General features: G+C 33.0%; 17 protein-coding genes and 3 long non-coding RNA genes across 40 annotated transcripts; 15 read left to right on the top strand and 5 right to left on the bottom strand.

The window, feature by feature from the left end:
- Positions 1-5,025: 5,025 nt before the first annotated feature.
- LOC101255921 (plasminogen activator inhibitor 1 RNA-binding protein-like) lies at positions 5,026-10,825 on the top strand. Its single transcript, NM_001322024.1, has 7 exons — positions 5,026-5,449; positions 7,867-8,179; positions 8,269-8,334; positions 8,424-8,556; positions 9,633-9,785; positions 9,878-9,931; positions 10,409-10,825. Exons 1-7 carry the CDS (start codon positions 5,269-5,271, stop codon positions 10,589-10,591), a joined length of 1,083 nt encoding a protein of 360 aa, NP_001308953.1. The 5' UTR covers positions 5,026-5,268; the 3' UTR covers positions 10,592-10,825.
- A 284-nt stretch (positions 10,826-11,109) lies between these two features.
- LOC101255627 (4,5-DOPA dioxygenase extradiol) lies at positions 11,110-12,374 on the top strand. The gene has a single exon (XM_004229692.5). It carries the CDS (start codon positions 11,360-11,362, stop codon positions 12,176-12,178), a length of 819 nt encoding a protein of 272 aa, XP_004229740.1. The 5' UTR covers positions 11,110-11,359; the 3' UTR covers positions 12,179-12,374.
- Positions 12,375-12,521: 147 nt separating this feature from the next.
- LOC101255135 (ras-related protein Rab-1A) lies at positions 12,522-19,481 on the bottom strand. The gene is made up of 8 exons (NM_001322035.1): positions 19,338-19,481; positions 17,154-17,226; positions 14,173-14,220; positions 13,993-14,040; positions 13,819-13,890; positions 13,545-13,700; positions 13,364-13,467; positions 12,522-12,881 (listed from the first exon to the last, which is right to left on the bottom strand). Exons 1-8 carry the CDS (start codon positions 19,349-19,351, stop codon positions 12,785-12,787), a joined length of 612 nt encoding a protein of 203 aa, NP_001308964.1. The 5' UTR covers positions 19,352-19,481; the 3' UTR covers positions 12,522-12,784.
- Positions 19,482-24,177: 4,696 nt separating this feature from the next.
- LOC104648931 (uncharacterized) lies at positions 24,178-28,242 on the top strand. 4 transcript variants are annotated; one of them, XR_011210812.1, is made up of 4 exons: positions 24,178-24,313; positions 26,294-26,632; positions 27,435-27,632; positions 27,920-28,242. It is a non-coding gene; the product is annotated as an uncharacterized lncRNA (long non-coding RNA). The 4 variants fall into 4 exon arrangements; XR_002028594.3 differs by having other exon boundaries at positions 27,428-27,632; XR_742863.4 differs by having other exon boundaries at positions 27,435-27,928.
- On the bottom strand, positions 25,935-27,712 carry LOC101248726 (flavanone 3-dioxygenase 3-like). Its single transcript, XM_004231096.5, has 3 exons — positions 27,482-27,712; positions 26,852-27,099; positions 25,935-26,730 (listed from the first exon to the last, which is right to left on the bottom strand). The coding sequence occupies exons 1-3, from the start codon at positions 27,710-27,712 to the stop codon at positions 26,160-26,162; spliced, it is 1,050 nt and encodes a 349-aa protein (XP_004231144.2). The 3' UTR covers positions 25,935-26,159.
- Positions 28,243-32,698: 4,456 nt separating the features above from the next.
- LOC138337247 (uncharacterized) lies at positions 32,699-34,904 on the top strand. 2 transcript variants are annotated; one of them, XR_011210810.1, is made up of 2 exons: positions 32,699-32,804; positions 34,219-34,904. It is a non-coding gene; the product is annotated as an uncharacterized lncRNA (long non-coding RNA). The 2 variants fall into 2 exon arrangements; XR_011210809.1 differs by having other exon boundaries at positions 34,202-34,904.
- A 9,942-nt stretch (positions 34,905-44,846) lies between these two features.
- Positions 44,847-48,785, bottom strand: LOC101248433 (flavanone 3-dioxygenase 3-like). The gene is made up of 3 exons (XM_010317142.3): positions 46,747-48,785; positions 46,184-46,431; positions 44,847-46,067 (listed from the first exon to the last, which is right to left on the bottom strand). The coding sequence occupies exons 1-3, from the start codon at positions 46,981-46,983 to the stop codon at positions 45,497-45,499; spliced, it is 1,056 nt and encodes a 351-aa protein (XP_010315444.2). The 5' UTR covers positions 46,984-48,785; the 3' UTR covers positions 44,847-45,496.
- A 719-nt stretch (positions 48,786-49,504) lies between these two features.
- On the top strand, positions 49,505-53,502 carry LOC112941698 (probable pectinesterase/pectinesterase inhibitor 36). The gene is given in 4 exon segments (XM_069294986.1): positions 49,505-49,532; positions 52,038-52,373; positions 52,538-52,834; positions 52,837-53,502. Coding segments are annotated over 4 exon segments (1,053 nt in total). The 3' UTR covers positions 53,229-53,502.
- Positions 53,503-57,520: 4,018 nt separating this feature from the next.
- Positions 57,521-59,000, top strand: LOC101254836 (uclacyanin-3). Its single transcript, XM_004229689.5, has 2 exons — positions 57,521-57,871; positions 58,438-59,000. The coding sequence occupies exons 1-2, from the start codon at positions 57,712-57,714 to the stop codon at positions 58,845-58,847; spliced, it is 570 nt and encodes a 189-aa protein (XP_004229737.1). The 5' UTR covers positions 57,521-57,711; the 3' UTR covers positions 58,848-59,000.
- Positions 59,001-59,946: 946 nt separating this feature from the next.
- LOC104648929 (bax inhibitor 1-like) lies at positions 59,947-62,862 on the top strand. Of its 2 annotated transcripts, none has more exons than XM_069287070.1 (5): positions 59,947-60,276; positions 60,971-61,114; positions 61,205-61,296; positions 62,099-62,288; positions 62,527-62,862. In XM_069287070.1, the coding sequence occupies exons 1-5, from the start codon at positions 60,148-60,150 to the stop codon at positions 62,620-62,622; spliced, it is 651 nt and encodes a 216-aa protein (XP_069143171.1). In that variant the 5' UTR covers positions 59,947-60,147; the 3' UTR covers positions 62,623-62,862. The 2 variants fall into 2 exon arrangements, with proteins under 2 accessions (XP_069143171.1, XP_010325286.1); XM_010326984.4 differs by having other exon boundaries at positions 59,961-60,276; positions 62,400-62,862.
- A 174-nt stretch (positions 62,863-63,036) lies between these two features.
- LOC104648923 (bax inhibitor 1-like) lies at positions 63,037-69,564 on the top strand. Its single transcript, XM_069287059.1, has 6 exons — positions 63,037-64,442; positions 66,799-66,900; positions 67,440-67,583; positions 67,671-67,762; positions 68,836-69,025; positions 69,137-69,564. Exons 1-6 carry the CDS (start codon positions 64,314-64,316, stop codon positions 69,302-69,304), a joined length of 825 nt encoding a protein of 274 aa, XP_069143160.1. The 5' UTR covers positions 63,037-64,313; the 3' UTR covers positions 69,305-69,564.
- Positions 69,565-71,394: 1,830 nt separating this feature from the next.
- LOC109119989 (bax inhibitor 1-like) lies at positions 71,395-73,764 on the top strand. Of its 2 annotated transcripts, XM_019213258.3 has the most exons (5): positions 71,402-71,671; positions 72,331-72,474; positions 72,565-72,656; positions 72,957-73,146; positions 73,262-73,764. In XM_019213258.3, the coding sequence occupies exons 1-5, from the start codon at positions 71,543-71,545 to the stop codon at positions 73,448-73,450; spliced, it is 744 nt and encodes a 247-aa protein (XP_019068803.1). In that variant the 5' UTR covers positions 71,402-71,542; the 3' UTR covers positions 73,451-73,764. The 2 variants fall into 2 exon arrangements, with proteins under 2 accessions (XP_025884789.1, XP_019068803.1); XM_026029004.2 differs by lacking the exon at positions 72,331-72,474 and having other exon boundaries at positions 71,395-71,671.
- A 308-nt stretch (positions 73,765-74,072) lies between these two features.
- Positions 74,073-76,866, top strand: LOC104648921 (bax inhibitor 1-like). Its single transcript, XM_010326970.4, has 5 exons — positions 74,073-74,367; positions 75,118-75,261; positions 75,355-75,446; positions 76,222-76,411; positions 76,551-76,866. The coding sequence occupies exons 1-5, from the start codon at positions 74,239-74,241 to the stop codon at positions 76,740-76,742; spliced, it is 747 nt and encodes a 248-aa protein (XP_010325272.1). The 5' UTR covers positions 74,073-74,238; the 3' UTR covers positions 76,743-76,866.
- An 804-nt stretch (positions 76,867-77,670) lies between these two features.
- LOC101248149 (bax inhibitor 1-like) lies at positions 77,671-80,426 on the top strand. The gene is made up of 5 exons (XM_010317141.4): positions 77,671-77,830; positions 78,372-78,515; positions 78,606-78,697; positions 79,730-79,919; positions 80,126-80,426. Exons 1-5 carry the CDS (start codon positions 77,702-77,704, stop codon positions 80,318-80,320), a joined length of 750 nt encoding a protein of 249 aa, XP_010315443.2. The 5' UTR covers positions 77,671-77,701; the 3' UTR covers positions 80,321-80,426.
- A 700-nt stretch (positions 80,427-81,126) lies between these two features.
- LOC101254636 (uncharacterized) lies at positions 81,127-92,548 on the bottom strand. 3 transcript variants are annotated; one of them, XR_011212794.1, is made up of 6 exons: positions 92,348-92,539; positions 91,210-91,681; positions 88,305-88,410; positions 88,098-88,150; positions 87,903-88,020; positions 81,127-81,492 (listed from the first exon to the last, which is right to left on the bottom strand). It is a non-coding gene; the product is annotated as an uncharacterized lncRNA (long non-coding RNA). The 3 variants fall into 3 exon arrangements; XR_011212796.1 differs by lacking the exon at positions 88,305-88,410 and having other exon boundaries at positions 92,348-92,548; XR_011212792.1 differs by lacking the exons at positions 88,098-88,150; positions 88,305-88,410 and adding an exon at positions 88,175-88,280 and having other exon boundaries at positions 81,243-81,492; positions 92,348-92,538.
- On the top strand, positions 81,474-84,069 carry LOC109119987 (bax inhibitor 1-like). The gene is made up of 5 exons (XM_019213256.3): positions 81,474-81,621; positions 82,352-82,495; positions 82,589-82,680; positions 83,596-83,785; positions 83,878-84,069. Exons 1-5 carry the CDS (start codon positions 81,505-81,507, stop codon positions 84,067-84,069), a joined length of 735 nt encoding a protein of 244 aa, XP_019068801.2. The 5' UTR covers positions 81,474-81,504.
- Positions 92,549-93,526: 978 nt separating the features above from the next.
- LOC101247868 (bax inhibitor 1-like) lies at positions 93,527-99,905 on the bottom strand. 2 transcript variants are annotated; one of them, XM_026029003.2, is made up of 6 exons: positions 95,561-99,905; positions 94,707-94,853; positions 94,524-94,615; positions 94,181-94,231; positions 94,039-94,096; positions 93,527-93,930 (listed from the first exon to the last, which is right to left on the bottom strand). In XM_026029003.2, the coding sequence occupies exons 1-6, from the start codon at positions 95,657-95,659 to the stop codon at positions 93,712-93,714; spliced, it is 666 nt and encodes a 221-aa protein (XP_025884788.1). In that variant the 5' UTR covers positions 95,660-99,905; the 3' UTR covers positions 93,527-93,711. The 2 variants fall into 2 exon arrangements, with proteins under 2 accessions (XP_025884788.1, XP_010325263.1); XM_010326961.3 differs by having other exon boundaries at positions 94,039-94,231.
- A 23-nt stretch (positions 99,906-99,928) lies between these two features.
- On the top strand, positions 99,929-102,195 carry LOC109119986 (bax inhibitor 1-like). The gene is made up of 5 exons (XM_026029002.2): positions 99,929-100,151; positions 100,584-100,727; positions 100,810-100,901; positions 101,525-101,678; positions 101,873-102,195. Exons 1-5 carry the CDS (start codon positions 100,041-100,043, stop codon positions 102,062-102,064), a joined length of 693 nt encoding a protein of 230 aa, XP_025884787.1. The 5' UTR covers positions 99,929-100,040; the 3' UTR covers positions 102,065-102,195.
- Positions 102,196-104,654: 2,459 nt separating this feature from the next.
- Positions 104,655-107,023, top strand: LOC104648907 (bax inhibitor 1-like). Its single transcript, XM_026029001.2, has 5 exons — positions 104,655-105,126; positions 105,365-105,508; positions 105,589-105,680; positions 106,301-106,478; positions 106,585-107,023. Exons 1-5 carry the CDS (start codon positions 105,028-105,030, stop codon positions 106,792-106,794), a joined length of 723 nt encoding a protein of 240 aa, XP_025884786.1. The 5' UTR covers positions 104,655-105,027; the 3' UTR covers positions 106,795-107,023.
- Positions 107,024-107,969: 946 nt separating this feature from the next.
- Positions 107,970-114,006, top strand: LOC104648906 (uncharacterized). Of its 12 annotated transcripts, none has more exons than XM_069291793.1 (5): positions 107,998-108,278; positions 109,265-109,323; positions 109,783-109,979; positions 112,526-112,603; positions 113,756-114,006. In XM_069291793.1, the coding sequence occupies exons 1-4, from the start codon at positions 108,254-108,256 to the stop codon at positions 112,572-112,574; spliced, it is 330 nt and encodes a 109-aa protein (XP_069147894.1). In that variant the 5' UTR covers positions 107,998-108,253; the 3' UTR covers positions 112,575-112,603; positions 113,756-114,006. The 12 variants fall into 12 exon arrangements, 8 of the variants coding, with proteins under 8 accessions (XP_069147899.1, XP_069147894.1, XP_069147900.1 ...); XR_011212788.1 differs by having other exon boundaries at positions 107,999-108,278; positions 109,254-109,338; positions 109,823-109,979; XR_011212782.1 differs by having other exon boundaries at positions 108,000-108,278; positions 109,254-109,338; positions 109,787-109,979.
- Positions 114,007-114,226: the final 220 nt, after the last annotated feature.

The following is a 114,226-nucleotide window of genomic DNA, read 5'->3' as shown; positions in this document are numbered from 1 at the left end:
GCAGGATGGAGATACAATAAAAATAATTTAAAAAATTAAACAAAAATAAAACTAAAAAAAGGGGCGCGGTGGTGGCGGTGGATACAGTGAGAGGAAATAATGGAGTAGGTAAGAAAAATATTTTATATTTTATTTTATCATGTAGAGTGTGATGTGACATTTTTTATAATAAAATAGAGTGTATTACATATCATGTATTAGGTATGAAACTCACATTTTCAATAGTTTAAATATGAAACGCAAAAAAAAGAAAATAAAAACTTAATTGTATTTTTGACACTTATCTCAAAAAAGAAATAAAAACTCACAAATTTTATAGCAAACAAAAACTGACTTTGCATTGTTCAGTCTCCTACAATTCTCAAAAAGAAAACTAAAAAAAGCTAAAAATCACTTGTATTATTATTATTTTTTAAAAAAAAAAAATCTTAAAAGAAAAAAATATACGTAAAAATCCATAAATTTATTCAATATTAAAATATACTACACACTTGAATTTTATGGAGGTCCTATTATTTCCTAAATTGTTTCAAATCGATATGATCATCTCCCTAAATGCTTATGTGGCGAAGTGAGTGTATTTCACTTTCCTTGAGAGAGTGAGCACCGAAAAAAATATTAAATTTTTTTTTAATATACATTAATTTTTTGATACGTGTGTTGCACGTGATTACCAATTTCAAAAATATATGTCATGATAAATATTGTTGCATATTTAAGCGACAATTTGAATAATAAGCTTAGCAAAAAATAATGTTTCAGATTCTTTTATGAATCTTTGACGTGGATCGTATGTATTTATTTCAATTTGATAAGGTTAATCATGTAATTATGTTATTTCACTAATATTACCTTGTAGACAATATTTGATTTGTATTTTTCATGTCATCTAACCAGCTTTGCACGTTAAATTGTTTAGATGTCACATGAACATGTGAAGAGAACCACTACATTTTATGTATTCACATATTTTCACATTGATTTGAAAATCTTATTAACTTGATAATATATTTATGACAAATATAATTGAGAAACTGGTTTAAAACCTTCCTAATCTATACCCAAAATTTTAACTACACATTTATTCATTACGAGAGTCTCATTACCCCCTTGTACTATTTTAAAGTAAAATTATTTGCTTCCTTAATGATGACATGGCAAGAAAAGTATAATTCACTCTCCCAAAGAGAATGAGAGGTAAAAATTATAATTAAAACTTTAGATTTTAAAAATATTTCTTAAATTTTATATTATAATTTTATAATTCTTCAAAAAGTTTTATGTTTTTTTTTAAAAAAAAAATTATTTTTATGGTCTTTCTTCTTCTTTTCACCAAAGCTACATCGGCAGCTGCTCTGCGCTACCACTAGGTCGCGCCCTCACCATGCTTTAATCATTAAGTTAATTTTCATTCTCAAATTACAATTTCTCACAGTAAATTAACTTCTCATCAATGCGACAATTTGTCAATAACTAGCAAAATCAAAAGTCATCGGCGACGATCTGCTCCATCACCAAGCCACTGCCCTCACCGAGCTATAATAATTGAGTTAATTTTCATCCTCAAATCATAAATTTCTCACAGTTAGTGTGAAGAATTGACAAGAACTCAAACCTGAAATTGAAAATCAAGAGGATTGAACTTTAGAGTTATTAATGGAGAAAAATTCATCAAGTTACATATTCATCAATGGAGAAGAACTCATCAATGAAATCATTAGGTAACAAATTTATTTATGAAAAAGACCCAATAATTGAAATGGATTGCTCAACATTGTTTAATTCTAGCTTCAATATAGAGCATCAAAATTTTGCTAGTGTTCATAACTCCAATGAAGCTCAAAGAAAATAGTGGCAGTCATATAATGTATCCCCAAATCTGAAAAATCTGTTGTCAGAATTAAAAAAGAGTAGTGAAAAAGGAAAGTGAATCAAAGAAGAAGAGGAATGGAAAAAGGAAATTGAAAGAGAAAAATGAAAATACATATGAAAAAATAATTGCAGAATAAAGTTTTTTTCAAAAAAAGGTTAGATTACGAGGCAGAGCGCGTGTAATTCACTATTTTATATAAATCTGTTTATGTGTTTTTAAGAGGTTATATATTATACTTTTAAAATGTTCAGGGGGTAATAAGACTCCCGTAATAATTGTATAGTTAAAATTTCGGGTATAGATTAGAAGGGTTTTAGACCATTTTCTCTAATACTTTAATTCTATCCAAATATAAACATATATATATTTCTATTAATGAAAATGTTTATCTCATATAATTAACTGTTAAATAAATAATAAAAATTGAAATAACACAAACTTCAATTAGCGTTATTAAAAGTCATATGAATATTTTTCGTCTAAAATACTGAAATATTAAAAAATAGTAAATAAGTAAAATAGAAGGGCAATGTTTTTATAGTAATTACTACTATTTTGAAACAAACTTCATGAGAGTCTAAATCACACAAGTAACATTGATGAATTAAGTCATTTTTTTTCTTGAGTATCAAAAATTAATCGTGACAATTCTCTAAAATTTGAAAAAGATATTCATAAGTATATAATTGGTAACAAAAACAAAAATGAACTTAGACTATATCATGTTAACTTTATATATTAAAACATTGCATACTAATGTACATTTAAGCAGGAAAATAATTATTATATCATCAAAATTATTTTCTCAAGTACTTGACGTTATGGAATATACCATCTTAGGATAGAACGACTTACTTCGGCAGAATAGTGATACCTCATATTCAGCTAAAATTCAAACTCGCTTAACGATAATAAATCACACAAAAATAAAAAATGCAAAAAAAAAAAAGTAGAATATTAAATAAATTGTGACTAAAAAATGAGACGAAAACTCTTTATTTATAGTCAACAAACGGTAGTATTAATGAAAATTTTATGGTGTATGAGGTATGCCATGTAATAGTTGTATGAGAATTTTTTTTATAGAAAAAAGTACATTTGTGACCCCTATGTCTTTTCAACCTCCCGTTTTCTCTTCTCACTCCTCCACCCCACCTTTTATTCATCGTACTTTGAACATTTGATATTATTTTTCTTCCATGGATTGATTATTTATATTTCTAAAAATAATTATTAAAAATTATCTGTCAATTGACAAATTAAATTATATTTTTTTTTATTTTCATTACATAAACTCTTCTGTCAATTTATAAGATATTCTTTTATATTCTTGAAATTAAGAAATATAAAATTTTATTGATACTTTAAAGTATATTTTATTTTTTATATTAACATAAGAACTACAACTTATAATGTTTGTTCATAAATAACCTTCCACATAAGTTGCAATTCAACAAAAAATACTATAACCTGCAATTCTTGTCATGTTAGCACATGAAAAAAAATACATTTTATAGCTTGAATTTTGAGAAAAAAATAGTTGAATGAAATGATGGAGAGAGTAAATGAAAAAATAAACTGATTATATAATCTAAATAATTATTTATGTTTATCTTAAAACTAAAACAATTAATTTTTTCTAAGGTCACGTATCTCAATTTAACTTTTTTAAGTACGTAACTATTTGACTTCAAATTTAAATTAGTATCAATATATTTATCTTGATTTGATTTTTGACAAATGAGTATTATGAGCTATAAAAAGGCAATGAAATAAATATTAATTTTAAGAGATAATGAAATGCTAATTTTAATATAGTACTATTTTTTTCTTTGATCTTGTTATTTTATTATTTTAAATTTATGTAGTGAAATATATTAAAATTAAAAAATAATAATGTCAAATACTTCATATTAAAGAGAGGGATAAATAAAAGGTGGGATGGAGGAGTGAAAAGAGAAAATGAGAGGTTGAAAAGACATGGGAACCACAAATGTACTTTTTTCTATTAAAAAAATTTCTCATAAAACTATTATATAGCATACTTAATACACCATAAAATTTTTCGTACATTTCTTTATTAATTTAATTTTTTTTAATTACTGCAGTACTGTACTATAGTAATTGAAAAATATGTTGATTCAAAATGAGCCCTAGTATGTTGTGATACACTAGTATAGTACTCTTGACTTCAAAAAGAGATACACATGTGATCCCTAAGATATAATGTGGTTTATTAATAATCGATTATTGTCATATAATATATATTTCTAATAACATTAATAAATTTATATAGTTTGGCGTAATATAGTGTAGTGGATGAGATTATTCATCTTTTTATTAGAAATTTTGAATAGTCAAACGCCCCCAATCTATATCGAATTTTCAATTACACACTTTAGAGCCTGTTTGGCTCAGCTTAAAAGCTGGTTTTTGACTTCACGGGGATAAAATTAGTAAAACGCATGTGGGATAATGATAATAGGTAAACTAAATAAAAGGTGGGATTTTCGTGATTAATCATACTTTAAAAGCATAAACTTCTAGCTTGATATTAAATTACTATAATATCCCTAACTTATATTATGATTTTTTTGATGAGTTGTGATTTTTTCAATAAGTTGTGACTTTTCGATGAGTTGTGACTTTTCCAAAGAATTGTAAATTCTCAAAAAGGTCATGACTTTTCATATAAGACGCAAAAAATATTTATTAATACTGTTTTTTTTATAATAGACGAGGGATAGATATGATCCCGTGAAGTTTAAGTGTGTAGTTGAAAATTCGATATAGATTAGGGGGGCATTTGACCATTCAAAATTTCTAATTAAGAGACGAATCATCTCATCCACTACACCATATTATATTAATTTATTAGTATTATTAGAAATATATATTATATGAAAACAATCAACTATTAATAAACCACAACATATTTTAGGGATCACATATGTATCTCTTTTGAAGTTAGACTATACTAGTGTATCACAACATACTTTAGGGCTCATTTTGAATTAAACATATTTTTCAATTACTATAGTACAGTACTGTAGTAATTAAAAAAAATAAAGAAATGTACTAAGTAATAAAATAAAAATAAAATAATAATAATAATAATAAATAAAAAAAAATCAAAGGTACAGGAGCTCCATAGAACATGTAGTATTTTCCAGATTAGGTTCTCTGACTCATCTTTTTCTGTCTCATACACACTCTCCCTCGTGTACTGTCCTCTTTCTGCATTGCGGCTAGGGTTTCACCTAAAAAATCCCTATTTTTGTTGTTGTTTGTGTACTGATTTTACAACTGATTTGATGGATATTCGAATGAACTAGCGGTTGACGCGGTGGGTTTCACACATACGAAGGTAAAAAGGGTTTTTGTAGCTCTTGAAAATGGCGGATTTGAACCCCTTTGATTTGCTTGGTGATGATGATAACGATGATCCATCGAAGCTGATTGCTATTCACCAGCAAAAAGTTGATCCGGCGAAGAAAGCCTCAGCTCCGGCGCCGGCGGCGGCTAAGAAACAGCCGGCGAAGCTCCCCACTAAGCCTCCTCCCCCTACTCAAGCTGGTGAGTTTCAGTCAGCTTTTTATGTCTTGTTTATGGATACGACTCAATCATTTTTCTAGGTATCTGTATGTTGGTTGAATATTTGTAAATTTAAGGGAGTGAAGATGAGCAGCGAGAAACAGATGGGACTGAGAAAGGATTTGACCGTGTAGGAATAAGGGTCATATTTTGGAGTGCCTCTAGTTCTGAAGAACTGTTAATTTGTCTTATAAGAGAGAGATTATTTGTTGGAATTAACCGAAATGAAACCGGACTAAAGTAGAAAGAGTACAGCGAATTCATATAGATGATTCCAATATAGTTGGGCTTGATACATAGCTGTTGTTATCTGTAAAGTGATAGGCAAACCGTCTTTCAATTGCGACGTGTTAGCTAACTATGGAGTACTTGTTATTAGAGGCAGAGTCAGGATATCAACTTTATGGATTCTGTATTTTAGAATGACAACTTCAATTGTTAATAATTGAGTTCTAAATTTATTATTTGTAGACATTTAATGAACTTTTAACACAAAAACACTATTTTGAGTAAAAACTATTTGTGTATTGGCATGTGAGTTTTTATAGATAAGGTTAAAAATTGCAGTTAGTTTTAAAGGGAATTTGGAAATGACCCATCAAACAATAGTGCTAGTTGCTCGGGATTGATTTTTTACTAATCTTATATGGTGAAAAGCTAGGTCGTTTATGGTAGTAAAAAGATGGAAGTAATGTTTCTTGGAGAGAAATCAGAGGTGTTTTGAAGACGAACAAAATGGACTTCAGAGCTTCAAGATGAATTGTCTAGCGTTACTTAATTTTTGGTGTAAAGAGGACATTTTAGTCCAAGCAGAAGATATCTGGGATGTTTTAGATTACTTCTAAGAAATAGAGGTGATAGACGGCAATATGACTAGACTGTAATACCTTTTGAAGGGGATTACATATTTTGGATGTAGTTTACCTGTGAATATATAGATTAGTGTTACTATCCTCAAAAAAAAAGAAAGTAATGTTGCTTGAGTCATCTATATTACACATTGTCTTATACTTCTTTTTTTCCCTTGGAGGTGAGTGGTGATAATCTAAATGATCTATGCGCTCTATATTGGAATGATGTATGATGCAAATAACATTATTCAACTGTTATTCGACAACAATCACATGGATAGTCACTTGTTGAATTTAAACTACATAAAAATTATTTTTATAAAGTTGTGTGGTGGGAGTCAATGTATGTGCTTCCGCCATGGTTTTAACATACCTTGGATGATAACACAATCAGTAAAACATTATCATCTCATGTTTTGTTTTTTCTTATCTATATCAGCTAAACGTAGAGAAAGGTGTTAATATATGGATCAATTTAAGTGAGGTAAGCAGATATTCCGTATAGCACAGATAGCTTGTCTGAATTTCTGATGTTCCACTTCAAAACATAATTATTGTGAGACCAACTTGGTGTATTATCAATGCTTTGATTTATCAAAAAGAAAGTAATCATGATCTGTGTAGACCTTCAAATTTAACAGTCCCTAGGTGGAACATAATAATCATTAGGAATCGTCTAGATGAATACATTATCTTAGAGTTGATGTGGCTTCGCTAAGGCCTAAGGGAATAACAAAATTGAAGTAAAGTACATGCACCTTAAAAATTAGCCTAATTAAAATTGAAGCAAAATACACATATAGATGATACCAACTATTTAAGATTCATGCTTAGTTGTTATTATTACACCTATATTAGGTCAGCATAAGGATAAGTATGAATTTATAGAACTTCTAGTTCTATAGTATCCCTAATTTTTCTTAAGTTGCCTAGCTGTATCAACATGTAATTGAGTTATAGAGTGAAATATATAGAGGACTCGTATAAGCCACTCCAATTAATTTGGGATTAAGGTATTGACCCAACAAACAGGAACTAGTTTGAGATTGCGACGTAGTTTATTGATATACAAATGGAACTAAAATGACTTACAAGTTTCCAAGTTTTGAGAGTGAAGCAATTTTTTTGGATTTGACTATTATTTGTTAAAGGATGAATTTTTCTTTTATCCCATTTCTGGTGTCTCTTCAAAAGAATGAGAAAGAATCCCATTCCTGCTGTTATTCAAGCCTTATGGTTTTGACATTTCACGTGTTAATGTATATACTTTTTATATTGCACACAAGATGTCTGATTGTAACCAATTCTGTGTTATTCTATTTTTATTTCTCTTGCTTGTTGCTTGTCGCGTTCAAGAGTGCTAGTAAATTGTCTCTAATTAAGTGGTCCCACTTGAATAATGATCTGGATGAATTATTTTTTGTTTTCTGTTGCTCAATCTGCATATAGGCTTCTGTTTATAGTCATTGCACTTCGGGTCCTTTTCCTCCTTTTCTTTTGCAAGTATTCAAAATTTGCACTTATGGCGTCTCTGTTTCAACTGTGTAGTCAGGGAGGCAAAAACAGAATCTGGACGTGGTGGAGGTAGAGGTGGTGGACGTGGCTACAGCTGTGGTCGTGGTGGAGGTGGGTTCAATAGGGAAGGATCCAACAATGAGAACTTTGCTCGCAACAGAGAATTTTCAGGTGGTATTGCTGCGCCTGAATACGTGGAAGGAGGAAGACCCTCTGAAAGACGCGGTGGTTATGGTGGACCCCGTGCTTTCCGTGGTGGTAGACAAGGTGGTTTTGGTAATGGAGAAATGCCTGAGGGGGACCGGCCTCGTAGGACATTTGAACGCCGTAGTGGTACTGGACGCGGGTAGATACATCTTTCTTGTCTGTGTTACCTCCGCCTTTCTATTACCATATTTGTAAAGCTGTCGTACTTATCTTTCACTGTATGAGCAGAAGTGAGATAAAGCGTGAAGGTGCTGGCCGAGGAAACTGGGGAACTGAAGCAGATGAAGTTACTCTGTGAGTCTTACTTTATTACATGGCCTAAACTAACTAGATTGAAAATCTATTGAATTTGGTGTTGAATTTGGTTGTATTGTCTATCACAGGATGACTGGTGAAGTTGCTGATGAAGGTGAGAAAAATCTGAATGTGGAGAAACCCTCCACCGAAGAAGAAGCAGGAGTTGATAAGAAGGAAAATCCAGCTGCTGAAGCTGCGGACAAGGAGCCTGAAGATAAGGTGAAGTCCTCTTAAATCATACAAAACACAATATTGATTGGACTTTGTCGATCCTTGTGTTGCCACCTGTGTATGAGACATGTCCTGCTCTGCTCTAGAAACAGATGCTCCAGAGAGCATCGACAATCATAATTTAACACCTCCCTTTTTGAAGGCCCATGGAACTAGCAAGTCTATAATTTACTTTTTGCTTTTATAACCTGGTAATTCCTCATCAATTAGAAGTAAATATCTGATGCACATTGGAACTTCTGGACATTGTTCTTTGGGTTGCTTTAGAAGGGGCTGAATTTTAGTTCCATGTTTGGGGATTTGGTTAACAGAAGAATATTTCATAATCGGAACTTGTTTGCTTAGTACATTTGGTGAGGTCATGTTTAAAGCCATTAAATTACATGTTCTAAATATTGTGAATAATTTTCTTGAAAGCGCTCTTGAGCTATGGAGTTACGACTTAAGCGTGTGACACAAGCAGAGCTTGCTTTTCTTGGCAGCAGCTTCTTTGCAAGCACCAAGTATTCAAGGCATGAGCGTCAGACTATGGGCTCTGTCAAAGAGGCGTGCACTACACAATAAATGTAGCTTGCACACAATAGACTAATTGTTAAAGAAACATTATGGATGAATGTTGTTGTTGTTAGGAATAGGATAACAACTTACTAAAAGAAACTTTAACTAATACATTTGATTAAGACATTTGCACAACTGCAGTTATTTAGAAATTGCAGTTAGTGCTTAAATCTTTAATAGACTTGAGTGCCTTTTTACATATTTCACTTTTGACAACACTGACATAAAGGTAGAAGCAGAAGTTTATCAGTAGTAGAAACTTTCCTAGTGTAGTGCTGGTCATGGTAGAACTAGTATTTAAGACATGGTGGAGTTGCAGGGTCTCAAACTAGGAAATGTTAATGTTAAAAAAAAAGACATAGTGGAGTTGCAGGTGATGGTTAATAGTTCTTACCAGATCACTGCAGAGAGTTAGTGCTTCACAGCAGATGATTTATCGTTAGAGAATGCAGGTAAATTGTACATTGCTTTATGTTTAATGTAAATCGTGTTCCTTGAATGAATAGGAGATGACCCTTGAAGAGTATGAGAAGTTGCTAGAAGAAAAACGGAAGGCTTTGCAGGCGCTTAAGACTGAGGAAAGGAAGGTCGACACCAAAGTATTTGAATCCATGCAACAGATTTCAAAGAAATCCAGTGATGAAATCTTTGTCAAATTGGTGAAATCTTGATACATTCTGTCCTCTGCTTATGTTTGATGCCAGATATCTTTAAAACACTTCTTAATATACTTCTATGCCTTGATTTGTAGGGCTCCAAGGATAAGAGAAAAGAGTCTGCTGAGAAGGAAGAAAAGGCAAAGAAGGTAATTCTTCGGCATTTGCATCCCTGATATTTATATAGCACATGCTTTTCTTATGTTGCTCTCAATAGTGCTTTACCAAATTTTATGTACAATGCATCCATCCTGTTATACTTGTTATTCTTGCTATACACCACAACAGTTCTTTACACTCTTTTCTGGATGCGTATCAATGAAAATGGTATCATGTTACCATGTTGTTGTAGAGGGTGTACATTTATGTTGTATTCTTCTACAGTCGGGCCTTTGTTTCCTCTGTTTCTTTCAGATTTTCTGGTAATCCTTTGACATGCCAACATATAGCTGTTATAGTGCCATGCAACCATTTTTACAAAAAGAAATCCATCACACTCTTATACATGTGCATGTGCAGGCCGAAGTTGATTGAGATGAAGTGTTAATCAATCAACATAAATGAGAGTGAAAATTGTAATCATCTTACACGTAATATCCTCTCTTTTCTTTTTTGTCTGGCTTTAGGCGGTCAGCATTAATGAGTTTTTGAAGCCTGCTGAGGGTGAGAGGTATTATGCACCTGGTGGTCGAGGTCGAGGGCGTGGCCGCGGTTCTAGAGGTTACAGTGAAGCCAACACGATGAGCAATGTGGAAGCTGCTCCTCCCATTGAAGACCCAGGTCACTTCCCTACATTGGGTGGCAAGTGATGTGCTTTTTTAGTGCTTTTCTACCACGTCCAAGAGGCAAATCTGACTATAATAATGGAGTGGAAGTTTCAATGTAAATTTCTTCCGTTTATGTGATACCCTCTGTAGTTTTATTTTATCTGATGTTTTACTCTTCTGATCCTACTGGGTTATATGAAGCACATTAACTTATTTTGCTGTTTTATTCTAGTAATATATTCTGTGCATCATTTAATGACAATTCTCATTGACTAAGATGGCAGGGTACTCGTCTTCTGAACTTCCGGATTAGGGATAGACACCTTACCTTTAGGAGGTAGTACTGAGAACATCCCAGAACTATTAGTTTCGTCTTCAACCTTTATACTCGAGTAATTAAATTTAGCTATACTAACGATTTACCACATATTATATTATAGTAAATAGTTTCTAACTCTTATAGGAACATGGGGTTTTTAATAAAAAGTTGAAAGAAGTGTTTAAAACATTCCTAAACTTGAAGAGAATTTAGGAATGTATTTCATTGCAAGATCTTAGTCAAGTAAATGATTTTTAGAATTAATATTTCGGCTTGAATCAAGGGTGTTTTTAATACTTAAAAATAAAATAAAATTTATCACCATGGCACATGTGGTGTCTTTATTTAAGTAATTGACTTGAAATGAAAAGAGATCACAGAGGGTTATGGATGATGGTAGGTGAGAGCTTTTGATGGTGGTAGGTGAGTGCAGTGTGAATAAATAGCAGAATCAATCTTGTAAAGATATTTGCGTTTGGATCTTGATAGAAATGGGTAGCCAAATGGCTGTCCCTGTGAATGAGACCTTCTTCATATCACATGGTTCCCCAATGCTATCCATAGATGATTCGTTACCTGCCAGACATTTCTTGAAATGCTTCAACCAGAAAGTCTTCACCCAGAAACCCAATTCAATTTTGGTGATATCTGGTCATTGGGAGACTTCAGAGCCTACTGTGAATTGCATCACTGGCCTGAATGACACTATTTACGACTTCTACGGCTTCCCAGAACAGATGTACCAGCTGAAATATCAAGCACCAGGAGCTCCAAAATTAGCGAAAAGGGTGAAGGAACTGCTCAAGTCATCTGGCTTCAATCGAGTGCACGAAGACAATAACCGGGGCCTGGATCATGGTGCATGGGTGCCTCTTATGCTCATGTATCCAGGGGCTGACATCCCAGTTTGCCAGCTTTCTGTCCAGACAAAGAAGGATGGAACTCATCATTTTAACATTGGGAAAGCATTGGCCCCTCTCAAGGAAGAGGGTGTCCTCATAGTTGGTTCTGGATCTGCAACTCACAACTTGAGGGCTTTGCGCGACACTGCTGGCGTCGCTTCTTGGGCTATGGATTTTGACAATTGGCTTAAGGAGTCCCTTGTTAATGGAAGGTATGAAGATGTCAACAACTATATGACAAAAGCACCTTGTGCCAAAATTGCACACCCATGGCCTGATCACCTGTATCCATTACATGTAGCAATGGGTGCAGCAGGTGAAAATGCCAAAGCTGAACTTATTCATCACAGCTGGAGCAATCATGCTCTTTCTTACGCCTCCTACAAGTTTGAGTCACAGCTAAAGTAGCCTTTGCTGACGGAAGCATTTAATGGCTTCAATGTATATTTCTTTTGAAAGGTCTTTGGGAAAGAGTCACTATGTTGTTGGAGGTACACTATACCTCCACATATCCCACTTTAGTAGAATTTCACTGTTGTATAGTATATTTCTGCCGTTTTAATTTATGCAAAGCTGAGAGGAGCAAATGTTGCCAAAAAAACAATTTATTTTTTCAAAAAAACAAGGGACCATGCTAATCAAGCAGGACTCTGAGCTTGGCACAATTCTTATCGTGATTGAATGCCTGATTGGGGACATCCCATATAACACAAAAAAAAAGGGGCAAGATGTTCATGTTCACCAGTATAGCTTTCTGTTGAACTATAAGAAATTTATTTTTAAGCAAAAGCAGGCCAAAGTGTCGAAGTGCAACAAATAATGCTAAGATCATTATGTTCACAATTGGTCCACTTCAATAAAAACATATATTTCTTCTCAAGAAATAAAGATATATCTAGCAGTAGGGATTTTGCAGGACAAGGCTACAAGGGTAAACATTGTTGTTGATTAGTGAGATTACAGTAGACATGTCATGGATGAGAGGTGAGCCAGCAAGCAAATTCGGACGTTCTCTCAAGACGAGCAGCAGCCACTATTCTGAGCAACGGGCTGTCCACGAATATTTACATTTGGAGGCTGGGCAGCATTTGGGACCGGTTGGTTTGCCATACTGCAATCAGGAAGCCAAAGAGAAGGAAATAATGGGAACTGAGAGAAGCAATAGATAAGCCAGCTCATCTCATAAATGTAAATGAAAAGATTATTTGGAGAACATTTTATAGCATCAAGTGAAGTTGATTAAAAACCATGCAATCTTACAAGGAATGGGGCCAAAACCATACTAGTTGCTATATCTTTCATTTGGACCTTTTGGTTTATGTAAATGCTTACAGTGGTTCCATATCATGCTTAAATCCACTTAAAACGTCCAATAAGATCCTAACTGCGAAGATAATTACATTTACTACATAAAATATCTTTCAATTTTCGGGACCAAACATAATGTCAGAGAAGGAAGTGATAAACGCGAAAAAGTAATCGCCTCACAGAAAACGGTAGTAGTTGGATTTTATCAAAGATCACAGCACAACTTGGAAAAGGTATAAAAGACACCATTGATTAGCATTATCTAAATACAAGGAATGCATTTACCTTTTCTTGATAGCAGCAGTCATAGCCATGAAAGACTCTTCTACGTTACTAGCATCTTTCGCACTGGTCTCCAAGAATGGAATACCAATTTCATCAGCAAAGGCCTAAAAATAAATTAGTATAAGTTTGTTTTCCATTTAAAGACGAAGGATCATTAAATATCTGCAAGGAGATGATTCACCTTAGCTGTTTCATACGACACAACTCTACTGGCAACAAGGTCAGACTTGTTCCCAACAAGAATTTTGTTAACATTTGGGGTAGCATAACGGTCAATTTCACTCAGCCATTGTTTCACATTATTGAAGCTCTCCTGATCCGTCACATCATAAACAACCTACCATAGAGGCCATAAAAAGAATGTAGAATGTAACAGGTACTGAAAGCGGTAATTTAACTCTACAGGCAACTAATTGTTCTTATATTGTGTTAAAAAAATTAAGGTCACTACTCACTATTATGCCATGGGCTCCACGATAGTAGCTGCTAGTGATAGTCCTAAAACGCTCTTGTCCAGCAGTATCCCACTAAACAGTGTCAAAATAGAAAACAGCCTTGATTTCATTAAAAGTGCAGCGCAATGTCTGTAAAAAGAAAGGCCTGAAGCAGAAGAGCAGGTGAAGTCTTACAATCTGAAGCTTAATGGTCTTTCCATCTTGCTCCACTGTCCTGATTTTCTACACAAAAATATTTGGATATTTGGTAGAATCAGTGATCACATAAAAGTAAAAATGTTCAGGCTGAAAAAGATCACAGAATTCCAACCATATGTAAAACTGAGTAGCACATAAACCATTAAAGTATCTTACAAAATCAACTCCAATTGTGCTTATGTAGCTCTCCTGATATGTGTCATCCTGATGGCAAAAGAGACAAAATAGTCAGCCAACAATTACAGAAGAAAAATGTAAACAACATTGAACTATATTCTGATACAGTTTTCAGCAGGGTAAGAATCTATGAGTTCATCATTAATCAATCAAATGTTCACAGGGTGAAGGTGGAACTTCATAGACTGATTATGCCTCTATAGGAAGGAGGAGCAAATATTATGCGCAAAGTAGTTTTCTATAAGATACTGATAGTTTCAACTTCATTATAAAGCAAGAAAACAATTCCATTAGAGTACTCAAGTAGACTCCAGTATAGTTCGAAAGTTCAGGACTATCCTCAGTCTTCACTTATAACAACATACTGTGACAAGGAGCTAGCAAATTAGAAACAATGTCCTGACATCACTAGAAGAATGCCCATCTTTCTTTAGTCAACAAGAATCCACATCCATGCCAAAAAAGGATAAAGAAAACAGAACATTTCAGAACTTTTTTTCTAATGACAGCCAGTATAGTGGCTATGCCTCTGAATTATAGGAAGGAGGAGCAAATATCGTGGGCGAAGTTATTTTCTACGTGATAGTGGTGGTTACAACTTCACTCTAAAGCAAGAAAACAACTCCATCAGGGTACTCAAGTAGATTCTGGTGGTTGGAAAAGTTGGGACTATCCTCGGTCATTACTTGTAACAACAGACCATGACAAGGGGCTAGCAAACAAAAAACAATGTCCTGACATTACTAGAAGAATGACCCATCTTTAGTAAACGAGAATCAATATATGCCACACCCCCAAAAAATAAAAAATAGAAGGATATTTCAGAACAATTATTCTAATGACAACCTAGTGCCAGATGGCCATTCCAGAGCTGTTCGCTTGGGAAGCAAAAAAATAAAATGAATTAGACCACCCTCTATCCATGTCAGGGGTGACTGCTGTCCATGCAGTGAACATAGTAGATGAATCTATCACAGGAAAAAAACTGGCAGAAAGATGGTGTCCCAGAAAAGGAACTGTCATGCAGCATCTTTATCGCTCTAAGAAGGTAGGTCCGAAAAGGCATAAAAAGCAAACAACCCCTCCCTCACCCTTCTAAAAGGTACAAAAAAGAACCACAGTGAGAGAATGATGAACTTAATAGCTCAAAAACAAATATTTTAATTTTTAATTTGTAAACATTGGTATGAGATGAGCTAAAATAGAACCACATTAAAAAGAGCAAATTTGATAGAACAGGGGAAAAAAGCACATTTGATCCATAGGTAGATAAAAAGACAAATTTAATTCAATAGGTGGAAGGAGAACATTTTTTATCCAATTGGTGGAGGGAGGGAAATTTTGAGTCATTTCTAAAACGTTATGGGCATTTTTTACCCTTCAATAAAAAAGAATTGACATGGAGATTACAGCAAAAAAGCAACAAATCAGTGTTTTCAAAGGCGAAAAGAGTTAAAAAGTGCTCTAGGCCTATCTGGAGTTCTAGAAAAAAGGCACAACGAAGAAAAAAAAAAAGAAAATACACCCGGACGGAGGGTATTTTTGAGTCATTTCTAATATGTAAATGGCATTTTTGACCCTTTTCTGAAAAAGAATTGACATGGAGATCATACCAAATAAGCAACTAGATAGAGTTGTCAAAGGCGAAATGCGTTAAAAATTACTCTAAGCAATTAAAGTTTGGGCTTAAGTTTAAAAAGGCGAAACAGACAAAATAATATATAATTTATATGCATTACAGGAAAGACATAACAATATCATTCAAAATGATTTCCTAAATAATTACTAGTATTATCTTTTTGTTGATCATATTATTGTTTAGTACCGCTCTATTCAAGATAGAACTTATGGCAATGAAGCGCACACCTTAGTTCCTTGCCTATACTAAAGGCTAAAGCACATCCTAAGTGAGGCAAAGCACCTCCCTAAGCTTCTTTAAGCTTCAGGATTAAGCGCACCTCAAGTGAACCTTTGATAAAACCAAATCCTTAAACCAAGACAGGTTATTTAGTTTGCTTCATTACTATGGTGCAAAGAACAAAACTATGTCATATGGTGTACTTACTCTGTCCCATAATTAGGTTGTTCACTTCTTCAAGAGTCAAAGAGGTCATTTTGACCTAAGTTTATAGATATATTATGTCATCATTTTGAAAGGTTAAGTTGCAACTTATAGTGGTTTTTGTGCAGCTTCTAATACAAGAAGTGGAGTTACCAAAGTCCAACGACCAAAGATTTGACCAGCTGATCTCAAACAATGAAAATGTGACTAATTATAGGGCAGAAGTACAAACTTGGATTGGATATTGTAATTTCAAGGAGGTACTGTCAATTACTGCACATTATAGCATTGTGTTCTTGAACTGAATTGACACCGCTTTTCTGTTTCCTTCAAATCTTCAAGCATATCAGTTTCTTTCCTTTCCATTTTCCGATACATACCACAGAAGGTAAATGGAACTCACAATAAATTTGCAATTAAGCTTTACTGAAATATCAATGTCTTATTCATATTGGCCGTTGTTTTGGCTGTCTGGAAATTTGGTGAAGTACCTATGGACAGCTATGGTTTTGCGGAACAGGGGATCCGAAGGTGGATTAGGTTCTTTGAGGATGATTTGAAATTGAATGCTAAATAAAAGCACATTGCTGCACCACCCAAAAAGATCACTACTCGATCAAAGACATACGAATGAAAATTTTACACAAATTTAGAATAAAAACGAAATATTAGGGAAGCGGTCAGTAAGTGCTCAGATAACTGATTCACTCCAAGGGGAGAATGGAAAAGAAAAATGAAGACATGGAGAATCCAGTGGCTAGTACACATGGCCATGATGCTCCACAAAAATTTTTGTCTAATCAATCAAGATTTCAGTAAGTCTGATACTCAAAGGAAAGGTAAAAGCAGCACCAGAGAAAAAAGTCAGTACAGACAAATCCAAGACAGGAAAACTTACAGCAAACCTCAAAAGGAGACATGACTTTCCAACACCAGAATCACCAATAAGCAGAAGTTTGAACAGGTAGTCACTGCACAGAAACCACAACAAATGTAATCATAACACAAACTCAATAGCTTGCAGAAGTTGAAAGTTGCATACTATCCTAGATGACACAGCTAAATCACTAACAGAAACAAGCACTAACATTAAGATGAAGAACAGCAAATATACCAATTAAGAAAATTCAATTATTATATTAACAAAACTGTAGAAAAGTCTGTTATCTTTCTACATATGCATAATTTAGCAACATCTGCTGGCCACTTTGGTATTTAATTTGATCCTCCTACTTGATTTGACTATAATTATATGAAACTACCAAAGATCTACATTACGTCTCATTCACCAGATGTTCAAATTTACTTTGCTTTAGTAAATGTTATTGCACAAATTTATCAACAAACCAAGACAAATTAGTCTTTACATTATAGAATCACCACACACTCTTACATGCTTACAAGATGTGGTGTTATAGTATGGTTATAGTGATTCTTATGATAGAATCTGGGGAGGAGATTTTCTAAGGATTGTACCCTATTTGAAAGGTTAAAGAGACAGACATGATAGGATAATTGTCCTGCCATATGCTATCAGTTATAATCCGACATAGCCTCTTTTTTTGAAAAAAATAAATAAATCAGACATAGCCTACAAATTTTTCAATGTAGATTACGTTGGGATATTGTTCTCTAGATTGCACTTAATATGATTTAATGCTACAGCAGGAGACACATAATTGATATTCATACTTATCTAAAATAACTCTATAACAAAGGAAGACCAACATTTATCGACCTGATTCCCACTTAAACCAGTTTTAGGGAATCTCTCAAAAAATTGACTTAGATTTTACTAGTTGGACCTCAGTACTAAAATAACACACCAAGAGTTTCAACTGATCTAGAGGTAACCATGAAAGCAACGTTGGCAAACACAAAAAGAATAGAAAGGCACCAAATGCCTGCAGGGACTTAAAAGCAAAACACAACTGAAGTGAGTATTTTTATTGAAGAAAGGTTAATGTGAAAAAGCATATGTAATGCAAGAAAAAATTTGTTGTAAATGTTAATCAGCAACACACACAACAATCATACAGATTAACTTACAGAAAACTGCAACTGCAACCGAGTGAAATTCATGAAGTAAAATCCTTTCTTTATCACGTTCAAATATTAAAAAAATACAATTTTGAGTTTCTGATTTAATTGGTGACTAGTTTTTTTATCTACTAAATTTCTAATTTCATTCATAACTCATAAAAAATGAAAAAAAGAAAATCTAATTCATCTGTACTAAAATTCCTTTAGCAATTAAGCAATTAATATATCGCTTTGGGAACTATATTTGTTGATTAGTGTTGTCCTCTTTAAGATAGACTTCATGAGCACTAAGATGCAAGCTTTAGTGCCTTAAGTTACACAAAGCACCGAACCTGGACAACACATATTTTCAAGCTTTAAGCATGCTTCAAGCTAGTCTTAAGCAACACACCGTATAGAAACTCTATCTAACTAAATTTGATAGCTAATTCACAGCGAATTTGATATATTTAAATAGAGAAACAGATAGCAACTTGAAAATAGAAGATTTTCCAGATGTATTCTGGAATGAAGTTCATGAGGAAACTGACACTCCCTCCTTTCCGCCTTTTAGTACTATGATCAATTTATATGGCTATATGTTGGCTTTGGGACTGATTGAAATAGAAAAAGGTAAAAAATGATAAAAAGGAAATATTTTTTAGGCTAATAAGACAATGCAAATAAAGTAGCCATGGTTGAGCATTTTCACCCACCTCCCTACTATAATTAGGAGGGAAAACGTAGCACATAAAACAGAAAGTCGATCTCAGGGTATTTTTATCAAGCTTTAACGTATAAAAAGTAATCAATTTTTTCAAACGACATTCGATTGTAGAATAATGACTTAGGGTTTACAAGTGAAATCAACAAATGCAATAATTTCGATAAATCCACAATAATACATGTATAAATTGAATGAAAAAAAGAGTTAGATAAGGAAATTGAATGACAGACACTAATCGGAAGGGATAGTTCAAGTCTTACTATTCTGTGTTCATTGCGATAATGCAATGAGGAAATATTGCAAAATAATAAGAAATGTGACAACAGAACTTACTATTCTGTATTCATGGCGATTACAAGCACACGAAATTCGCCGGAATATGAGGAATTTAGCGGCGGATATTGATCCTTCGCGGCAGAATTCAGATGCAAAAAACAAAGAGGCTGTGGGGGAGAGAGAGCCACTGGAAATTGCAACGAAGACACGTAAATGGAGAAGATGACATAAATGGTCCCTAATGTTTAGTATATATCTAAGATAGTCCATTAAATATACCCTTCACCAATTTTAGTCCTTTAAATTAGCCAAAGATGACCCATTGACACCACAACCCAATGATTTATCCTACCAAATGATTAAGTGTTCCAAACCGGTAGGAATGGCAATGAAGCGGTGCGGGTTGAGCACTTGAGCTTAATCTGTAAAAAAATTTGGTTCGTCTTACTTCGTTCTGTATAATAATATTTTTTATTTTTAATTCGTTCTATCCTGGCTCGCATAGAACCGGTTCGCATGAAACTGCCTCGCATAATTTTTTTATATTTTTTCTAGTTATGTTTGATCCTAAAAATAAAATTCATAAAAATAAATTCATTTTTCATTAAGTTGTATTAATTTAATAGGATAGTAACTTAAACTTTTTTTTAAAGGTCAATAGTGAAACATGCAAGAAATTATATTATTTTTTATTGAACGATTTTCACTTATTATCTTAAATATCTAAGTAGTTTTAATGAAATTATCTCAAGAAATAATGCTCTATCACTCAATAACATGTAAAAAGTTAAAATTAAGTTTGAAATCATATGAAATCACAAATACCTACAACCCGCCCCTCCGTATATTAATTTTTTTTAAAAATCATCGGCTCCGCCCCATAGCCTCAAACCTACTCCGCCCTGCATCTCCCCCGCCCCATTGTCATTCCTAGAAGCCAGGTTTCAAATTTCATTTCTACTTTTATTTGATGATAAATTTAGTTGAAATTTAAAAAAAAATACAATGAATTTTTAAAGTTCTGTTAAATAATAGTTATTGAATTTTAAAATTATGTTGAATAATAATTTTGAATTTCAAAATTATATTTGCATGTGTATTTTATATGAAAAAGATAAGTAAATTATAAGTATTAAGTGAAATTTCACTAAAAGTAATTTTGGTCAAGTTTTTGAAGATAATTAAAAGACCGATCAAATTTTATAAATGATTTATTTTTTAAATTTACTCCCAAATTCTATGGCTAAAGAAAAACTAAAGTTTTAAAAGATAAATTTATCAATATCTATGTTGATGAAAAATAATAAATACCTAATAAAAATTATTCGAGATATGTATATAAATTAATCCGATACCATAATTATGAAAAAAGAAGATAAATTTAATATATGCATGTCGTAATAAATTTATTAAATCGGTAGATTGTCCATTTACTCAAAGATATGAACAATTTATATTCATGTATGTATATTTTCTATGCTCCATGTAAATTTATTAAATCGGTAGATTGTCCATTTACTCAAAGATATTTGAACAATTTATATTCATGTATGTATATTTTCTATGCTCCATGAATCATTTTGTATGAAAATGTATCCATTACTCCAAATATTTAACATGATTACTTTTGAAGTGATTTTTTAATTTATAAATAAAATATTTATTTATTATGACATAAAATACACTATAAATCACAATAATTAATAACTTGAAATATTTGAAAAATACACGCACACAAAAAAAATTGCCAAGTAAATTATGACACGTGAGATCTTTTAAAATTATGTAAAAAAAATTACTATAAATCATAATAATTAATATCTTCAAATATTTTTAAAAAATAATTTAATAAAATTTAATTATATCGCATAAATTAAAATTAAAAAATAACATATATTAAACTCGTACCGATACGAGTCAATATACATGTAACATGCATGACAGAAGAGTGTTATCACTTATCTCATCTGCATAGTGGTAAGTTTATTTATTTTGTCCACACTTGCGTGATCAACTTGCAAACAAGCTAGCAACAGCTCTCTAGGACTATAAGATATTCATATCATAGTATATAAATATATAATATGATCATATTCATAGTTGTTTTGTAAATCTGCTGATTTTTTTTCCATTTGCCAAAAGATGCTTCGAAAGCCAATAATTACTATGCGATTTATTTTATTATATCTTTAGTTCATATGACGTACTAAAAAACGATTTTTCAAATTAAATTATGCATGAATTTAGTTGATTCAATCAGAGGCAATTACAGCTTTTTTGATATTGAATTCAATTCAATGAATATAAAAATATATAATTTTTAAAAATTATAATTAAATAAATAACATAGTAATAATTTTAATCCTTAATTTATCTGTGAATCCATATCTATAGCACGGACTTCAAATATTCTTTAGTGAGCATGTAGTAGCATTTACGCATGTAACGTAAATCAAATTCTCTTAAGTTAGTTAAAGATGAGTCTGATTTTATATATATATTAAATTAATTGAAAATAATATTATCTATAATCAAGCCTATTTTTATTTTTTTAATAAAAAATAATAAACTAACTTTTTATATTACCTTGATATTTTAATGATCAATAGAAGAAATCATTCACAGTTAGAGAAACTAATTTATACCGGCTACAAATACTACAGAGTTATAATTTGCTATAACAAATTTAATTACAAAGATAATATAAAAATTACTAACAGTATATATAAGTCAATTAAATATTATTTTTTTTCCCTTTTAGGGAAGTGTGGGTTATACAGAGGCCCTGGTCGTTTTTCAAAACACTATGGACAGCCAAATTAAGCTCCATCAGCTTTTATATTTATTCACAAATATAAATATAGATTCGTATATATATATATATATATGATATAAATAAAAGAGCTTAGGGGCATTTGCTAATAAGGTGAGGAAGGGAAAATGAAAATACTACACAACATTTAGTAATATCGCCTCTAATGGATGTGGTGCAGTAAATAAATAAGATTATTTCATTCTTAATCAGAAGTCTCAAGTTTAAGCTTTGAGTATGGAAAGTTCTTTAATAAAGAAGGTTTTCCTTTTATAGTGTAAATCTGAAACATATCAGACTTTAATACGACTATCAACATGAGATTTGAAAAAACATTTAGCAACATCACATTGACGATCTCTTTGAGAACTCCAAATAATGAATGACAACAGGTTTTTCATGTATATATGTGTTGATTTGACTTTCTTTGACTTATATATAACAATGTGTGTGCTAATACCAATTATTTCCTTGCTAAATAGTTCTTTAATAGTAGCTAACAAAATTTTGGCTAATCCATCGTTAAATAGTTCTTTTATAGTAACAATTTTTTTTATTGTTTGGCCATTGAAGTTGTTATTTGCTAGTTCTTTCTTTTTTTGAATTAATGTTAATATTGATTTATTAAGATTATTTTTATAGTTTAATTTTTATATTAAAACCTGATTAAATTCAATACATATTAGAGGATTCATTTATGAACTCTTGAATGTATTTATTAAATTTAGTAAGAATATTTTAAATTTTGACATGAAAAAACAGCTCTTAAATTATGAGTTTTCAAATTTAATCACCTTTGAACCATTTTTTTATTTTGGTATATTTCATGTATCATACATAGATAAACTTGCAAGTGAAGGATTCATAAAAATGGGAATTAAAATATTTAATTTTGATTATGAAATTAATTCACACACACATGCAAAGTTAATGTAATAAGAGTTGTTTGGTAGAATATATATGAATAGTATTGAATAAGATATACTAGTTGTAATGTTGATATTAATATATACTGCATATTGAATTGATTGTCTTGACTTTCTTTAATTTTCAATTTGGTTTGATGTATTAAAGATAATTGTATCTTTAATCATACTTAATCATGTATTAAAAAATATTATATTACTAATATCATAATTTACTATATCTTAATTACTGATAAAAGTATATAACTAATATGAAAATCCTACAAATCAAATAATTAAATAATTTCATAATAACTAATACATACACCAAGTTTCTAATACATCCTATCGGCCTCTCCATAGATGTGAAGTTCATGGTTACTCAATATTAATTTTTCTGAAATAGTTTCCATTTCAATTAAAAACTTAATATCAGAGAAGTAATACATATCTTCCTATATAGCAAAAATAAATAAATAGAGGCATTATTCTTTTATAAAAGATTATTAAACGATATAGTGAATTATAATGTAAATGTCAGGTGAGTAACATTAGATAAAATTTAATCATGTTAAAATGACCTAAATTAATAATTTTAAGTGGACTGAAATAAATTAAATTAAAGTCAGAATATAATCCAATTTATTCAATTTTTATTTAATTTTTAAAATCTATGTTTGTTTATTATAATTTGTTTGATTATATATCAAATGAATTTATTATGATTTTATAGAATATATCAAATAAAAAATATCTTTTTAAACTATTTTTTCATGAGTCCTTTTGAACTAACTAAATAAAATAATTAGATCATTAACATGTCCAAATCAAATCATAATTTTATAAGCTGATTTTATCATTCTAAATTATAATGTTGATAGATTGATCGCAACTCTTTAATTAACATATATTTCCTTTACTTTTTGTACACTTATTGATTTTATTAAAAAAAAAAAATTGTGTATACTTATGTCACAAAAATAATTGCAACTAAAATAGAATCTTCGAAAACAGAAACGAAGAAAAATACTTTTCCTACTATGAAAAAAGAAATTAAAGTTCCACAGCTTTAAAAGTGTAAGCCGTTGATAGAGACACGTGTCACACTACTGTACCAAAATAAGAAAGTTCAATTTAGACCCGCGTAGCAGGCAATCAACCCACCCGTTCTCCCATTTTAGAAGCTTCTCCTTCAATTTTTCATCTCAGAATCAGAAAAATCAGAAAATAAGAAATGCCAATGGAGAAGATCAGAGACGTAACAATACAGAGAGAAGTAACCGCAAATTTTTCGAACCAATTTTTCACTTCTCTTCGTAAGTGTTCTTTTCGCCCTTACTTTTTTCTCGAATCAATTGAAATTCTCTCTATTTTTGTGTAATTGTAGTACTAATTATACTAAAAATTCAGGTAAATCTGCAATTTTATTTGTTTGCTATTCATATATCCTGAGATTATGTAAATCATACACAAAATCACTGTTTGTAATTGGAATGGACAAACTCAACTGCAAATTCAAGCTTATAGTAGTTTAATTAGTGGTTGATGATATGATTGGTGAGCATATTGCATAAATAATGTTAAATTTCTGAAGTATGCTGTTAATTTCTGAAGGAAGTAGAAATTAGAAATTAGAAGTTGGATCAATGAGGAAGCTAACTACTTAGTAACTCGCTTAATATATGATTAGTGCTCTTTTGAATAAGTCAATAGCTTTCTAAAGTTATTCGTATTACTCTAGGCAAAAGTGGTAACACAATAGTTGAGATTAGAATTTTCTTTTGCTGAAACGAAAAAATCATTACTAAATCAAATTTCAACTTCAAGGAGAAAAATGAGGTTCTTATCAAGATATTGGCTTGGATTTATGATCCTCTAATATGTTATTATATGTAAGATTGAAGAAAATACTGCTGTCCGATGGATTTAGCAATTTATTCTTATTTACTGAGGAGATAAGATTTCAGACGATGAACAACATGGTAAATTAGCAGCTTGAATTAGGATCAATAGCAATGACTTAAGTATTGTATACAATTTGTTTGTCTAAGGAATTAATTTGAAGTAAAAGCAAAAGCAAATTAGATGAAGAAATTGCAGGCAATTAGAGTAGCATTAACAACAATCTGAATTTTTTATAGTGCAAATGAGTTAAAAGCATTATGATGTGAAATAGAGTGAGTTATGACTGTACTATTTATTCCACTAACAGTAAGAAATATATGCAAAAAGAAGCAATTCAGTGTAAGAAAATATAGATAATTTGTCATGATGATTAATTAATTTGAAAGAGTTCTGAAATGATAACAGGATAGTGTTGGACCTCTGGGATTTGGCTAAGAACACCGTGATGAAAATTTCTCTATAGTGTTAGACTCTTCATATTGACATGCCAGGCTTATGAAACTTGAGTTTGAAGCACATTCCGTCTTGTCTTATTAGGAGAAAAAAGAAATAAGGAAAAAGATTATAATACTAAATTATTGTTATGCTGGTTATTTGCGAGCTACATGTACAAAACAAATATCGTTGGAAGCTGATTGTATCTGTATATACTTTATAATGGTAAATCATCCTAGTGGCTTTGCAGATCTAATTAGTTTAAGATCTTAATGAATTCTCCTTATCAATTTACTGTCAATAAAAAAATAAACATGTGTACTAGAGATGAATGTGATATGATTTACATTAGGAGTAAGCATGAATACCTTTTAAATAACTTGAATGCTTTAGTGTGATGAATGTATTGAATTTTCTGCTATTTGAAGAAAAAACTTAAAATTTTCAGCTTGTAACATCTATGTGCTGAAGTCTGGTGTTAGCCAATTGAGGTAAAACATTGGCTGAATAAAGATTTCGATAATTTATTATATGGTGTTGACAAATCATGCTTTCATAAATCTATCAAGATGAAATTTGTACTTAAAAATAAATGAACTGATAAACTTTGTTTGAAAATTTATTTGTCATAGTGAGATCTTGTACATGAAGAATGAAGAGACCCTGACGATTGATATTAGTATTAGAACAAATAATTACTAGTTATGTGCGTGTGTATTTAAACAGTACGGATACAGAGGTTGTGTGGCATAGAATTTGTTAAAGAAGAGATTTCTTGTATGCTTTGCTCTGCTCTGCTCTGCTGTTCATTTCTCATAATCTTCATGAGTTTATTTTTAATTTGTCTATATACTTAGCTTCTACGATATCTTCTCCAGAAATGAAATCTAGAAAATCACTGAAGCCTCCTTCTTTATAGGATAAGATATGTTGTTCATTGACAAGCTCTGATGCAGGTCTAACTTTTTTACCTAAAGCTAGACTATGAAGGCTTGCAATTGAAATGCGCTTTATTTCTGAGTTAACTGTTGCTCGATGAAGAACACTTTTGTATCTACCATTGCTCAATACTTCCATTTGATCTCCCAATTGAACAATGAGAGCCCCTTCAATGAGTGGAACTGAATGCCACTTTTCATCTCGATCCATGGTTTGTAAGCCCAGATGGTTTTGAAGAATGATCGTTAGCATACCGTAATCTGTATGTGGTGGCAATCCTAGAGTAAGATCTGGCTCAGGACATGCTGGATAGCAATTGACTGCCATGACCTGGGAACCTTCTGTAATGTCTTCATGTAAGTAATTACTGTTTAGTCCTAAGCTCTCAAATATCATTTTCATGAGTCCTTCTTGCAACTTTTGTGCTGCCACTGTGTAGTTTCCCATTTTCTTCCTGCATGAAGAATTTCTTTAGTATCTTGAAGAAATTATTTCGTTCTTAAACAGTAAGAAATTTAATCTACAAGACAACTTTTATGTTAAACATATTTCAGTAAAGAAAATGAAAGACTTACTTGTAACTTGTGGGATTTGATGGCCAAAAGTCGAGCCACGTTGAGGTTGGATTAGCATAGTGCTTGAGGAAGTCTCTCCAAAAGTATACTTTGTCTTTGACATGATTTAGACTGGTACCATATCTTACGGGGTCATGAACATTTGAAGACAAGAGATGTCTTTTCTCTTCAGTTGGTAAATTGAAGAATTCACTCGCAACTTCTATGGCATCTTTCATGACTGACATTGGGATTCCATGGTTAATTACCTGCAAAATCATTTATTGCATGCATGGTGTTATTTTGCACAGGTGAATTTGTGAAGAACGTCAGATTTTTCTTCCTACTAGACAATCTAAGTAGCTGAAATCTTGGGCATTGACTTGTTTTTAGTAAATTTGATCAAAATAAAGGTTAATGAGAAGACAAAGGGGATGAGGCCTAGAACCTTAATGCACCATGTGTGACATTAAGTTATTTCTGTATGTTGATGATATGGCATCATCTTTTTTCTCACTTGGGGCATGCATATACTTCTTATTTGGATCCTATCGCAAGGAAGGAAGTAAATGAATAGCGTAACATTATCTTATCTAGTATGCAGTTGCAGGGTGACATGGACACGACACGAAACTGCATGACAAGTAGTACCTGGAAGAAACCAAATTTCTTGCAAGCCAGGTGTACTTCCTGAATTATCTGAGATCGAAGATGAGGGTATTGCAGATAAGATAGATCCACAATTGGCAAGGTACAATTGGGCCGTAAGGATGGTGGAAGGATATAACGCTTGGGAACACAGGTTAGTTCCTCTTCAGTAAGTGTCATGGCACTAGTAAATGAACCATTTGGTGAAGCTGAACTTTCCATTATTTTTCCCATGCCTTATTGTGTTATTCTTCCTGTATGTTCCATATGACTTTTAATCCCTCCCTATTTATAAGGAGGAAAATATGAAGATATGGTTGGAGCTTTTAATTATTTATCGAGATATATGTAATGAATATATATGCGTATAATGCTATGGATAGGACTATAACTATATTGTATATAGTCATACATGAATAGCCAAAGTGTGAAATATTTCAGGCTTGGTAATTGTCGGTCTCCATGTTGAATCCGATAGTGCAACTATGTTCAGATTCAACTGGGTGTGACTCCACGCGCCATGAGAGAGACTGGTGATCTAATTTTACGCGCGTACGTAGGCACTCTGGATTTTGGAACATTATTCTTTTTTACTTTAGTTTCCTATCTGGGAAGTAATTAACTCGCTGCCTATTTGTTCAGTGCTACTCTTGTGTTTAGGGGTGTCAATAAGACGATTTGGTTGATTATTTTTAAAAAATTATATGATATCAATTGTTTAAATATTTTGTAATGTGTAATTAAAAGTAAAAATTTTAAAATCATATCGATTTCTCTTTGATATTAATTCGATTTGGTTAATTTTTTGTCTTTCTGCTTTTAAAATGTTACATAATATATTATAAATAAAATTGTTATTCTACAAGTATGTTTTTGAAGAAGCACTTCAACTCTCCTATCAATTAAATAGTTAATTGTTAATGTGTTGTTAGATTTAAACATTTAAAGGAGTGCTTGCATAAGTTTTCTCTTTGATGAAGTATGAAAAAATTTATCATTGTAGAGGCACAACCAACCAAAGGTTGTGACGCTCCATTTACTTTTTAGACACATGGATAAGTGGGTCATTTTTTACTTTAAAACAAGAACTTCCTATATCGAACAAGAGAGAGAAAATATATTTACTCATAAATTGAGTTGAACAAATATAAAAAATGCAAGAAAAATTGTGTGTGAGCTATTTTCTTAATTATTATTATTAATATAGTGTTATTGTTGTTGCAGTTGTATGTCAGTTTGACAAATTTATTTTGATATGATTTTTTCTTTTTGGTGTATTAAGTTATTGTGTGTTTTTCTTAAAAAATTCTTTCATAATTATTGTGATTTTAGAATGTAGTCATTTTATTTTAATTGTTATAATCCGGTATGTTGATTATTACCTTATTTTTAGATTAGAACTTCCACGAAGGAAAGTAGTTTTTATTGTGGAGATGTTTGCTTAAAACGAAGTGTCACTACTCAAAGAAATAATTTTTAAAAAGTATAGTCATCCTAATAACATTTTTTCAGTTCATTTTATATCAATTGAAGTAGAATGATGTACTATTTTATATAGTTTGTATATTTTATTTTTATCATCATTACATTTTGATCATTAATTTTCTTAATAAAATAGTATTAACACATTCTCTCGAGTACATTTTATTTATTTTAATTTTTAAAAATATTGCATTACTATTGTTAAATTTGTGATATAGTAAATTGTTTTAATTAAAGATGGCTAGATATAAAAACAAAATCAAGATCTAAATACTTTACTTTCAACATCAAACATGGTAAATTATAAATTCTCACAAACTCAAATAATGAAATAAAATCGTCAACGAACAGTGTCTGGTTCGATAATCTTGCAGAATGACCATTTGGCCCTCTATAAAAGCCGGCGAGTTTCTAATTAAAAATTGTGCGCAAAAATATCAGAAAATAGAAAATAAATAATGGAAGTAGAGCAGATATTTAATTTGAAAAAATAATATAAAAATCAATCAGATTAACTGATCAAATCCAAAGTAGAAGCTGTATTGGACAAAAAAACTAATGCATTGTACCCTTTTTCTCCCGAACATTACGCGCTCAAGTTCATGTGTCGGCACGCGCTTCCATGTCATAAATACATGGTTGTTCAAAAATATGCATATTTTGAGCATACATAGCATTTAATATAATACATTATAACTTATAAGTTTATAATTTAAGTGTTAAATTATACGGTAACCTATCAAACTTAGTTTTTATATTTGGGGATAGAAATGAATGAGGAGTTTCGATTTTAGACTTCGTCAAAACTTTTGAGTTATTCATAACTAACTCAAGCTTTCAAAAGAGAGAGAGGAACACTTAGTGAATCATCACACAATCAAGACTTTAATAAATTCCATGCTTTTTTTAGGAAGTTTGCAAAGCGAAGTTATATATGATTATATTTCGAATAATAATTTTACTATCCAACATAAGCTCATGAATGTGAATTTACAATGTTACAAATAAAAATTCAAGAATTAGTGTAATTTACAATGTCTATTTATAGTGACAGAGCCAGAATTTTTATTAAGAGGGATAACCTAATAAGCAGAAAGGTGCTTGATGGTTGAACGGAGAGGTCTTAGAAAATCGGAATTCAAAAAGGTTGCTTACATGACGTTAGTGGAGTACTTAATAAGACGAGGAGGAATAGAGAAAAGTAAAAGACGTCAAAGAAGGAAGTGAAACTAGTGGTTATGACGGCTAAAAAAATCTGTAACTTCAGGTACTTGAGAGGATTAAATTTCTTAAGAAAATACGGTGAAACTAGTAGTCATGACTTGAAGTCTTTGAACTAAGTGAAGTAAAGTGTATTGAGAACAAAAATGGTGAAATATAGAATAGAATGAATACATTAGAAAAGAACACATGCAAGAAAAATATGATGAAGTGGATGATTGAGTTGTTTAATGTTATTTTTAGAACAATTAAAATGAGGGATGAAATTGTGTTGTAGTACAGTAACAAGAGTGATATTTAGATCTTGCAACAATAATAAAGATATTAATTAGATACTTCAGCCCTTCTTAGAAAGTTCGGGACAGTAGTCATAGTAAGGACGAGGAGAGGTTTGTCTATTTCAAAGAATCAATTTGAATTCATGACAAGGTAATTTTAACTATAAAAGGTATTTGTTTGTATAAATATTGTTAGAGTAGTATTGTAAGAGCGATATAGACATCGTATTGATTGGCCTAGAAAAGACATATGATATAATCCTTAGGAGGTCCTCTCGAGATATTTGGAGTTTAGAAGTGTAATTGTGACTTACATTAATGTCACTGTGACGATGTACGATGGAGTCAAAACTAACTTTAAAATAGTAGGAGTTTGACTTAGTGGATTTGTAACAGAGATTAGTCCTTAATTAACTCATTTTTATTTGCCCTACCGATGGACGAATCAACATGACATATTCGAGAAGCAGTGTCGTAGTGTATGTTATTTGTAAACGACATAGTATTGACTGACAAAATGCATTATGGAGTTAGTGACAAGATGGATTTTCAAGTTTGGATGTAAAACGTATCTAATCGTATTCATACGCTCCATCAAAACAAGTAATTATAATTCAAATGTCTATAATAAAATTTAATTGTTAACAAATTTAAAAGAACATCAGTGTTTTAAGCCTTATATACTAACATTAGTTACGAAAAATCTATATGGTACGCGGGTTCAATATTTTCTTTACAAACTTATTTTTTAAGTGATGATATTTAAAAGATTTAAAATCAATCTGATTACGTGTAATATACATAAATACATGAGAAATATTACTAATTTTGATAAATTCTAAATGCTATTAATCAAATGCTTTTATATTTTTGCTCCAAAATAAGTATTTTTCTTTATCAACTGTTGAATTTTTACTCAAAGAAGTTATAAAATATTTAAATTTACATAAATATTAGCCACATTCAAAGTAATAAAGGTATAACCAAAGATATAACTAAAATGGGTCTCATAATTTCGTAAAATTTATATACTACTTAATATTTTTATCCTTTTTTTTGGAGCACTCACACTTTTTTGCTATCTTAGTGACTCGAACTCACAACCTTTAAGATTCAATATATAAATATTTATCATCTAAGTAACCTTCTCTTATCAATATCTTAACTTTTTATAGAAAAATATCCGTATACATTGATAAAGACGCATCTACTTTATCAAAACCTCTCTCTTATATAATTAGAGAATTTAAAAGATCGACATGTGAACAAGTTGCAAAGAAATCCCATATATTTGTTTCGTCATTAAATGCAGAAATCCCATAAACCGCAATATGCAGTTGTTTTGTAAATATATATCGTCTGCTGGTTTTGATTTTATTTATTTTATAATAATATGCAAAATGAAAAAAGGAATATAATAATACCAATAAATATAAAATATAATACATGACGCATGCACTAAAGGACATTGAAATATATATCATCCAAAACCATATGCATGCATGAATCTGATTTTCAAAAATTTCAACTCATATTCGTAAGCATATACACTTTATGTCTGGCATCTCAATCTACTTTAATTTTTTATTATTGAGTATATTGATTTTTAAATCAGTGTCTACGCTGTTTTTAATTAATTAATATTTCATCTATATTTTTCTATTTACACTTTTATTAATTTAATTTTTTGTAACGTAAATTTTAAATGTTAATCATACTTATTTTATATTTAAACACACTCGACATGGCTGGTTTAATACCACGAAATTTAAGATATATTTATAGATATTTTTAAATGACAATTTTTTTTTTTTTGTAATTTACATTTTTTAACTATTCCTTTCGTTTAAAAAAAATGACATTCTTTCCTTTTTAGTCTGTCTCAAAAAGAATAATTTTATAACATTTTAATTTCAATTTTTCACGTGGCATATTTAAGGTCACAAAATCAAAGGACAATTTTTCTTTATATTTGATCTAACTTTAATTTAAATTTCAAAAGTATTTTTTATACTGTTTAATTCCGTATCAAATCAAATTAGGTCACCCTTCGTAAAACAAAAGCGTAACAAGTCAGAAAAGGTCTAGCCTCCCCACCTCAGCCCACCAGGGCCCATTGTATGTTTTGTACCTTTTTTTTAAAAAAAAAAAAAAAAGTGGGGTAGGCCTCTATTTTTTACTCCACTAACCTGAGAATGTAGAGCTATATAAATTCTTTATTATGAGAAGACAACTTTTGAGGAAAAAAAATAGTGAGGAAAAGAAACTAAGTAGAGCTATGTATATTTTGTCTGCAGAAGCAATGGCTTAATTTACAACTATAGGTGGCGTACGTATAATGCATGGTAAGTTAATGTGCATGGAATGTTCGACTCTCTCGCTCAGTTGAAAATTATGAAACAAATTTACGGTAATTTTTGATTGACAAGTTTTTTGGTACGTACTATTAATTGACAAAACTGCATGCATTTACTGATAGTATAAATTTATTTGATTCATTCTCTCATATATATGTTGATATATTCCTTTTCCATTAATTAATTTGTATAGTACATATATGCATGCATATAAATGATGTATTCGACGTTCTTCTTTTATGTTTATAACTTCAACAAATCAAACATGTGTAATAATCTATAATAAAGGTCAATTACACATGTTTATTAATTCTATTGCATTTAAATATAGATGATTTGTTCTCAAAATAAAAATGTAATTTTAACCATTACTTCTTTTCATTCTTTCTTTAAAAATGTTACTATGTATATATAGTAAAGTTTACGGTGTATTCTTAAGTAATTTAATTCTTGTGTTATCCAAGATATTTTGGAATATTAATCCTCCAAATCAATGATAAAATGAAAATCTATTATTTGAGACTTTACTTTTGAGTTGGGATTCCAATTCGGATTTAAGCTAATGATAGTTTGAAAAATGTCACATGACTTTATGGAAATTAATTGTCACGAAAATTGAAATTGTTGAGAAAATATCTAATCCAATATTTTCTTCTATCGATCAATCAAATTATTTGATCAAAATCGAGCTAAAAGTACTTTTCAAAGTAAAGTTTATTTGTGGCTCTTTGATCTCCACATTTTTTTTGAGTAAACATGTCTCTATTAGTTGGTAGGTGTTTTTGAGATGTTTGTTTTATTAATATAGGAATAAACTTTGTTTTAACAAGAATTATGTGAGGAAAAATACATCTTGAAGTATCTATTTTTGGGACATTCTTTTGTAGTTAAAAGTATACACAAACTAAAAACTTTTAGTGACAAAATAAAAAAAATATAATATTTGGGGAATTAAAGACGCTTGATTAGCCAATGGGAGGATCGGAAAGATAATTGCACTTGAAAGAAAAATAGAATATTAGTTCCTCCTTATATAGGAAAACAATTGTATAGCCCCAACGCTGCTTGATTTTTTTTTTTAAAAGCTAGTGTCACGTAGATCGAAAAAGAATAGAAAATTATTTATAAAATAAGTTCAGGAGGATAATAGGATCTTAGTATAGTATAATATAAGTGTGTCTCTGAAATCTCGGGTATATGTTGAGGAGTAATTGTGCATTTTCCCTAATTTATTTTATATATTCATTTAAAAAACTGTATTCATAAATAAAATTTTAAAATGTGCTATTTTTCCTTGCTTGTGAGTGTATTTTATATGTTATAATTAGCTGATATATATACTTTAACTAGTGAATCACATTTTATAAAATGTATAACATTGTTAGGACCGAAAAATAAGCAGGTGTAAACGCGGAAGCTAGCAATGCTAACATCGAAAGACCACGAGTAAGAAGACAACGAGAAATATACCAAAAGACACAAAGATTTAACGTGGTTCGGTCAATCGACCTATGTCCACAAAGGAGATGAGCAATCCACTATAAATATGAGAGTACAAAATACAGAGGGAAACAATCTCAACCAATTCACTCAGAATACATGGGAGGTTCACACAAGTAATAACGTATCAAGCTTGTGACCCACAAATTCTCCCTCTAACCAAAACTCTCAAAGCCCTTAAGACTACATTGTGAATGTTAACTAAGTTAAAAGGAACATGCCTCTATTTATAGAATCCTAAACCTTTCCCTACAAGAAAAGGATTAGTCAATCCAAAACCTTTTCCTACAAGGAAAATCTATTTATGGTAAGAAATTTAGAGCAAATAAAACCCAACAAACATCTATGATACGTGAACTTGCTTGGCCCTATATGTTTATGTATTTAAGAATTTTTTGTGTATGTGGAAGAAGGGGTCTATTAACCGATTGAGTACCGATAATCGAACTCTTGTCTTGTATTATTAACTATGCATATATTATGTAATATTATTTATATATAGATTTGAAGCTACATAAATATGTAACAAATTTAATATTGAAAAAATTATGCGGTTAAATAAATTATTCAATATTTAATTAGTTATCATACCTATAATTTGTTATAATTATCATTATCGATTAACATTAATCACTAATTACGCGGCTGACTTTGAGATTGTATAATTAGTCATGTTTGTATAACTCGCTACACTTGTATAATTCGTAACTAACAGTTCTTCTTTTGATTTGTCGTTGTATATGATGATTTGTGTTTGTATATGACGATGATTTCCTTTTTTTCAGTTTCACCATATACAATTAGTATTTTTTATGTATAACTTTCTAAAGTTTGTATAAACGGATAGTTTTCAAATTTTTTATAATATAATTTACATAATGTATTTTGTATAGTTGTTTAAAGTTCATATGTTCATGTTAGTATCAATTAGTTGTTTCGAGTTTTATCACATTTGTATAATTAGAGACTTTATATTACTTAATTATACAAAAACACACAAATAATACAAAACAAAATGCGAATTATACAAATTATTGCCCTCTCTCGCACGCCTCTCTCCCCCTATCCCAATCTTGCCTGCCTTTCTCCTCCCTCTCTTAATCTCGCTCGCCAGATATACATAAACATATGTAAACCAATTACAGATATATAATTATCTAACCGATATACATATACAATTCACCTCTCTCCCACTCTGTCCTTCCTCGCTCGCCTCTCTCCTCCTTCTTTCAATCTCGGTCGTTATTCTCCTCCCTATAACATTAGCTATGAGTTTTAATTAGCAAACTAAAATTTTGAAGCGTCATTAAGCTATTTCTGAGTGGCTATATGCGGAAGTTTTTCAAAACCATTCTTATTTATTTGTTGAACAGATTTGAGTGTGACTAACAAGTGGATGCATCTATTTTGGATCCAAGTGTCAATCTCTACCATCTCCAACTCAGTTCCAATTTTCACTCTATTCTTTTGTTTATATTATATTAATATTATTAGATATATCTAACTTATTTGACACACTGTAAATATTTTTTAACCATATATACCATCTCCAACTCAGTTCCAATTTTCACTCTATTCTTTTGTTTATATTATATTAATATTATTAGATATATCTAACTTATTTGACAGACCGTAAATATTTTTTAACCATATATATGTATGTGTGTGTTTTAGTTAAGTTATGAATATTAATGTATAATTTCACTATATTAAATCACTTATTAATCTATGTATTTACTACCCCTTGCGATCTCCCTCTTATTTTTCCTTTACCTCTCCTCTTGTTATGTTAATTAATGTTAAATCTTATATTCTTGCTCCTTCCGTTTTATACATGTCATTGCACATTTGTTGTTCTGATATATTTTTTAAGTAAATTTTTATTAGGTGTCTATTTTATTAAAGTAATCTTATTAATAATGTTTTGAAATTGTGAATTTGATTATTATAACTATTATAGATAATTATTTAATATTAAAAAGAATATGAAAAAACAACTCTCAATTTACTGAAATGAACAAATCTATTTCTATTTTCTGAATCATGTAAATCTACAAATTTGTTTGTTGCTATTCATATATTTTGAGATCATAAGCAAACACACTTAGAATTGCACCCTAAACAGAATTTCGTAAGAAAACTGGCTTAAATTGCTGAAGAAATTAGAAATAAATTGGATACTTATATATGTTTTACAGAAAAAAGCCTCAAATATATTTGAACTTTGATCGAAATTATTGTTATGATATCGAACTTTATGGAGGATTTTTTACTCCTCTATTATTTAATAGTGTATTTTAAAGTTATATATGTGCCCACGTGGACATCATAAATATTTCATCATTTTAAATAGTAATGTGTCCACATGACACACATATATATTTTTAAAATACACTTTCAAAAAGTGCATGAATAAAAGATCTTCCATAAAATTTGGTATCATAACAACATTCGCTCAAAATTGAAGTATTCTTCAGACCATTTTCCCTACATTTAATAGTCATTACACACTTAAAATTGCGTTGTTAGTTGAATTTCTAAGAAAATGTGGATTCAATTGCTGAAGAAATTAGGAATAAGCTGGGATAATTATACTCCCTCCGTTCGGAAATGTTTGTCATGTTGCGCTTATCGAAATTCAATTTGAATAATTTTCAAAGGCAAATTAAATCACATTAATTTAATATTTTAAACAAAAAAAATTAGATACTCTAAAACTATATAAAAAAATTACAATAAATTATAATTTTTTACATATTAATATGATGAAAAAAAATGCATCTTAAAATGTTAGCCAATTTTTATAGTTTGACTCAAAAAATAAAAATCATGACAAAAAGTACCGGAGAAAGGAAATATTTAACAGTAGTTAAATACTTAAAATTGTGCCATAAGCTGAATTTCTGAGAAATACGGCTTCAATTGCTGAAAAAAACCTTAATAACACTACTAATTCCGATTGTGATGATAATTTATAATCGTTTAGTGCCATAAGAAATTAATTCTTTGTTAATAACCTACTTAATTAAAGAAATTGAGATGCAGTTCACGATAATTAATTAGAAATGTTAATTAATAGGGCGGGGCAGGGTCGAATATAACTTATAAAATGTGAATAGGGCGGGACAAAATCGTGTTTAAGAATAATGACGTGTGACTATCAAATATTGTGATATTTAAAATTTAAAATTGAAACTTATTTATTCAAATGAATACTCATTATCACTGCACTAAAAACATTACTTTCGTCTAAGATATCTAATTATAAATTTTTACATATATTTATAACATAAATTTTTAATAAAAAATATTCAACTAAACATCCCGGGTAGCTGTGGCTATCCCCATAAGTGCACCTTGACTCCCTAATTAAAGCTAAAAGTTATGTACGATGGCAACAAGAAGTTACTTTCCTTTTTCCTATTTATAGGAGTCTCAAGCCTAATAGGTAAAAAATATTAATAAAATATTTAAAAGGATGAAAGTAAAATTATTGTACAGACAGTGATTTATAATTTTTTTAAAAAATTATTTATCAAATTGCTGCCTTGACAGTGATGATTTGTTCAAAAAAATTTAAAAAATAAATTTTACAAATCGTTGTTACTGTAGTGATTTACCTTAACAACACCACCTAAATCGCTACATCACAGCGATTTTATCGTTTTGGTTTAAAAGTTTTTTCATTTACTCTTTTGAAATTTTTATCAATATTTTTTACCTTTTAGGCTCGAAACTCCAATTTATGGGTATGTATATATCTTGTTGTCTCCCACGTGACCAAGTTGTATGTGAGCTAGCTAGACATAACAAAATCGTTATTAATAGCAAAAGAACACACTCCAGATAAATTTTTTTAATATCTATTAAATACTTCTAATTTATATGCATGGTAATCCTATAAAGTTATATTCTTGTCCATATATGACCAAATTGCAACCTGAAATCTAATAAACCACAATATGCAGGCAGCTGTTTTTGTTTTTGTAAAATCTGCTGGTTTTAAATTTTGTTGAAAAAGTATAATAATACAATGAATAGTCGTATACCCCTTTAGTTTTTAATTTAATGACGCACTAAAGAACATTATATTCAAATATCATGCATGAATCTAGCTAGCAAGCTACAAGTTGTACCCAATAATTTCAAACTCTTTCTTTCGTAAGCACACGTGGTGTGGTACATATGAACCCTTGCTCTCTTTAATTTTTCTTTTTTAATACGTTTCAAAAATAATATTTCTTTTGTCTTATTTTTTGTGACAATATTCGACTGGATATGGAATTTAAGAAATAAAGAAAACTTTAAAATATTTATCAAATTACCCTTAAAAAAATAAAATTTACTTTTTTCTCTCCTCATAAATGTATTAGAGTAGTATAATTTAATTAAGTGAGACCAAAAATAATAAAAAAGAAATTTTACCTTTAAATACTTACCATATAAATAAATATGACATTTTTTTGGAACTGATAAAAAAATGATGTCACGTAAAATGAGATAGAGGAGTATATTTTTTTTTTATATTTGACTCTGTTGATACCTAGAGAATAAAATGAGTCATTGTGTGTGTATTTTTTTTGGTGGGGTAGGGGGGTTGTACTTTTGATGGGGGCCCAGGCCCAAGTAGAACGTACCATAAGCCTATATAAATTTCTTTGTGATGGTCCGATTAATTAGGACTATATAGCAGAAAATTAAATAAATCAAAGTATAATATTCTTGGTAATATTTAGCAGCATATCAAAGTTGATAAATTCTGCAAAAGATGGTACGTTTGCATGCAGGATTTATCTTTATAGAGTATAACAAAATCATGCAATATATTTACAACTTATATAGTTTTCTATTTCTTACTATTTAATTTCATGCTAATAACTTAATGTTGCTGTGTTTCTAAAAAAATTATCTTTGTACTTAAAGTTTAATTTATTGATGCCAAAACATCTTTTTTCAAAGTCTAATCTTGAACTCATATTTTTTAAGTGTAAGTGTACAAATGGAATCTGATCGAAGAAATAATTAATGAATGGATTCCCTTGTATTCATCCTCTCAATTCACGAAGGTAGAAAATTTTTTTTTTTTTTGTCTTCCATATTAACCGTTCATTGAGTTCCGTTTACTTTCACTGTATTGTTCCCTTAATTTCTTTTTGATTTTGACTTATTAGATTATTAGCAATAATAAAGGCTGCCAATTACACATGTTTATTAATTACATTTTTCATTTGCATGTATATTTTGTTATCCAAATATTTTGTTTAATTAATCATGACTTTTGTTTCAATTTAAACATATTTTTAAATTTGCAATGATTTTGAAATAAATAGATTTTTCTATGTTAGACAAATCTTAAACTACTTGAATCAGCTAGAAGCAAAAACTTCATTTCATTAATTGCATTTTTTCATCCTATTAAATCTTCTTCATGGCTAATAAATTTTACCAGCAAGAAAATTTGCACATTTTTCCCATTTCTCTTCGAATATGAATAAATATGTAGAGAATAAGTAATAAAATTAATATATATTTTCTTTTGTTTATCATTTAATGTTCGATAATTGCCTTGCTGATCAATTTAATTATTTTGTATTACATAAGGCCTTCTTACAAGGATCTTTTGAAACATAAACTTATTTCATATTAAGTTAGATGTGTTCTTTTTTTAAAAAACAATTGTTAATATAAATAAATTGAAAATTGTAATTAGGTGAATGTTGGTAAAAGTTATGTGGAGACTAATTGTGTAGAGTTTACATATATTTGTTTTTGATAGCTAATTAAAGTTATGTATAAATTAATAATGTAAAAATAAATAATATAAAAACCAGTTATGCAAAAATTACACTACACATATTATTTTTTAGGATTGATTTATTGTATTAGAAATTCATATAAGTTTTAAAAATAAAATATTTATTTACAATTATAACAGTTCGAGTGAAATATATCCCAATTTACTGATTTTTCCTCTCAATTCATAAAAGTTATGCTAATTCTAATACGTAATTATTATCTTTCTTCCTGACCAAACAACCCATAATTAATAACATACATTTTTTGTTATGTTTCTATATGTATTTTATATGTTAATCATATGATATATGTTTTAACTAGTGATTCACATTAAATAAATTATTATTGGACATAAGTGAATATTCTTGTGTATATTTGGAAGTTAGTGGTACATTATTTTATGAATGATATAGACACATGTGAATATTCACATGGTATATTATGAATATTCTTGTGTATATTGAATTTGGCAGTTTTCAGGATAAGCATATGAACTAGGGTGTACGTGAACACGTTGGTTGGAGTTTTTTAAATATCAAATCAAATTATTTGTGTCAGATTTTTAAATTTATAAATAAATCAAATCAATAAAACTCAAGGTTTTCAACTTCGAATTTCTTTGGATTTTTCGGATTTTTTTTTGAAATTTTGGATTTTTTCGATAAAGTCTTCATACAAATGTAGAATTTACTTGTACTTTAAAAATTTCTTTAGTCCTACCAAAATGCAACTATCCAAGTTATTTCTCAAGAAAATAACAAAAAATATGATAGGATTAATGACACTAAAATATCCAACAAAAAATTATAATAAAATCGCATAAAAAAATATTGCAAACTAATAAGTCATAATGAAATTGATCATTATTTATGGTACTAAATCATGTTAAAATAAGTTTAGTAACTATTTGTTACATGACTAAATATTAAAAGAAGAAAAATTATATCATGTATTTAAAGAAGAAAAATTATATCATGTATTTTAATTGTCTAAATCTATATAAAACTAAAAAACAAATATCCAATATTATTGTCATTCTTAGCATTGAATTGATTTTCTTTTGCATTAGTATTAAATTGATTTTTATTTAAACTTTGTTATAATTACCAACTATGGACTATAATCTTTATTAGATTATTAAGAATTATAACTTCCAAACATGAAATAAATATATTAAAAGATAAAACTATGAAAAAGTATAAGAGATATTTTAAAAATTATATCAAAATAAATATTTTTACGTATAAAATAAAATTTTAAAATTATATATATAATGTGGGTTGATTTGGTCTCGGATTGATTTTTTTTACTTGAAATCAAACTAACCCAAATATAATTGATTTTTTTTTCCAACACCAAACCAAATCAAACCAAATCATTAATCGAATTTTTTTCCAGTTTAATTCGATTTTTGATTTGATTTTTGTACACCCTAATATGAACTATCTATTTTAGATCCAAGTGTCAATCCTACGGTCTCCAGCTCACTCTACAAAAAGCTTCCCTCCTAGTACAGTGGTAACACTACTTTATTTTTAAGCATGTTCGAATTTTAAATATGAACAAATTATATTAAAAATATCACTTTAAATAGATGCTATAATGCATAATTGAACTTTAATCGGAATTCAAATATCGCTCCAACCATTAGAAAAAAAAAAAAGAAAAGAAGAAACCTTCTCTACAAGACTATAACATATTCACTATAATTGTTTTAATAACTTTCTTTGTGTTAACTATATTCTTATAATTTTAATTTAAATCGTCTTACAGTTATAAAAAATATCACCTATCATCGAGCAATACAATAGTTTTTAATGATTAACTATTTTTATATGTCATACTTTCTTCGTATCATTTAATGCGAAATTTTTTATATTTTGAATTCAAATAAATTTATTTTTAATTTTAAGTTTTTGATAAATTCTTTTAACATTTTAAATTATCAATTATTATAATTTATAACATTCTTTACATAATTTATAAATATGTAAATTTTATTTTAAAAAATTTAAAAATTTTATACGTAAATGTCCGGTCAAAATTAAACTGTTTGACTCTTAATTGGTCTTCGGTCGTTTTTATACTTTCGAGTTTCCATCAAATTGTGAGCCGTATGATACAGACATCATCCACGTGGCTAACTAAGAGACTGAAATGAAAAGGGCATACAGTAAACCCGCGGCGCAGGGAACTAACCCCACCCCTCCCCTGAAAACCACCTTCAGTTGAAAATAATCAGAAACGTTAGGAAGGAACTTCGGAGAAGAGGGCTTAGCGGTGGCCGGCGGAGACAGAGAAATATCAGAGACGCAAGGAAGGAAGAGAGTGACGTCTAATTTTTTGAATCGATTTTCGTAAGTGCTTTTCCCGCGGTTTTTTTCCCCCTCAAACAGTGGAGAGTTTATGTACTTCCGATGATTTCTTATCCGTGTAATGTACTAATTGTAGTGAGATTCATTTATATATGCAATTATTCTTTTGTTTTTGTTCATATTATTTGAGAAGATTTGATTATCAAAAGGGAAAGAAATCGAGCAATAATTTTTGTAACTTCAAGTAGCTGATTTTTGTTATAGTACTGAATATATGTTGGGATAATTCTGTTTAATACACTTAAAATATCATCATAAACTGAGTTTCTGAGAAATATGGTGTTAATAGCTGAAGAAATTAGAAAATTCTTAGTTATATCAATTATCAAGGAGGAAAATGAATACTTCACTTATTTGAAAGTTGAAATACGATCAATGTGCTGCTTTTTGTTGGTCGAATTATCGAACGTCTTTGGATTTTAACTATTATCCATTATCCTCCTTCGAAAGTCTCTTAACACCGGACAAATAAGGGTAGTTGTGAATTGTGATCAAACAATGATGTTGTTCATATAATTGGAGAGTTGTCTAATTGAGTCAAAAAGTAGGAAAATTTGATCTCCACACCTATCTGAACGGGAGAAAACAGAAATCTTGCCCTCTTTAGATTAAAATATGAGGGTAAATATGATGCTTTTTATTACGAGATATGAGGATATGTCGTGCTTATTTTCTAAGGAGATGATCTATCACTCTACATTGATAACAGTCCATTATGAGCTTGGATTATGAACTAACTATCAGCAGATCTTAAATGTCATGTGCTGATATAAGGAGTCAATTGGAAGTAAATACAAACAATTAAGATAAACAAAGTGCATGTGTTCACATAGAGAAATATTAACAATTGATTCTGGTCATGCATGGAGATAACCGTTTGGAAGTGGAATACATCGCAAGTTTGTTAAGTTGTAAATACTATGTAAAATATATTAGAGATTATAACAAAGAGATTGTAAATAATTAACTTGATTAGTTTACATGTGATAGTTAGTTGATAGTTAGTTAAGTTGATATGATAGTTAGTTAGGATATTAAGAAGATTCTAGAAGATGGTTTTCTTGTAAATAAGTCACTTAGTACATGTATATATATGTACAGAGAAATACAATGTAAAGTGAGTGTGATTGATATGAAATTCAGATTCATTCTTCTTCTATAATTCAATTCTGATTGTGTAATTCGATTCAGTTTTTATCAAAATAACCTATTAAGCTAAAGAAATTCATATGTATGTGCCTGAAAATTTATTCCTTGACTTGCAACAATTTTAAGTTAGTTTGAAGGAGGTTTGAGCTGAGTGGACGGTGTTGGGGGAAAACAGCATGGATGTCTGAACATATTGAAAAATCATATGTGAGCATTACTTCAGTCATGGAACTTGAGTTTGAAGGCATACTTCCCTGTTAGCTTACAAAGAAAACTTCTCAACAGAAAACATGAAATAATGTTAAAAAACGAGAATATTAATATCAAAACTGTTGTTATGCAAGCTACTTCTGTGCTATATTTACAAAATGTATTGTTGGAAGGTGATTTGTCATGTATATGGTTGTGGTTATAAATCATTATAATGTTCTTTGCAGGTCTAATTAGTTCAAAGCCTCAAACTAATTCTTGTATCAATTTACCATCGAAATGTTACCATGTGTGACAGGCTGAGAGCACATGCTCCCCATAATTGTGTCTATCAGTGATGAATGTGGCTCAAGTTCTAAACTTGTGGTATAAACTACATTTGGCTTAAACTGGACCAGATGTGGTGGATGTTAGAAGATAATTCCAATTTGGAAATTATTTGAGTTTTCCAGTTGCTGGCTGCTATCTGCTGAAGTCTATGATGTTAGCTAACTGAGGTAAATCACTGGATTTACTGAAGATCTCGATGACGTGTCTTAATTTTGTTAATTAGTAGCTCAGTTGGTAAAACATTGGGCTTTTTCACAGTCCTGATGATGCGTCCTAATGGTCGCATGTTCAAATCCTGCTGTACCAAGATGCAAAAATTAAGAATCCTTAAATCCTTATTTTCACAGTAAAACCTCCTAGCATGATGAAAGGAGAGCCTCTCACAAGCGATATTAGTAGTAGGGGTAGGCAAAAACTTGACTGAACCAAACTGAACCGAACCAAAGAATTACTATGGTTCTTCGGTTTCGTTATTAATTTTTTAGGACTTCGGTGTTGGGTTTGGTTCTCGGTTTTAGGGTCCTTCATGAAGAACCAAAATTTTGTGGAGCTTCAGTGTAGAATGCTGCAGTGACCTTTCAGAGAACCAGATTTCTAGGCATATATTCCCTGAATTATACTTGTGTGTTCCCTGTTTATCAACAGTTTGATGATATTTAGTACAAGGCAACAAGCTCACTTAAGATTTTTTTCTTCCCTCAAATGAAATTTCGAATCCAAATCCGAATATATCAGTGATTGCTCGAGTGACATGTATTTAAGAACAGAGTATTTTAACTATTGAAGGGAAACTTTGAACAGGAGTTGTTGATACATTCAATCTCATTCATAAAAATAGAAACAATAAAGAACAAGAAGAGCAAAAGTTGTAAACTGCAAGTTGAAGAGTGAATGCAGGGAATAAAGAACAATTCCTTTACAAGACAATATCAATGGGTGTACATAAGTGATGCTGCACACACCATCTCTAGCCCAGTTCCTATACAATCTACCTCCGTTTATGGTGGGCTCTCTTCAACTCAAGATTTAGTGACCTTGGTTTTAGGGTAAGTACTTATCGGTCGCATACGAAAGAACCGAACTGAATTAGAAAAAACTGAACCAAACTAGTTCTGTTCGGTATTCATGCACCAGTGAAGAACAAAAAACCGAAGAACCAAACAGCCACCCCTATATATTAGCACAAAGTACGTAGGAAAGATGGGTACTGCTTATACACCTTAGGATTTTAACAAAGATTATCTTGTACGAAATGGAGTTTGAAGACTGTAACAAGGAGAATTCTTGTATGGCCTGCTGTCCATGGACTATACATAATCATCATGGATTTATTTTTAATTTATCGATGTACTTTACCTTCACAATATCTTCTCCAGAAATGAAGTCAAGGAAATCACTGAATCCTCCTTCTTTATAGGACAAGGTATGTTGTTCATCGACAAGCGCTGGGACAGGTCTAACTTTTTTACCTAAAGCTAGACTGTGAAGGCTGGCAATGGAAAGGCGCTTTTTCTCTGAGTTAACTGTTGCTCGGTGGACAACACCTTTGTATCGACCATTGCTCAATACTTCCATGTGATCTCCCACGAGAACAATGAGGCCTCCTTCAATGACTGGAACTGAATACCACTTTTCATTTCGATCCATGATTTGCAAGCCCTGATGGTTTTGAAGAATAATGGATATCAAAGAATAATCTGTGTGTGGTGGCAAGCCTAGTGCAAGATCCGGCTCAGGACATGTTGGATAGCAATTAACGGCTATGACCTGGGAGCCTTCTGCAATGTCTTCATGTAAGTATTTGGGGTTTAGTTCTAAGCTCTCAAATATTACTTCCATGAGTTCTTCCTGCAACTTTTGTATTGCCTTTGTGTAATTTCCCATTTTCTCCCTGCATGATGCGCTGCTTTAGGCTTTTGATATCATATTCTTCTTGAACGTTGAGAATGTATGTATATCAGAAATATTTCAGAGATAAACATATTCGTTAAAGAATACAAGACTTACTTGTAACATGTGGGATTTGATGGCCACAAATCTATCCAATTTGAGATTGGATTAGCATAGTGCTTGAGGAAGTCTCTCCAAAAGTATACTTTGTCTTTGACATCATTTAGACTGGTACTATACCTTACGGGGTCATGAACATTTGAAGACAAGAGATGCATTTTCTCTTCATATGGTAAATCAAAGAACTCATTTGCATTATCCAATGCATCTTTCATGACTGATAATGGGATTCCATGGTTGACTACCTGCAAAGTCATTTATTGCATGCATGCTGTTATTTTACGTTCAGTTTGAATTAGTGAAGAATTTCTTATTCTATTTCCTTTTAAACTGCTAAGTATATGAAATCTAGGACGTCATCAACTGAAAATGAAGGGAAGAGAGTAGGAGATAAAGCCTAGAACACTTTTTTAATTTACTTGGCGAGTGCATGTTGTTATCTCTTAGATCCTATCAGCATAGAGAAACTTAATGCACATATAATATACCAAATTATGGTAAAAACATATTATTCTGGTACATGATTTGCTTTTGTGACATGACAAGAAGTACGTACGTACCTGGAAAAAACCTAGTTCCTTGCAGGCCAGGTGTAGTTGCTGGATTATCTGTGGCCGAAGAAGAGGGTATTGCAGTAATGATAGATCCACAATTGGCAAGCATGTGTTGGGCAAGGTTCCGTTGGGGCGTAGGGATGGTGGAAGAATGTAACGCTTGGGAATGCAGGTTAGTCCCTCTTCAGTAAGTGTCATGGCACTTGTAAATGAATTATTTGGTGAAGAGCTCTTCTTATCCATTTTGTTTTGTGGTATTCAAATATGACTTGACACACTATTTATATAACAGAAAAATATGAAGATATAATAAAGTTACTTATTTTGTTATATACAATGAATAATGTGTAGGAATGTGATATACCATGACTATAAGCAATGAAAAGTATGACTCACGAACATTATTATTGTATGCTCATAATAAATGAATTATTGTATAGTACTACTATTGTTATATTTGAAGGCAGGAAAATCTTAGATGATTTTTACAAGTTGATCCAGAATGTAGGGGAAAAAAAAGAATAGAATATCAAAAAAGTCGAATACTATAGAGTATATACAACACTGGTTAGATTCATTTTAGGTGGGTGTGTCCCACGCGCCATGAATGAGTATAGTTATCCAGATCACAAGCACCATTAAGATTGGTATTTTCTTTATTGCCGATGTAAGCGGGACTGCTATTTTATATTATAGTTAGATATTTTGATAAAGACGCATTCAAAAAATTTATTTTTATGAGAGAAAAATTGTCTGTTTGCTAGAAGAGTTAAAATTTATGAAATGAGGTCTAATGGCAAGTGAACTAAGATATAATATTTTTCTTTTGTTTTTGTTGGCTAAAAAGTTAAGAAAACAAGAATAAATGAAAATACATGGACTACATACATGATGAAAAATCGTAGTAATATTGTTGGCAATTAATTTTAAAGCAAGAAAATATTTATTCATGATTCGAGGGTCGTTAGTGGCGTATTTCCTCAACTAGAATGATTTAGATTTTATCTTTATATAAATATTTTATGAATTTGTGGAATATTCGAGATGCCTTTAGTTATCTCCTTTATGTAAGCATGAAATAGAATTTAGGATTAAGTAGCCTTAAAAAAATCCAATTGGAATTAAACACACTTTGTAGAGTTCCAACTCGAATTGAACACATCTTGTAGAATTCAACAAAATTTCAATGTCTATAAATGCCCTGGTTTCAAGGCTTGTCGGAGTGTAGACTTGATGAAATTCTAAGACTAGACTTGAATTACTCATTCTTCCACCTTTGCGGTTTTGTGACTTCAGATTTGCTGATTTAGTTTGCAATTTTTTTTAAGATAACATAAAATGAATAAAATAAATTGCAATCACTAATAAAATATGAAGAAACATAACTTATTGATAAATATTGTGGGTGCAATCTGTCCCCTCCCGTGATATTTCTCTCATGAGATTTGTTTATCGATGATTCGAGGGTTCCTTAACTCTTCTCTCATAAGATTTATTAATCCACGATTTCAGGACCGTCAGTGACGTATTTTCCAAACTAGGATGATTTAGATTTGATCTTTATATGAATATTTCATGAATTTTTGCGGAATATTAGAGAGGTCTCTTTAAAGGAATTTAATACTCTTTATGTAAGCATAAGCTAAGTTTATGGTCAAGTAGCCTCTAAGAATTTTAATTAGAATTAGACACACTTTCAACTTAAAGAGATGAGTTTCACAAATTTCAATGCGTAAATATGCAAGTAAGAACTAGCAAAAAGATAGGTGAATTCTTTTGCATGTAGAGCTTTATAATGGAGTCGTGTTTTACAAGTCAAGATGAAATGTCTTCTTCTATCCCGCCAGGATTGTTTTAAAGGGCAAAAAAGGATATGGTTCAAATTTTTAAAGTTCCCATAGATCATAATTTTTCACTCATTTTCTACCAAATCAATTCACGGGAAAAAATACATGATTCTCATTGAAATAGTGGGAAACATTTTAATTTCTCTATATGAAGAATATTTTTTTTTTGTTTTTCATAGATTCAATCGAAATGTCTATGAAAAACTTACGGAACATTTTTCAGTTAGAAAATAGTTTTTTTTTTTGAAAAAAAATTGAAGTGATGGAGATGGGACTATAGAGGGTGGTAGGTATATTTAAGGGTGATGTGGGAAATAATTAATGTAAGTTGTTATTTGTGGAACTTGTTTTTCTTGTCGGAATTTATCTCATTTTTAAGATACCAGAGAAAATATTCTATATAATTTTAAATTAATCAGAAACAAATAAATTAAAAAATATTTTCTTCCGTTCGAAACACACCCTTATTATGTAATCTTTCAATCTCACAAGTCACAATAGTCCAAATTATCACTTTTCTGTTCAGTCCTTGCCAGAAAATGAATGAACCAAATATATGACAACATCACATATTTTTTTTCAAAAGAAAAAGTAATCAACTTGTTTCTGTTAAAGTGATTCCCGCAGCTTTATCATCAAGATGTACTTGCATAGTTTGCATTAGATCAAGTATATCCGTTGGCAATTTTTTATTTTTTCGCAAATATTTGTAGTGAGAATTGAACTTACACGTATTGTGTAAGAGACTCTTATCGATAACACGTATTGTTTGAGGATGTTGAAAAAAATAGCAGCCAGAAAGGTGTAGGTATGTCACCATCTAATACCATTCATTAATATGATGCCAAATATTACACTACATAATTATTGTACGAGATAACAGTTGAATCACAGTGTTGTATATTTCAATGTACAAAATGAGAACTGTTTACCTCAAAGCCAAAGGTATACCAGTTCTTATTTTTATAAATATTTTTTTTTCATACGTAGTAATATTTTTAAAAATATTCAACTAATCTTTTATTGTAATATTATTTAAAATTATTCAAGTAATCTTTAGTTCCCCTTGGTTATACCCACTGGATCGAATGCAGGAGGACTGGGCTTGAGAACAATTTGTGTGTGTTATGAGTTTCAATTCGAAAATTTTGGCATAGAATAATGTGCAAATTACATGACTCTCATAGTTTTAATATAAAATTACAATCTATTCTTAAGGAGAAATCTAAAGAAGTGAATAAGCACAAAACAACCTAAATAGAAGTTGTAGAAACAGACTAGTATCCTATAAGTGAAAAATGGAATTCAGTGTCAAATGGGTAATGAAAAATCTTTGATAGGGAGAGCTTTCTTTCCAATAGGGCCTTATATGACATAGTCCGTGTCATACGGATTTGAAATAGTTGAATTCCAGTGTGGATATAAAATAGTTGGATTTCAATGTGGATACTGATCGATGGAAAATTAAAAAAAAAAAAAGTGCTAGTGGTTACAAGTTTTCAAGTCATAAATCATAACAAAAATTTCAACTCAACGTGACCTCAAAACTTCCAAGTGGTAGTAGTTATTTACAAGCTTCCAAGTGACTGCTTTAATTGGAAAAAATCCAAAAAAAAACAATCTTAAAATTTGTTTGGGAAAGGGTCAAAGGGACATCACATGGATTTTGGTTCATGAACGTAGAGCTTTTTCCTTGGAGCTTCTTCATAATTAGTTTTATTCATAAAATCCTTCAATAAAGTTTTGGATTATCTATAAACTATAAGTATCTGTTTGGACATCAATTTCTTGTTATTTTTTATGAGGTCAGCCATTCTCCTATTAATATAGAAAATTGGATAAGAGGGTCAACAAATTTTTACTTTCACCTTCAAAAGTATGATATGAGGGTAAAAAATTCAAGACCATCTATCTTAAAGATCATTTGACATAATTTCCTAAAATTCTTGGCTTGACCTTTTTTATAAGTTTTCCCTTTCCCTAACAGCTCCCACCCCTTTTGCTTCCTTGGTGATTCGAACTCGTAACTTTCGAGTTGAAAGTGAAGGGTACCACCCGAGCAACTCCCTCTTGTCTCTTGGCTTGACCTCAATATGTTTTTTGTGGAGTTACTTGTAAATATAAATAAAGTCTCCATCAATTATAATGTTGATGGTCCATATATTTTGTAAGTAGAAATGAAGAAACTCAAAACTTGACTTTGTTGCTTAAGGATGCATTGTTTCATTATCGACAACTATCGACTCACACAAGAACGGGTGAGTTTCATTTTTTTATTTTCATACTTATCACTTTACGATAATTCTTAATAGGTGATAAAATTAGCTCAAAATAATGCATAATAGAATTTTAACATATAAATGATGCATGATAGAATTTTAACTTATATGCATTAATTAATAGTATGACGTAATGTTTATTGTGGTTCGTCTCTTTATATTTTGAGTCACAATTTAATTAATTTTTAAAGTTAATTTAATATTTTAAAATTAGTATTTTAGATATTTAAAAATTATGCGAAAAGTATTATATGTTATAATTTTTCTTATACAAAACTTATATAATTTAACTCTTGATAAATGTAACGTGACAAATAAATTAATTTTTAAGTTAATTTAATATTTTAAAATTAATATCTTAGATATTCGAAAAATATATGAAAAGTATTATATTTTATAATTTTTCATATATAAAATTTATATAAATTGACTCTCGATAAGTGTAACATGACAAATATTTTGAGAGCAATAGAATATAATTTAAGCTGATGTGAAAAGATATTTACCTTATTATATAAGTTACTAGTATTAATTTTACTTTTCCCTTTTAATGGTCCTTTTGGGTGGGTCCACATTTGTTTTATTTAATATTTTTTAATACTTAATTTTTATCAATCGATACACCAAATTTCATACTATTTGGTTGTCTACATCATAATTACATATATAATTGTTCGAAAACGCATAGAGTAGATTTACGGTAATATAAATCATAATATGACACTCAATAGTGACAAGTTTATGTTATTTATTCTTGGGATGATGTTTGGTTCATTGGAAATAATCTTTTAATGAAATCTATGGGTATAAATATAAAACGTCTTTTGTTTATAAATTGGGAAATAATTTTTTTATTTTCAATTTAGCCTTGTCACGGCGAAGCGAAGTCCAGCATACATGTTTCATTGGAAAATTATATGATTTACTGAAGTTAGATAATACGAGCTATTATGAATGTATATTTAATTTTTACACCTTTGAAAAGTTACACACTCTTACTCAAATTTCTAATTTGGCCAAAAAATTTTTTTTAGAGTAATTGTGTCATTATCTTGTTTTATTCGAGAATTACTTATCCCGGAATTGTTATCTCAAGCATCTAAGTGCTAGTATAAATAATCCGAAGAATGCTAACAAAACTAACCCTTCATTCATATACATGTACTTTTAGTGACGGGGGAACAACTAATACCAATTAGCTCCAATAAAGAAGGCAAAGGGCTTTTGGCATCATGGAATGCAGCTACATCCAAACCTGATATAGTAGTTGCACTAGATGGTTCTGGCAATTACAAGACCATCAACGATGCGGTGGCTGCGCTCTCCAGTATGACACGGCCAGAAAGAACAGTTGTGTATGTCAAATCTGGTACATACCGCGAAAATGTTGAAATTGGAAAAGGACTCAATAACTTAATGTTTGTTGGTGATGGCATTGACAAAACTATCGTTACTGGTTCTAAAAATGTCCCAGATGGAGCTACCACTTTGAACTCAGCTACATTTGGTAAGTCCTACCTAAACTAGAAAAAATATAGCACAATGACTTTTGTTTATATAACAATGATGTTCGAGCCAGTTTGTGGATATATTGATAATTTCAATATATATGTTGTTTCTCACTAGTCATGAACCAAACTTTAGTCATATATAATGTTATTTTTATCATAGGTGTGTCTGCTGATGGATTTTGGGCCAGGGACATGACATTTGAGAACACAGCAGGACCACACAAGCATCAAGCAGTGGCACTAAGAGTAGGCTCAGATCTCTCGATTTTCTATCGTTGCAGCTTCAAAGGTTATCAAGACACGCTCTTGGTACACTCTCTAAGACAATTTTATCGCGATTGCCACATATATGGTACCATCGACTTCATATTTGGTGATGCATCTGCCGTATTTCAAAATTGTGACATTTTTGTTAAGAGACCAATGGATTCCCAATCCAACATGATAACAGCACAAGGGAGGATGATTCAAATGAAAATACAGGGATTGTTATACTAAATTCGCGAGTTTCTTCATCTTCGGAGTTCACTGCTGTTAAAGATAGTTTCAAGAATTATCTAGGCAGACCGTGGAAAAAGTATTCAAGGACAGTGTTTATTAAGACGGATTTGGATGGATTGATTGATCCGAAAGGGTGGAAAGAATGGAGTGGTGATTTTGCACTTTCGACGTTATATTATGCAGAGTATATGAACACAGGGAGTGGAGCTAATACAGGAAACAGAGTAAATTGGCCTGGTTTTCATGTGTTACATGATGCCAATGAAGCAAGCCAATTTACAGTAAGAAATTTCATACAAGGTGAATCTTGGATCCCAGCAAGTGGAGTACCCTATTGGGCTGGCATATGATATCTTATTTGTCAAGTCACTCAAGAATGTGGAGGGTATTAAATTGAGAAATGTGCATGTTACTAATAAAGTTGTATTTATAGAAATTATGTTCGTTTAGTAGGGCGTGTACAAATGGTAAAATAAGTAAAGATAGGTGTATTAATAAAAATAAGAAGTATGACATAATTTCTAGAAATATCTTTCGCTTTAAATATCTCCACCAATATGTACAAAAGGACGTGAAAAAAGTTATGACTAAGAATATACAATTCTTTTGTTCTTTATGTAGAAATAGTTTCCATTGAACCTTTTGAATAATACACAAAGCCAAGCCATTCAACATTTTGAATATCAGTCATCATCTCTATTACATGAGCCACTCAACATTTTGAATAATACACACACAAGAGTATATATACGTTTGAAATTATGTATTATCTTTAATTCAACAATTTAAATATTAATTAAAAAATTATATCAGTATATCTAATTGTGTCTCCGAATGGTACGACTACGAATGTCATTTTCCATATATTTTCAAACTGTTTCGTATTTAGTTGTTCTATGTGATTAATATATTTTTATAAGTCAATTTTTTTTTTGATATTAACAAATTTATATATTTTACAACTTCTTCTCTTTTAACAAATACTAGATTTTAGATAAATTTAACTAGACAATTGATTAGGTTGTAAATATAAGTTAAAAATTATTTTTTTATATTCATCAAATGATATCAAATAAATTAAAAGGAATGGAGTAATAAATTAGTCAACTTCAATGTATTTTGAGAGAAATAGTAACATGATTCTTAAAAGTACAATCTCTAATCATATTACACAATTTTATTTTCATAAAAGTGATATATAAAAGAGTTTTGTTACATTATCAAATAGCAATATCAAACATTAATAAATGTTTTAATTACCTTTGTAACGAAAACGAATACAATTTGTTGGAAATTTAAAATGTTATTGCTCGTAGGAGTATATTAAAAAGTTTTTTTTCGTACGTACTATATGTAACATTTTTGTTCTTTTTAAAATTATTTTTTCGAGTTCAAGACCATCTATCTTAAAGATCATTTGACATAATTTCCTAAAATTCTTGGCTTGACCTTTTTTATAAGTTTTCCCTTTCCCTAGCAGCTAGCTCCCACCCGTTTTGCTTCCTTGGTGATTCGAACTCGTAACTTTCGAGTTGAAAGTGAAGGGTGGTTACCACCTGAGCAACTCCCTCTCGTCTCTTGGCTTGACGTCAATATGTTTTTTGTGGAGTTACTTGTAAATATAAATAAAGTCTCCATCAATTATAATGTTGATGGTCCATATATTTTGTATGGGTGGAGACCTAATAAATATTTAAGGTCAATATTTGATTACTTATATCAAAATCTTTTCTTACTAATACTCTATTTGTCAATCATGCTGTAAGCAATATACAATTTATTTTTCCAAAAAAGTATTATTATTTTTGCCAATTTATAATTTTGAAAATATCCAATCCAATAAAATAGTTTCTATGTGCTTGCCATAAAACATATACATGTATTCAGGAAATCTTTGAGCAAGATTCATTTATGTATCGTGGTGAAGAAAATGTCATAGAATTTTGTATAGTATTAATAATACTCCTTTTATTTTAAAATAAGTAGTTCTATTTTTAGCTTGGACACACCCACTGAAATATTACTCACTTCTAAAAAAATAAAAAGTGTTTTACTGTTTTATTTTTGATTTAATGACTCGAAGAAAAATGTAATTCTTTAATTATATAAAACCAATATGTTAAAATAATGGTAATTTTGCAAGGAAATATTTCTTTTTAAATTATATAAAACGCCAATTATTTTGATACAAAATGAAATAGAAATAAAAACACCATTTGTTATTTTATTTATTTTATAAAGTATGAAATGCCTGTTAGTATTTTATGACACTGATCAAAAGACTTGGCATCACGTTGTTCTCAAAGTTGTACTCCCCCTCTTTTAATTTAGGTGATAAAGTCTGATAGTCAAACAAATTTTTTTTATTGTAAATTTAGATATAATTTATTTTTTAATTTAATTTTATTTTTTTGAAAATATATTCAAAATTACTTAAAAGTAATATAAGAGTATTATTTAGAGTGTGAATTAGGAACAAAGACTAATTTTATATGGTATTAAAGCATGAGCTATCCGAGCAATGCTAGATTCTCAAATTAAATTTACTCACAAATCAAATATTTAGCCATAGACATGAAATGGAGTGTAGAAAAATGAAAAAACCTCATATTGTTAATTAATGAAATAGGAAAGCATAATTTTACAATTCTCACATCATTTTAGGCCTAATCATTTATTTCTTTTAAGAAATTTACACTCTTTATATTTGTATTCTTCTACATTTATTCCATTGAACTTTGGGTGTTACAATTTTTTTCTTCATGATCAATCAATAAACAATTCCAAATTATCAATCAGAAAAGATTCAAATCAAAACCAACTCATTTCCATGTTCTACTGGGATATCTATAATTTAAAAAATAAACTACACCTATCAACTCATTTCTAATAATTATGGTATTCCCCTAGGAAATTATAATATAAGATTTATATTCAGTCGTTTTTCTTCAACGATTGATAAAGTCAAAAAAATATTAAAGAACTTAACAACTTCTACACATTTTTAATTTTTTTTTCTAGAGTTAATATTTCAAGATATATTTAGCACAAGCTAGCTAACATTAGTTGAAGGGTTAGTAATTAATTACTATTTTATATTGAGCACAACTTATACACGAAAGTTTATAACTAACCCATATTCTGGAAGCTGACCCAATAAGGTATTATTCGTCGTGTGTTTCGTTTAATTGCCACTAACCAATAAAATAGTACAAAAATTAAAAGTAAAGAGAATTATTGAAAACACATTATTAGTTCATTTATGAACTATTGACAGTTATAAAAACATCCATTTATCTGATTAACTGGACTTAAATACACCCTCAATCTTGTAACATAAATAAAGTTTATCAAGAGCTTCACGCTCACACAAGAATTTGAGATCACTTGATATATCATTTGACAGATCAGGAGTGTATTTAAATTTAGTTAATCAAGAGGGTATTTTAATACGTTTAATAGTTCAATAACAAAAATAATAAATTACGTCAAATTTAAAAGCGTTTATAATACTTCTCTCTCGTAATAATAATTAGAACAAGAAAAAACTGTTCGTTTGACTAATTAAAACTGCAATTATCTGTGATTGGATTAGAGGACAACTAATGCATGGCCTAACAAGTAACAAACCCAACCAACACAATAAAATTAATTACACTGAACAATATTGGTCCAAAGTCAAATACGTGACAATCATTTTCTCAAATCAAAGTATTTTATATGTTTTGCCAAAACCTACTCTTTGCATGATATGATAAATTTATTACATATTGGGTGGCGCCGATCAAATATATTCTCAAAAAAACATGAAAAGTCGTGTATAAATATTCACATGTAATACGCCTCTAATTTATTTATTTTACATATAATACTTGGCTATTTGATTGCCTTTAGTTGAAATTTTGAGAACAACTTAAAACATATCCTTGGAACAAAAATATACTTTCTCATACTGTATTGCAGTGCCGGCTCTAAAGAGTTAAAATAAATAAGGGCGGAGCTAAAAGCCTGAGTTTATTAATATATATAAATATAAAATTTAAAATCAATTATTAACACTTAAAGTAATTGTTATAAAGTTTAGAACTGATAAAGCAAAATTTTGACTCCGCCTCTGAAAATTAAAAATAAAGGAAGGTGTCTTAGGCCTTGATATTTGAGGGACCCAATTCTCTTAACAATAATAATATTGAATAATACTCTAAAAGAAGTAAACTTTCTATATACAAGTAAAGAATTATTAGAAAAAGTTTGACACAACTGTACTATGTATGAAGAAAGATTAAATAGATTGATTATATTATCAATGGAATAAAAATTATTAGAATAAACCGTTTATAATAAAGTTATTAATAACTTTTTATCTCAGAACTTAAATAATATGTATTTAGGCCATTAAATATGTTTGAGCCGCGCTTTTTAACACTATGTTTTTGTGAGTCAAATTGTTGATTAAAACAAAGCCTTTTTTTTTTTTTTAGCGAGAAAGCCAAGTAATAGCAAAACTTAAGTTCCAAGGAGTAATGCCACGACATTTTATACCATTCAAATATGATTTGCCAATAGTATTAGGTAGACATGGGAAAGTAGAACTGCACCAAATCCCATGTTTTAATATTATCTTCACAAGCAATTAAACTCTGGAATTTATATATTTTTTAAATTTTTTCTTTATTTCTATCGTTGAAACTACATGACATTCAAATTTTTCATAAGCACCCTTATCTATATAAGGCACACATCATTTGCAAAATGTGTGCAACTTGCTTTCTTTCTTCTCTCTTTACTCTTCAACAAACAATTTTTTTGCTCAACTTTAATCAAATTTAAGTAATGGCAGTTTCAGCAGTAGCAACTCTCCTCTTTCTTCTTGTTGCTTCTCCGGTGGCTTTTGCTGCCAACCATGTCGTCGGAGGCAGCGGCGGGTGGACCCAATCAGGTGATTACACCACTTGGGCTGCTGCTGAAACCTTCACCGTTGGTGACACCCTTGGTTAGTCTTTCAACTTTCATCTTTTGGCATTTAAATACGCGACTCAATTAATTTGAATTTGTGTTAGGTAGCTTTATCTAAGAGATAAACTGTTCCATATCGAAATATATTTCACTCCTAATACTTAGTAGCTTAGCTCGTTGTCTATCTGAATTCCACCTTATTGATCAGGTTCGATTTCCCACATTGTAATCCCCTCTCTGTTTCCCTTCCCCATCCCCAAATTTATTTTCTTTTAAAAAAACTTTTGAGTTAAGAATCTAGCTCATCACATCGTATTTCTTTATATTAGTCCAAGAATTTGAGAAACAGAGTTTATGAGTGAAAATAAAAACAGAGTACTCTGTGTTTATGTAACTGTCAACTAAATGGTGCACGATGATGCAATATTAACTTTTTTCTTAGTACTACTACTATAATCGTTCGAGATATTCGAGCCTCAATCAATATATGGATTCGTGTTGAGTAGCTTCACAAAATTGATAAGAAGTTGTTTACAGTACTCATGAACAAAGTATGATTTCTCAATTATACTAAAATTTTGAATTTTTATGATGAATGATCAGAGTTCAACTATGGTGGAAGCCACGGAGTGGATGTGATAAGCAAAGATGACTACGAAAACTGCAACACTGGAAACGCCATTGAGTCATACAGCGATGGAAAAACCACAATCAAACTTTCCAAATCTGGTCCAATGTACTTCACTTGTCCTACTTTTGGTCATTGTCAATCTGGCATGAAATTGTCCATCAATGTCTTAGATAGCTCTACTCCATCAACTCCATCAACTCCGTCAACTCCATCAACTCCTTCTGATTCACCCGCCACACCCAGTACCCCTAACGTTGACAATACACCCGCGAAATCAACCCCAACTACGCCTAACGGAGCAGCCGGAGTATTTGGAAGCATGAACAAATTTGTGATCGGAGTTTCAGTTGTATTGGGAGCTTTGTTTGTGTTCATGTGCTAGGCGAGAGGCAGTGCTTTTATTTTAAAATTTTAATTTTATTTGAGTTGTTATTTTTGTCCCCCTTTTTTTAATTAATGTTCATGAGAAGCTATTTTTGTGTGCATATTATATTGTTGTGTAAGAAATAAAAGTGATTTTTTTCTTCACCTTTAATTCAGTTTATGGTTAACTGCCAGTTGTTGGATCGAAGAATTTTAAAAAAAGTTTGTTGCCTTTTTGGAAAAGGATAGTTTCCTATGGTTTAGGAGACTTTATTACTTGTTTGATTTGTTTGGTTCTAGTAGGTTACATAAACAAATTTTTAAATTTGTTAGATTTTTTTTCTCAGGTACCTCAATTACGTCATTTTTCAACCCATAATTTGTTTCTTTAAAACACCGTTGGTTGATTTTGATCAGCTTTTCTATTGCAAAATGTCTTCAATTGTGTCCGAATTGTAATAATTTTGATTGAAATAATGAAGACACACTGTGCTAGTCTCATTTGTTTTCTAATGTGTTCAAATGACTTAAGGAAAACACAATTATTCTCAAACATTTTCACTATTAATTGGACTAATGATTAGTGGAACAATATATGTATCCTCTATCAATACCCCTCACAAATCTGGTTCCACATCAGATAACGGTGTTTGTTTAAACGGAACAAATTATGGGGTTCAATGATTCAATAGGAAAATGACGTAGTTGAGATACCTGAGGGAAAAAATCCAACAAGTTTAGAGATCTGCTCATGTATTTGGCCATTTTATTTAGATAAAATTGGGGAGTCTTCCTTGATCAATTCTCTGAAATTATAAGGGATGGTAAGTACCTAAAATTTAAGAAGGTGGAAAAGAAGAAAAATTGTGAATACTTGAACCAAGTAAAAGAACAAATTTATAATGAGATCATGTTGTAGTAGAAAAGACTCAATCTATTATGAGAAGTTAAAAAAAACTCATTATATACATATACATATATTTATAGTAAGAATAACATAAAATACCGTATAAATTTTGTGTTTTATAAATAGACAGTAAACAATTTTTTTGAGTAAACAGTGAGATTAATTATAAAAATGGGAAAAGGAAACAAAAAATTCCTAAAAGAATTTTATATTCCCAGACTTCTCCCCTTTCCCGCCAACAACTGAGCACAGAACTCAGAAGATTCTTCTCCTTTTCTTTTGTGACGAAATTACCCCTGTGATATCCCCAATAACAAACTCTTGAGTGCATAACGAACTATAAATACAGCTCACGTTCTTCATTCTTCTTCATCAAATTTCCGATTTCGTTTTTTCCTCTGAAGCAAAAAACATGAAGTTCTCAGATATGAAACTCCAGGCCATGAATGCTGTGAGAGCTTACTTCGTAAGGAATTGGACAAGAGAAGACCTGATGAATACTGGAGAAATGACCCAGCACGCTTATGCAAGCTTGAAGAGGGTACATTCATTCTTACGTTTTCATTAAAATGTTGATTATGAAAAATATTGTAATCGAGAGATATCTATCCTGTAATCTCGTTACCGGTAGCTGTATCAGGAGATCTACTTGGAATCGATTCATTATGAATTTCCATTTTTCTGAATAGTTTACATGTATTACCGTTATTTTTTTCTCATCGTTTATACTTCTTTACTTAATTCTTCAGGGTTCATGATGAATTTCGATTTTTCTGAATATTTTACGTGAATTACCGTAATTTTCTCATCTTCTTTACTTGCTTTACTTAATTCTTCAGGATTCATGATGAATTTCGATTTTCCTGAATATTTTACATGTATTACCGTAATTTTTTTTCTCTTCTTTTGTACTTGCTTATGCTGTTAGTTATAATCACACAAAACGATTAGAATAACTTGTAACTTCCTCTAGCATTTTGAGTAAAGTTTGGGACTGAAAGTTGTTTTTGATTAGTTTGGATGAAATTACATTCAAGCTTCCCAAAATGAATTCGTTTCATATAATTTTGGACGGAGGGATTAATTGGTTCATGCAATTTCTGGTTTCAGCATCTTGTGTTTGGTCTTTCCTTTCTTTGCAAAACCTAGTTAGCTGGAGAAGATGCATTTTCAGTTCTGCTTCAAGTATTAGATTCCCCTTTTTTCCTGTTATTGATTAGTTTGCTGAAATATAGGTATATCTTACTCTCTTCTTTGCCATGTGGAGCTTTACTTTTGGATCCTACTTGCACTGGATCTGGGAAGCGGGAGGGCGGTTCACAGTCCTTTCTTCTGTAGCAAGTTTACTCTGTCTTTACTTAACATCACCCTCGAGTGTGGTACGTGATCTTTGTCTTGTAAATTTTGTTCCAAGTTGTTGATTTATTATTGACGTCGCTTCTTATATCGCAAACTTTCTGTCTATGCAGAGGACAAGGGTCTTACTCTTGATGATTGCTGCCTTTTCCATCGGTGCTTCTATTGGCATTTTTACCAAATATTTCTTTGAAATAGATCAAGAGTAAGACTAGAAAGATGGCAAACATTGTGCAGATTTTTTGTTGTTAATGTTCTGTATGGTTGCCTTTTACTGCTTTCTTGTCATATCATATTATCAGAAACCTGATTTTTGCAGTCTTCAATTGTGTACAGAGAAAGGCTTGATGCTGATTGGCATATATACTAGTGATTACTTTATTTTTAATAATTAGAAACTACTCTGGAAATTCTTTCATAAGGACTTGTGAGAACATTCTTGCAGTAGATGAATGTCATGATTATACTTAGCATATGAATGAGAAATATTGAGCAATACGAGCATTGGGTGTTGGGATGTTGGTCTGTTGTTAGGTTGTGAGCTATTGTTTTTGGATTTGTAAACTGATGACTTGTACTACAGATTCCAATACCCTGTAATTACTTGTATCTTTCATGGATTTAGGGGATGTTACAGTTAGAAAATTCTATCTCACCATTATGTGCATTCTTAGCCAGCAGTATATGTGAAGGAGTTCCGAAGAGTGCTCATAAATGAGTGAAACTGAGAAACATTTTCCACTCATTTCCTGAAGAGTGCTCGAAATTATGAAGAGTGCACAATTTTCCACTGATTTCCTGAAGTCATTTCTAATATGACAAAGACATTTGCTTGCTCTTTCAATTTCTACATTGTATTACATCTTTATGAATTCAATAGCAGTTAATTTGCTCCTTCTGTATGTGTAGTTGATTATTTCTTGTTGTTCTGTGTTCCTTCTTTGAAGAATATTTTGATACTTTGAAAAATATCTAACTTCAGAAAGCATTCCTTACTTGCTCTACAGGCTTGTTTTCCGCCTTTTGGCACCTCCAACACTTGGCATTGGATTTATCTGGGTTGGATCCACGTATACGAGGGAAAGGAGTGCAATCTACAAGGGCTGCCTGTTCTATTCTTGTCTTCTATTTTACTCCACCTTTAATGCTAGTAATTCAGAATACATTGACAGCCATACAGCTCATCGGATGTTAAAGGTAAGAAGTTGTATGCATACAATCTGCTCACACACACCCAATAAATCATTACTTGTGTCTAATGAATGAATAATATGACTGTCTTGATAATGAGTAATGCTTGTGTGATAGGTATGCATTGTGTTTGCATTGTTCATGGGGTACATTGTGGTATATAGCCAAGAGATATTGTATGATGCTCACTTTGGAGAAATTAACTTTGTCAATCGCACACTCTCCATCTTCTTCCGTTTACCAGGTATATTGGTCCATACTGCAAGACTATGCCTGCGTGCATAAATTGAGCAACACAGACAGAATCTCAGAACTAATGCTGATACACTTGGAACTGTAGAATAAATAGAGTATATTGCAGATGGGGAACTGTAAATCATGAAAAATATTCCTTTGTGGCTACATTTTACTGATTGAATTTGAAATTCGTTAGTCCGAAGCTAAGTGCTTTGGCCTTTGAATGTTATATTCCTTGGTGATAAGCACTTTTGCTCAACCAAATACTCCTTTTAAAACATTTCAATTGTTTTAGTAGGAAAACGTATTTTTAGCAAATACACAAATGACTTGTTACCTAGTTCATTTTCGAATGATTTGTTTGTCAAACACAACTAAAATACATGTCGATTATCTTTACAATATGGGTATACTCGAGTTGAAAAGTAAACAATCAAATTAGAACTTACATATATTATTATTGCTAATAAAGTTAGAGAAGAACACTTGTTCAACAAATTTCACCAAAAACTAACGCTTCAAGCAAAGATCTTCTCATGCTCTCGATTTCAACGGCACCCAAGGGAGCAGCACATGAAACTTGAAAATATGAGTTGATCGAAACCAATAGATTAGAGGAAATCGCTATCGCAACTAGGAGTGACAAATGAGCATCGAATCAAATATGAATTTATCGAAAATGAGTTAAATAAAAAAATAACAAAATATTCGACTCAAATCATATTTTAAAAGGGTAAAAACGAATTACACAATGAATAATATGAATATCCATATTATTATAGGGTTTATCTTTAAAGTTTCAAAAGCAAAAGCTATTACCTACTCTTCACCTCTCACCCCAACCCAAACACCAATGTGTCAACATTTAAATTAGCATTTTTTTTTGAATAACTTTATTTTTTACTACTTCGACCACCCTCTTCCCCGCCCCCCCCCCCCCCTCTCCAAAAAAAAACACATATACACCACACCACCACTACCACCAACCCCCCTTCCCTAAAAAATTGTTTTTCAAAAAATAATTTTTTCCCTTTATACAACCCTTCCCCATCCCAAGAGGATCACATACCCTTAAAAAAAAATTAAAGCCACAGTTGTTTCTTTTATATATGAGTGTCTTTTATTCATTTAATTATTCATTTTTAAACGAGTAATATAAATTTAATTTTTTTTAATTCATGTTAAATAAGTTGGATATCCAATTTATTTAAAAGACATAATATATTCTTATGCATATGATTGTTTGTTGTATAAATGTATGTTCTAAACACTTGTTTCATGGTATTAATGTAGCGGATCACTGATCTTACTGTGCTATTATGAACATTTTTTTTGGGGGGAGGGGAGGGGGGTGAGGATAATATGTGCTCCATAGTCTTATTAGGGGATTTGGGATAGAGATATAATAGTTAAATGATAGTTTTTTTTTTCATTAATTGATATAAGATTTTAATCAGATAATTATTTTGTTTTAATTAGTATTGATGAGTTTTGAAGTTGCAAATATTCTATCTCAGTGCTTACATAATTTGGATAAGTTTATGAATTTTTGATACACCCAACATATGGTATTAGCGGGTATCTCCCCTTTCCCGCCAACGACTGAGCCTAGAGAATTCTTCTCCTTTTCATCTGGGACGAAATTACCCCTGCAATATCCCCAAAACTCAGCCAATAACTGTAAGGTAGAGCCGTAAATATTCCCAAACAGAGAGTAACGGGGAGGGGCAGTATTGAGTTGTTCATTCTTCATCATCAAATTTCCGATTCCGTTTTCCCTCTGAAGCAAAAAACATGAAATTCTCAGATATGAAACTTGTAGCCAAAAATGCTGTGAGAGCTTATTTTGCAAGGAGTTGGACAAGAGAAGACCTGATGAATGATGGAGAAATTCCCCAGCATGCATACACAAGCTTGAGAAGGGTACAGTTTCATTTTTTCTTTATATTTGATCACAAGTGTGAGTATTATTGTTCTACTTGATTAAAATGGTGATTATGGAAAATATTGTAATCGAGAGATTGACGAATAGAGATTTTTCTATTTGGAATCAATTCATATTGAATTTTGATTTTTCTGAATTGTTTACATTTATTACCATAATTTTTCTCATCTTGTGGACTTGCTTGACTTAATTCTTCAGAATTCATGATTAATTTTGATTTTTCTGAATTGTTTACATGTATTACCATAATTTTTCTCATCTTGTGGACTTGCTTTACTTAATTCTACAGAATTTATGATGAATTTCGATTTTTCTGAATTGTTTACATGTATTACCATAATTTTTCTCATCTTTGGACTTGCTTTACTTAATTCTACAGAATTTATGATGAATTTCGATTTTTCTGAATTGTTTACATGTATTACCATAATTTTTCTCATCTTGTGGACTTGCTTTACTTAATTCTACATAATTCATGATGAATTTCGATTTTTCTGAATATTTTACATGTATTACCATAATTTTTTCTCTTCTTTTTTACTTGCTTATGCTGTTAGTGATAATCAGACAAACGTCTGGCATAACTTTTCTTTAGCTTTTTATTCCGTTTACCGGGTATAGTGTTCCATGCTGCAAGAGTTTGCCTGACTGCAGAAAGTGAGCAACACAGAGAGAATTAATGCTGATACACTTGGAACTGTAGAATAAATAGAGAGTAGAATTCCGATGAGGAACTGTAAATGATGCAAAGTTTTTCTTTGTTCCTACATTTTACTGATTGAATTTGAAATTCGTTAGACTGAAGCCAAGTACTTTAATTTGAATATCATTCCTTGGCAAATAGTTGTTGTGCGGAATTTGAGATAATACGAGAAAATATAAACGCACAACAGATTTACGTGGTTCACCAATAAATTGGCTACGTCCACGGGAAGAGAGGGAGCAGTTTTATTATGGAGAGGCAAAAACAGAATTACAGAATAGAGTTTCCATAACGTCTATATATAGTGCTAAGCTACGCCCTAACAGGCTTGGGCCCAACATACAGAATCAACAGAAAATTAAGGGCCCAATACAACAACAGCGAGACCCCGTCCTTTCTGTTTGTAGCGGGTCCGATTCAAGGCATTCAACAATAGTAATTATATATTCCAGCGTTAGATTGAGATCTAAGACATGATTGTCTATCTCTCTCTTCTTAAAAGAAATTTGCACCTCTTAGATAGAAAACAAGCAAGTTGAAGGAGCACTTCATTACATTTATATGCTAGAAATATCAGTAAAAACCTTTCATTTTCCATTTAGTAATTTAATGCATATTGATCTCAACGTATACCATTAATACTCTTGCCTTTCTTCTTCCATTGAGTAATTGACTGCATGTACTTTTTAACGTACATTGTTAAAAAATTTAACTTCTTATTAACCCATGTACTATGATCGAAATTTCAGAGACACACTTTAACTAAACTAAGGTTCTATTATCCATAAAGAAGAAAAAAAAGAGTATGTATGCTATTTTTTTAAAAAAAGTTGATAAATATTGAAGAAGAAAACAACCATTGAAGGCTGAAAATTCAAAAAAAGAAGAAGCTAGTGAAGGTTGAAAATGGTGAAAATCAAGAAAGAAGTAAGAGGAAAGGAGGGGGCATAGAAGAGATGGGGTGAAAGAAAATGTGATAATTTTGATTTTCAATTGTATTTTTAAAATTAATTTATTATAATAATGAGTTTTAAGAAAAACAAAGATTGGAAATTAATACATGGTGCTTACATGACTGTGACGTGGTGCTTACATGACTATGATGTGGCAAGTGATAGTGATATTCTACTCTCAGGGTTGTATTTAGGGGGGATTTTAAACGTCCGTATAGTTTAAGTATTAAAGTAAGTTATGCGATTAAGTTGAAGAGGATTTTTATATATTTTTTCTTTTCTCTTTTTAGTATGTTCATATGACATCTAATTTTTTTTTTATCATTCATATACTTAATTTTTTTAAATATTTATAGTAAATTGATATACACATACATATAAAGCACGGGTTCGAAGAACAAGTAACAAAATAAAAAGAGGAAAAGGAAACAGAAATTCCCTAAAAAAATCATATTTCCAGTCTCCAGACCTTTCCCCGTTCCCGCCAATGACTGAGGCAGGAGATTTTTCTCTTTTTTTCTTCTGTGACGGAATTACCCTTGCAATATTCCCAGGCCATTCTTATGTGTATAACGAACTATAAACAGAAATCACGTTCTTCATTCTTCTTCATCGAATTTCCGATTCCGTTTTCCCTCTGTAGCAAAAAACATGAAGTTCTCAGATATGAAACTCCAGGCCATGAATGCCGTGAGAGCTTACTTCGTAAGGAGTTGGACAGTAGAAGACCTGATGAATAATGGAGAAATGACCCAGCACGCTTACGCAAGCTTGAAGACGGTACATTCATTCTTATGGTTTCATTTATTCTTACTTGATTAAAATGTTGGTTATGAAAAGTATTGTAATTGAGAGATGGAGGAATCGAGATTTATCTATATTGTAATCTCGTTACTGATAGCTGTATTTGGAGAACTACTTGGAATCGATTCATAATGAATTTTGTTTTTTCTGAATATTTTACATGTATTGCCTTATTTTTAGTGATAATCACACAAAACGATTGGCATAACTTGTAACTTTCTTTAGCATTTTGAGTAAAGTTTGGTATTGAAACCTTGCTCTCTATTCAGTCTTCAAAGTTGTTTTTGAATAGTTTGGATGAAATTGCATTTGAGCCTCCCAAAATGAATTCGTTTCATATAATTTTGGACGGAGGGATTAATTTGTTTCATGCAATTTCTCGTTTCAGCATGTTGTGTTTGATCCTTTCTGTCTTTGCAAAACCTAGTTAGCTGGAGAAGATGAATTTTCACTTCTGCTTCCAAGTATTGGATTCCCCCTTTTTCCTGTAATTGATTAGTATTGCTGAAATATAGGTATATCTTACTCTCTCCTTTGCCATGTGGAGCTTTACTTCTGGATCCTTCTCTCACTGGATATGGGAAGCGGGAGGGCGGTTCACAGTCCTTTGTTCTGTAGCAAGTTTACTCTGTCTTTACTTGATATCACCATTGAGAGTGGTACCTGAACCGTGACTTGTAAGTTTTCTTCCAAGTTGATTTATTATTGAGGTTGCTTCTTATGTCGTAAATCTTCTGTCTATGCAGAGGACGAGGGTCTTACTCTTGATGATTGCTGCCTTTTCCATTGGTGCTTCTATTGGCATTTTTACCAAATATTTCTTTGAAATAGATCAAGTGTAAGACTAGAAAGATGAAAGATATTTCTGTTGTGAAGTTTTATATGGTTGCTTTTACTGCTTTCTTGTCATATCGTATTATCAGAAACCTGATTTTTGTAGTCTTCAATTGTGTACAGAGAAAGGCTTGATGCTGATTGGTATCTATACTTGTGATTACTTTATTGGATCTACTCGAAATCCTAACAGGAAAAATTAGTATCCTTGTAGAAACTATTACTTTTCATCTTTTATTAGAATGACTACCTACTCTGTGAAAATTCTTTCATAACGACTTGTGAGAACAATGGCATTGGAGTGGATGAATTTGACATTTTTTAATCATTCTTGCACACAGTTAGCTAAAAATGGCTACTAGGATCACATAGGTTTTGGAGAACCTGGAATGTCTGAAAATTTGTGCAATAATGGCATGATTGATCACCTAGTTCTTTACAGTTCAGAATTGGTATTATGCTTGGCATATAAATGGGAAATATTGAGCAATATGAGCATTGGTGTTGGGATGTTTGTCTGTTGTTAGGTTGTAAGCTATTGTTTTTGGACTTGTAAACTGATGACTTGTACTTCAGATTCCAATACCCTGAAATTACTTATATCTTTTCATGATTTTAGGGGATTTTACTGGAGTTACAGTTAGAAAATTCTATCTCACCATTATGTGCATTCTTAGCTAGCATTATATGTTATAGCACACAGAAATTCAGCAATATGATGACCAGATTGTGAAGAAGTTCTGATTTCTGAAGAGTGCTCATATACGAGTGAAACTAAGATACATGACGAAATTATGAAGAGTGCCAGTGATTTCCTGAAGTCATTTCGTATATGACAGAGACATTTGCTTGCTTTTTCAGTTTCTACATTATATTGCATCTTAATAGCTGTTACTTTGCTCCTTTTGTATGTGTAGTTGATTATCTCTTGCTCCTTCTGTATGTGTAGTTGATTATCTCTTGCTCCTTCTGTATGTGTATTATCTCTTGTTGTTCTGTGTTCCTTATTTGAAGAATATTTTGATAATTTGAACAATATCAAACTTCAAGAAAACATTCCTTGCTTTTGCTCTACAGCCTTGTTGTCTGCCTTTTGGCACCTCCAATACTTGGCATTGGATTTATCTGGTCTGAATCCTTGTTAGCGAGGGATAGGAGTGAAATCTACCTGGCCTGCATGTTCTATTCTTGGGCTGTAATGTTCTCCACCTTTGTTGCTACTAAATCAGAATATATTGACAGCCAGACAGCTCATTGGATGTTAAAGGCAAGCAGTTGTATGCGTACAATGTGCTCACACACATCCTATAAATCATTACTTCTGTCTAATGAATGAATAATATGGCTGACTTAATTATGAGTACTGCTTGTGTGATAGGTATGCATTGTGTTTGCATTGTTCATGGGATACGTTGTGGTATATAGCCAAGAGATATTGTATGATGCTCGCTTTGGAGAAATTAACTTTGTCAATCGCACACTCACCGTCTTCTTCCGTTTACCGGGTATAGTGGTCTATGCTGCAAGACTATGCCTGACTGCATAAATTGAGCAACAGAGACAGAATCATGGAATTAATGCTGATACACTTTGAACTGTAGAATAAATAGAGAGTAGAATGCAGATGGAGAGAACTATAAATGATGAATTCCTTTGTGGCGAATTTGGAATTAGTTAGTCTGAAGCCAAGTGCTTTGAATATATTCCTTGGCCAAATAGTAATTGTGTATTCTAGCGTTCCCTATTTTTTCACAAAATTTTAGCTATACACGAAAGATTTATTATTTATTTCATTTTCTTGGAAAATATTTTCTCCATTGTCAAACACAACAAAAATACATGTCGGCTTTCTTTACTATGAACTGGAGTTCATTATGGGAATATTCATCATATATTACTAAAAGCATGAACAAAAAAGTTGAAAGTTAAATTACGCTTTTACCCTTACTGTAAATTAAATTGTTATAAATATTTAATATTTGATTGTATAAATTTAATTAAATGTTAATGACTTTTAGACTTCCTAAGATTAATTCCTAATTAAATATCTAATCTGTTAATATTTATCATCTATAATCTATATGTATATAATAATTATAATTTTTTTTTAGAAAAAATCTTTACCTAAATTTCTTTTCTTTTCCTCTTCTTATAACTTTTTTCTTAACCCCTCTCATGAATAATACAATTAATGTGGATAAAGTATTATCCTTTATGATAAATAACGAAATTTAATAATTTAAAGGGTGCAAATCTATAAAATGGAGACGCACATTGATAATGTCCTCTTGATTATTATTAAAGAATGACTCTAGCTTCACAAATTTAAATTTATTAATGCTTAATTACATGGTAAGAACTTTAGTTGTTCTTTTTACATGGTTTGCTAACTTTAATTTTTTTTTCATATTCTTTCATTTATTTATTATTATTTTCTAATTACTTATTTAACTTTTATACTCTTAATATTCATAACTCTCATCTTTTCATATTCATAACTTCCAAATATTTAAACTAAAAACTTTAAGATATCTTTTGATATTCCTTCTATTCTATTTATATAAATTCAACTTCTTTATCTCATGAAACCCGTACCAAGATTATTAGGATATTATTTTTATTCTATAGTAAAAACAGATGATGAAAATTCTTGAATTTTGATAGGATATGAAAGGAATCGATAAAAACTCAGAGAGTTATGTACTAATTTTGTACTTATTTTTTCATCTATATATACATCAATCTTATAAGAATAATGTCTATATTGTATTTTTTCTTAAATATTCTGTTTCTTTTTTATATTTTTTTCACTCTGTTAGACTTTTTAATTTAGTTTTCTATGAATGTTTTGTTGCCATAAGTCTTTGAATTTTGTAGTTGTTACATTTTATTATTCATTCAATTTACATATATATATATATATATATATATATATATATTTCCATGAGATTTTAGTTATCCTAATGTATCTATAAAAATTTACATGGAACACACGTGCTCATCCGAAACTAGTAAGTCGAAAAGCATGATGATAGAATTCGAACTTACATATATTATTATTGCTGATAAATAAAGAAAGAGAAAAAACATTCTTTCAACATATTTCACCGAAAAGTAGCGCTTCAAGCAAAGATCTTCTCAAGCTCTCGATTCTAACTGCACCCAAGGGCGTAACGCATGAAACCAATAGAGTAGAGGAAATCTTCATCGCCACTGATATGAATTATGATTAACATTTGGTGTTTTCGTTGTTTGTGATTTTTGAGGAGTAGTTAAAGACCTTTTTTTAATAAGAAAGTACAATTTTTCCCATTCTCATTTTTCTCTCTGAAATAAATAGAGAAGAAAGATAAAGTACTCAGAACTGAAACTCGTAGATGAATGCTGTGAAATCGTACTTCAATAGGAATTGTGGAAGAGAAGATACCGTCATCCGAGAGGAAACATTTAAAATAGGTAAAATCTAAACCATCGATTCTCTGCTAAGTTTATAATCCATACCAAAAAACACTCAACAAAAGCATAGAAACACACCACAACATAAACAGAGCCTTGAATATTTGATCAACTATAAAATTATGCAATAAAAACATTTTTTTTAAAAAAATAAAAAGATGTAAAACTCAGCCAATAACTGAAAGGTAGAGCTGTAAATATTCCCAAACAGAGAGTAACGGGGAGGGGCAGTCTTTGGTAACAAACTCTTGTGTGTATAAACACAACTCACGTTCTTCATTCTTCTTCATCAAATTTCCGATTCCGTTTTCCCTCTGAAGCAAAAAACATGAAATTCTCAGATATGAAACTTGTGGCCAAAAATGCTGTGAGAGCTTACTTCGTAAGGAGTTGGTCAATAGAAGACCTGATGAATAATGGAGAAATTCCCCAGCAGGCTTACAAAAGCTTGAAGAAGGTACATTCATTCTTACGGTTTCATTTATTCTTACTTGATTAAGATGTTGGTTATGAAAAGTATTGTAATCGAGAGATGGAGGAATCGAGATTTTTCTATATTGTAATCTCGTTACTGATAGCTGTATTTGGAGAACTACTTGGAGTCGATTCATGATGAATTTTGATTTTTCTGAATACTTTACGTGTATTACCGTAGTTTTTTCTCATCTTTTGTACTTGCTTTACTTAATTCTTTCAGGATTCATGATGAATTTCGATTATTCTGCATATTTTACATGTATTACCGTAATTTTTCTGTCTTTTGTACTTACTTATGCTGTTAGTGATAATCAAACTAAACGATTGTCATAACATGTAAGTTTTCTTTAGCATTTTGAGTAAAGTTTGGTATTGAAACCTTGCTCCCTATTCAGTCTTGAAAGTTGTTTTTGAATAGTTTGGATGAAATTGCATTCAAGCTTCCCAGAATGAATTCGTCTCATACAATTTTGGACGGAGGGATTAATTTGTTTCATGCAATTTCTGGTTTCAGCATCTTGTGTTTGATCTTTCTTTCTTTGCAAAGCCTAGTTAGTTGGACAAGATGCATTTTCACTTCTGCTTCCAAGTATTGGATTCTCCTTTTTTCCTGTAATTGATTAATTTGCTGAAATGTAGGTATATCTTACTCTCTTCTTTGCCATGTGGAGCTTTACTTTTGGATCTTTCTTGCACTGGACCCGGGGAGCGGGAGGGCAGTTCACAGTCCTTTGTTCTGTAGCAAGTTTACTCTGTCTTTACTTTATATCACCATTGAGAGTGGTACGTGAACTGTGACTTGTAAATTTTCTTCCAAGTTGTTGATTTAATATTGAGGTCGCTTCCTCTGTCGTAAATCTTCTTTCTATGCAGAGGACGAGGGTCTTACTCTTGATGATTGCTGCCTTTTCCATCGGTGCTTCTATTGGCATTTTTATCAAATATTTCGTCGATATAGATCATGGGTAAGACTAGAAACATTGTGCTCTGTTGTTGATGTTCTGTATGGTTGCTTTTACTGCTTTCATCTTTAATTATAATGACTACCTACTCTGGACTTTTGAAAACAACGGCATTGGAGTAGATGAATTGGATGCATTGGAGTAGTTGACGAAGACATTTGCTTGCTCTTTTAGTTAATGAATTGAATAGAAGTTACTTTGCTCCTTGTGTGTGTGTGTAGTTGATTATCTCTTGCTGTTCTGAATATTTTGATAATTTGAAAGATATCTAACTTCAGAAAGCATTCCTTGCTTGCTCTACAGCCTTGTTTACACCCTTTTGGCACCTCCAACATTTGCCATTGGATTTCTGTGGTTTGGATCGATGTTTACGAGGGAAAGGAGTGATATCTACTTGGGCTGCGTGTATTATTGTTGGGCTCTATGTTTCTCCACCTTTGTTGTTAGTAATGCAGACTACGTTGGCAGCCGGGCAGCTCATTTTTTGTATAAGGTAAGAAGTTGTATGCATACCATCTGCTCACACACATCCTATATATAAATCACTACTTGTGTCTAATGAATGAATAATATGACTGACTTGATAATGAGTAATGCTTCTGTGATAGGTATGCATTGTGCTTGCTTTGTTCTTGGGGTACATTGTGGTATATACCCAAGAGATATTGTATGATGCTCACTTTGGAGAAATTAACTTTGTCAATCGCACACTCACCATCGTCTTCCGTTTACCGGGTATAGTGGTCCATGCTGCAAGACTTTGCCTGATTCAATGCATAATTGAGCAACACAGATAGAATCACAGAAGTAATGCTGATGCACTTGGAACTGTAGAATACATAGAGAGTAGAAGGAAGATGGGGAATTTGAAATTCGTTAGTGTGAAGCCAAGTGCTTTGAATATTATATTCCTTGGCAAATAGTAATTGTATATTCTAGCGTTCCCATTTTTTTTCACAAAATTTTAGCTACGAGCATTTCTGTTGATATCAATTTTTGAAAACCCCTTTCAGTTGGTCTATTTTGCTTTCTGTAGCATGATGACAGAATTTGAACTTACATATATTATAATTGCTAATAAATAAAGGGCACAAAATATTTTCTCAACAAACTTCACCAAAAACTAGCGCTTCGAGCAAAGTTGTTGTCACGCTCTCGATTCCAACACCACCATTTACAAAATTGCTCATTCAAAATTACACGTGCAATTTGAGAAAAAATAGACAACGAGAAAATAATATTAAAACTAATATTGATCTCTTAAAAATAAAAGATAAAACAATCTAAATTAATTTATGGAAATATTTTGGATTCGGGGCATTTTGATGTAATTAATTTAGTCAAAAATAAATTTATTCCCGCCATCGACCTGAGCCTGGAGATTGTTCTCCTTTTCTGCTTTGACGAAAGTACCCCGGCAATGTCCCCTGAACTCTGCCAATAACCGAAAGGTAGAACCGTAAATAACCCCAAACAGAGAAAATGCGAGGGGCGGTGAACTCTTCTGTGTATAACAAACACAGCTCACGTTCCTCATTCATCTTCATCAAATTTCCGATTCAATTTTCTCTCTGAAGCAAAAAACATGAAGTTCACAAATATGAAACTCCAGGCAAGGAAGGCTGTGAGAGCTTACTTCGTAAGGAAATGGACAATAGAAGACCTGATGAATAATGATGAAATTCCCGAGCACGCTTGCGCAAGCTTGAGGACGGTACAGTCATTCTTACGGTTTCTTTTTTTCTTTGTATTTGATCACAAGTGTAAGTATTATTGTTCTACTTGATTAAAATGTTGATTATGAAAAATGTTGTGATCGAGAGATTGAGGAACCGATGTTAATTAAAATACTGTAACTGTACGTAATCTCATTATTGATAGCTGTACCAGGAGATCTACTTGGAATCGATTTGTTTTAGTGTTACTTAATTCATCAGGATTCATGATGAATTTTGATTTTTCTGAATATTTTATATGTATTACCGTAGTTTTTCTCTTCTTTTGTACTTGCTTTACTTAAATCTTCAGGATTCATGATGTTTTTCGATTTTTCTGAATATTTTTTCAATGATTACCATATTTTCTTCTCTTCTTTTTTTACTTGTTTATGCTGTTAATAATAATCTGACTAAACGATTGGAGTAACATGCAACTTTTCTTAAGCATTTCGAGTCGAGTTGGTATTGAAACCATGCTCCCTATTCAGTCTTGAATGTTGTTTTTGAATAGTTTGAATGAAGTTTAATGGTGCCAAGTGCATTCAAGCTTCCCAAAATGTATTCGTTTCATATAATTTTGGATGGAGGGATTTACTTGTTTCATGCAATTTCAGGTTTCAGCATCTTGTGTTTGATCTTTTCTTTCTTTGCAAAACCTAGGTAGCTGGAAAAGTTGCATTTTCACATCTGCTTCAAGTATTGGATTCCCCTCTTTCCCTGTGATTGATTAGTTTGCTGAAATATAGGTGTATCTTACTCTCTTATGTGCCTTGTGGAGCTTTTCTTTTGGATCTTTCTTGCAATTGATCTGGGAAGTGGGAGGGCGATTCACAGTCCTTTCTTCTGTAGCAAGTTTACCCTGTCTGTACTTTATATCACCATTGAGAGTGGTAAGTGATCCGTGTCTTGTAGATTTTCTTCCAAGTTGTTGATTTATTATTGAAGTTGCTTCTTATGTCGTAAATCCTCGGTCTATTATGCAGAGGACGAAGGTCTCACTCTTGATGTTTGCAGCCTGTAACATGGGTGCTTCTTTTGGCCTTTATATCGAATATCTCTTCGGAATGAATCAAATGTAAGACTCAAAAGATGCGAAACATTGTTCAGATATATCTTCTGTTGAAGTTTTATATGATTGCTTTTACTGCTTTCTTATCATATCATATTATCACGATCCTGATTTTTGTAGTCTTCAATTGTGTGCCGAGAAAGGCTTTTTGCTGATTGGTATTTATACTTGTGATTACTTTATCCTTAATAATCATTAGATCTACTCGAAATCCTAACTGGAGAAGTTAGTATCCTTGTAGAAACTAAGTATTGGGTGTTAGAATGTTTGTCTATCGATATGTTATCAGCTATTGTTTTTGGACTTGTAAACTGACGACTTGTACTTCAGATTCCTATACCCTGTAATTACTTGTATCTTTCATGGATTTAGGGGATGTTACTGGAGTAAAAGTTAGAAAATTATATCTCACCATTAAGTGCATTCTTGGCTACCAGTATATCTTATGGGCTATGGCACACAGAAATTTAGCAATATGATGACCACATTGTGAAGGAGTTCTTCATTTGCACCGAGTAGGGCGCATAAATGAGTGGAACCAAGAAACATGACAAAATTATAAAGCGTGCACTTAAATACTTTTACACTAAATTCTTGAAGTCATTTCTAATATGACAAAGACATTTGCTTGCACTTTCAGTTTCTACATTATATTGCATCTTAATGAATTCAAGCAATTACTTTGCTCCTCCCTTTTATGTGTAGTTGATTATCTCTCATTGTTAATTTGATAAGTTGAAAAATATCTAACTTCAGAAAGCATTCCTTGCTTCTTCTCCAGCCTTGTTGTCAGCCTTTATGCAGGTTCAACACTTGCCATTGGAACTTTCTGGATTGAATCCTTGTTATCGAGGGAAAGGAGAGAAATCTATATCAACTGCCTGACTTATCCTTTTAGTCTAATGCTTGCCACCTATGTTGTTAGAACTTTCGAAGTCATTAACATACACGTAGCTCATTGGATGTTAAAGGTAAGCAGTGTATGCGTACAATGTGCTCACGCACATCCTATAACTCAGCTCCCATGGTAATAAGTCATTACTTCTGTCTAATGAACGATATGATATGACTGACCTGATGATGGGCACTGCTTGTGTCATTGTGTGATAGGTATGCGTTGTGCTTGCATTGTTCTTGGGGTATGTTGTGGTATATAGCCAAGAGATACTGTATGATGCTCACTTTAGAGAAATCAACTTTGTCAATCGCACACTCACCATCTTCTTCCATTTACCGGGTATAGTGGTCCATGCTGCAAGACTATGCATTGGTGCAAATATTGAGCAACACCGACAGAATTAATGCTGATACACTTGGAACTGTAGAATAAATAGAGAGTAGAATTCAGATGAGGAACTGTAAATGATGAAAAGTATTCCTTTGTTACTACAATTTACTGATTCAATTTGATATTCGTTAGTCTGAAGCTAAGTGCTTTGAATATTATATTCCTTGCAAAATAGTAATTGTATATTCCAGAGTTCCTAATTTTTTCACATAATTTTAGCTACAAATCGGTTAGCTTTTCTCTTGATATCAGTTTTCAAAACCACTTTTCAATTTTTTTTCAGTTGGTATAATTTGCTTTCTGTTGGTCACCATTCACCCCCAATGTATAAGCACTCTTCGTTAACCAAATACTACCTTTTAAGACATTTCAATTGTTTTGATAGGAAAAATGTATTTATTTACACCTTTTTAGCAAACACACGAAACAATTTGTTATCTGTTTCATTTCTATGAAAATATTTTCTCCATCGTCAAACACAACTAAAATGCATGTCGACTATCTTTACCATGAGCTGGAATTCATTATGGGTATATTCGAGTCAAAAAGGATAACAATCAAAATTTGGACTTACATATATATTATTGTTGCTGATAAATAAACAAAGAGAAAAAACATTGTTTCGACATAATTCATCAAAAACTGACAAGTTTTAGACTTTTTTGTTTATAAGAAATACAATTGTTCCACAGGAGTAATTTAAAAAAAAAAGAGAGAAAAAAGGAAAAGCTTCCCGCCAATCATCTGAGTTAGGAGATTCTTTTACTTCCTTGACGAAATTACCCCAGCTTACTCCTGAAATTCAGCCCATTACTGAAAGGTAAAACCGTAAATATCTGAAATAGAGTAATGGCAAGGGCAGTCGTTGGTAATAAACTCTTCTCTGCGAAACTATAAAAACAGCTCACGTTTCTCATTCTTCCTCGTCACTTTTCCATTTACATTTTCTCTCTGAAAAAAGTAGAGAAGAAATATGAAGTTTTTAGAGCTGAAACTCCACGCGATGAATGCTGTGAAATGGTACTTCAACAGGAACTGGGGAAGAGAAGACCTGATGAAATCTGGAATAGTTAAGCTGGAAACTCTCGATGTCTTGAATGCGGTACATTCATCCTATACCTAAGAATTACTGTTCTGATGAAAATATTGATTTAGAGAAATCGAGATTTTAGTCATGCAACTAATAGCTGATCAGAAGATGATGCTAAATCCTTAATTTTTTTTTATCTTCACTATTATTGAATTTCGGTTCTCGGTATATTGAGGATAATCATAGTCCATTCGTTTTTTAACAGTAAGAAATAAGGCAACATTCTACTTGCTTTTCTTAAAATCTTCAGGATTGATGAATTCCGATTCTCAGAAGATTTTAATGTATTTGACGTAATTATTGCTGTTCCTCTGCACTTGCTTATGACGTTAGTGATAATCTGATATAACAACTGGAGTAACATTTTGTATCGAGTTTGTTATCGAGGCCTGGCTCCCGATTCAGTCTTAGAAGTTGTTTTGAATGAAAGTAGCATAACAATTTTGAGTGGGACGGATTAGTTTGTTTAGTGCAATTTCAGATTTCAGCTTCTAATTCCAACAATATGAAGGGCCCTTTTCCTGTGATTGATTAGTTTTTACCGATGATATAGGTGTATCTTACTTTCTACAATGTCATGTTTTGCTCTACTGTTGGATCCTACTTGCACTTGTTCTGGGAAGTGGGAGGGCTGTTCACAGTCCTCTGTTCCGTAGTAAGTTTACTCTGGCTTTACTTTACACCACCATGGAGACTGGTACGTGATCAATGACTCGTAGATTTTCTTCCAAGTTGCTGAACTGTTCTTCAAGTCGCTTCTTATTTTGTAAATCTTCTGTCTATGCAGAAGCTAAGGCGCTCACTATTGATGATTTATGCCTTCTCCTTTGGGGCTTCTGTTGGCCTTCTTACAAAATATCTCTTTGAAATGCATCAAAAGTAAGGCTCAAAAGATGCTCAACATTGTTCAGATATCTTCTGTTGATGTTTTATATGGTTGGTTTTACTGCTTTCTTCTCATATAAGATTATCAGGAACTGAATTTTGTAGTCTTCAATTGTGTACAGAGAAAGGCTTTTTGCTGATTACTATTTATACTTGTGATCACTTTATCCTTGTAGAAACTATTGTTTTTCATCTTCAGTTAGAATGAATACTCTCTCTCTGAAAATTCTGTAGTAAGGACTTGTGAGTAAACGGGCACATGAATGGAGGAATTTGACATTTTGTATCATTCTTGCACGCAGTTAGCTAAATGTGGCTAGTTCATGTATGTTTTGGACATCCTGGAATATCTGAAAATTAATTTGTGCATTAATGGCATGATCGATCACCTAGGCTTTTACACAGTTCAGAATTCTCATTATGCTTAGCTTATGAATGAAATATATTGAGCAGTATGTCTAGCATCGGGTGCTAGAATGTTGGTCTGTTGTTAAGCTATAAACTATTGTTTTGGACTTCTAAATTGATGGCTTATAAATTATAATTGATATTCGTATACCCTGAAATTACTTGTATCCTTCATGGATTTAGGGGACTTGACTTGAATTATAGTTAGAAAAATGTATCTAACAATTATGAGCTTCTTTGGAAACCTGAACAGTTTAATGTCTCTGCATTTCTGACTATTAGTATATGTTATAGCACATAGAGTTTCAAATTTTGAACTATGTTTGGCTTATGAATGGGAGAAGTTGAGCAATATGATGACCAGATGTGATAGAGTTCTGCATCTGCACCGAATTGCGAAGAGGTCACATAGATAATTTACCCCTGATTCCTGGAGTTTGTTCTAAAATAACAAAGACATTTGCTTGCTCTGTTATTCCTACATTATATTGCATCTTAATGAATTCAATAGCAGTTACTTTGCTCCTACAGTATGTGTAGTTGATAGCCCTTGTTGTTCTCTGTTCCTTATTTTGAACAATATCTAACTTCAGAAAGCATTCCATGCTTGCTCTCCAGCTATGTTGCCAGCTTTTTTGCAGGTACAACAGTTGGCATCGCATATTTCAAGTTTGAAGTCACAATAACAAGGGAAAGGAGCCACATCTACCACGGTGGCCTGCTTTATTGTTGTCTTGTAACGTTAGCAGTCTTGCTTGTGATTGGCAGTCTTATCCGTGACAGCTACACAGTCCTAGCCATCCTAAAGGTAAGCAGTTGTATGCATACAATGCGACCATACTCATCCTATAAAACAGTTCACATATTAATAAATCGTTACTTTTGCCTCGAACTTAATATGTATACATAAAATATGATAAGTCATTTTAAACTCACTGACTCTAGCTCTAAACTCGCCTCTGTATAATGAATGAACAATATGACTGATTTGATGATGAATACTGCTTGTTGTAGGTAACCGCTTCGGTGATATTGTTCCTGGGTTACTTTGTGGTATATAGCCAAGAGATATTCTATGATGTTAGCTTTGGAGATATTGACTTTATCCATCGCGCACTCACTGTCTTCTTCAATTTACCGGCTATAGTGCTCCATGCTGCAAGAGTATGCCTTCCCTTTGGTGCAAAAGTTAATCAAACTGCAGATTAGGAACTGTAAATGATGAAAAAGTATTCCTTTGTGGCTAACATTTTAGTCATTGAATATTTCTGGGCAAATACTGATTGCTGATTACCTACCTTACCACACAAATAAACTTTGTGATTAAGGAACTCTTGAATGCTAATAGATCAAGTAGTACTTACTAATAAGTGTTCTTTCTTTTTTTCAAGATGGTGCAATGAAGACTATTTGAATTGTTACATGAGTTTCCAATTTTAGGGGTCTCATTGGAATCATATATAAGACTACTTGGTTTAATTTCACAAATGCTCACTCGACAATTTTACTTCATTACATCGAAATTATTAAGCTATTTTTGGTATCATAAAAAATATCATCTCTGTTTCCTCCTGGCACTTCCAATTATACTTTAGGCAAATTAACACTACTACTTAGTTTTAATAATTATTTTAGAGGGTGTGTAACTAAGCACATTTTGGCTTATCAATGGTTTGATAAACATAAAATTATCTGCTAGTTATTGGGAATGATTTAGTTGTATAAAACACATTTTTTCGGACTCTTACAGCAAAGGAGAAACTAATTAAAGATAACAATGACTGAACTGTGTATAACAGTGACTTAATTCAAGAAGCTAAATTTTCGACCAAAAAATAATATGAAGAAGTAGAAATTGGGAGCTTGTAGAGGAAAAAAATTTATTCTTTAATCCTAAATTGAGTAATTAAGACTTTGGTGATGACTGATGAGAAGACTATTTTAAATAGCTTTTAATGATTATAGACTATATTTAATTAAAAATATAAAACAAAATAAAAAAAAAAGATGTAAGATTTTTTAACCAATATATTATATATCAATTTAATTAATTAAAATAAAATAAAACTGAACATCTTATACAAATTAGTACTTATCTTCTACGTGACTATATAAATATGCTACAATTACATTTCTTAAACCTCTCCCCTTTCCCGCCAACGATCTGAACACGTGGATACTTTCTCTTTGCTCGTTTGACGAAAATACCCCTGGAATATTTCCTAAACTCGGACCATAACTGAAAGGTAGAAGCGTAAATATTCCGAAAAAGAGTAACGAAGAGGGTAGTCGATGGTAACGAACTCGTTTTCAGTATAAACAGAGCACAGCTCTTCTTCTTCTTCATTGTTCTTCATCAGTTTTCCGATTCCGTTTTCTCTCTGAAAAAAAAAATGAAATTCTCAGTGATGAAAAATGCTGTGAAAGCTTACTTCAAAAGGGATTGGACAAGACAAGACTTGATGGATTTTGGAAGAATCTCCATGCATGCTTACAGAAGCTTGAATAGGGTACATTCATTCATCCTTAAACTTATTCTACTTTTTTTCTGATTGAAATATTGTAATTTAAGAAATTGTAATTTGGAGATAGAGGAATGGAGGTTTCTCGAATTACGTAATCGAGATGTATTAGGAGATCTACTTGTAATCGAGAGAATGCCGATAATGATTGTTGATTAATTTTACAATTTTTTGTAGTTCAGTAAGAAATAATGTAACATTTTCTAATTTCTATAATTTTTACTGTTATTTTGCACTTAATTATGCCGTTAGTGATAATCTGATAAAACCGATTGGAGTAACAAGCAGCTTTTCTTTAGCATTTGAGTCCGTTTGGTATTAGAGAGATTGAGGAATGGAGGTTTTTCTATTTACGTAATTGCGATGGATTAGGAGATCTACTTGTAATCACGAGAATGCCGATAATGATTGTTGGTTAATTTTACAATTTGTTGTAGTTCAGTCAGAAATAAAGCAACATTTTACAATTTCTGTAATTTTTACTGTTCTTTTGCCCTTAATTATGTTGTCAGTGATAATCTGATGAACCCGATTGCATTAACATGCAGATTTTCTTTTGCATTTTGAGTCGAGTTTGGTATTGAAAGTCGTTTTTGGATCAGATTTCAGTATCTTGTGTTTGATCCTTCCATTTTTTGCAAAACCTAGTTATCTTGAAAAAGATGCATTTTTGCTTCTAAGTATTGGATTTCCCTCTTTTCTTTTCATGTGATTATAGGTGTATCTTACTTTCTTCTGTACCATGTTGAGCTTTACTTTTGGATCCTTCTTGCACTGGATCTGGGAAGCGGGAGGGCCGGTCACAGTCATTTCTTCTGTATCAAGTTTACTCTGGCTGTACATTACACCACCATGGAGAGTGGTATCTGATCTATACTGTATAGATTTTCTTCCAAGTTGTTGAATTATTCTTGAAGTCGCTTCTTAAAATGTAGATCTTCTACTATCTATGCAGAGGATGAGGGTTTTACTCTTGCTGCATGCTGTCTTTAATTTGGGAGCTTCTTCTTGCCTTATTATCCAACATCTCACCGAAATGGAACAAGCGTAAGAGTCAAAAGATGCTATAAATTGTTCAGAAATCTTCTGTCAAAGTTTGATATGGTTGCTTTGACAGCTTTCTGGTTATATCACATATCTAGGAACCTGATTTTGTAGTCTTCAATAGTGTACGGAGAAAGGCTTGTTGCTGATTGGTATATACTTGTAATCCCATTATCCTTAAAAATCGTTAGATCTACTCGAAATCCTGAAAAAATTGGTACCCTTGTAGAAACTATTGTTTTCCATAATCAATTAGAATGACTACTTTCTCTGTGAAAATTCTTTCATAAGGACTTGTGAGAACAATGGCATTGGAGTGGGTGGATGAATTTGACATCTTGTATCATTCTTGCACACAACACACATTTTGGATCCCGTGGGTTTTGGACAACCTGGAATGTCTGAAAAATTGTGTATTAACGGCATGATCGATCAATCATCTAGGCTTTCACAGTTCAGAATTTGCATTATATTTAGCTTATGAATGAGAAGCATTGAGCAATATATGACTTGTATTTAAGATTCCTATACCCTGAAATTACTTCTATTCTTCATTAACTTAAGGTACTTGACTAGAATTATAGTTAGAAAAGTGTATCTCACAATTATGTTTTGAAGTTTTAAAGTTTGTGCATTCTTGGCTAGCAGTATGATGACCAAATTGTGAAAGACTTGTGTATTTGCACCAAGTATTGCTCATGAATTAGTGAAATTATGAAACACGACCAAATTATGAAGAGTGCGCTTAAATATATTTTACATTTAACAAAGACATTCACTTGCTCTGTGAATTCCTACATTTTATTTATTGCATCTTAATGAGAACAACAGCAGTTACTCTGCCCCTTTTGTATGTGCAGTTGAAGAATATTTTGAACAATATCTAACTTCAGAAAGCATTCCTTTCTTTCTCTCCAGCCTTGCTTTGGGCCTTTTGGTAGGTTCAACAATTGGCATTGGAACTTTCTGGCTTGTAGCCTTGATAACGATGGAAAGGACAGAAATCTACTTGGGAACCCTGCTTTATTCTAATGCTGTAATAATCTACGGCGTTTGTCTTTATGCTTTAGATATCCTTGACAGCCACATAGCTCATTGGATATTAGTGGTAAGCATGCAGTTGTATGCATACGATGTGTTACTTCTGTCTAATGAATAAATAATATGTCTGACCTGATGATGAGTACTGCTTGTATGTAGGTATACACTCTGCATGCATTTTTCATGGGGTACCTTGTGGTATATAGCCAAGAGATATTGTACAATGCTCGCTTTGGAGATATTGACTTTGTCAATTGCACATTTACCGTCTTCCTACATTTACCAGCTATAGTGGTCCATGCTGTAAGACTCTGCCTGGGTGCAAAAATTCAGCAACACAGACGGAATTAGTGCTATACACCTGGGAACTATAGAATAAATAGAGTCGATAACAGATGGGGAACTGTAAATGATGAGAAATTGAGTGAGAAATTTCCAGTGCCTAATTGTTTAGTTTACTGGAACAGGTAATAATAATCTTTCACCTTTGAAAAGCAATGGAACAATCCACAAGGTTTCCTACTAACATTCTCTGTGTAAAGTAATCAGTTATATGAATCCGCGATATCACTTTGCTTCATTTGGACCTGTTTCATTCTGCTTCATAGTTTTGATCCATGCAGTCAGCAGCAAATACAGATTAGTGTTCAACATTAGGCTTCCACTTCCAATAAATCAGTAGTACAAAACAAGTTAAAGCTGCATCTCTCAAATTTTTTGTAAAAGCAGTGTATAGCGCAATACAAAAATAGCCATCTAGTTTAAGCAAAAAACAACAACATAGATGCGAGCAGATCATCATTTCTCAATGTAAAAGGATGTTATCAATGAAACTCTAAGAAGCACTATATTGAAACTCTAACTCGAACTGTTCAACCAAATAGACCAACCATCTATAGAAAAGACTGTTCTCCGTTTACATCAAAGGTATAAAAATAGAAACTCTTCCAGATCAGAAAAGAAAATGAAAACTGAACTTTTCATACTTCAAGATAGATCCATCACACCACATTCTTCTGGAAGAAGAGAGGAAATTGCACATTTCTAACAATTTAGACGTTAAAATCTATTATAAAAACCAAAATGTTTCTTCTCATACATCTAAGCCTCATTGGAAATAAACACCTAAAATAAGTCAATCCAAACAAGCTCTAAGTTGCGAATATTTATACACCCCCGTAAACTACAGATAGGATGTGACCAAAAATGAGTCCACCATTATTTACTTATTAACCAACTTTGTCTTCTTTGCCATAAAAAAATCAGAAGAATATGAGAAATTGTGTCGATTAATACTCAATACAAGACCACGATCATCTATAAACCAAATACTAACATGTATATAATAGGAAACTTTGTTAGAATTACTGCATATCTGGTGCATACTGTATCTAGTTGTTTAGCATATGAGTAACTTAGAATATGTAGTAGACCACATGTAATGATCCTTCTTGTCATTTTTAGTGTTTTATCTTCTGTGCATCGTTTAGAGCGTTCCTATAGCGGTTCCAAGTCATTTATGACTTGCTGGGACTGACAGATCGGTCACCTGGTCGTTCGTTTTGTTATTGTGTGAGCTTTAGTATTTTTGAAGCTTTTGAACCTTGAACGATCATTTTCGATCAAAAGTTCTAGAAGATGACATCAGAATCCAATTCTGACGATTCCATCAGTTCCGGAAGGGTCATTTTAGTCTAGTAGCATTGTCGACATGACTCCCAAAGTTTTCAGTGTGAGTTGGTGGGATTAGGTGTTTTAACTTTAAGTTTAAAGGCTAAGTTGTGAGATTTTTCGAGGGCAACGCATTGGTGAGCTTGGAATCTGATTTGGGGACCCGATTTGAGGTAAATTTTGGGTTTTAACTGCTGTCATAGCTCATTTTCGAGCACAAGTTTTGGGAAATTTTAGAAGGTGATTTCTTGGCCATTTTAGGTCCGAATCTAGTGATTCAAGAGCCTATATTGTGGGGGTTTTCGTGAGGATCGTCGTGGTGTGATTGGTTTTGGCTGTTGGAGCTTCATTTTTGGTAAAATCTTGTAAGTAGCTGCTGCCATAGTTGCTGATTTTTAGCTTAGAATTTGAGTTTTTTTTTTGTTGCATGTTCATGTTGGGACTGGCTTGAGTCCTGAATTGTGTTCCATTCTGGTATACAAGTCCGAAAGTTATTTAGGACTTTTATTTGGGGTTAATTCGGGATTTCTTAACGCGGATCCCGCTTTTTCCATTTTGACCGCGAAATTGATCCGTCTCCGTTTCTTGCGATTTTAGTGTTTAAATGACTGTAATAACGTTGTGACTCTATTTCTGATAGTGTATCAACGTTTCGAGGCCTTTTAGAAAGTAAAAGATCCGGGGAAGTGAATTTTGGAGCGCGCGTGATCTGCGTTCAGGTAGGCTATGGTTTCTATTCTTAGATTGAACTCGAACATGTGAATGCATGTTGATTAGTTGAGATTTGGGTTGGGTAGTTATTGGATCATGCATAGGTGTTAAAAATCATATTTTCGCCCTTTTTCTGAGAATTATCGGGTAATTGTGAGCATGTTTATTGTTATTAATTGACCTTCTTTGCTATATGAATTACTTGTATGTTTGAATACTGGTTGTCAGAAGTATGTTGGGCCTTAATTTAGGTTTGACTAGGGTTTCCTTAGAAATGCATGATTCAAAGTCGGTAGGACTTAGTTTAGCCCCGACGTCGCTCGGCCGGCTTAAATCCTTGTAGACTGATGTAGCAGACTTGAGTCTGATAGTTGGGTATTTAGAAAGATGATGAGTTTGCTCTAGCGATAGTTACTCTTATTTCTTCGATGTTACGGCTTCTCGAGTTACGTCAGTGACAATGAATTTCGCTCCGTGATTCAAAGTTGAGTTCGTTTCAGCTTTAAGGACTTACATTGATTAGCTAAGTCTGGATGGTGTTCCACGGGTTTATATGATTATGGATAGATAAAGACTCTTTCAGCAGCTATATCGACATCTTTGTCGGGTATCCGGATTTAAGGTCCGGCCTCGAACATCCACATACTTATGTAGAGCATCCAGTTAGAGGTCCGGCCTCAAGTATGTAGAGCATCCGGTTAGAGGTCCGGCCTCAAGTATGTAGAGCATCCGGTTAGAGGTCCGGCCTCAGTTACTTATATTTTGCAATTGGCTACTTGTGTAATTCTGGTGAGCGTCCGGTTCAAGGCCCGACCTCCGTACCGTCCGATTCTACTTTTTGGTTCGGTGTTCTTTGGCCTCGAGTTTTATTCTCCTTAAGTTATAGTTACTTTGTGTACTCGTCGGGCTTATGGGGGTCTATTCGGGTTTTTATTTAAACTTGTGCACGAGTGTACCTTCTAGGCTTATGGTGGGTCCAGTTAGGTGTAGTTAGCTTATTTATATTAATTTAGTTAGATCTTTATACACTCGTGTGCATTATTGTGTTACTTAGCCTTCTGTTTTTGACCTCTAGTTTTGTGATTCCGTCTTTTCATAGTGCTTTACTTTTCTAGTTCAGTCGGCCTATGATGCCTACTGGGTACATGTTATTTGGTACTCATGCTACGCTCTGCATCTATTTTCGTGATGCAGGTTCGAGCACCAGTAGTCAGCGTTGATCGAGTTTGGAGCATTTCTAGTCCGGAGACAGGGGTGAGCACACAGTGTTTTGTACTATTTCAGTCTCCATCTGTTTATATAAAGACTTGTCTTTTACTTTTCGAGACAGTCTAGTTTCGATGGTCCACTGTTGGGACTTGTACTCATTTTGTTGGTAGCTCTGTATTAGTGACTTCCAAGCTCTGGGAGGGATCCTTAATTGTATTTATGTTTTGGTTTGCTTATGTTGTTATAGTAATTTTGCTTAGTCGTGTTTAGTTTCTACCCTCACACCCATTACGTGTTGTTCTGGGTTGTGGTTTGGCTTACCTACTGATGGTTATAGTAGGTGCCTTCATGGCTCGAGAAATTGGGTCGTGACACCACATCAACTTATATCAAACAAATGCTTGAAACGTGTATTGTTAAAGATTTATTGCTTTAGAATAAAAACATTTTGATAATTGACAATACTAGGTGCAACACACGTGTCTAAAATCTAGTAATATAAAAAGTAGAAATGCTTATAAGAACTACAAGCAAATATGATGTATGGATACATATATATTCAATATGTCCAGCTAAACTAAGCAGAATTTTACCAGATATCATTAGGGGATTAAAAATAACTTTCTGCGTAGATTTCTGAAGGACTGTATTCCTTAACATCAGGAGTATGCTCAATATTTTTGGTTGAACCATCAAATATCATGATATATCCTGAAAGCGAAAGTAATATGTCACCTATTTCTGATCGTTGAAGATGCATAGAGAATGTAAAAGTGGGTGAAGCATACATATACAACCCAGCACTTATGTGAATTATGTCTGTTACCCTCCCCCATATATCCTGAAAGAGAAAGTAATATGTCACCTATTTCTGACCGTTGAAGATGCATAGAGAATGTAAAAGTGGGTGAAGCAAACATATACAGCCCAGCACTTGTGTGAATTATGTCTGTTACCCTCCCCCATATATCCTGAAAGCGAAAGTAATATGTCACCTATTTCTGACCGTTGAAGATGCATAGAGAATGTAAAAGTGGGTGAAGCGAACATATACAGCGCAACACTTATGTGAATTATGTCTGTTACCCTCCCCCATATATCCTGAAAGCAAAAGTAATATGTCACCTATTTCTGACCGTTGAAGATGCATAGAGAATGTAAAAGTGGGTGAAGCAAACATATACAGCCCAGCAATATGTGAATTATGTCTGTTACCCTCCCCCATATATCCTAAAAGCGAAAGTAATATGTCACCTATTTCTGACCGTTGAAGATGCATAGAGAATGTAAAAGTGGGTGAAGCAAACATATACAGCCCAGCACTTATGTGAATTATGTTTGTTACCCTCCCCCATATATCCTGAAAGCGAAAGTAATATGTCACCTATTTCTGACCGTTGAAGATGCATAGAGAATGTAAAAGTGGGTGAAGCAAACATATACAGCCCAACACTTATGTGAATTATGTCTGTTACCCTCCCCCCCCCCTCGGACCTCGAGGCGCCGTGCCCCGAGGCCCTCCCCTCCCCCTCCCCCCAGGACTTCAAGGCGCCGTGCCCCAAGGCCCTCCCCTTCCCCTCCCCGGACCTCGAGGCACCGTGCCCCGAGGCCCTCCCCCTCCCCCCCTCATACCTCGAGGCGCCGTGCCCCGAGGCCCTCCCCCTCCCCCCCCCAGGACCTCGAGGCGCCGTGCCCCGAGGCCCTCCCCCTCCCCACCCCCCAGGACCTCGAGGCGTCGTGCCCCGAGGCCCTCCCCCTCCCCCCTCCCCCCAGGACCTCGAGGCGCCGTGCCCCGAGGCCCTCCCCCTCCCCCCAGACCTCGAGGCGTCGTGCCCCGAGGCCCTCCCCCTCCCCCCAGACCTCGAGGCGCCGTGCCCCGAGGCCCTTCCCTCCCCCTCCCCCTCCCCCCAGGACCTCAAGGCGCCGTTCCCTGAGGCCATCTCCCCAGGACCTCGAGGCGCCGTGCCCCGAGGCCCTCCTCCATCCCCCTGCCCTCAGGACCTCGAGGCGCCGTGCCCCGAGGCCCTCCCCAACTTCCCCTCAGGACCTCGAGGCGCCGTGCCCGGATGCCCTCCCCACCATCCCCCAGGACCTCGAGGCGTCGTGCCCCGAGGCCCTCCCCATCTTCCCCCAGGACCTCGAGGCGCCGTGCCCCGAGGCCCTCCCCCCATCCTCCACGACCTCGAGGCGCCGTAGCCCGAGGCCCTACCCTCCTACCCCGAGGACCTCGAGGCTCTGTGCCCTGAGGCCCTCCCTCCTCCCCTCAGGACCTCGAGGCGTCGTGCCCCGAGGCCCCTCCCTCAGACTTCGAGGCCCCGTGCCTCGAGGCCTCTCCACCCTCCCTCTTGACCTCGAGGCGCGGTGCCCCGAGGCCCCTCCCCCCTATCCCCCAGGACCTCGAGGCGCCGTGCCCCGAGGCCCTCCCCTCCTACCTTGAGGACCTCGAGGCGCTGTGCCCTGAGGCCCTCCCCCCTCCCCCCAGGACCTCGAGGCGTCGTGCCCCGAGGACCCTCCCCCTCCCCCGGACTTCGAGGCCCCGTGCCCCGAGGCCCCTCCACCCTCCCTCCTGACCTCGAGGCGCGGTGCCCCGAGGCCCCTCCCCCCTCCACCCTCCCTCCAGACCTCGAGGCGTCGTGCCCTGAGGGCCCTCCCCCCAGACCTTGAGGCGCCATGCCTCGAGGTCCTCCCCTCACCCCCCGGACCTCGAGGCGCGGTGCCTCGAGGCCCCTACCCCCGAACCTCGAGGCGCCGTTCCCTTAGGCCCCTACCCCCGAACCTCGAGGCCCCTACCCCCACCCTCCCCCCGTACCTCGAGGCTCCATGCCCTGAGGCCCTTACCCTCCCCCCACCCCCCTCCCCACCCTCCCCCTCACCCCACCCCCGGACCTCGAAGCGCCGTGCCCCGAGGCCCCTCCTACCCCCCCTCCCCCGGGGGCCTCGAGGTCTCGTGCCCCGAGGCCCCCCCATGAGACCTGCATTATATAGATTTATTAGATAACCCAACAGTAGCTAAAAAGAGTTCAAAGAAGTGTACACCTAGAAACACTTAAACTAAATGCTTTAACTTAACACACTAACAAGAGTGAATGTGAGCAATACCAAGTGAAGGAGAAATAGAGAAAGAAAGATAGTGTAGTTGGAATGCAAGTATAGGACACATGAATATTGAACGAGGAACCTAACATAGTTATTTTATTTTATTTATTTGAAAGAGATAGAGAAGTAACACGGGAATATGTAATATGTCCTAAAATTCCTACTTATTATTTTGATGAAAGCTAAAATCCTAACTAATTTTCTTTAGCTTCTTCAGTTTTGAAAGCTAAAGTTCCCTTCAAAGTAAGAAAATCGACATAAATAATCTTCTACGCCTCAATCACAAATTAGTTAAGGTAGGCTACTTGAATCCTTTGAGTACATAGTTCCTATTCAGTCCATTCAGTAGAAATGAATTCACACTAGCCATTAATCTACTGCAGCCTTCTACTTGATTTGTGTTTGATATTGCTCTGCTTTGTGAAGCTATCACATGCAGACTCTTCCACCAACATGAAAACTATTACAGCATGTTGCTTAGATCATGGTTAGCAAGATATTCAACGACTAAGTGTAATTTGCATTTATAAAAGGAAATTTAATTGAACATTGAGAAAAAACAAGGTTTTTTTATACTTCAGTGCATTTATCAGAAAGTATACGAAGACTAAAGACAATGAACACCACTCAAATAAGAAAACACCAGAAATTTCGATACTAAGCCAGACCAGACAACACTACATGCATTTCTCTATCCCTCTTTTGTTTTATTGGAGTGAAGGGGAGTGGTTGAGGATAAGTAACAGCTAAACATGCATCTACTATGCACATAATCAGTAAAATTTAAGGAGAAGCCTAACAAACCTGCTCATAGCAAACATCAATTATTCCAGAGCCTGGGTCATCTCAACCATTCCAAGTTCCCCTACTGGAGACTGAGCATTTTTCCCATCTACAATTCCGGGAGCGACAAATGCATACCTGCAAGTAAGGTTTAACATATATAACTGCAATACAAAAACAAAAATTTTCTCTCCATATGCAAACTTATCAGAAATTTCCTTTAGTATAGCAGACAAAATTTTGTTTTTAATTACTCATTCTACTAGAAGAGCTGCCAACAAAAAGTTTAACTTGATTCAAGTGTACAAGCTATTCACTTTATGATTCCCTCTATCCTAAAGTTTTATAATGAAAGTCACTTTGTTTATGTTCGAATTTGATTCAACAATAACACCAGGATAGACCAATATAAGAACACTTGCAACTCCCTTTCAACCCAAAGCCAGCGCAGATTGAAATATCATCTCCATTGCATCTGGAACCTCTGTATTTCCTGAGAAAAACAACAGCACAATCAAGCTCTTTAGTTTTTTGTCTAAGACCATAAAAGGCAGTCCAATGCATCATACTCAAGTGAAAAATGAATAGATTTTTAGGTCATTATAACTCAAATTATAAACAGAAGGAACAGTAATATACAGGAAAAAACTAAAAAGGAGGAATTAAGAGAAGATGTTCCATAATACTTTTTAACCATAATTTTCAAAAAGATCAAGCAAATCCTTTGATAGCTAAAGCATTTTCTGCTAGTGAATTTGTATATACAAGGGAAGTCAATAAACAAAGAACTCAACTTCCAAATATCACAAAATCTGACCAAAAAAAGAAAACATCCCGCAAATCCCCTCATATCAAAGACGCTCAAATCACTTAATTTTTAACCAGTATCTTCAATCAGTTTTTAATGAAACCCCAGAAACATTTAATGATCCAAGAAGAAAACCCCCAAAAAAGAAATCACAAAACTCACCTACATGTCCCTTGCACAGACAAATTTATACAAGAAACCCCATACCCAACATTCAAAATAGTGAATCATCCAACCAGTAATCAAAAAAAGAAGATAAATCCAGTAATCCAATTATTTTTCCTACATTAATAAACAGGGATCAGATCAGAGAAACACTCACAAGTTTGTAGGAATGAGAAATCGCGTTACCTGATACAATTGTATGAATTCGAGATATTAGAAATAGCCGGTCGTTTCGTGGCCGCTCCAGCCTGATTATTCTCCAACCCCATGAATTCGCCACCATTATCAACAATTTTTCATCACCATCTTCCTCAAGAAAACAAGAAGAAGAAGAAGAAGAAATAAAGCCGTTATTGTGAAAAATGTGTGTGAAGTAATATATACCTCAATATTCGAATTAGATATTCGTTAAAAGCGGTCAAAGTTGGGCCTGTTTGAATTGGACTTCAAAGGACCAATTAAATGAGGACACATAAGCTAATTTATTTTCTTGGACATATTATTTATATTAAATGAAATGTATTTGGTAATAAGGAATGAATGTCTGAGCTTATACTATTTTTAGTACATGTGAATTAAGTTAGAATTCGAAAGTAATGTTTGAATTTAAAGTTAAGATAGAGATTGGTGGTTTTCCAACACATTAAGGAATTTCTTATAAATTTTTTAAATGTGCTTCGGGGCATCAAATCCATTGGTTAATACACACGAAAATCAAGAAATTTAGGTAATTTCTAAAAAAAGGTTCGTAAATGCTGAAATGTGCGTTAAATTTTTTTTTATGAGTATATGTGGTGGTTTTCCAACTCATTATGGATGTCCTCAAAATGTTTCTTGAGAAAATTATTGGGTGCTCCGGGGTACCAGATCCATGTGCTAATACACAAGAAAAATCAATGAGTTCGGGTAATTTCTAAAAAAGGTATAAATGTGGAAATAAGCATTAATAAAATGGTGTCAACTTACGTAAAAAGTGTGTAATTCTGTAATTTGATCATAAAAAATAATATTGTCCGGCACTCAATTACATAATAATTCAAGGATAGAAACAAATCTTGCATTATTAATTCTTGCATTATCAATTTTTACATTAATCACTGCTTTATTAATTTTTGTACAAGCGACCGTGAGTGATATATTTATATTTTAGACAAAGGTATATTCAGCATCTATAAGAAAAAAATAATCATGTAAAAGTAGTGTTATACATGTATAAAAAAAAATTAATTATGTAATTTCTTTTTATAGTTTCAACGTAATTAAAACTCTATAATCATAGTTTGCTTAATTATTATTCATAGACATATATTGCTCAATTTTCTTACCCGTAAGCTATGTATTATGCCAATTCTCCAATATGAAGGCTGATCCAGAATGACTATGTTTATCTTATTCATGAGTCATGACTATATGGAACAATTGTTTGACAAGGAATATACAAAGCATTTTTCATCAGACTAACGAATTTCAAATTCAATCAGTAAAATGTAGCCACAAAGGAATACTTTTCATCATTTACAGTTCCCCATCATTTGCTATAAACTCTCGATTTATTCTATAGTTCCAAGTGTATAGTAGTAATCCTCTCTGTCTTGCTCATTTTCTGCAGTCAGGCAAACTCTTGCAGCATGGACCACTATACCCGGTGAATGGAAGAAGAAGGCGAGTGCGCGATCAACAGAGTTAATTTCTCCTATGTCAGCATTATACAGTAAATCTTGGCTATATATCACCAAGTACACCATCAACAATGCTTGTGCAGTGTTTACCTACAACAAGCAGTATTCATATTATTCATTCATTGGACAGAAGTAATGATTTATTGACATGGGAACTGTGTTATAATAGGATGAGTGTGATCACATCCAACTGCTTACCTTGAACGCCCAATGAACTGTGTGGGTGTTAAGCATATCTATACCATGAAAAAATATGCTGGAGCATATTAGAGAGAAAGAAAAAGTCAGACAAGCCTTGTAGATTTCTCTCCTTTCCCTCGTATACTTGGAGGATCCATACCAGATAACTCCAAAGCTAGATGTTGAACCTTCCAAAAGGTCGACAATAAAGCTGGAGGACGAGCAAGGAATGCTTACCAAAGTTAGATATTTTTCAAATTATCAGAATATTCTTCAATAAAGAAGACAAGACAACCAGAGTAATCAACTACTCATGCAGAAGGATCGAAGTAACTGCTATAGAATTTATAATGTAGGAAATGAAAGAACAAGCAAATTGTCTTTTGTCATTTTAGAAAAGACTTCAGGAATCAGTGGTAAATTATTTAAGTTCACTATTCATGAGCCATATCAAACTTTGACAGAAGATATCTGAACAATGTATAGCATCTTTTTAGTCTTACGGTGGATGAACTTTGAAGAGATTTTTGGTAACAAGGCAAAAAGAAGCACCCAAGGTACAGGCTGCATACAGCATTAGTGAGAGCCTCAGCCTCTGCATAGACAGAAGATTTACGATATAAAAAGCGACGTCAATGACAATTCAACAAGCTTGGAAGAAAATCTACAAGACACAGATCACGTACCTCTCTCAATGATGATGCAAAGTAAAGCCAGAGTAAACTTGCTACAGAAGAAAGGACTGTGAACAGCCCTCCCACTTCCCGGTTGATCGAGTGCAAGAGTGATCCAAGAGTAAAGCTCAACATGAAACAGAAGAGAGAAAGATACACCTATATTTTTCAGGAAACTGATCAATCAAAGGAATAAAGCGGAATCCAATACTTAGAAGCAGAACCTAAAAAATCAAAAACAAGACTCTGAAATTGCATGAAACAAAGTAATCCATGTAATAAAAAACAAGACTCTGAAAGTCCAAATTTAAATAAAACAAATACATTTTGGGAAGTTCAAAAGCACGTGGCAATCGTTTCGTTTTAACTATTCAAAAAAAAAAAAAAACTTCCAGGCCTAAATAGGGAGCAAGGTTTCAATACCGAAACTCTACTCGAGTTATCATTTATCACTAACTGCATAGTTAAGTAAAAAAATTCGGTAAAATATTCAGATTAATCAAAATTTATCATGAATCCTGAAGAATTAAGTAAAGCAAGTACAAAAGAAGAGAAAAAATTAGGGTTATACATGTAAGATATTCAGAAAAATCAAAATTCATCATCAATCCTGAATAATCGAGTAAAGCAAGTAGAATGTTGCCTTACTTCTCACTAGAACTACGCGAAACTGTAAAACATATCGGTTCCAAGTAGATCTCTTGATACAGCTATCAGTAACACCATAACGAAATACAAAAATTTCGATTCCTCAATCCCTCGATTACAAGTTTTTCAAATAACAACATTTTAATCAAGTAGAACAATAATTCTTACATTTGTGATCAAATAGAAAGAAAAAATGGAACAGTTAAGAATAAATGTACCATCGTCAAGCTTCTGTAAGCGTACGCGGAAACTTCTCCAGTATTCATCAGGTCTTCTCTTGTCCAATTCCTGTTGAAGTAAGCTTTCACGGCATTCATCTCTGAGAACTTCAAGTTGTTTTTTTTTTTTTTTGCTTCAGAGAGAAAACGAAATCGAAAATTTGGTGAAGAAGCAGGAAGAGTTGTGTTTATAGTTCGTTATATACACAAGAGTTTGTTACAAAAAAACTGCCCCTCGCCGTGGCTCTGTTTGGGAATATTTACAGCTCTACCTTTCAGTTATTGGCTCAGTTTTGGGGATATCGCAAGGGTACTTTTGTCAAAGGAGAAAAAGGATATTCCATCCTTTAAAAAGTTTTAATTAGACATAATTTATTTTGGATTAGATTTCTTTTCCTCCCATTTCCTCATGTTAACATCTTAACACTTATGAGTTATCTAATATATTTTTTTAAAGGTCAAAATTAAGTTAATTTAACAAACATCTTAATTACGATTAAAATATTAAATTTGAAAATCACTTTTTAATTATAGTATGTAAATCAATCTCTCTATATATTTTTTTTGGCAACTTTCACATATAGTAAATAAAAAATTTATCTTTGTATGCTATAGCAAAATTTGCATCATTGCGCTCCATAACTAACTTAGAAACTGTATAATTCGCTGTACATATACAGTTGAAGCAAATTGTATAAAACAAAGTGTATAAAAGAAGAAAGAGAAAAATACTTGGGCAGAGAACTGTATAAAAACGAAATATATAAAACGAATTGTATTATTATAAGTGTATAGAACAATTATATACAATTTGAATTTGTATAAAATAAAAAAGAGAGAAAGACAAAAGAGACTTGACAAGGAATATACAAATTGAATTGAATTGTATAAAACGAGAAAGAAAGAAATTAGATACAATTTGAAAATTGTATAAAACGAAAAAGAGAGAAAGACAAAAGAAACTGGGCAGGGGAGTATTTTTATTGTATAATTATATGTGTATAGGACGAAAATATATGTACTTGCATGTGTATATATAATTTTCTCACGCTTCATACAAACAGAAACGCAATTTATACATTTCGCTTCTGTTTGTATAAATGAGAAAGGCGAGGGTGGCGAGCGAGATCTGGAAGAGGGAAGAGAGAGGAACAAAAATATATGTATTTATACAATTTTCTCTGCTTTATACAATTAAAAACAATTTTTATACACTTGTGTTTGTATAAAAAGTGAAGAAGCGAGCGAGAGATTGGAGGAGAGCGGCGAGCGAGATATTTGGGAGAGAGGCGCCAAACAATTTTTTGCAAACGTTTGCTATGGAGCACAATTAAATCAAACCCTAGCTACTCCATTATTTTAGGTTATTAATTTGCTATTATACACAATTTTTCCTCTTTTTTTTGACACTCATTGATTTTAATTTGTAAATTTTACATTAAAAAAATATAAATTAACTAAATTTTATAGTATCAAATTAATTAATATTTCTATGACATTACTTTTCGCAGTTGTTTATTTGTTTTCTTCTTCTTCTATTTTGCTAAGGTAAATTAGAAGGAAGAGATTTAGAAATATGAAATCAAATGAGTAATTAGAAAACCTTCCCGCCAACAACTTGAGTCTGAAGACGAAATTACCCCTGTCATATAGCCCGTTCATATCCCAAAAGGGAAAATCGCTCCTCATTCTTCTTCATCCCCCATTTCCAATTTGTCTGAAAATCGAAAAGGAAAATATGGATTTCTTAGTGAATGCTGTGAAAGCGTACTTCAATAGGAGCTGGACAAGAAAAGACATGATGAGTTTAGCACCAATTCCCCAGAAAGATTGCACAAGCTTGAACAGGGTAATTTCCACTTTTTTTTCCTCTATATTTGATCACAAATGTTGCAATCATAATCGAGGCAATGAATTCTGGAGAAATCCTCCGCACTGTTACACAGTCTATTAGTTTTCTGATTAAAATGTTGTAATTTAAGTATTCGTGCTAAATCCCCGATTATATAGGTGTATTTGACTCTCTATTGGGCCATGGTGTGCTCTGGTTGTGGATCCTTCTTGCACTTGTTCTGGGAAGTGGGGGGACTGTTACCAGGTTTTTTAACTGTAGCAAGTGTGTTCAGGCTTCACTTTACATCCCCAGAGAGAGTGGTATGTGATCAATGAATCGTAGATTTATTCCAAGTTCATTAGACTGACTACTTTCTCTATGGAAATTATGTAATAAGGAATTGTGAGAACATACAAGTTGTCTATGTGAAATCTGAACAACTTCTTGAACGCAGTTAGCTAAAAATGGCTAGTCGAACCACATAGGTTTTGGACAATCTGAAAATTTCTACTTTCACAGTTCAGAATTTTTATTATGTTTAGCTTATGAACGAGAGTTGTTGAGCCTGACCCTTGCTTGTTTTCTAATGTTCTCTACGTTTGTTGTCAATGATTTGTTCTCTAGATTTATTGACAGCTACACAGCTCATTTGATGTTAAAGGTAAGCAGTTGTATGCATACGCTGCAATGAAACTCATCCTATAACTTAATGTCTTTAGTGACTGACATGATGGATATTGCTTGTGATAGGTAGCCACTATGCTGACATTGTTCATTGGGTACTTAGTGCTATATAGCCAAGAGATACTGTACGATGCTCGCTTTGGACATATCAATGCTGACATTGTTCATTGGGCACACTCACCATCTTCTTCCATTTACCAGCTGTAGTGATCCATGCTGCAAGACTATGCCTGCATGTAAAAACTCAGCGTCGCCCCACACATAGAATTGTTTTGAAAATTTGCCATAGAATAAATATAAAGCAGAATGCAGATGGAGTGTAAATGATGAAATAGTGTTCCTTTGTGGTTACATTTTACTGAATATTTTAGGGCAAATACTGATTGTTGATTACCTTACACATCATTGTTCTTCCTTTTTTCAGACAGTCCATTAGTTTAAATTCAAAATTGAACATATTGATCTGTTACAGTTTCAAGTTTTATTTGAACTTTTGGTTAGCCAATTATAGTATACTTGGCTCAGGTTGACATGACATATTTTTTAAGAAAATTTTAATTAGAGGTATATATGCCACGTCATTTAACAAATGGTGTATATATGCCCTCATCGTCTAACAAATAATATATATTGACCATTTTCTTTAACAACCTGAATTAAAAAAATTAATTCTAAAGTTGACTTTCAAAGTTCTTAAAATAATTAACTCACACATTAAATATGCCTTTTATTTTAGTTTCAATTGTCATTTATGTCCTTCAATTTTGGATGTTCACGAATAGATTCTTTAACTTGTATAAAATTGAACAAATAGACATATCTGTCTTATAAGACATCTTTCATGGTAATTCAATTCCTACGTGTATTATGCTACATAAGAATGAGGCTTAAGTCATCTGCTACTCCTCAAAGTTATGTGCATAATTCACTTAGGGTCCGTTTGGCCATAAATTTTCCAAATAATATTTGGGAAAAATTTGGCAAATAATGTTTGTCCATACAATTTGTCATTATTTGGCAAATATTTTTGGCAAATATTCCAAATTTCCAAATACTAGTTTTTTCTAGTATTTGGGTCAAATCTCATTATTTGGGATATTTTAAAAATTAAAATTTTACCCCAATCTTTTATCTTTTACAAAAACACCTCTCTAGTAGTTGCTTGCGTTGTATTACATTATTTTTTACGTGAACACCAAAATAGTGATGAAATATGTAATGAATATTAAATAATGATATGATCGTTGATGAAAATTATTAAAAATTGACTTTAGATAACAAAGTCATGTACTTTGTCTACTTCACGATGTATAGAATAATTCTTGTTGCACTCACTCCAAATTACCACATTGCTTTAGTGTCATGGACATTATTTGTTATTGTTGTAACGAACATTCAATTGACTTGTAATACAAACTTTTAGTAAGTTTTGATAGTTTTTAAAACTTGTGTGTATAAATCATATTTTTCTAAAAAGGTGAAATATATTTCCTAAATTTTATGACCAAACATTTGTACTAACAAAGAAGAAAATGGGTAGTTTCAGTCAGAGGCGGCTGTGTGTACTAACAAAGAAGAAAATGGGGTAGGATGAACGTAAGATAATGTGTCCAAGTGGCGAAAAATTTGAAGTGGCTAAAGATGATTTAAGTCTTATTTGACACCTCTGGTGCCATGTTGTATATGAATTTTTTTTATTAATAAAAGTGTTCAATTAGAACAAACAGAAAATAAAATGTCCAAATAAAATATGTAGACAACTTTAAATGACGATCGGATTCCATAATTCTAACTCCCTTCCCTCCAAGAACCTGAGTTTATACCCATAAACTGAAAGGTAAAACTATATCCCAAAAAGGGCATTCCGTTGGTAACAAACTCTTCTGTGCAAAACTATAAATAGAACTGACGCTCCTCATTCTTCTTCATCACTTCCAATTTCTCTGCAAAAAGAAAAAAAAAATGAATTTCTTAGTGAATGCCGTGAATTTGTACTTCAATAGAAATTGGACAAGAAAAGACATGATGAGTTCTGCACCAATTACCCAGCACGCTCACACAAGCTTGCAAAAGGTAAATTTCCACTTTTTTTTTTCCTCTTTTCCTTCTAGTTGATCACAAATGTTGTAATTTAAGAAATCGCAATCGAGATTTTTCTGTATAGCTGATCAGAAGATGATGCTCATTTGATGAATTTCGGTTCTCCAAATATTGTTGATGATCGAAGTCAGTGTTTTTTTCTACAGTTTCTTGTAGTTCAGTAAGAAATAAGGCAACATTCTGTTTTCCGAAGATGAATTTAGATTCTAAGAAGATTTTGAAGAATTAGCATTTCGAATTGAGTTTTCCCTGTTCGGTATTGAAAGTTGTTTATATGTGAGTATCAAATTCACTTAGTTATATATTATGGTGATGGAAGAAAACATCAATGTTTTGAACAGTTTGATGAACTTAATTAATTTGTAAAGTTTCATATAAGTATTGATTAGTTTTATGAAACTATAGGTGTATCTTGCCCTCCTCTGTGCCATGTCGGCTGCTGCTTGTGGATCCTACTTGCACTTCATCGGGGAAGTAGGGGGGCTGTTCACAGTCCTTTCTTCTGAAGCAAGTTTACTCTGGCTTTACCATACACCACCATGGAGAGTGGTATACGATTTAATTATTCTTCCAAAATTGTTTAATTATTCTTCAAGTCGCTTCTTGTATCGTAAATCTTCTGTCTATGCAGCGAAAGAGGGTTGTGCTCTTGATGTATACTGCATTTTGTGTTGGTGCTTCTGTTGGCCCTTTTACCAAGTACTTCTTCGAAATCGATCAAAGGTAAGACTTGAAAGATGCTAAACATTGTTTAGATATGGTTGTTTTTACTGCTTTCTTGTCATATCATATTACCTTGTCGTTAATTGGTATATATACTTGTGATCACTTTATCTTTGATAATCATTAGATTTGTTTCAATTTTAAAATTCGAGTCTCCTACATGTACACCACTATTCTCTCTGAGAAAATCCTTAGTGTGTTGGTCACTTTCACAAGCACTGGCATTGGATTGGATGCATTGACATAAACATAGTCATTCTATGTTGTGTTCTGTATTATTCTTGCGTGCAGTTAGCTAAAAGTGGCTAGTAGGATTAACGTAGGTTTGGAGTCTGAACATCCCCGTAGTATTTGAAATTTTTTGCAGTAATGACTCTTGTTCGTAATCTGTTAGGCTTCATAGTGGAGAATCTGCATAATACATAGCTTATGAATGAGAAAATTTGAGAATTATGACTAGCAATGAGTTTTAGAATGTTGGTCTGATATTAACATTGAGCTAAATTGATGACTTGTAAGTTGTAACTAAGTATCATGGATTTAGGGGTCTGGAATGGAAACCGGAAACAGTTTTGAACTATATTGGCTTTGAGAACTATAACTTCAGAAATCTCTCTCTCCAGCGCTGTCGTTAGATTTTTGCAAGGTGCAGCAACTGTCTTTGGATGTTTCTGGGTTGCAGCCAAAGAAGAATGGGAAAGGAGCCAAATCTACACCATTGGCCTGTTTTACTCTCTAATGTATCTGTTATTTGGCATTTCTCAATGGACGTTAAAGGTAAGAAAGTTGTGTGCATACAATGTGTTCACACACACATCCTATAACTCAGTTCCCTTGTTCATAAAACAGTAACTTTGCATACAATTTCACTAATTACAATAATTTTGAACTTACTTTACTCTAGTTTTGAACTTGCCTTTGTCTACTGAATGAATGAATAATATGACTGACTTGAATAATGCTTATGACAGGCATGCGTTTTGCTTCCATTGTTCATGGTGTACCTTGTGGTATATAGCCAAGAGATATTGTACGATGCTCGATTTGGAGGAATTGACTTTGTCAATTGCACATTTACCATCTTCCTACATTTACCGGCTATAGTGGTCCATGCTATAAGACTCTGCCTGGTTGCAAACATTGAGCAACGCAGACAAAATTAATGCTGATACACATGGAACTATAGAATAAATAGGGAGTAGTATACAGATGTAGAACTTTGTAAATGATGAAAAAGTATGTCTTTGTGATGACTACATTTTACAGTAAATTCATAGTCTGAAGACAGAGATCAGTCTATTGCCTACTTAACTCGGAAATGAACAGATTTAAATGTTACATCATTTAAATGTGATTTTCGGCATGAGATACTTATCAACTTTTAAAAAATCAGTTGATCTAATCAGACTCCTAATGATTCTCATTATAAATAAAAGAAGTGAAGGAAAACTGTTGTTCACGTTGTAATTTTTTGCAAAAAGACATCACTTAACCAGTTATGATGTGTGACTTTCATAGTCTTAATAGATTTAGATACATAGCATTGCAAGAGTTAGAAGTTGGACGTTCAATTAATATAGTAGCTAAGGGTATGCAATTGGGGTTAGAAGCCTTACGTAATCTTCAAAGTACACTTGTGAAGCAGAACCATCAGTTGCTTATTTTCTACATCATATGAACAAATTTAACAGAAACCCTGTTATATGATAAGCATTAACTCCTATATCATATTTATCATCATGAGTTGTTATTTATTTTCTTTTTTTATTGGTTTGATAATTATTGAAATTGTATTTAGTGGACGTTTGACCATGAAAATAATTACTTTCTCCGTTTTATAAAGAATGGTCTAGTTTGACTTGGTACGGAGTTTAAGAGTATAAAAAAGACTTTTATATCTTGTGGTTCTAAATTAAAGTTAGGTTAAATGTACAAAATTGTCTTTTGATCTTATGGCCTAAACCTGTCACGTGAAAAGCTGAAATTAAAATGTTATAAAAAAAAAAGTCATTCATGTTTTAACAGACTAAAAAGAAAAGAAGGTCATTCCTCTTTAAACGAAAGAAATATAAAGTTAGCATAAAAAAAGAGTGACAAAGTAAGATCCATCATGTTAACCAAATAACCATATAGGCCATTTTAACTCCTCATGATCTACTTTAATGAAGCTCCAAAATTGTTTGTTATATTACAAATGCAAAGAAATTTGTGACTCGAGTCCTACGCTCACAGTTTCTAAATTTATTTGAAGTTCACAAAGAAGAATTTAATCTTTATAGGAAAAACCTCCTGATTGAATTTATGTCCACTCAAACTACTTTTTGAAATTTACTTGAATGGGGATAAAAATTAGAGTCCGAAATTCAAAGGGTAGAAAATATTAACAAAAATTCACAATGGTAAGTGCATTTCAGACGCACCACGTCATTGATACATCAGCACTACATTAGCGTCACGTCATTGTCACATCAGCATCACATTAAGCATATTTAAATCTTAATTTTTAATTATTTTTCTTTTTTTTATTTACTCACGATTTTAAAAAATAAAAAATCTCAAAAAATAAAAATTAATCCATGATTATAAGAAATATAATCTCAAAAAAATCAATTAAAAGAGATTCAAAATCTCAAAACGCACAAGAACACTCAATTTTTAAGATATAAATTAAAACAAATAAATTATAACAACTAAAAATTTAATTTGAAATGAAAAATTTATTGAGTTTCACTAAAAAGAGCTTCAAGTTCATCACATTCAAAATTTGCCAATAAGACTGATTTTAATTTAAAGCAAGAATAAATTGATGATTTTCCTTTTTTTTCTTGTTTATCACATTTTTTTGGGTTTATTGATAGAAATTAAAGGAAATAAGGGTGGGATGAGGCGTCTTGAAGAAGGAGAAAGAATATGAAAAGTTCAACAATGAAAAAAAAGAAGAAGAAAAGTGTGAAGCACCAAGATTCAAAGAGAAATAAAGAGGATAGGAGTGGGGGTTTGTTGGGCGTGGGGGGGGGGGGGGTCGAAGAAGAAGAAAGGGTATGAAGAGATGAAAAAAAAGATTATTCATAAAATGAAAATAATTGTGGTTTACTTTTTTTTTTTTCTTTAATTTTTGGTCTTTATGCGCCTTATTTATTTTGACTTGTCATGTTGTATTTTAATTCACTTGAAAAGAGATTAGAGAGGTAAATAGTTATCTATAAAGTTAAAGTACTAAAGTAAATTTTAGTACTAAGTTTAGACGGAAGTTTATGTATTTTACCTAAAAAAATAAATATGAAAATTATGTTGGACAATAAAAATGAATATTGCGTATATTTCTAATCCCGCCAATAAATCCATTTTCTTTAATTGACGAAAGTAGCCCTGTTTTATATATACCCATGTAACTGAAAAGGTAAAACCGTAAATATCCCAAAAATAAATAACGGCAAGGGGCATTCCGTTGGTAACGAACTCTTCTCTGCAAAACTACAAAAAGAGGTGACGAACTTAATTAATTCGCATTTTTCATATAATTATTGATCAGTGCATTACCTACTTTAACTTGAAAATGAGCAGATTGAAATATTTAAATTCTCTCTCTATTTTAATTACCTCAGTTCATTTGTAGTTTTTTTTAAATCTATATATATATATATATATATATATATATATATATATATATATATATATATATATATAATTCGAGCATTAAGAGTGTATGTTCATATGCTTCATTAGAACATGTCGTAATTAGAGTATTTAAATAAAATTTACTAATAAGTTTAGGATCTATAGATTATTCTGCCTTTGAAAAAAATATTATAACGACAAAATCACTCTATCTCAATAGAAAAATTTAGCACAAATTTACTGCAAATTTTATAAATATTTCCCGCCAATGATTTGAACATGAGGATTCTTTCTCTTGATTAAATTGACAAAAACACCCCTGCGATATTCACAAAACTCATCCCATAACTGAAAGGTAGAAGCGTAAATATTCCCACAAAGAGTAACAGCAAGGGTAGTAACAAACTCTTCTCTGTATAACAAACTACAAACACTTTTCTGATTCCATTTTCTCTCTGCAAAAAAAAAAAAAGAATTTTGCAGAGGCGAAGAAGAAGAAGAAGAAGAAATGAATGCTGTGAGAGCTTACTTCAATAGGGGTTGGAGAATAGATGACATGAAGAATACAGGATACCTTTACCCACATATTCACAAACACTTGAAATATGTGAGAATTTTTGTTCTTGAAGTTGTTGTGTCTCTGTTTTGGATTTTTCATTATTATGATCTTGTTATTGATTGATGTGAAATCTCAAGAGTATAGTATTGCCCGATAAATAGTGTTATTTTGCGTATTTTTTCAGGTTATCGATGAGTTGATTTAGCGTTTGTATTTGTCAGGAAATCGATTCGCTTTTTTTGTCTCTTTTTTTTCAAATGTTCATTAGCTTTTGATGATAATACAGATGTATTGTACCCTTTTCTGTACCCTGTTGAGCTCTACTGTTGGATCCTCCTTCCATTATATCTGGAACATCGGGGGCTTGTTCACTCTTCTTATTGCTTCTGGAACTATTTTCTTCCTTTTCACTACACCGCCATTAGAAAGAGTACGTGATCAATTTACGTTTAAATTGGTGAATTGTTGTTAAATTTGCTTCTTTTAATATCGAATCTTCTAACTCTGCAGAAGAAGAGGGTCTGCTTGTTGATCACTGGTGCCTTTTTTATAGGGGCTTCCATTGGCCTATTGACCAAATATCTCTTCGGAATTGATCAAGGGTAAGCCTCAAAAGATGTAAATATTCAGATTTCTGCTGTTGTAAGGAACTTGAATTTCATCGCTTTTTATAACATACATAGAGGGGGGATTGGTTACTTCTTATCCTTAGTTATAATTATCGGTAGTTCTACTCTGAATCCAGAAATAGAGAGATCATTCTATTAGACAAGACAAGGGTATTGGAATCGGATTAACTGATGGCATGAGACAGTCATCATTCTCCGTGGCGTTCTTGAAGTTAGATAAAAGTGGCTATTATGATCACATAGTTATCATACAACCTGGATAGTTATGAAAGTTAGTACCGTAATGGCTATTGTAGATAAGAAGTTAGGCTTGCACAGTGTCGGCTTACTTTATGAATGCGAGAGAAATTGAGCAATATGAATAGCTTTGTGTGTCTTAGTTTGTTAATAGGCTATAAACTCTGAATACATAACTTGTAACATCCAGTGCTTCTTCTCTGTTTCACGTAATAAGGGGATTGGACTGAATGGATTGACATAACCGAAATCAATCTGTTCTCTTCGAGCAAATAGCAAAATGTATCCTGATTTGGAGTTTATGCATTTGAATAGCCTTTGAATTGCAATGTTCGTAATCATATTTTGTTCTGTAGCTTTGTCATCAACATTTTGGCATGTACAACAATAGACTTTGGCACTTTCTGGGTGAGATCCCTGTTAATAAGGGACAGGAGCCTGTGTAACTGTTGGTGGTTGGTGATCCTAATGTTCTTTTGGTTTGCCTTTGCTTCTGACATCTTTGGTGGCCACAGTGCTCGATGGATGGTGCAAGTAATAAGCCGTCGTTTTCTATGAACATTGTTATAAGTACATATCAGCAGTTCAATGAACTCATTACTTTCGATAAACTCTAATTCTAAATTTGCCTGTCTCATAGGTATGGTCTTTGCTAGCGTTGTACATGTTGTTCATTTCGGTATATAGCAAAGAAGTGATGAATGATTCTCTTTACGGAGAAGTGGATTATGTAAATCGCGCATGCACCAACTTGTTCCATTTACCAGCTGTAATGGTCCATTTTGTTCGGGTACAAGTGGCTGGCATGCTTGAGAGCTTCAATCGTTGCATGAGGCTCCTTAACCGATAAGGAACTGTAAGAATGAATAAATAGCGGTTAGAATACACCTTAACAGATGGGAAAGTGTAAATGATGTACCGATACTACTGCATTGTACTGATTCAATTTATGTGATTGCTACTCTGACACTATGAGCTTTATGAATATCTTGGCAAATAATGCGTTCTTGAATACCCCATATATATGGTTCACTCTATATTAGCAATTTGTTTATCCCAAGTTATTTTTCATTACTTGGGCTCTTTCAAGTTGTGAGAGGACCAAACCAACCACAAGCTCTATTCAAGCCTGCTCGTAGGAAAAAATGTCTATTAAGTTCTACTCTGTACTTTGGACGCTACTGTCGATAACATTTGCAGAAGTCTTTATATCTCAACTAAAATTAAGATCCTGAGTTCATTATATTAGGATCGAAAAAACAAGATATCACGCAGAGGTTAATAAATCAAACTTTGAACGATGTTAATTAGAGAGAACATTATATCAAGATTTTATTATTAATATGCAGTAGACTAGTAACTGATTCGTAGTCAAATGTCACAGATATTTTCAGTAGATTTCTTAATACATATATGATATTGATTTTACAACGAAGTGTTGAGTAGGTGAGCATTATAGTTGACCTGGTTGTTCAATGGAACGATGATCCAATTTTCTCAATTTTTCGTGTGTATTAGCCTATAGATGTGACATTCCGTAGCACCCAAAACATTCACACAAAATACTTTATAAAGACCTCCGTAATGAGATGGGGAACAACGACGTAAATTGACATTATTTTTTTAACGCCCATTTCCGTATTTATGTCCTTTTTTAGGAATTACCCGAACTCCGATTTTTTTTGTACGTGTTAGCATATAGATCTAATGCTTCAAAGCACCAATCTTTTTTTCAAAAAATTTTATGTGAACCTTCATAATGAATTGAGAAACCAACACGTATACTTACAAACAAAAATGTAATACCCATTTCCGCATTTAATATGTTGGGAAACCACCACATATACTAACACCATTTTTTAACGCCCATTTTCATATAAATTCTCCGTCTAACTTTAATTTAAACGCAATCCACATTTACTAAAAATAGTATAATCTCACATATTCCATTCCTTACGTGTCTTCATATGAAGTCGAATTCAAACAGGCCCAACTTTGACCGCTACTATATCGGTATATATTACTTCACATTTTTCATTTCTCACAATAACGGCTTTCTTTCTTTCTTCTTCTCTTTCTTTCTTTTTTTTCTTCTTCTTGTTTTCTTGAGGAAGAAGGTGATGGAAAATTGTTAGTTTTTCGATTTTTTACATTGTAAAGAGGAAATGACGATGACCCACAATAGGTGTTCGTCAGTTTCGAGTGCGGTGACGAAGAGACAAGCAATGGTGGCGGATTCATCGGGGTTGGAGAACAATCAGGCCGGAAATTTCTAATATCTCGAATTTATACAACTGTATCTGCTCGTAATGGATTTCTCATTCCTCCAAACTTGTGAGTGTTTCTCTCTTTTGGTCTCTGTTTATTAGTGCAAGAAAATAATTGGATTACTGGGTTTTATCTTCTTTTTTTGATTACTGGGTCGATATTTCACTTTTTTGAATGTTGGGTATGGGGTTTCTTGGTTAAATTTGTGTAAATGTAGATGGGTTTTGTGATTTCTTTTTTGGGGTTTTTCTTCTTGGATCATTAAATAAGTAAAATGGTTAATGATTTGATTTAGATAGTTTTTCTGCGATTACATGGATACGTGGGGTTTCATGGAAAAAATTATGTGATTTGAGGGTTTTTGATATGAGGGGATTTGCAGGAAATGCTTTAGTTATCAAGGGATGTGTTTAATCTTTTTAAAGATTTGTAAGGATAGAAACCACTTTGTGGCACCTGCATCTTTAAATTATCATGTACCTCTTTTACTGTATTCTGACGTAGCTCGTCTGCTGATAGCAATCTAACATAGGCTACCTTTTTCACAATTCTTGAGTTAATGCTTACCACAACGTTATGTACTTTAGAGTGTGTTGTGTGAATGTTATGAGTTCAATGGAGTGTACTAGGCGCTTAGTTCTAGTTAGTTAAATAGAAAGACTGGTTTCATTTTTTGTATACAACCATAGGGTATATCTGCAGCCAGCCTATACAACACTCAGGATGGGCATATGAGAATTGAACTGAGCACTGCCCTGTCATGCTGCTGTTAGCATGCCGCATGTAACTAACATTGTATAATGACATTTAAAGGGCTCGTTACCGGGATCTCAATTCTAATAGTGTGATTTCGTCCTCATGTTATCCACTACTACACTCTCCCCAATTTGTCAAGCATGTGACTTCTACACTCCAATGTCCTCGCATTTCATTACCCCGTTCCCCTCCAAATTAAACTCAAAAGAAAAGGGTATTGTATAGGATACCGTAGTTTGTGAAGCAATTGGTTGTGTATTCATGTATACCATGTCTGTTTCTCAGTGATGCTGCAGTTGTAATGCTCTCAGGTCAAGTTGCAGATGGATTGACTACTATATTTGCTGGGGAACTGGTATCTCTCAAGAACGTAACTACTACCTAAACTTTGTCCTTATTTCACCTACTGAGTTTTAAAGCATCTATTATATTTTTCTGGAAGGTGGATTAGATGACTTAAGAAAAACATGTTAAGACATTTTAATATCATTTCCTAAAAGAGATTATGAAGTCGTTGATAGATGAAAACATGCTCAACCATTTTCACGATTTCTCATCTAAACATATGTTTGTCTATTATAAAATGTATAGTTTTTCTTGTATGAGTATTCCAAATATATTATTTATGCAGCCATTTTCTTTATTATATATTGGTTAGTTAAATGCAATAAGTAATTTTTGACATGAGAACAGCACATAGTCTTTTCAGGAGTAATAACAATTACGCCTCTTATCCCCAGATAATAGTGCATACCTTTATTTTTTTTCTTTATTATTGAACCTTCTAGCTAATATTTGTTGTTCTACCTGATAGATAGACAGATTTGGGCATTTTGAAGTATGGCATATTGCAGGATCTCTCTTGGTTGCTGTCTCATTTTCTTCCATGTTTGGCGGTTGCTTGCCTTGCAAACTTATTGGTTCTGATTCGGCCATGCTGCAAACTATTGGTTACAGTGTGTTCGCTGCAATCTTCAATGTGGGATGGGCTGCTTCTCAAGTATCGCACATGTAATGTTTGCTCCTATCTATCTTCTTGTTCTAAATATTATAAGACTGCCAGGTTTGCCCATTTACTCCTGAAAACCTTCTTACGGCACGATTAACATATTAGTGCAGTATTTGGAGGGCTGTTTTCTTTGACTAAGTAAAAGATCTAGATCCTCCATCATTCCTTTGTAGAAAAAAAAAACCCAGCTAATTCATGTCTTCCTTCTCCTCCTCAAGTTATAAGCAATAAGAATGTGAATGGCAATCCATGTACTTTCCACCCCTAAAAAAAGTTATCTTTCTCCATGTTCATCAAAAAGAAATACTCTCCTGTTGCTGCAGTAAACTATATGACTGGATAGTAATTTTTCTGATTATGTGCATAGTAGATCATTTCTACTGAATGGACTGAATAGGAACTATTACTCAAAGGATTCATGTAGCTGACCTCAACTAATTTGTGATTGAGGCATAGAAGATTATTTATGTCGATTTCTTACTTTGAAGGGAATATTAGCTTTCAAAATGGAAGAAGCTAAAGAAAATCGGTTAGAATTTTAGCTTTCGTCAAAAGGATAAGTAGGAATTGTAGGACAAATTACATATTCCCGTGTTACTTTTATCTCTTTCGAATAAATAAAATAAAAATAACTCTGTTAGGTTCCTCGTTCAATATCCATGTTCCCTATACTTGCATTCTAACTACACTATCTTTCTCTATTTCTCCTTCACTTGCTCACATTCACTCTTCTTGGAACTCTTTTTAGCTACTATTGAGTTATCTAATGAATCTATTTAATGCAGGTCTCGTGGGGGCCTCGGGGCACGACGCCTCGAGGGGGGGGAGAAGGGGGGAGGGTAGGGCCTCAGGGCACGGCGCCTCGAGGTTCGGAAGGGGGGGGGTAGGGCATCGGGGCACGGCGCCTCGAGGTTCGGGGAGGTGGGGGGTAGGGTAGGGCCTCGGGGCACGGCGCCTCGAGGTCCGGGGAGGTAGGGTAGGGCCTCGGGGCACGGCGCCTCGAGGTCCGGAGGGGGGGGAGGGGGTAGGGCCTCGGGGCACGGCGCCTCGAGGTCCGGGGAGGGGAGGGGGGGAGGGCCTCGGGGCACGGCGCCTCGAGGTCCGGGGAGGGGAGGGGGGTAGGGCCTCGGGGCACGGCGCCTCGAGGTCCGGGGAGGGGAGGGGAGAGGGGGGTAGGGCCTCGGGGCACGGCGCCTCGAGGTCCGGGGGGTGGGGGGTAGGGCCTCGGGGCACAATTGTAATGACCCTTATTGTCATTTTAGTGTTTTGTCTTCTGTACATCGTTTAGAGCGTTCCTATAGCGATTCCAAGTCATTTATGACTTGCTGGGACTGACAGATCGGTCACCTGGTCATTCGTTTGGTTATTGTGTGAGTTTTAGTATTTTTGGAGCTTATGAACCTTGAACGATCATTTTCGATCAAAAGTTCAAGAAGATGACATCAGAATCTAATTCTGAAGATTCCATCAGTTCCAGAAGGGTCATTTTAGTCTAGTAGCATTGTCGACATGACTCCCAAAGTTTTCAATGTGAGTTGGTGGGATTAGGCGTTTTAACTTTAAGTTTAAAGGCTAAGTTTGACTTTAGTCAACATTCTGAGTAAACGCGCTCGGATGATAATTCCGTCAGCGCGGTTAGCCCCGGAATGTCGAGTTTGGTCTAGTTTGACCCTTCTTTCGGGTTTTGAGGTTTTTGATATTTTTTCGAGCCCTTTTGTGGTTTTTGACTTAAAATGGCCATTGGAAGTGGGACCCACATTTTATCGAGATGATCTCTGATGAAAATTTCGACTGCGCCTTTGAGTCCGGAATGTCGACTTTGGTAGGGTAGCATATCTATTTTATTTTTATCAGGTTCCGAACGGATTTGGAGCACCCGTCGGAGACTTTAAAGAAAGTAGGCAAAGCTGAATCTGGTGCAGCCCCTTTGAAAGCCCAACTTTCAGCTTTGTGTCTTACTTTGGAATCTTGATATCTTGAGCTATACAACTCCAAATTGGGCGATTCAAAAGGCTAAGTTGTGAGATTTTTCGAGGGCAACGCATTGGTGAGCTTGGAATCTGATTTGGGGACCCGATTTGAGGTAAATTTTGGGTTTTAGCTGCTGTCATAGCTCATTTTCGAGCACAAGTTTTGGGAAATTTTAGAAGGTAATTTCTTGGCCATTTTAGGTCCGAATCAAGTGATTCAAGAGCCTATATTGTGGGGTTTTTCGTGAGGATCGTCGTGGTGTGGTTGGTTTTGGCGGTTGGAGCTTCATTTTTGGTAAAATCTTGTAAGTAGCTGCTGCCATAGTTGCTTATTTTTAGCTTAGAATTTGGGTTCTTTTGTTGCATGTTCATGTTGGGACTGTTTTGAGTCCTGAATTGTGCTCCATTCTGGTATACAAGTTTCGAGAGTTATTTAGGACTTTTATTTGGGGTTAATTCGGGATTTCTCAACGCGGATCCCACTTTTTCCATTTTGACCGTGAAATTGACCCGTCTCCGTTTCTTGCGATTTTAGTGTTTAAATGACTGTAATAACTTTGTGACTCTATTTCTGATAGTGTATCAACGTTTCGAGGCCTTTTAGAAAGTAAAAGATCTGGGGAGTGAATTTTGGAGCGCGCGTGATCTGCGTTCAGGTAGGCTATGATTTCTCTTCTTAGATTGAACTCGAACATGTGAATGCATGTTGATTAGTTGGGATTTGGGTTGGGTAGTTATTGGATCATGCATAAGTGTTAAAAATCATATTTTCGCCCTTTTCTGAGAATTATCGGGTAACTGTGAGCATGTTAATTGTTATTAATTGACCTTCTTTGCTATATGAATTATTTGTATGTTTGAATACTGGTTGTCAGAAGTATGTTGGGCCTTAGTTTAGGTTTGACTAGGGTTTTCCTTAGAAATGCATGATTCAAGTTCGGTAGGACTTAGTTTAGCCCCGATGTCGCTCGGCCGGCTTAAATCCTTGTAGACTGATGTAGCAGACTTGAGTCTGATAGTTGGTTATTTAGAAAGACGATGAGCTTGCTCTAGCGATAGTTACTCTTATTTCTTCGATGTTACGGCTTCTCGAGTTACGTCAGTGACAATGATTTCCGCTCCGTGATTCAAAGTTGAGTTTCTATTCGACTTTAAGGTCTTACATTGATTAGCTAAGTCTGGATGGTGTTCCATGGGTTTATATGATTATGGATAGATAAAGACTCTTTCAGCAGCTATATCGACATCTTTGTCGGGTATCCGGATTTAAGGTCCGGCCTCGAACATCCACATACTTATGTAGAGCATCCGGTTAGAGGTCCGGCCTCAAGTAAGTAGAGCATCCGGTTAGAGGTCCGGCCTCAGTTATTTATATTTTGCGATTGGCTACTTGTGTAATTCTGGTGAGTGTCCGGTTCAAGGCCCGACCTCCGTACCGTCAGATTTTACTTTTTGGTTCGGTGTTCTTTGGCCTCGAGTTTTATTCTCCTTAAGTTATAGTTATTTTGTGTACTCGTCGAGCTTATGGGGGTCCGTTCGGGTTTTTATTTAAACTTGTGCACGAGTGTACCTTCTGGGCTTATGGTGGGTCCAGTTAGGTGTAGTTAGCTTATTTATATTAATTTAGTTAGATTTTTATACACTCATGTGCATTATTGTGTTACTTAGCCTTCTGTTCTTGACCTTTAGTTTTGTGATTCCGTCTTTTCATAGTGCTTTACTTTTCTAGTTCAGTCGGCCTATGATGCCTGCTGGGTACCTGTTATTTGGTACTTATGCTACGCTCTGCATCTATTTTCGTGATGCAGGTCCGAGCACCGGTAGTCAGCGTTGATCGAGTTTGAAGAATTTCTGGTCTGGAGACAGGGGTGAGCACACAGCGTTTTGTACTATTTCAATCTCCATCTATTTATATAAAGACTTGTCTTTTACTTTTCGAGACAGTCTAGTTTCGGCGGTCCACTGTTGGGACTTGTACTCGTTTTGTTGGTAGCTCTGTATTAGTGACTTCCAGGTTCTGGGAGGGATCCTTTATTGTATTTATGTTTTGGTTTGCTTATGTTGTTATAGTAATTTTTCTTAGCCTTGTTTAGTTTCTACCCTCACACCAAGTATGTGTGGTTCTGGGTTGTGGTTTGGCTTACCTACTGATGGGTTATAGTAGGTGCCTTCATAGCTCGAGAAATTGGGTCGTGACAACAGCTCCTCGAGGTCCGGGGGGTGGGGGGTAGGGCCTCGGGGCACGGCGCCTCGAGGTCCGGGGGGTGGGGAGGTAGGGC

This window comes from Solanum lycopersicum, chromosome 1 (genome assembly GCF_036512215.1).
Source record: "Solanum lycopersicum chromosome 1, SLM_r2.1".
Classification (NCBI taxonomy): domain Eukaryota; kingdom Viridiplantae; phylum Streptophyta; class Magnoliopsida; order Solanales; family Solanaceae; genus Solanum; species Solanum lycopersicum.
The sequence above is the reverse complement of the archived record's forward strand: the minus strand, read 5'-3'. Positions and strand labels throughout refer to the sequence as shown.

Coding starts and splice junctions, on each gene's coding strand:
- LOC101255921 (NM_001322024.1), top strand. CDS start 5,269: ATGGCGGATTTGAACCCCTTTGATTTGCTTGGTGATGATGATAACGAT. Junction 8,557..9,632: donor ACAAGGAGCCTGAAGATAAG/GTGAAGTCCTCT, acceptor TTGAATGAATAG/GAGATGACCCTTGAAGAGTA. Junction 9,932..10,408: donor AGGAAGAAAAGGCAAAGAAG/GTAATTCTTCGG, acceptor GTCTGGCTTTAG/GCGGTCAGCATTAATGAGTT.
- LOC101255627 (XM_004229692.5), top strand. CDS start 11,360: ATGGGTAGCCAAATGGCTGTCCCTGTGAATGAGACCTTCTTCATATCA.
- LOC101255135 (NM_001322035.1), bottom strand. Junction 14,041..14,172: donor GCACAATTGGAGTTGATTTT/GTAAGATACTTT, acceptor ATTTTTGTGTAG/AAAATCAGGACAGTGGAGCA. Junction 12,882..13,363: donor ACTGCTGCTATCAAGAAAAG/GTAAATGCATTC, acceptor TCCTGATTGCAG/TATGGCAAACCAACCGGTCC.
- LOC101248726 (XM_004231096.5), bottom strand. CDS start 27,712: ATGGGAAAAATAATGGAAAGTTCAGCTTCACCAAATGGTTCATTTACT. Junction 27,100..27,481: donor AGAAATTTGGTTTCTTCCAG/GTACTACTTGTC, acceptor ATGATTTTGCAG/GTAATTAACCATGGAATCCC. Junction 26,731..26,851: donor TCAAATCCCACAAGTTACAA/GTAAGTCTTTCA, acceptor TTCTTCATGCAG/GAAGAAAATGGGAAACTACA.
- LOC101248433 (XM_010317142.3), bottom strand. CDS start 46,983: ATGGATAAGAAGAGCTCTTCACCAAATAATTCATTTACAAGTGCCATG. Junction 46,432..46,746: donor AGGAACTAGGTTTTTTCCAG/GTACGTACGTAC, acceptor ATGACTTTGCAG/GTAGTCAACCATGGAATCCC. Junction 46,068..46,183: donor TCAAATCCCACATGTTACAA/GTAAGTCTTGTA, acceptor CGCATCATGCAG/GGAGAAAATGGGAAATTACA.
- LOC101254836 (XM_004229689.5), top strand. CDS start 57,712: ATGGCAGTTTCAGCAGTAGCAACTCTCCTCTTTCTTCTTGTTGCTTCT. Junction 57,872..58,437: donor CACCGTTGGTGACACCCTTG/GTTAGTCTTTCA, acceptor ATGAATGATCAG/AGTTCAACTATGGTGGAAGC.
- LOC104648929 (XM_010326984.4), top strand. CDS start 60,148: ATGAAGTTCTCAGATATGAAACTCCAGGCCATGAATGCTGTGAGAGCT. Junction 61,297..62,098: donor TTCTTTGAAATAGATCAAGA/GTAAGACTAGAA, acceptor CTTGCTCTACAG/GCTTGTTTTCCGCCTTTTGG. Junction 62,289..62,399: donor CAGCTCATCGGATGTTAAAG/GTAAGAAGTTGT, acceptor CTTGTGTGATAG/GTATGCATTGTGTTTGCATT.
- LOC104648923 (XM_069287059.1), top strand. CDS start 64,314: ATGAAATTCTCAGATATGAAACTTGTAGCCAAAAATGCTGTGAGAGCT. Junction 67,584..67,670: donor TGATATCACCATTGAGAGTG/GTACCTGAACCG, acceptor CTGTCTATGCAG/AGGACGAGGGTCTTACTCTT. Junction 69,026..69,136: donor CAGCTCATTGGATGTTAAAG/GCAAGCAGTTGT, acceptor CTTGTGTGATAG/GTATGCATTGTGTTTGCATT.
- LOC109119989 (XM_019213258.3), top strand. CDS start 71,543: ATGAAATTCTCAGATATGAAACTTGTGGCCAAAAATGCTGTGAGAGCT. Junction 71,672..72,330: donor CTTACAAAAGCTTGAAGAAG/GTACATTCATTC, acceptor GCTGAAATGTAG/GTATATCTTACTCTCTTCTT. Junction 73,147..73,261: donor CAGCTCATTTTTTGTATAAG/GTAAGAAGTTGT, acceptor CTTCTGTGATAG/GTATGCATTGTGCTTGCTTT.
- LOC104648921 (XM_010326970.4), top strand. CDS start 74,239: ATGAAGTTCACAAATATGAAACTCCAGGCAAGGAAGGCTGTGAGAGCT. Junction 74,368..75,117: donor CTTGCGCAAGCTTGAGGACG/GTACAGTCATTC, acceptor GCTGAAATATAG/GTGTATCTTACTCTCTTATG. Junction 75,447..76,221: donor CTCTTCGGAATGAATCAAAT/GTAAGACTCAAA, acceptor CTTCTTCTCCAG/CCTTGTTGTCAGCCTTTATG.
- LOC101248149 (XM_010317141.4), top strand. CDS start 77,702: ATGAAGTTTTTAGAGCTGAAACTCCACGCGATGAATGCTGTGAAATGG. Junction 78,516..78,605: donor TTACACCACCATGGAGACTG/GTACGTGATCAA, acceptor CTGTCTATGCAG/AAGCTAAGGCGCTCACTATT. Junction 78,698..79,729: donor CTCTTTGAAATGCATCAAAA/GTAAGGCTCAAA, acceptor CTTGCTCTCCAG/CTATGTTGCCAGCTTTTTTG.
- LOC109119987 (XM_019213256.3), top strand. CDS start 81,505: ATGAAATTCTCAGTGATGAAAAATGCTGTGAAAGCTTACTTCAAAAGG. Junction 82,496..82,588: donor TTACACCACCATGGAGAGTG/GTATCTGATCTA, acceptor CTATCTATGCAG/AGGATGAGGGTTTTACTCTT. Junction 82,681..83,595: donor CTCACCGAAATGGAACAAGC/GTAAGAGTCAAA, acceptor CTTTCTCTCCAG/CCTTGCTTTGGGCCTTTTGG.
- LOC101247868 (XM_010326961.3), bottom strand. CDS start 95,659: ATGAATGCCGTGAAAGCTTACTTCAACAGGAATTGGACAAGAGAAGAC. Junction 94,854..95,560: donor CTTACAGAAGCTTGACGATG/GTACATTTATTC, acceptor TGAAAAATATAG/GTGTATCTTTCTCTCTTCTG. Junction 93,931..94,038: donor CAGTTCATTGGGCGTTCAAG/GTAAGCAGTTGG, acceptor TGCTTGTTGTAG/GTAAACACTGCACAAGCATT.
- LOC109119986 (XM_026029002.2), top strand. CDS start 100,041: ATGAATTTCTTAGTGAATGCCGTGAATTTGTACTTCAATAGAAATTGG. Junction 100,728..100,809: donor ATACACCACCATGGAGAGTG/GTATACGATTTA, acceptor CTGTCTATGCAG/CGAAAGAGGGTTGTGCTCTT. Junction 101,679..101,872: donor TTTCTCAATGGACGTTAAAG/GTAAGAAAGTTG, acceptor TGCTTATGACAG/GCATGCGTTTTGCTTCCATT.
- LOC104648907 (XM_026029001.2), top strand. CDS start 105,028: ATGAATGCTGTGAGAGCTTACTTCAATAGGGGTTGGAGAATAGATGAC. Junction 105,509..105,588: donor CTACACCGCCATTAGAAAGA/GTACGTGATCAA, acceptor CTAACTCTGCAG/AAGAAGAGGGTCTGCTTGTT. Junction 105,681..106,300: donor CTCTTCGGAATTGATCAAGG/GTAAGCCTCAAA, acceptor TTTGTTCTGTAG/CTTTGTCATCAACATTTTGG.
- LOC104648906 (XM_069291792.1), top strand. CDS start 108,254: ATGGATTTCTCATTCCTCCAAACTT. Junction 108,279..109,264: donor TTTCTCATTCCTCCAAACTT/GTGAGTGTTTCT, acceptor GTGATGCTGCAG/TTGTAATGCTCTCAGGTCAA. Junction 109,339..109,782: donor AACTGGTATCTCTCAAGAAC/GTAACTACTACC, acceptor TCTACCTGATAG/ATAGACAGATTTGGGCATTT.